Source organism: Mus caroli, unplaced genomic scaffold, assembly GCF_978045245.1.
Source record: "Mus caroli unplaced genomic scaffold, Mus_caroli_1 scaffold_3, whole genome shotgun sequence".
In the NCBI taxonomy this organism is placed as follows: Eukaryota; Metazoa; Chordata; class Mammalia; order Rodentia; family Muridae; genus Mus; species Mus caroli.
The window spans coordinates 71,455,001-71,565,143 of NW_028227258.1; the positions used below are offsets into that span (position 1 = coordinate 71,455,001).

The 110,143-nt window shown below is 47.7% G+C and overlaps 3 protein-coding genes across 3 annotated transcripts; all 3 read left to right on the top strand.

Moving 5' to 3' along the window:
- Positions 1–8,212: 8,212 nt before the first annotated feature.
- On the top strand, positions 8,213–24,292 carry Npr1 (natriuretic peptide receptor 1). Its single transcript, XM_021158412.3, has 22 exons — positions 8,213–9,310; positions 10,062–10,261; positions 10,870–10,983; positions 11,410–11,545; positions 11,864–11,955; positions 12,627–12,762; positions 12,953–13,037; positions 14,090–14,210; positions 14,746–14,820; positions 15,025–15,102; positions 15,411–15,515; positions 15,753–15,824; positions 15,918–16,074; positions 16,673–16,828; positions 17,071–17,239; positions 17,927–18,073; positions 18,167–18,290; positions 18,417–18,485; positions 19,276–19,450; positions 19,627–19,725; positions 23,477–23,568; positions 23,695–24,292. The coding sequence occupies exons 1-22, from the start codon at positions 8,602–8,604 to the stop codon at positions 23,755–23,757; spliced, it is 3,174 nt and encodes a 1,057-aa protein (XP_021014071.1). The 5' UTR covers positions 8,213–8,601; the 3' UTR covers positions 23,758–24,292.
- Positions 24,293–39,456: 15,164 nt separating this feature from the next.
- Ints3 (integrator complex subunit 3) lies at positions 39,457–82,177 on the top strand. The gene is made up of 30 exons (XM_021157313.2): positions 39,457–40,235; positions 48,811–48,894; positions 51,460–51,543; positions 58,044–58,157; positions 58,408–58,492; positions 60,069–60,135; positions 62,330–62,474; positions 63,698–63,827; positions 65,272–65,369; positions 67,468–67,659; positions 69,124–69,211; positions 69,663–69,742; positions 70,128–70,219; positions 70,548–70,654; positions 71,330–71,449; positions 71,785–71,914; positions 72,297–72,351; positions 72,577–72,680; positions 73,124–73,168; positions 73,349–73,468; positions 77,065–77,218; positions 78,308–78,376; positions 79,143–79,218; positions 79,357–79,470; positions 79,764–79,812; positions 80,294–80,461; positions 80,665–80,765; positions 80,960–81,032; positions 81,193–81,349; positions 81,456–82,177. The coding sequence occupies exons 1-30, from the start codon at positions 40,089–40,091 to the stop codon at positions 81,531–81,533; spliced, it is 3,126 nt and encodes a 1,041-aa protein (XP_021012972.1). The 5' UTR covers positions 39,457–40,088; the 3' UTR covers positions 81,534–82,177.
- A 1,445-nt stretch (positions 82,178–83,622) lies between these two features.
- On the top strand, positions 83,623–88,569 carry Slc27a3 (solute carrier family 27 member 3). Its single transcript, XM_021157848.2, has 10 exons — positions 83,623–84,415; positions 84,689–84,898; positions 85,111–85,269; positions 86,047–86,171; positions 86,359–86,553; positions 86,654–86,744; positions 86,862–87,060; positions 87,231–87,328; positions 87,431–87,561; positions 88,274–88,569. The coding sequence occupies exons 1-10, from the start codon at positions 83,797–83,799 to the stop codon at positions 88,448–88,450; spliced, it is 2,004 nt and encodes a 667-aa protein (XP_021013507.1). The 5' UTR covers positions 83,623–83,796; the 3' UTR covers positions 88,451–88,569.
- The last annotated feature ends 21,574 nt before the right edge of the window (positions 88,570–110,143 follow it).

Here is a 110,143-nt window from a genome sequence, read left to right on the forward strand (position 1 = left end):
CTCTATGTAAACTTTGACTGGAACTTGCTGTGTAGACCAAATTAGTCTACATACTCAGCCTAATACTCAGAACTCTTCCTGCTGCAGCCTGCCAACCGCTGTACAGGGGGCACAGCCCAGTTTGTGCCACTATGTCCACCTCTGCCTGTTATTTTCTTTTAATTTTTAAATTACCATCTTTATTTTTGTTTTTTGTTTTTTGTTTGTTTGTTTGTTTAATTTTTGTATTTATTTATTTATGTGTGTGCATGCATGTCTGTGCCATGGCATGCACGTAGAGATCAAAGGACAGCTTGCAGGAGTCAGTTCTCTTGCCTCTCTTTGTAAGTGCCGGGTCAGTCAGAGTAGGTCCTGGGAATGAACTCAAGTTCTCATGCTTTTTTGTAGCAAGTGCCTTTACATCTCCAAGCCCCAGTTTGGGGGTGGGGATGGGGAGGGGAAGTCTGGCTTCTTTCACTTGTCCCAGGGTGAAACTCTCCTGAGTATTTTGGAATTTGATATTTGGTTTTATTTGTCTTTGGTTTTGTTTATTTGGTTGTTTGGTTTGATTTTGGACTTTTTGAGGCAGGGCTTCTCTATGTAGCCTTGGCTGGCTGTCCTAGAATTTGCTCTGTGGACCAGGCTGGCCTTGAACTCAGAGATCTACCTGCCTCTGCCTCCCCAGTGCTGGGATTAAAAATGTGGCCGGGTGGTGTTGGCGCACACCTTTAATCTCAGCACTGGGGAGGCAGAGGCAGGCAGATCTCTGAGTTCAAGGCCATCCTGGTCTACAAAGTGAGTTCCAGGACAGCCAGGGTACACAGAGAAACCCTGTCTTGAAAAAAAACCTAAAAAAAAAAAAAAAAAAAAAAAAAAAGTGTGGCCACCATGTATTTTGCTCTGTTTTATAGTGTTTCACTGTGAATCTCTGACTGGAACTCACAAAGATCTCTCCTCTCTTCACTCCTCTCAGTTCCTCATTTCCCTCTTCCCCAGATCAACTAATCTGTTTCCCTTCAGGGTGGGTGGGGGAGGGAAAAGGTGAACAGGTCTCCTATGGATATCCATTGAACTTGGCCTAACAAGACTACAATAAGACTGGACACGAACCCTCATATCATGGTTGGACTTGACAACTCAGTACAAGGAAAACGATCCCAAGTGCAGGCAAAAGAGTCAGAGACAACACTCACTTCCATTGTTGGGAGTTCCACAAGAATACCAAGCTGTACAATCATAAAGTATATGCAGACAACCTAGCTTGGACGCATATGTGGATTGGATTTACTGCTTCAGTTTCTGTGAGCCTCATTGAGCCTTGATGTGTGTGTGTGTGTGTGTGGTGGTGGGGGAGTGTTTGTTTTGTTTTGTTTTTAGGATTCCGCAGGGTGTTATTAGAGAGATGAATGCTGATTTGTCTGCAGAGTCTCCACTCTGCTGGAAGAGACAGATTCTGTGTTATTGTAGTGTCATCTACCCTACCGGCTCCTTCAATCCTTCTTCCCCCTCTTCTTCAGGATTCCCTTGGATCCCCCTAGTGTTTGGTGTGGGTCTCTGCATCTGCTCCCATCAGTTGCTGGAGGAAGCCTCTCTGTTGACTATTGGACTAGGCACCAATCTACTAGTGTCAGAATATCATTAGGAATAATGATTCCTAATTCCATTGACTTGTTTTGTTTTGTTTTGATTTGATTTTTTTTCTTTTTCTTTTTCTTTCTTTTAGGCCAGTTGTGTTTGGTTATATCCTAGGTCTCAGGGCTGGTTCCTGGTCATCCAGGGAGTGTCAGACTTGGGATCCCTCTAGTGTAGTGGGCCACAAGTTGGACCAGTCATTGGTTGGCCACTTCCACAGGTTCTGTGCCATGCCACCGTTGCCCCACATGTCTTGTAGGCACAACAGATTGTAGGTTGAAAGTTTTGTGGCTTGGTTGATGTCCTATTCCTACTGCTAGGAGCCTTGCCTGGTTACAAAAGACGGCCAGTTTGTGCTCCGGATCCCCCATTAATAGGAGACTCACTAAGGTCATTCTCACAGATTCCAGGGAGTGTCCACTACACTGGGTTTCTACATCAATCCCCAAATGCCTCCCAATTCCAGTCATCTCTTCCAGGACTCTGTCATTCTATGTCTCCCACCCACTGGCTGATTCCTTCTGTTCCCATCCCCACCCACTGCGGAAATCTATTTTACTTACCCTTCCCAGGAAGACTGTAGCATGACTGTACTTGACCTAACAGCTGATGTACACCTATAAGTTAATATATACCAACTTTTCTAGTTCCATCCATTTGCCTGCAAATTTCATGATGTCATTGTTTTTAACTTCATTGTGTAATTGTGCCACGTTTTCTTTATCCATCTTTAACCTAGATGTTGAAGGAAAGCCAGGTTATTTCCAGTCTCTGGCTATTATAGGGGGAAAAGGTGCATGAATATGATTGAGCAAGTGTCCTTGTGGTAGGATGGAGCATCCTTTAGATATATACCCAAAAGTGGTATAGCTTGGTCTTGAAGTAGATTGATTTCCAATTCTCTGAGATACTATAGTGGCTGTATGAGTTTGCACCCCCACCAGCAATGAAGGAAGGTTCCCCATGTCCCATATCTTTCGGAGCATGAGCTATCACTTATGTTATTGATAGTAACCATTCTGACAATATAAGATAGAATCTCAAGATAATTTTGATTTTCATTCCCCTGATAGCTAAGGATATTGGACAAGAAGTCTTTTCTTTTTCTCAGTGCATTATTTACCTGATTCTTGCTTATAGGGGATGGTAACCAGGACCCGGTGCTTCCTTCTGTTGACTCCTAACCTGTAGCACCTTGCAGGAGTACATCTGTGTCCATAGAGACCAGTATGATGAGCAAATACTAAGTGACAAGACCATTGTAGGAGGAGATGACTTCTTCAATATCTCATTTAGTGAGACAGGTGCTGACAAGTGTGTGCTGACAACAGTTATTAAAGATGGGACCCACAGGTTGGAGAGCTGGCTCAGTGATTAGGAGTACTGTCTACTCTTCCAGAGGTTCCAAGTTCATTCCCAGCACTCACATGGTGGCTCACAACTATCTATAATGGGATTTGATGACCTTTTCTGTCATGCAGACATACATGCAAATAGAGCACTCATATGAATAAATAAATCAATCTTTTTATTATTTTTTTAATTAGATATTTTCTTTATTTACATTTCAAATGTTATCCTCTCTCCTAGTTTCCTCTGAGAAAATCCCCTATTCCCTCCCCTCACCCCCTGCTCCCCAACCCACCCACTCCCACTTCCTGGCCCTGGCATTACCCTATACTGGGGCATAGAACTTTTGCAAGACCAAGGGCCTCTCCTCCCATTGATGGATGACTAGGCCATCCTCTGCTACATAAGCAGCTAGAGACCACCATGTGTTTTCTTTGATTGGTGGTTTAGTCCCAGGGAGCTCTCAGGGTAGTGGTTAGTTCTTTTTTTTTTTTTTTTGGTTTTTCGAGACAGGGTTTCTCTGTGTAGCCCTGGCTGTCCTGGCACTCACTTTGTAGACCAGGCTGGCCTCGAACTCAGAAATCCGCCTGCCTCTGCCTCCCGAGTGCTGGGATTAAAGGCGTGCGCCACCACGCCCGGCAGTGGTTAGTTCTTATTGTTGGTCCTCCTATAGGGCTGCAAACCCTTTCAGCTCCTTGACTACTTTCTCTAGCTCCTTCATTGGAAACCCTGTGCTCCATCCAATGGATGACTGTGAGCATCCACTTCTGTATTTGCCAGGCACTGGCAGAGCCTCTCAGGAGACCACTATATCAGGCTCCTGTCAGCAAAATCTTGTTGGCATCCACAATAGTGTCTGAGTTTGGCGGTTGTATATGGTATGAATCCCCAGGTGGGGCAGTCTCTGGATGGTCCTTCCTTCAGTATCTGCTCCGAACTTTGTTTCTGTAACTCCTTCCATGGGTATTTTGTTCCAACTTCTAAGAAGGATGGAAGTATCCACACTTTGGTCTTCCTTCTTCTTGAGTTTCATGTGTTTTGCAAATTGTATCTTGGGTATTCTGAGTTTCTGGACTAATATCCACTTACCAGTAAGGGCATATCATGTGTGTTCTAATAAAAAAATTTTTTCAAAAAGATGGAGTTTGTACTGACACACCTCCAGCTTTCCCATCATGAGCAGTTCATTGTAGGCAAGGGAAATGCTGCCCGTAACTATGCCAAGAAGGACTACCCATGGACGATGAGATCAATGACTCTGTCTTAGATGGGATTACAGGCTGACTAGCAGGGGCTCAAGTCCTGTTTTTCCATACCTTTGGTAGGAAAATGGCTCTAGGTTCTCCTTGATGCTAAACGTCTCCATGCTGATTACAGCTGGAGTTCCTCACTTAGCCAGCCCCGAGTTTTCATGGCTATCTTTGAACCCTACAACTCCATCTTCACTATCTTGCAGCCCTCTGACTGTATCTTCATGGTAGACAATAAGACCATCTATGATATCTGTCATAAAAAACCCCAATATTGAGCACCCAACCTACATTAACCTCAATTGCCACCATTAGGCAGTTTCTATCTTCCATCACTGTCTTCCTTCCATTTGATAGACTTCCATTTCCACCTTCCTGCATATGCCCGTCTACTCTGCTGAGAAAGCCTATCAGGACCCAGGTTCTTCTGCAAAGATCACAAGTACTTACGTTGAGCTAGCCAATCATATGATAAAAAAGTCACCTCACCATGGTAAACACGGAGGTTTGATGCCTGTCGTGGTCTGGTGATGTGGTTCCTAAAGATGTCAATGTCCTGTCTGCCACCATTGAGACCATGTACAGCATGTAGTTTGTAGTCTCATACTCCAATGGCCTCAAGGCTGGCACACACCTCTCCCAGGGATGCCTGGTAGAAACCTGGACCAGCCACAGTGAGCTGTGTGCATGCTGAACAGCACTGGTGTCATTGCTGAGGCCTGGGATCACCCAGACCACAAGTTTGACCTGATGTGTGCAAAGCGTACCTTTGTTCACTGGCGTGTGGATGAGGGGATAGAGGAAGGTGGGACTTCTGAGGTCCATGAGGGCACTGCTACCCTAAATACATGTAGGAAGGGCGGTGTGAATGCTGTTGAAGGGGAAGGGAGGAAGGAAGAGGGGAATACTGATCATCTGTTCTTTTCACTGCAGCTCCAGGCCTTATCCCGAGAACTTTACCTCCAACCTTAGCTGACAGCTACTAAAAGCGTCCTGAGTAGATTATCTTCACTTACCTTTAAAAGATAATTCGGGCTGGAGAGATGGCTCAGCGGTTAAGAGCACTGACTGCTCTTCCGAAGGTCCTGACTTCAAATCCCAGCTCACAACCATCCATAATGAGACCTGACGCCCTCTTCCCATGTGTCTGAAGACAGCTACAATGTACTTAATTATAACAATAACTCTTTAAAAAAATAATTCAACCAACATTTTAGCTATTTGCAGCTCCAGTTTTAGTCCACGCTACTGACAAGAATTCAATGACCTAACGATGTTTCTAATCCAGTCGCTGCTCCCAAACTCCAGCGTTACCAGAAGCATATGAGAACCTCTACTTGGTATCTATAGGCACTGCATGTTCAATAAATTACCATCCACCCCAACCTCTTGTTTTAGTTTATCGACTAAAGAGGTCAATGTCTCTTCTCTCCTCAGAGTCCCACTGACCCTGTTTACAAAACAGCTTCCATCTCCCATGTGCCTCTACATGGGGACTCTACTCTGCTTCCTACCACATAACAAGCACCTGTCACACAAAAGGTTTACTGACCTCGTTTCCTCTGGCCTACTTCCCTCTCAGTCATTCCCACTTCCCAGCTCAGGATTAACAATGCAGCCTCCTATAGCAGTCAGATACTGCACTTGAGGAAATGTGGGTAGAAACCGTGATGATTCACCAGCAGGGAGGCCGTGGGCACTTGCTCCCATTGATGGTGCTGTAAGGGACATGGGGCCTATGTGGCTAGCTTTTCAATATCTCAGGAAAAGAAAGGGGGATAGAGAAATGGCTCAGTAGAGAAGAGAGCTTGCTGCAGTTACAGAGGACTTGTCCAAGTTAGGTTCCAGCATCTGTGTGGGGTGGTTCACGACTGCTTGAAATCCAAGCTGTAAGAGATCAAAAGCCCTCTTCAGGCCTCTAAAGGTACTTGCACGAGTGTGCACATACACACACACACACACACACACACATTTTCTTTTTTTGAATCAGGGGCTTAGAGAAGGGCCCAGTAGTCAGGAGGACTCACCTCTGCAGGCTTCAGTTCTGTTCCCAGCACCTGGGATCATGGCTGACAACCGCCTGGGACTCCAGCTCCTGGGGACCCCATGCCTTCTGGCTTTCCATTTAGATGGATATACTCACAGAGTCTTAAAATGTAAGAAAAACTACTTAAGGCCAGGCAGTGGTGGTGCATGCCTTTAATCCCAGCACTTGGGAGGCAGAGGCAGACAGATTTCTGAGTTCGAGGCCAGCCTGGTCTACAAAGTGAGTTCCAGGACAGTCAGGGCTATACAGAGAAACCCTGACTCGAAAAACCAAAAAGAATTTTAAAAATTAAAAATAAATAAAAATAAATATGAATGAAGATAATTAAATAAAACAGAGAGACTGCAAGCCTGCCTCCATAAAAAATCCTAACGCTTCATGTATAGAAAATAGACTTCAGCAGGGCGTGGTGGCGCACGCCTTTAATCCCAGCACTCGGGAGGCAGAGGCAGGCGAATTTCTGAATTCGAGGCCAGCCTGGTCTACAAAGTGAGTGCCAGGACAGCCAGGGCTACACAGAGAAACCCTGTCTCGAAAAACCTAAAAAAAAAAAAAAGAAAATAGACTTCAACAGTTTGCTTTCTCCACATAATACCTTTTTCTTTCCTTTCTTAACTAGATTTATTTTAAATCATGCATATGTGTTTGTATGCCAGATGTGTGTGTGTGTGTGTGTGTGTGTGTGTGTGTGTGTGTGTGTGAGGGAGAGAGAGAGATGCTGGAATAATGGTTATAAGCCACTTGATGTAGGTGCTGGGAACCGAACTCTGGTTCTCTGGAAGGGCAATAAACATTCTGGAAGGGCAATAAACGTTCTTAACTGTTGAACTATATCTCCAGCCCCAAATACCCTTTTTTATCCTTTGACCCTCGGTGAGTTTTTCTCTCTTTGGAAGTTTTCCTGGCTCCAATCCAGGTAGAATTAATAGCTCTCATCTCGGTCTCTGGGCATATCCCTGTCTCTTTTTCCAGTGCTTAAAGTATATTGTGTTATGGTTATTTGTCCTCAAAACATATATAATAATATTATATATTTCATCGTTATGCCGTCAGCATTTAACTGGCACTTGACACAGCCGGTCCTCTCGAAATGTTTGCTGACCTTAAGATCCTGTTCGGGGCCCAAGGCTGGCGAAATTGATGGCGCAATACGGTTAATGAATTCGGATAACCATTAGAGGGCAGACTAATCCCATGGCGTTCCGTCCCAAAGACTCGCTCCTTCATTTATTCTTCTCGTGGTCATTTCCAACCAGAACTTCACAGTCCCATTTTAACGATCTTCCACACAAAACACTCACACGAGGTTACATCTCTTCTCTAGCCACCCACATTCTCTCCCCAGTTTCCATCATTATTTGGGGGAACTAAAGAGTTAACTCCACCCTCCCACCTGGTCATCTTGCTCTGTTAATCTGCGCGATCTGGGAGGCGGCGAAGAAGAAAGGGGAGGTACTCATTGATGGACTGGGTAACCCGGACTCTGGCTCGCCTCTACTTGATTGCCTTTTCCAGAAACCCTCCCAAACTCCTATAGCCACACACACCTTTCCCGGCCAAGATCCAAACAAGCTTCTACTTTCCTCTTCCCTAGGAGCCAGGTAGAAGAGGTGGGTACAGGAGAGGGGCGGGGGGCAGCTTCCTCACACCCTTCCTCAGTCCTGGTTCCCCCGCGGCCTAGGCGCCCCGCCCGCGGATGCTGCCAGGGGAGGGAAACCTCGCGCAGGGACAGCGCGGCGGGAAGAGGGTCAGCAATAACTGGCGCACGCGAGGGTGGGAACCAGCCCTAGTCAGGGCTGGGAGCAAGGAGTTAAAGGGCCGGGATTGGCTCCCCCGGCTCTCTTGTCACCGAATCTGGGAGGGAAGGATTCGCTGCCTGGCTCAGGACCTTGTGGTCCCGTCGTCCCCCCCCCCCCTCCCGCCCCCGCCCGCCTCCGGAACGGCCGGAGAGACTTGAGCCAGCCGGACGCCCCTTCTGGCATACTCCTGGGGCAAGCGCGAGCGCACACTCCCCTTTCCTCGCTGGCGCACCCGCTCCCCTCGCTCTTCTTAGATCGCCCCCTCGTTCTCTCGCTCTCCACGGACTCCCTTCGGGTGCTGCGCTCGCTCCCACCTGCTCTAAAGCACCCTCCGCTCTCGGACGCTCCCAATTCCGCGCTGCTGCTCGAAGGCGGGACAGTCGCAGCCTCGGCAGGCAGCTTGCCCTCGGGGCTGCGGCTTCAACCCAGCCCCCTCCCTCGCTACTGCTCGGGCGCTCTTGACGCCCGACCCTCGCCTCTGAGCCCGAGAACGGCGATCAGACCATGGTGACAGCGCTGCTCCGTCGCTGCGCTCGCTGAGACCATGCCGGGTTCCCGACGCGTCCGTCCGCGCCTAAGGGCGCTGCTGCTGCTACCGCCGCTGCTGCTGCTCCGGGGCGGCCACGCGGGCGACCTGACCGTGGCCGTGGTGCTGCCGCTGACCAACACCTCGTACCCGTGGTCTTGGGCGCGTGTAGGGCCGGCCGTGGAATTGGCTCTCGGGAGGGTGAAGGCTCGGCCAGACTTGCTGCCGGGTTGGACGGTCCGTATGGTGCTGGGCAGCAGCGAGAACGCGGCGGGCGTCTGCTCCGACACCGCCGCACCGCTGGCCGCGGTGGATCTCAAGTGGGAGCACAGCCCCGCGGTGTTCCTGGGCCCCGGCTGCGTGTACTCTGCTGCCCCAGTGGGGCGCTTCACCGCGCACTGGCGGGTGCCGCTTCTGACGGCTGGCGCCCCGGCTCTGGGCATCGGGGTGAAGGATGAGTACGCGCTAACCACCCGCACAGGACCCAGCCATGTCAAGCTGGGCGACTTCGTGACGGCGCTGCATCGACGGCTGGGCTGGGAGCACCAGGCGCTGGTGCTCTATGCAGATAGGCTGGGCGACGACCGGCCGTGCTTCTTCATAGTGGAGGGGCTGTACATGAGGGTGCGTGAGCGACTCAACATCACAGTCAATCACCAGGAGTTCGTCGAGGGCGACCCGGACCACTACACCAAGCTACTACGGACCGTGCAGCGCAAGGGCAGAGGTGAGGCTGGCACCCACCAGACGGCTGGCTCGAGCGGCCTGATCTCCGGCCAGTCCACAGCCTGGCATTCCGCCTCTGGGGGCCAGGCCTCCTCCTCTTAGAGTCTTGCCCAACTCCTACCTCAGAGTTTCTAGTTCTTTCTCTCCGCGCGGGGTTTGCATTCCTTCCCTTTCCCCCTCCCCTCCTGTCTCCCGTGACCTTCCTGCCGCGGACTGTCTTGACTTAAGCGCGGAAGGGCCTAGTTCTACTGCGCCCTCAGCTTCCTGGCTCTTCTCCCTGCTGTTTTCGCTCTAACTTACCACGTTCTTCCTCCAGTTACTTCTATTGTTCCCACATGAGCTCTCGAGCTCTCGTGTCCCTTCTCTGGCTGGTCATTCTCTGATTCTTCCTGCAGTCTTGGTCCTCGTCCCCCCCCACACACACACACACACACACACTCACACAGACGTATAGACACACACACACACACACACACACACACACACCTTGCCCCACCTTCTCTTTCTTCCTCCCATTCCTCTCTCTTCCTATCCCTCATACCTCCTTCTCCCATCTTTCACATTCTCTTGACAAGGCCCAAGACTGAGCCAGGAGTTGCTATCCTTTGGAGACTACAAATCAGAGTTCCCTCCTTTGTAGTACTTTGTGTGTTGTATGTTCACTCATGTGGCTCTCTCTCTCTCTCCTCTTTTCTCTCTCCTCTCTCTTTCCCCTCCTCTGCCTTCCCCTCTTCTTCCTCCTTTTCCTTCAGTTATCTACATCTGCAGTTCTCCGGATGCCTTCAGGAATCTGATGCTTTTGGCCCTGGATGCTGGCCTGACTGGGGAGGACTATGTTTTCTTCCACCTGGATGTGTTTGGGCAAAGCCTTCAGGGTGCTCAGGGCCCTATTCCCAGGAAGCCTTGGAAAAGAGAAGATGGGCAGGATAGGAGAGCCCGCCAGGCCTTTCAGGTGAGTGCTGAGATTTGAAACCCAGGTGTAGGACTCTGAGCTATTGAAACATCATTTCTGGGCACTTTGCCCCTATGTATCTGAAATGATTCCAGAAAATGGGTTTTTGATAGTCTTAGAGCTGAACCATGCACTTCTTGACATTTAGGGACTTCAGAGTCCGGAGGCTAAACAGATAATTTTATAGGCCTGAAGTAGGAGGATATTGAAGACCCATGGACCAGACAGCACTTGAATCCTTTTGCTCAAGCACAGGGGCCATCTCATGCAGGACACAGGGCTCGATTCGATCTTAGTCTCATTTATTATTATTTATTTTGTTTTTTGTTTGTTTTGTTGTTGTTTTGTTTTGTTTGAGTCAAAATCTCTCTGTGTTTTCCTGGTTGTTCTGGAACCTATCCAGACCAGGCTGGCCTCAAACTCAAAGATTCTCTTGCTTCTGCCTCCCGAGTGCTCTGATTAAAGGCTTGTGCTACCACACCAAGCCATTCAACTTGATCCCAACCTAAACAGGCTGGTCTGGGAGATAGGACCCCAGATGACTCCAGGATACAGGAAGAACTGGAGTCAGCTCCTATCATTCCTCTTTTCAATGATTCCTCCCTTAGGCTGCCAAAATTATTACTTACAAAGAACCCGATAATCCTGAGTACTTGGAATTCCTGAAGCAGCTAAAACTCTTGGCTGACAAGAAGTTCAACTTCACCATGGAGGATGGCCTGGTAGGGGGGGGGGTAGAGGGAGGGTCCTAGGCTCCTCCAGTGCAGCTCTCCAGACCCTAATTCATGGCTCTCTGTTACTCTAGCCTGCTCTCTCAGGCATCCCAACATCCCATCTCCCCTTTCTCCCTGCCTATTATCTGTATCTCTCCTGACGGTGGAGGGGTGCAGTGGCAAAATTAACCCTTGAACCTAAAGTCCTCCTCAGGAAAATGCAAGTGGCATATCCTGCCCTATCTGCCTAGCATCGCTCAGAGTCAGGAGAACTGGAGGTGCAAAGTATCTGTGTGGACTATGGTTGTTTTCTCTATCTCCTTACAAGCTCTCACTACCGCCCCCCTCAACCCAGTTCCCTGCCCACAGCGCTGCACTTTGTCACTCTGAGCCCTTTATCTATCTGCCCTGCCTGAGCTCTGCTTGCTTCTACAGAAAAATATCATCCCAGCATCCTTCCATGATGGGCTCCTGCTCTATGTCCAGGCAGTGACAGAGACTCTGGCACAGGGGGGCACTGTCACTGATGGAGAGAACATTACTCAGCGGATGTGGAACCGAGGTTTCCAAGGTCAGGGCCTAGAATTAAGTGGAATGGGCTGCTTTGGGGCTGGAGGTGAGATTGGAGCCCCCCGCCCCCCCCCCCCCGTTGTCCCAGCAGGAGAAGAAGCCTGTTACCCAGCTGTGTCTCCTAAGTTTCATAAAATTCTGCATGCCGAGTCTGCATGCATGCACAGTTGTCCTTTTCACCACCGTGCAGATATCCACACTAGTGTCTACATCTCTGGAGATGTAGAGGGTGGAGGGATGGAGGAGAGGGTGGGATGAAGTGAGGCATCTCTGAGCCTCCATTATTTCAAAACACAGCCTTCCTCCCCTGTGGCCCTAGGTGTGACAGGATACCTAAAAATTGATAGAAATGGAGATCGGGACACTGATTTCTCCCTCTGGGATATGGATCCTGAGACAGGTGCCTTCAGGGTAAGTTCACACCTACACCAAGGAGACAATGCCTAGCAAGAATGGCGACTCATCCTCCTAACTCCACAGCCCCTCCTGGTATCTGCTTATTCTTTGGACAGCTATGAGATACTAAATAGGGCAGGCTCAACTCCTCAGTCTGGGAGCAAGCAAAATGATGAGATGTGCAGACTTCCTCCCTCACAGAACCCCAGGTCTGAAGAAGGAATATAGAGTCAGGCTCTTGAGTTCCTAAGATAGGTGGGACCCATCCTAGCAGAATGCATGTGTACAACTGTGTAAATGTAGCAAGGACAGGAAGGGACAGGGGTCAAAGGCACCAAGATTCAAATCTACCAGTGAAGGCCTTCCAGAGGGGACATATAGGGATTAGGCCTGGAATTATTTCTGTCTTGCAACGAATTCCAACTTCTTGAATAAAGGGTTGGGATTTCCAATGGGGTTCCCTATGGGTGTTTTGCTGCAAAGCCTTTGAGTGTTCAAGGGTTTTGCCCCATAATGCCATGGGCATGGGTTTGAAAACTCATGGATAGTCACAGCAGGAACCTAGTGAGTAGTTGGTAGCCCAGATGAGGGTCCTGGAAGTAGAGGGGCAAGCAGGAGGCAGGATGGTACAGGAGGCTACAGGCACTCACCTCCTCCACCCCACCCCACCCCCTGTTCTCCCTCAGGTTGTCCTGAACTTTAATGGTACTTCCCAGGAGCTGATGGCTGTGTCAGAACACAGATTATACTGGCCTCTGGGATACCCACCTCCTGACATCCCTAAATGTGGCTTTGACAATGAGGACCCAGCCTGCAACCAAGGTGACAGGCCCATGATTCCAGAATCCTGATGTGCAGCCACTGCCTCCTCCCCAGGGAGTTAAACAGAGGCTTCTTGGCTCCGGACTTGACTGCCCTTCCTTTATCATATCAGTCAACTGATTACCAGACGACTCCTCTTCCCTATTGTCTAACCCTAGTCTCTCTTCTACAACTTGGACTCTTCCCACAGACCACTTTTCCACACTGGAGGTTCTGGCTTTGGTGGGCAGCCTCTCTCTGATTAGCTTTCTGATTGTATCTTTCTTCATATACAGGTAAGTTAAGGCACAGGGGTGCTAGGCGAGAAGGGAGCAGGAGGAGAGGAGGCCTGGGAGGAAGCCTAATGGGGGGAAAGAATACTTCTTTCATTCCCTCCGTGAGGAGGCAGAGCTCCAGATTGGAGTCTGGAAAGCATGGATCGGTTAAAGCCATAAAGTAGCTGGGAAGTGATTTCAGAGCAGAGCGGATGCTGATGTGGGACTAGCATCCTTTGCTGAGACCAGATAGAGAGCAGTAGTTCAAAACCTTCAGATGGCTGGGCGGTGGTGGTGCAGGCCTTTAATCCCAGCACTCAGGAGGCAGATGCAGATGAATCTGTGAGTTCAAGGCTAGCCTAGTGTATAGATAGTATGGACAGCCAGGGCTACACAGAGAAACCCTGTCTCAAAAAACAAAAAACAAACAAACAAACAAACTTCAGCTACTGACTTCAACTAAAGGAGTTGGTTCTGGATGACAATTCAGTTGAGAGCTAAGTACTGACCCTAAAAGGTGAGCGAGCCCACTCCTGGCCTCTGGTGCGTGGGGAAATAAAAGTACAGAGCAGGATAAGGAAACAGGAAAGGGGGGGGGGGGGAAGAGAGCAGTGCTGACTGAGCATGTGTGCCAGGCACTTCCACACTCAGGACACTGCATCCTGTAATAATTAAGAATGAAGTAGAAGCTGGGTGTGGTGTGCATAGCTTTACTCCGGCACTCGGGTGGTAGAGAGAGGTGGATCTCTGTGAGTTCAAGGTCAGCCTGGTCTACGTAGTGAGCTCCAGGACAACCCAGGCTACATAGTGAGATGTCTGTCTTATTTAAAAAAAAAAAAAAAAAAAAAGATACAGAGACCTCCAGTTTCCAAAGGAAGGAGCTGAGGTGACTTCTCCCTGTCGGGTAAGATCCCCTGTGAGTTAGAATTTCCCTCAGGCTCCAAGTCCCAGCTCTCAGCTCTGAGAACAGGATTCCTTCAAGCATCCCTTAGCATGTGGGGTGTCCTGGGGCTCTGAGGGCTGCGGAGCACCCCACCAGGGTTCGGGGCTCAGGTGCAGGCTTCACATTCCAGGAAGATGCAGCTGGAAAAGGAGCTGGTCTCAGAGTTGTGGCGGGTGCGCTGGGAGGACTTGCAGCCCAGCAGCCTGGAAAGGCACCTTCGGAGCGCTGGCAGCCGGCTGACCCTGAGTGGGGTGAGGACACTGCTGTCTCTGGAGGATGGGGATAGCTGAGTACCAAGAGCAATGGCTGATGAGTTAGCGGAAGCTTCTAGATGAGGTGACTCACCTGGACCCAGGACTTGGGTGGTTAAGATAGGAAGATCTTGCTGTAGGTCTGAGGCTAGCCCATCCGTCTCTCATAAAACCAGAGCCAAATAAAAGAACAGGCTAACCCCCAGCTCTGCCTTCACTTGCTCACTCTGACATTGTCTTAGGTGAGGGTTGCAGTTACAGTCTCTGTAACAAGGCTTTCTCAAAGGTCAAATGACATAGTCTGAGTAAGCACACAGATATGAGTCTCGTACACTACACAAAGGCGGGTGGGAGCTGGCATGGGTAGCTCACACCTGCAATCATTACTACAAGTTCCAGGGCAGCCTGAGCTAAAGAGTGAGAGTCTCTCTCTGCAGGGTAAACAGATAAGGGGCAGTGTGATTGAATCTAGAACTTCCAGGATGCAGAATGACCTCTGGGCTGACCAATAGATGACTATTGTTCATCTCTGTAGCGAGGCTCCAATTATGGCTCCCTGCTAACCACGGAGGGCCAGTTCCAAGTCTTTGCCAAGACAGCATACTATAAGGTAGGTAGGTCTGGGGAAAGATTGTAGAGTGTGCTCTGAGGACTAAGAGATGGTTCTGAGGTGGGCTGCCAGGGGGCAGGGGTGGTCCCAGGGCAGGGGTGGGCTTTTAGAAGCAGGTAGAGAGCTGGGGTCATGGATGGGTTTCAGAAGCAGATGGGCGTCTCAGGCCATCTCCTGAATAATAAGTCTCCATTTCTTGCTCAGGGCAACCTCGTGGCTGTGAAACGTGTGAACCGGAAACGCATTGAGTTGACCCGAAAAGTCCTGTTTGAACTTAAACATGTAATTTAGGGGAACAAGGCTGTGGCTTGGGAAGGGCCCCATGGGTACTCCAAGAGAGTCGGCCAACAGAACTTGATTATGGAAGGATCTATACATCTGGGATGGGTCCTTGAGTCTTGTGGGTAGGAAAAAGGAGATCAGTCATGAGAGATCACTGGGTCCTCCAGGGTCCAGACGGGTTGTCCTCATAGGTACAGCCAGGAAATCAAGGGGTTAGGGAGCAGAGGCTGAGAAAGACTGTTAACCAACACGTGACTTGGTGAGGTATGAAGCCTCTGCCAGGGCCTTGATGCTGCCCCCACCTGCAGATGCGGGATGTGCAGAATGAGCACTTGACCAGATTTGTGGGTGCTTGTACCGACCCTCCCAACATCTGTATCCTCACAGAGTACTGTCCCCGTGGGAGCCTACAGGTGAGCGGGACAAGAGGGAGTGTGTCGAGAAGCCTGGGGTTCCGGCCCTGGCTCTTACCCCATTGATCACATGAGCCCAGATAAGCTTCCTCTTTCTGGCCATTCTTGGCCTCTCTGTAAATGGGAGTTAGGGGCGGGCATGGCACTACAGCAAATCCAACTGTCCAAGCTTATGCCAGTAGCTCCCTTGTACCCTCCTCCTACTCCCAGGGGGTCTGACTCTTGCTGCCCCAGCAGGACATTCTAGAGAATGAGAGTATTACCCTGGACTGGATGTTTCGGTACTCACTCACCAATGACATTGTCAAGGTGAGTCCAGAGGAGCTCCCTGGATGCCAGGCAAGGGCTGGGCATGCTTGGAAGTCATGAACTCGAGCCCTCTCGCCTTCCTAAATATTCCAGGGAATGCTCTTTCTACACAACGGGGCCATTGGTTCCCATGGGAACCTCAAGTCATCCAACTGCGTGGTAGATGGACGTTTTGTGTTAAAGATCACAGACTATGGGCTGGAGAGCTTCAGAGACCCGGAGCCAGAGCAAGGACACACCCTCTTTGCCAGTAAGTCTGACTCTTGACCCTAGGCCTCTGCTGCCAACACAGCTGAGAAGGGAAACTGAGGCCTAACCTCTGCATGACTTGGGTATACCTCTCATCTGCAGGCTCAATCTTCATTGGTTAAAAAGGAGGTCAGACCAAGTGGTCACTGGTTCTCAGCACTGTGCCATGTGCACAGGAGTCCTAGCTACACCCTTGATCTCTGATTATCTTAAACCATATGACAGCTTATTTTCGCAGCCTTCTCAGATTATCACACCATCCTGTCTTACTTTTTTTTTTATTTAAATATTTATTTATTTATTTCCTGCATAGGAATACACCATTGCTCTCTTCAGACACAGCAGAGGAGGGCATCAGATCTCATTACAGATGGTCGTGAGCCACCATGTGGTTGCTGGGAATTGAACTCAGGACCTCTGGAAGAGCAGTCAGTGCTCTTAACCACTGAGCTATTTCTCCAGCCACCCCCCACCCCGGCTTACTTTTATTATAGCATTTATTACGCATGAAATATAATATTCATTTGCTAGTTTTTCTTTTTCCCATCAGAATGTAAAATCCCTTATCCCCTCTATGACTCCTGACCTCTGATCCACAGAAAAACTGTGGACTGCACCTGAGCTCCTGCGAATGGCTTCGCCACCTGCCCGTGGCTCCCAAGCTGGGGATGTCTACAGTTTTGGTATCATCCTTCAGGAAATTGCCCTAAGAAGTGGGGTTTTCTATGTGGAAGGTTTGGACCTCAGCCCAAAAGGTGAGGATCACCTGGCCTATACCCCAGCCAGGTGACGAATCTACCTCCAGAGGAGGGAACCTCTCCAAACACCCCTACCATTCCTTCTGGAGTGGGGAATCAGCCACTATCCTTTGCTCTGTGGCTTCCAGTGACCAGTCCACTCTGTGCTCTGGTCTGGACTTGCCCCACCTAGACAGGTCTATCCCAGCTGGTTGCCCAGCTAGGCTTGCCGCTCTTCAGTGCGTGCCCCTTCCACACAGAGATCATTGAGCGTGTGACTCGGGGCGAGCAGCCCCCATTCCGACCTTCCATGGATCTGCAGAGCCACCTGGAGGAACTGGGACAGCTGATGCAGAGGTGCTGGGCAGAGGATCCCCAGGAGCGGCCACCCTTTCAACAGATCCGCCTGGCGCTGCGCAAGTTCAACAAGTTAGTGGTCTCTCCCACTACAGCCACTGTAAATCCCACACTTAAATCTTCTACAGTGGCAGCCCACTGCAGCCATCACAGCCTCAAAGGCATCTGCATAGCTGGATGACTTGGCTGTCCCAACAGCTCCTTACCATTCACTACTCCTTCCTCTGCCAACATTGATACCCCACACCCTTTCCTGCCCACGGCCCTGTACTGACCCCCAGACTTAGGATAAATAAGAGTGTATGGGCCAAATACTCCGGCCTCTTCCCATAGTCTCAATCCTACTCAAAAGCTCCTAGCCTAGTCCTTCCGTCTCTTTTTTCCAGTATGCCCACCAGCTAGTTCTCCCACTCATGTCTCTCTGCTGCCTGTCACTAGCCTCGGCTCACCCTGCTTCTCTCCCTATCCACCTCCTTCAAACTCACTTGTGTTCAATAAGAATAAGTAAGAACTCCAGCTGGGCAGAGAAGCAGGTAAATGTCTGTGGGTTCAAGGCCAGTTGCTCTTTTCACCTAAAACCCCTGATAATGTGAATAGATCCAGCTATGGCTACCTAGAGAGACCCTGTCTTTAAGGATGGGGGCAGGCATGGTGAGTGCCTGAATAATGTGGGCACTGCCAGGAAGTCCCACGAGGGACTGCCAGTCATCCCATCTCATCTCATCTGCTCCCCCCGACCCTGTAACCCATGGCCCTCAGGGAGAACAGCAGCAACATCCTGGACAACCTGCTATCACGCATGGAACAGTACGCCAACAACCTGGAGGAACTGGTAGAGGAGAGAACACAGGCTTATCTGGAGGAGAAGCGCAAAGCTGAGGCCTTGCTTTACCAGATTCTGCCTCAGTGAGTTCTAAATTCTGCACATACACACACAAACGTATAGCCCTGTCCCCACCCCACCTCACCTCCTGGTCTCTACCTGCCCTCTCCCCTCAGCTCTGTGGCTGAGCAGCTGAAGAGAGGCGAGACAGTCCAGGCTGAGGCCTTTGATAGTGTTACTATCTACTTCAGTGATATCGTGGGCTTTACAGCTCTTTCAGCAGAGAGCACACCCATGCAGGTAAGCCGGGGTTCAGCCACAGGCAACAGGCCAGGTAGGTCAGCTTGGCCACCTGGTTAGTACTCTCCACTTGTCCCTGGTGGGAGCCCTCATTCACCATTTCTCTTGGCTTCCTTTGCCTTCCAGGTGGTCACCCTGCTCAATGATCTGTACACCTGTTTTGATGCTGTCATAGACAACTTTGATGTGTACAAGGTGAGGTTATGAGTAGAGATAGGAAAGACAGGCAGACATGGACAGTCAGAAAATGTTCAGAGGGATCCTCTGAAACAAACAAAACAAAACAAGAAAAGGCCAGGCAGTGGTGGTGCACACCTTTAATCCTACCACTTGAAGATAGAGGCAGGGAAATCTCTATGAGTTTGAGGCCAGCCTGATCTACTGAGCAAGTTTCAGGACAGGACCCCAGAGCTACACTCAAAGAAACTCTGTCTTGAAAAAACAAAGGAGCCGGGCGTGGTGGCGCATGCCTTTAATCCCAGCACTCGGGAGGCAGAGGCAGGCGGATTTCTGAGTTCGAGGCCAGCCTGGTCTACAGAGTGAGTTCCAGGACAGCCAGGGCTACACAGAGAAACCCTGTCTCGAAAAACCAAAAAAAAAAAAAAAAAGAAAAAACAAAGGAGAAGAAGGAAGAGGAGGAGGAGGAGAAAGGGGGAGGAAGAGAAGGAGGAGGAAAAAGGGGGAGAAAGAGGAGGAAGAGGAAGAGGGAGAAGAGGAGGAGGAGGAGGAGGAAGAAGAAGAAGAAGAAGAAGAAGAAGAAGAAGAAGAAGAAGAAGAAGAAGAAGAAGAAGAAGAAGAAGAAGAAGAAAAACAAAGAAAGACCAAGAACATGAGATGAGCAGAAACACACAGGAGTTGGGGGGACCCAGGAACAGCCAGAGAAACTGGGGTTGAGGCTGAGTACATTGACAGGCCAGTTGATAGGCACAGAATGTAGGCGGGTAACACAGGCAAAGCTTGTCCTTTATTCTCCCCCGCCCCACAGGTAGAGACCATTGGTGATGCTTACATGGTGGTATCAGGGCTCCCAGTGCGGAATGGACAGCTCCATGCCCGAGAGGTAGCCCGAATGGCACTTGCACTGCTAGATGCTGTACGCTCCTTCCGCATCCGCCATAGGCCCCAGGAACAGCTGCGCTTGCGCATTGGAATTCACACAGGTCTGACCACGGAAGGCCTCCAGAGGCTGAAACTCAGGAACAAGTCCGAGACTAAACCTTTATCCCCTGTCTCTCTCCACACACCCTGGGACCACATATCCCAACTCCTACCTCTTCTGGGGTGCTCACCTCCTCTGACTTCCCTGGACTCTTGTTCCTTTCTTTTCCCTTCCCAGGTCCCGTATGTGCTGGTGTCGTAGGGCTAAAGATGCCCCGATACTGCCTCTTTGGAGACACAGTCAACACAGCTTCAAGAATGGAGTCTAACGGGGAAGGTAGGATGGCCCTCCTGGGGGAATGAGAAGGGTGACTACTCAGTGCATCCGGCTGCTTCTATCTACCTAATTCCTCAGCTAGCTCCTGCCTTCTCTCTGCCTGCCCTCATTTCCCTATACATGTATCTACCACATTGTAAATCAAGACTATTGGTGTGTGTGTGTGTGTGTGTGTGTGTGTGTGTGTGTGTGTGTGTGTGTGACACATGGGGTTGAAAACGCACTAAGCCCACCTTAGCCCCAAAGCTTAGTTAGCTACAGAAGTGTTTTCAAAGCATTTTCTTTAGCTTGCATCTGAGCAAAGCAATCTAACACAATTTTTTAAAGAGACTTTAACAAGTGGCCTAACACTGAGGTATGTGATATAAGATATTTATATTCTTTATTTTAATGTGGATCTCATTAAGCAACTCAGGCCGGCCATGAACTTATAATTTTCCTGATGTTGTCTCCAAGTACCTGGGATAACAGGCCTAAGCTAACAGCTTGGGAAACAAAGTCTATTTAATAATAATATTTATTTATTTATTTATTTAATGTACTCATGCACCCACAAAGATAGGTGTTTTGCTGGTGAGGTGGCTCACTGGATTAAGGTGCTTGCTGGCCAAGCCTGGTGACCTGAGATTGACCCCTGAGACCCATATGGTACCAGGGGAGATTGGATTCCACAAGTTGTCCTCTGACTTCCATATATTCAACACATACCCACATGAATGTATGTACACATACAAAAATGGATAAACATTACTTTAAATTTTATTTTTAAAAACTTTAACATGCACATTTTTAGTCTCAGCACTAAGGAGGCAGAGGCAGGTATATTTCAAAGTTCGAGACCAGCCTGGTCCACAGAGTGAGTTCCTGGACAGCAAGAGCTATATGATGATACCCTGTCTTGTAAAACAAAACAAAAAACAAATGACCCCCCAACAAAGTCTGAAAATGTCCTCCCCCACCCACAATAAATAAGTAATGGTAATAAAAAAATTTTTTTAATTATGAGAGAAGGGGCTAAAGAGATGGCTCAGTGGTTAAGAGCACTGACTGCTCTTCCAAAGGTCCTGAGTTCAATTCCCATCAACCACATGATGGCTCACAACCTTGTGTAATGGGATTTGACACCCTCTTCTGGAGTGTCTGAAGACAGCTACAGTGTGCTTACATAAAATAAATAAATCTTTTTTAAAAAATAATGAGAATACAATATTAAATGCCAAGCATGTAACTAACTGTCATTTATCATTTCTGGGCCTCAGCTCCTCCATACAGCAGTAACCCTGTTTCATTATTGTAAAAGATCTAGCACAATTCTTTGGGTAGGCAGTAGGCATCTAATAAATGCTTGTTTCCACCCCTCCCTTGATCTTGCCCTCTGTTTCCTCTATTTTTGTGTATGTGGCTGTTGTTTGTTTGAGGTAGTATCTCAGGTTGCCAAGGCTGACTTGAACTCCTGATCCTCTGGCCCGCACCTAAGTGCAGCCAGATCCCAGGATTGTTTCACCATCCCTCTGTCTCTGTCTCTCTCTCTCTCTGTCTCTCTCTCTCTCTCTCTCTCTGTCTCTCTCTCTGTCTCTGTCTCTCTCTCTGTCTCTGTCTCTCTCTCTGTCTCTGTCTCTCTCTGTCTCTCTCTCTCTCTCGTTTTGCTTGTATAACAAGCAGCAAGGCCGGGCGTGGTAGCGCACGCCTTTAATCCCAGCACTTGGGAGGCAGAGGCAGGCAGATTTCTGAGTTCGAGGCCAGCATGGTCTACAAAGTGAGTTCCAGGACAGCCAGGACTATACAGAGAAACCCTGTCTTGAAAAACCAAAAAAAAAAAAAAAAAAAAAAAAAGAAAAGAAAAAAGAAAAAAAGAATGTCCTGGACTTGATTTGTAGACCAGTCTGGTCTCAAACACAGAGATCTGCCTGCGCCTGCCTTTGCCTCTGCCTCCTGAGTGCTAGGATTGACCACCTTTGTCACACACACACACACACACACACACACACACACACACACCTTGGAGACAGACAGGCTAATCTCAGTCTTTTCACTCTAACTGCCCAAGTGCCCAAGTGCTAGAACTATAGACAGCTCCCTGCTATATTTGATACATTCAGTAAAGTCAATAGTTACTAAGCAGCTACCAAGTATCAGGCTGAGAAGGCCATATGACCCTCACCAGAGCCTGTTGGTAAGAAGCCAGCCCTAAAAGCCCTAAAAGCCCAAAGAAGTGCGGTTCAGCTGATATCCTTTGCACCTATGTCTGGGGCTGACCGGTAGGAAAGAACGTCTCTCAGAGATCAGTCTTCACAGAATACCTTCTCAAAAGTGGGTCAGCAATAAGAGATACCACGAAGACACAGGTCAGAGTGGGAGTGGCTTTAGTGGGAACAATGGGTCCTCAATGGGACAGCTTGGGCAGACCTGCCCTAGATTTCAATTCTTCATCCATAACAAGAGAATGTACTGATCCACGCAGATGGTACATTCCTGTAATCCCGGCACTTGGGAGGCTGGGGCAGGAGGAAGTTTCAGGTTAGCCTTGGCCAGATGAAACTGTTTCACAAAAAGGTGTGTGTGCTGGTAAGATGGAGTGTCTAAAGAGATGGCTCACTGCGTAAAATGCTATTCAAAGATGAGGACTTGCATTTGACTATCCAGTCAGGCATAGAGCCATGTAACCCCAGCGCTGCAGGGAGGGACATGCAGAGGGCAGGTCTGCAGGCAGATTCCTGGAGTTCACCGGCTAGTCAAGGCTAGCCCAAACAGGGAGTTCCATAGTAAGCCCGGGCTCAGTGAGAGCCTGGGTCAAACAGTAAACTGGAGAGTGACAGACACTCAAAATTCACAACTCCGCCTCCAGGCATGTACACATACATACATGCATGCATACTAACACACGCACACGCACACAGTAGAGGCAACTAACTGATCCCAACAACTTACATAGTGTTTCCTGTGTGCCACTCTGCATTTAGCTGCTCTGTGAGTGCTTTACTTGCTTATTTGAGGTGCTTAAGTCTACCTCAGATGAATGAGAGTGGAGTTAAAGCCACAGACAGCACCCACCCTTTTGAAATGAGCACTGTCGCTGTAGACCTTTGACAGACTAGGGAGACAAAGAACATTTATTTTAGTTATCTGAGCTAGTCCAAGCTGAACTCCATACTGAGTTGGAGCAGCATCTGCAGTGTGGGTTCCTAACCAGTGCTGTACGCCCCCTCGGGAGCTGGGTAAGTCTCAAAAGCAATTCTGTGTCATAGTGTTTTTCCACAGTCAAAAAGACACTCTGTAATCCCTTCCCGTATTGAGTCTCATCTGGCAATTGATGGCTTAAAAAGTGTCCATTGAGCTGAGAAGATGACTCACTCCAGAGAGTGCTCGCCCAGCAGGCAGAAAGCCCTGAGTTCAATCCCCTACCTACTGCACAGAAACCAGACTGCTGCACATGGCAAATGGAGGCAGGAAGGTCAGGAGGTCAAAGGCAGTTTAGATAACATGAGCTCTTCAAAAGAGAGGCAAACAGGGCTTGGATGGGCCAGAGTGACAGCTCAGCAGTTCAGAGCTCTTCCTGCTCTTGTGGAGAACACAAGCGTGTGTGGTAAATGTATGTGTGTGTTATGTAGGATCGTCTGAAACTTCCTGAGCTAAAGGAAGCAAGTGCCAGCCATGCATCCCGCCATGCATCCTGTGTTCCCATCAAGCTTCTGCTTGCCCCCTGCTGCTCCCACCCCTGGCGCTCCTCACCTTCCTCCCCTATTCTCTCAAGCCCTCAGGATCCACTTGTCTTCGGAGACCAAGGCTGTGCTGGAAGAGTTCGATGGTTTTGAGCTAGAGCTCCGAGGTGACGTGGAAATGAAGGTAGAGAAGGACACTTAGATCCTGGAGGATTCCCCGGCCACTCCCGTAACTTAAATTCCTCTAGTGATTTGGGCCAGTAGGTGTGCTGTTCCCTAACCAACCTCCTTTTTTTTTTATTTTCTCCAGGGCAAAGGCAAGGTTCGAACCTATTGGCTTCTTGGGGAGCGGGGATGCAGCACTCGAGGCTGATCTACTGCCCGGCTGTTCTTTGTCACCTTCCCTCCCTGTGCCAGCGATGACACACGTGTCCAGCTTCCGCCTCTCCCACAGCAGCTCAGCCACTGTGGAAAGATTAGGGACCCTGACCAGCGCAGTCATCAGATGTGACCTCTGAGAGAGGATGGAGATGGTGGGGACTGGAGGGGGACCTCCAAGTTTATAGGGCTGACTGAAATACCTAGTCACTCCCCTAGCACATGCCCTGCCCCCCACCCCCCTCAGCTGCCTAGCCTGATAGTGATTCCTTCTCCACCCTCAACTTAGCTCCACTGTGACTTAGAGGGAGGGAAATTGCCACCTGAAGGAAAGAGAGAGAAAGAGATTCTCAGGGTTTGCAGGAGGCAGGCAGTCCTGTGTCACAAATACTCCCCTCACTCCCAGTCCACCACCTGCCCCACCGACTTCCGACTTCCCTTCCCTTCCCACACAGTGCACTGAGGAGAAGAGAGGCATGGGGTTGCCTTGCTTCTCCTATGAGCAAAAACCATTAAAGTCTTTATTCCTGTGACAGTCTCTTCTTGGGAGAGAGAGGGTTTCTGGGAAACAAGCATGTTCTTTCTCTACCCTCTGCTTCCAAAAGAGTTACCTTCAACTTTGTTTCTTTGTTGTTGTTGTTACTAATTTTAGGCTTTTTTTTTTTTCTCTGAGATAGGGTTTCTCCTGTGTAGACCTGGCTGTCTTGGAATTCACTCTGTAGGTCAAGCTGGCCTGGAACTCACAGAGATCTGCCTACCTAGTGCTGGGATTAAAGGCATGCACTACCCCCTGACCCCCAGCTAAGTTTACAATTTTAATTGATGAGACCACAGAATTCTCAAGTGCTAAAAATTTAAGAGTCCCAACAAACTTTTGTTTATGTGGGTTGTGTCTGTTGTTAAAAATTAAAGCAAAAAGAGGGAGGCCTATAATCCCAGCCACTAACTGAAACTGATACAGGAACACCAAAGGTTCAAGTCCATCCTGGGCAGTTATCTCAAAAAACAAACAAACAAACAAACAACCCCAATGTTTTGAGATGTTGGCTCACACCTGTAATCTCAATATTTTGGAGGCTGAGTCAGGAGGACTGCTGTAAGGCTACCCTGGGCTACATTCCATCCAAGCCAGCCTGAAACTTTTTCTCAAAAAAGTCAGGGCTGGTGAGGTGGCTCAGTGGGTAAGAGCACCCGACTGCTCTTCCGAAGGTCCAGAGTTCAAATCCCAACAACCACATGGTGGCTCACAACCATCCGTAACGAGATCTGGCGCCCTCTTCTGGAGTGTCTGAAGACAGCTACAGTGTACTTACATATAATAAATAAATCTTTAAAAAAAAAAAAAAAAAAAGTCAAATAAAGGGGTTGGGATGTAGTTCAATAGATAGAATGCTTCCCTAGAGCCGGGCGTGGTGGCGCACGCCTTTAATCCCAGCACTCGGGAGGCAGAGGCAGGCGGATTTCTGAGTTCGAGGCCAGCCTGGTCTACAAAGTGAGTGCCAGGACAGCCAGGGCTACACAGAGAAACCCTGTCTCGAAAAACCAAAAAAAAAAAAAAAAAAAGAATGCTTCCCTAGGGTGCTTGGAACTCTGGGTACCTCAAGGAGGCAGAGGCAGGAAGATAAATTCAAGGTCAGTTTTGGCCACATAGTTGACTTCAGCTTGTGCTATATGAGGCTTTTTTGTTTTTGTTTTTGTTTTTGTTTTTTCAAGACAGGGTTTCTGTATAGCCCTGGCTCTCCTGGAACTCACTTTGTAGACCAGGCTGGCCTCGAACTCAGAGGCTATCTTAAAAACAAATCCAAATAAAGTATTGAGATATCTCAGTGGTAGAAGGCTTGCCTAACATGCACAAAGCTCTGTATAAATTCTCTATGTCACTGAAAAGAAAATACAAGTCCTTAGTCACTTATGTATTTCATTCTATAATAAACCTTTTACATGTTAAATGTATTAAACTATTGTACAAGGGCTTTGTTCTGTTTTGAGGCTTGAGACAGACGGCATCACACTGTTGCCTAACCTGGCCTCTTGAAGTCTTGGCGCTCTTCCTCCTTCAGCTTCCCAAGTGTACCAAGTAGAGATGTAAGCCCCATGCCTGGCTTTAGCAAGAACCTTCTTGGGTTTTTTGTTTGTTTGTTGTCTTGTTTGGTTTGGTTTTGAGACAGGGTTTCTCTGTGTAACCTTGGATGTCCTGTAGACCAGCCTGGCCTCGAACTCACAAAGATCCACCTGCCTCTGCCTCTCGAATGTTGGGATTAAAGCTATGAGCCGCCACCACCTGACTCTTGTTGCATTTTAAATAAACGTGTGCTCAGAGGCACATGTGTACAGAGGCCAGAAGACAACCTCTAATGTCACCCTCAGAAACACCATCCACCTCTTTAATTTTTTTTTAGATTTATTTCATTTTATGTATGTTGAATGTTTTGCCTGTTGGTATGTCTATGCCCACATGTGTGCCTGGTGCCCCTAGAGCCAGAAGAGGACAGTGGATTCACTAAAACTGGAGTATCAGATGGTTGTGAGCCACCATATGGGTGCTGGGAACTGAACCTCCATCCACCTCGGTTATGAAAGTCTCCCCTTAGCCTGGAGCTTAACAATTAAGACTCCACTGGCTGGCCAGTGAGCTCCATCTCCGCCCCCTTCCCCCATGCTGGGATTAAAAAAAACCCAGCCCTTCCTCTGTCAAGGCAAGCATTTTACAGAGAGAACTATCTCTCATGCTAACAAGGGCATTCTAAAGAGAACTGGGCCTTTTCAGTGGAAGACCATGATTAGTCTGGGCCACTGCCTTGATTCAAGCAAAGGCACTCACAGGCTTATTCTCACTGTTTCCACACTCCTGATACAAAAGTCAGCACAGTCCAAAAGGAAACTAATGGGTTGGTGAAATTCTTGGGTCTCCTAGAACCGTTTTGTGAGAACTGCTGCATTACCTGATATAGAGCAGGAGAACATAACTGGTACAGTCTGAATCACAGAGGCCTGGGAGCCAGGAAGTAGGTTCCCGTCTCCATTTTTAGCTTCTCAGTGCTCAAATAATCAGACCCTGGGCCTTGCCCTTAACAAGCACTCTACCACCATGCTATATTCCCATCCTGGGGTGAAGAGGGTAAATCCCTTGAAACTGGAGTTACAGATGGTTGTGGGCCACCAAGTAGCTGCCAGAAATGGAACCCCCATCCTGTAAAAGAGCAGCCAGTGCTCTTAACCAACCAGACTATCTTTCCAGGACAGCATGGAGCCTTTTGATTTTTCCTTATTTTGTGTGCATTTGTAGGGGGCAGGCTCACATAGTTCACAGCATATATGTGAAGGTTGGAAGACAACTTTCAGGGTTCATTTCTCCTCTTCTGCCAACAGCCTTTACCTGTTGAGCCATCAGACTGGCCCTTAGGGATGGATCCCTTCAAAACTCAGCTGTGATGTGGGAGTTAGGACACTCCTCTTCCTTACACTCTCCCATGCTGGTATGGGCAAATCTGAATTTGCCCAGTGCCCTGCAACAGGGCTGGAAATGGCCTGCACTTGGCAGAATGTTTGCCTAGCATGTGAAGGCCCACTGCATAAGTTGGTCGAGTGTTTGTGATCCAGGCCTCTAAGTCCACCATTCTGGAGAGGTAAAAATCTTTTTCTTTCCTTTTTTTTTTTTTTTCCTTTTCGAGACAGGGTTTCTCTGTGTAGCCCTGGCTATCCTGGAACTCACTCTGTAGACCAGGCTGGCCTCGAACTCAGAAATTCGCCTGCTTCTGCCTCCCAAGTGCTGGGATCAAAGGCGTGCGCCACCACTGCCCGTCCAAAAATCTTTTTCAACTATCAAGTTTGGAGGATAGTCTGGGCTACATAATAACCTGTCCACAATAAATAGATAGATAGATAGATAGATAGATAGATAGATAGATAGATAGATAGATAGATAAGCAAAGTCTGAATCCTTCTTTCCCAAGTCACCTAACACCTTCTGAAACAGTCAGGCAAGAATGTCCGGGAGAGGTGTAGCTTTGCTTCCCCCGCAGAGAAGGAAAGTGCCAGACATTTCTTCAGTACTATCCATCAAATGCAGACAGGCCTCTGCCCTGACCTCCACAGGCCTCTTCCTGGAGTCTGGGCTAAGTAAACATGGAGGTAGGGTGGAACCCCAGGGGCGTAGAGATATGGCTACCAGGCAGTCAGTATTCCCTCATACACCAAAGGTGGCTTTGAAGGTCAGATGTGATTTACTGAGCAAGGGCGCTTATGAGGTCGGTGCTTGGATGAAAAGCTCAGGAGAAGCATAAAGAAAGATGGTCGCCCTGGCAACCACAGCACGCTCAACTTTCTGTGGGCCCTGGTACCCATTTTAGCTCCCAAGCCCAATTCCACCTCCCAGGAACTGTAGACAGCCCCGTAAAGAGAGGCTATGATGTAACTATGGGGACCTAGGAGGTGATACTCCGGCATGAGCCGTCCAGAGAGACTGGCTTTGGGGAAGAGAGACTGGTAGGGAAGGGGGTGGGGAGCTAGATGACTGAGGAACTCCAGCAAGACAATTCTAGGAAACTGCCGGTCAGATCCTTCCGGGGCAGCCAGGCTCCAGCGGGCACTAGGAGGGGAGGAGATTGGGAGGGGGCCCAGTGGAGACGCCAAAGGAGTAGAAGATTTCTGCAACCCCAGAACTTTCACTGCAACTGAGATTTCCTTCCGGAGTTAGGCCCCAGAAGCCAGGAAGAACTGGGAAAACCATTACTGAGGGGAAGGGGAAGGGGGAGGGTAAGCAAGACCGCCCCTCCCCCAAGCGGGGGGCTCCCGCCCATGTGGGAGGGGCTGTCTAGCCTCAGCGTTTCCTAGGTTGTCCAGCCCAGTGGGTTAGGAGGAGGGGTGGAGAAGGGCAGCAGGGTTTCCCTGGAGTGTGGTTTGTGTAATAACAAAAGCAACAATTGGCATTCGGCTGTGCGGTACAGTTGACAAAGGCTTTCACACACACTATCTCATCAGATCACATGACGCCCCTGACCAGGGAGGGAAGACCAAGCAAGCCAGCAGAGTAGGAAGGCGCAGCAGAGATCCAGCTGTGGGTAGGAGGACCCACAGCTCCAGCAAGGCCAGGACCTGGAAAAAACAGAGCTGACATAAGCAGACAAGTATCCTCCCCCACTCCCAGCGGCTGTTTTCTCTATGTCAAAGAGCTCAGCTCGGGTAATTTTTCATAGTGGTACGTTTAGTAATGTTTCTGCAAAATAATTTATACCTTTAAGAACAGATCTATGAAATCTAATTAATGGTAGAGACCAATTTTGCAGCCTTGAAAACATTTGTAAATTAAGACGAAGAAAATATTTTTAAATTAACCATTAAAAAATGCCTTTCAAGAAGATTTAATCTCTCTGGGTTGGAACGCAACTAAAATGAAGGATTGAGATGCTGATAAATTTGGTGTTGCACAAAATGGGAATCAGGAGGGTCACTAAGGAGGGCGGGCATGAGACTACGTTTGCTGGAGGACACAGCCCTGCTTTGTCACTAGCAGCAGGAGGAGTTTCCCCTTTAGGGACCTCCATTCAATTAAAACTAGATCCTTGACTACTCCACAAGAAAGAATTTCAAGATAAGCCAAAGGGAAGCAAAGTTAGTGGGCTTATTACCTAGAATTATATAGGAAAAGGACCATATGCAATCTGGTGGCCCAAGACATACAGGTGTGAGGCTGCCATTGGCTGTTTTTACAATGACTAGCCAGATGGTGGTGGCCCAGGTGTTTAATCCCAGCACTCAGCACTTGGGAGGCAGAGGCAGACAGATCTACAGATCTCTGGGTCATAGGTCAGGCCTGGTCTACAGAGTGAGTTCCAGAATAGCAGGAGCTACACTGAGAAACCCTGTCACACACACACACACACACACACAAATAATAATAATAAAAATTTTTAAAAAATGGTGAGACTGGAGCGATGGATCAGTGGTTAAAGAGCACTGGCTGTTCTTCCAGAAAACCTGGGTTCAGCTCGCAGCACCCACATAGCAGCTCACAACTGCCTGTAACGACAGTTCCAGGGGATCCAACACTCTCACACAGACACACATGCAGGCAAAACACCAATGCACACAAAATAAAACTAAAGAGATAACTTTTTTAAATGTTTTAAAAATTAAAAAATACATACATACATTCATATATGTGACACATATATACACATCAAATACATACATCAAATTTACAACACAGTTTAAAGATTAGGTAAAGCTTGAAATTTAAAGTTAAAAGTTTAAAATATATGGTTTATTTTATTTTATTTTACTTGGGTTAGAGACAGGATTTCATGTAGCCCAAGATGACCATCCACTTCTGATGCCCCAGCCTCAGTCCCTCTCAAATGCTGTGATTACAGGTGTGTACCATCTCGCCAGCTTGTATCATGCAGAGGATAGAACCCAGGGATTCATGCCTTCTAGGCAAGCATTCTATTAATTGCACCGCAGTCTCAGCCCTACTTTTTTTTTTTTTTTCTTTAAATGATTATTCTGGGTTCTGGAGAGATATCTCAGTGGGTAGAGTGCTGAGCAGGACCTGGGCACCCACTGAAAGCCTGGGGCAGCAGCACTCATCTGTGAATACAGTAGTGGGGCTAGAGAGGGTCTCGCTGGCCACCCAATCTAGCCAAAGTGGCAGTGATCGAGTAGGACACTTGATGTCAGCCTCTGCTAACACTGTATGCACTGTTAGCATACAATGTGCCTGAGCACTCGTGTGCACATACTACATGCAAAGACCACAAGAGAATTCTGGGCCTGAGGATGTGGTTCTGTCCTAGAGTGAATGCTTAGCGTATGTGAGACCCTGGAGTCAACACAGAACTAGAGGGAAGAAATTTCTTTTGTAAAACAATTATAGCCGGGCAGTGGTGGCGCATGCCTTTAATCCCGCACTTGGGAGGCAGAGGCAGGAAGATTTCTGAGTTCGAGGCCAGCCTGGTCTACAAAGTGAGTTCCAGTACAGCCAGGGCTACACAGAGAAACCCTGTCTCGGAAAAAAAAAAAACAAACAACCAATTGTTAGGTAGTTTGGGTGATTTAACTAAGAGTGGCCCCGCCCCATAGGCTCATAAATTTGAGTGCTTACTCATCAGAGAGTGAGATCTGAGAAGGATTAGGAGGTGTGACCTCGTTGGAGTTGGGATAGAGGAAATGAGTCACCTGGGGGCAGGCACTGAGATTCAAATGTTCAAGGCAGACCCAATGGCTTCCTCTGCCTACTAGCTCCAGACCCGGGTGTAGGAGTCTCAGCCACTTCTCCAGTACCATGTCTGTCTGCATGCCACCATGCTACCTGCCATAATGATAATGAACTAACCCTGTGAACTGTAAGCAAGCCCCAATTACTTTTTTTTTCCCTAGGAGTTGCTATGGTCACGGTGTCTCTTAACAGCAATAGAACACTAAGACAGCGGCTTTATGGGGTACAGTTTAGATTTAGGGGTGAGAAGGACTCGCACTACAGCCAAGCTCAAGCTTACTAACATTCTGACCCTGAGTAGGAAGCATGGTTTGCTGATTTTAACATCCTCATTTGAGATTTAAAAGCGAAAACAAAGAACAGCTCATTGCCTCTGTGGACAGATTTGACTTTATTAGCTATGGTGAAGTTTTCTGACTGAGCGTTGGCAAGAAAGGCAATCTAGGTCCCAGAGTGAAGGCTTTTTCCCTTCCTCACATCCCTCTCATTTGCCCGTACCTGGCTCAGGTTTCATTCCACAAGGAAAAGAGGGAAAGGGTGACAGGAAGTGGCTTACTTAACCTCGGTCACGCTTGATTCCAGCCCATTGTTAGAGAAGGAAAGCCTCCCTCTCATTCCACATGCACTGGTTCCAGTGAGAGGCATGAACACAGAGGCTGGCCTCTTAGAAACTTTGCACAGATGCTGTAAGTGGGGCTGGAGAAATGAATGGCTCTGGGATTAAGAGCACTTGCTGCTCCTCCAGAGCACCAGGTTTCAGTTCTGAGCACGCACATGGCAGTTGTAACTCCAGATCCAGGGAGTATTTTGGCCTCCAAGGGCAATGTGCATGTGTGGTGAAGAGATATACATTAAGGCATACACACACATAAAAACATTTTTGTGGTTTGGGTTTTTTGTTTGTTTTTGTTTTTTGAGACAGGGTTTCTCTGTGTAGTCTTGACTGTCCTGGAACTTGTTCTATAAACCAGGCTTGCCTGAAACTCAGAGATCTACCTGCTTCTGCCTCCTGAGTGCTAGGATTAAAGGTGTGTGTCATCATTGCCTGGACTCATTAAAAAAAGGTGTGTGTGTGTGTGTGTGTGTGTGTGTGTGTGTGTGTGTGTTGGTGGTGGTGGTGCAAACCTTTAATCCCAGCACTCAGGAGCATCTACAGATCCAGCTGCAGGACGCCAACATTATACAGGGAAACCCTGTCTAGAAGAACAGAGAGAGAGAGAGAGAGAGAGTGAGAGAGAGAGAAGTGGGGAGAGAGGTGAAAAAAGAAGGAAGGAAAATATTCTACAATTGAGTATATATATTTTTTTTAAGATTTATTTATTTATTATATGTAAGTACACTGTAGCTGTCTTCAGACACTCCAGAAGAGGGCGCTAGATCTCGTTACGGATGGTTGTGAGCCACCATGTGGTTGCTGGGATTTGAACTCTGGACCTTCAGAAGAGCAGTCGGGTGCTCTTACCCACTGAGCCATCTCACCAGCCCCGAGTATATTTTTTTAAGATGTTATTTATTTATTTATTTATTTAGATTTATTTATTTATTATATGTAAGTACACTGTAGCTGTCTTCAAACACTCCAGAAGAGGGCATCAGATTTCGTTACGGATGGTTATGAGCCACCATGTGGTTGCTGGGATTTGAACTCAGGATCTTCGGAAGAGCAGTCGGCGCTCTTAACCACTGACCCATCTCGCCAGCCCCTTATTTATTTATTTATGTTTTGTTTTTTTTGAAACAAGGTCCTCCACATAGTCCTGGATATACTGGAACTTGATATGTAGTCTAGGCTAGCCTGAAAATCAGAGATCTGCCTCCCAAGTGTTGGGATTAAAGACACGTATCACGGGCTGGTGAGATGGCTCAGTGGGTAAGAGCACTGACTGCTTTTCCAAAGGTCCTGAGTTCAAATCCCAGCACCACATGGTGGCTCACAGCCACCCATAATGAGATCTGATGCTCTCTTCTGGTGTGTTTGAAGACAGCTATGGTGAACTTATAATAATAAATAAATCTTTGGGCCAGATAAAGTGGGGTTGGCCAGAGCAAGTAGAGGTCCTAAATTCAATTCCCAACAATTACATGAAGTCTCACAACCATCTGTACTGGCTTAAGATTTATTTTATTTTTAATTATGTGTATCTGTGTGTGGATAGCTGCACATGAGTATAGATGCCAAAAGAGGCCAAAAGAAGATTTCAGAATCCCTGTAGTTAAAGTTACCAGTGGTTGTGAGCTGCCTAACATGACTTCTGAGGATTGAATTCAGGCTGTCTGCAAGAGCAATATTTATTTATTTTATTATATTTTAATTTTTTAGTGTAGAGAGACAGGTCTCTCTACATAGCTCTGGTTTTCCTGGTACTCACTGTGTGCATGAATCTGGCCTCTAACTCACCAAGATCTGCCTGTCTCTGCCTCCTGAGTTCTGGGGCTAATGGCATGTGCCACTATTTACTCTTAACTCCTGGGCCACCTTTCAGCCCCAAGTATATCCCCTAGTAACTATGGCAAACCTTTGGATTGATGCTACTCCCCCCCCCCCCCCCCGTTTACTGCTTTGGACAGTAGATGGTCTCTGTTGGCTATTGTTTGTCCTATGATCAGATCAGTGTGTCATGACTCAGCTTACCAATTCCCAGAAGGCAAAATTAAACAAAAGTACCATTTAAATGTGAATACATTCATATTTCTCTCCCATTGTACTCCACAAATTGTTACTTATAGCACTTGTACATACATAGATAGTAGGCAGTGTGGTGGCTTGAATCAGAACAGCTCCCATAGAGTCAGATATTTGGGTGCTTAGTCACCCGGGAATGGCACGATTTGAGATAATTAGAAGGTATGGTCTTGTAGGGTGTGGGGTGTCACTGGGGGAGGGCTCTGAGTTCTCAAAAGCTCACATCAGGCCCAGTCTCTTGTCTCTCTACCAGTGGATCAGGCGGTAACTCTCAGCTATTGCCCCAGGGTCTGCCTGTGTGCTGCCATGCTTTCTTGTAATGATAATGGATTAAACCTCCCGAAACTGTAAGCAAGAGGCTATTAAGTATTTTCTTTTATAGAGTTGTGTTGGTCTGGTTTCTCTTCACAGCAATAGAACAGAGACTAAGGAAGTATTTTAAGTTTCCAATTGATACGGCTGTAGGTTCAGAGGTGAAATATATATGTTTACTATCATTGTGTTTTTATTTTTGTTTGTTTGTTTGTTTTTTCAAGACAGTGTCTCACATGTAGCCCTGGCCATCCTGGAATTCACTATGCAGACCAGGCTGGCCTTGAACTCAGGGAGATCAGCCTGCCTCTGCCTCTGCCTCTGCTTCTAAAGTGCTGGGATTGAAGGTGTGTACCACTACACCTCATGTTTGTTTTTATCTTTTTAAAGACCACAATAGTTTTTTTTTGCATACATTATAATATCTGCTAATGCTATACTTGTTGGGGTGGCCCAAAATGGGGTCACCTAAGACACCAAGATGGATGACCCATGTGGGAACCAGCCCCTTCCGGGAAATGGAAATGGAACATTCTGTACTTCTTAGAATCTGCTGAGCCCTTATCTCAGAACAGCTGGACCATAACCTCCTGCTATACTAATGGCCCCTCCCATCCCCAACCCCTCGTAAAATTTGGTTTATTGCAGTCCCTTTTGCCTGCCTCAGTTCCTTTTCCTTACTGCTCTCCCAACAGTCTTCTGCCAGACTAAAACCACCCTATAAAACCCAAGCTCTCCTTTGTGACCAGACTGTTCTCCCGTTTCTTGGGCCCAGCAGTTTCTACTCTGAACAAAGCTTTGCCTTTCAGCCTCAGCACATCTCTCATGGTCTGCTTCTCTAGTCAAGCCACACAATACTAAAATATGTTTCCATAAAAACCTCATCTCACCCAGACGTACTGGTGCATTCAGAGGCAAGCAGATCTTTGTGAGTTTAAGGCCAGCCTGGTCTATATAGTGAGTTCCAGGACAGCCAGAGGTATATAGTCAAATCCTGTCTTGAAAACAAACCAAAAATAAATAAATAAATAAATAAATAAGCATCGATTTATATATAAAATCTATTTTAAGATTTGTCTTTATTATTTTTAATTATGTATATGAGTTATGATTTGAATGAAAATAACTCCCATAGGCTCATATATTTGAATGCTTGATCCCCAGTTAATGGAAGTATTTGGGAAGGATTAAAAGAGGTGTGGCCAGCCGGGCGTGATGGCGCACGCCTTTGATCCCAGCACTCTGGAGGCAGAGGCAGGCGGATTTCTGAGTTTGAGGCCAGCCTGGTCTACAGAGTAAGTTCCAGGACAGCCAGGGCTATACAGAGAAACCCTGTCTCAAAAAACCAGAAAACAAAAAAAGACAATGTGTGTCTGCATGAGGGTATGTACACAGAAGCACAGGTACCAATGGCGTCCAGAGGCAACTGTCCCTGGAGCTGGAGTTACAGGTGCTTTTGAACCTCACCATGACCAAACTCCAGTCATCTAAAGAGCAGAAAATGCTCTTAACCATCTCTCCAGCCCTACAAAGATTTTTCATTTTTTATTCATATTTTAGTGTGTGCATGGATGTATCGATGCATGCTTATAGAAATCAGGAGGATTGGTTCTCACCTTCCAACATATGGGTTCCAGGCTTGGCAGGAAGAACCTCTATGGACTGAACCATTTCACTAGCCCCTCATCTCTACATTTTGTGAAAATAAATAAATAGTCCTAAATATAGAGGTATTATGAATATTGGCACCACTTCTCTGTTACAGGATATTTGAACCTGTTTTTAGTTATGGTGTGGCTCAGCCCTTAGCACACACCTTTAATCCTTTCTGGCTGGAATATAGACATGCCCATAGTATCCACCTTTAATCCCAAACAATGAAGATAAAATTAATTTGTAGAAGGAATACCCATATTTAAAAGTGATGTCTAGTTGAGTAGCAGAAAAAGTAAAGAATCAGAGGCAGATTTGACAGAATGGGTCACACCCAGTTCTCATGAGAAGAGAGAAAAGGGAAGCTACTTAAGGGTCAGTACAGTACATGAATTCAGGGGAGCTTGTGGAAACAATGCAGTAGAGTTGAGAGGGAGAGTGGAGCACCAGAGACAGAGAAGGAGGTAGTGTTACAGATACACATTGAAGAGAGAACAAGCTAGACACTAGTAAAGACAGAACAAGCAAGAGAATGAGAAGGAGCCTGAAGATTAGAAAGGATTGCTAGAGTTAGTTTGAGGCCAAGCAGAGCAAATCAGAGGCTGAGAGAAAAGCCAGGTTAAATAAATCAGCTGGGAGAGGAGTTTGAGCTGAGTTGAACTAGTCAGTCAGAGTTCAGAAAGAACTAGGCCTGGGTGACCTTATTCAGCAGTAAGTTTCAGAGGCCGAAAACATTCTAGGCTTAGATTAGATTGTACAGAGTCTAGGAGCTCCTAGGACTAGGCCTAGGTTAGCAGACAGAGACAGTAAGCCTCAGAGACAATTACCACTTGTGAATAAAATCTACCTTTACATTTCTCACTAACTGGCACAGTGTCTTACAGAAGGAAATGGCTCAGTGTGTAAAAGTCGTTACCCTATAAGCATATCACCCATGTTTGATCTGCAAAACACTCATAAAATGCTGGATACAATGGCCTAGCACACCATCTCAGCAATCCTACAGTGACATAGAAAGAGGAAGCAGTAGAATTGGCTGGAAACTCACAGGCCAGCTGGCTTGGCACATACAGTGTCAGCAGCAGAAACAAGAGAGACCTGGCCTCAAAGCAAGGTCGAAGAGAACTGACTCTCAAGAAGTCATCCTCTGAGATCCACACAAGTGCTGTCCTGTGTGAGCATCCCCCCCCCCCACATACATATACTCTAAACTGTAAATAAAAACTGTCAGCACAGACCAAATAAAAATATTAGCCAGCTCTTTTGTTTGTTTGTTTGTTTGTTTGTTTGTCGAGACAGGGTTTCTCTGTGTAGCCCTGGCTGTCCTGGAACTCACTTTGTAGACCAGGCTGTCCTCGAACTCAGAAATCTGCCTGCCTCTGCCTCCCAAGTGCTGGGATTAAAGATGTGCTCCACCACGCTGTTAGCCAGCTCTGACAGCATGGTCATCTTTGGCTAGATACGGAGTTTCAAAGTCTGCCTGGGATACAGATAGAGGAAGAAGCAGGAGGAAAGAGAAGAGAGGGGAAGACGGTAAGAAGAGCTAGAAAGAAAGAAAAACAGAGAGGGGGGCACATAATCATTCATGTGATCTTCAGTGAGAGGAAGGAGAATGACCTCAAAATCTAGACGTAGGAGGGAAAGCAGAGGTTGTGTAGCCTAATAGTACAATCAGGTCTTAAGCCCTTTGTAGAACAGCTATGAAAAATCTGGGTGGGGTGGCACGCTCTAATCCTGATTCCTGGGAGGTGATGGGTCAGAAGTTCAAGGTCATTCTCAGCTACATAACTAGCCAAGAAAACAAACCCAAGGAAATAGCTGTGGTTTTCTAGGTTATATTGGAAATTTCCAGGAGTTTCCAGTTATAAGGTCACGGTTTTGTTTGTTTTGACCGAGGATTCAAACCCAAGGCTGCTTTGCAACTTTGTAGCTAAGGATGGCCTTGAACTTCTGGTCCCCACCACCACCAGACTGTGCACCATCATGTCCTGTTTCTTGTTTGTTTGTTTCAGTGCTGGTGATGGCTCTGTGCCAGCATCATACTGTTTTTCAACAGCTGTAACTAGAATATTCTTCCTTAAGTAGATACTGCAATCCTTAAGAGTTCCTCTGGAAGAAATCTTTTTGTTTATAGAAAATAACTCTTTTTTTTTTTTTTTTTTTTTTTGGTTTTTTTCGAGACAGGGTTTTCTCTGTGTAGCCCTGACTGTCCTGGAACTCACTCTGTAGACCAGGCTGGCCTCGAACTCAGAAATCTGCCTGCCTCTGCCTCTCAAGTGCTGGAATTAAAGGCATGCGCCACCACTACCTGAGTGAATGCAGCTTTGCAGATGGAAAGCAAGCACCCCAGCCCCAGCCCCCACTACACTATATAGTGCTTATTTAAAGATGCTATAAAGCACAATTGTGGTGGTGCACACATGCAGTCCTAACTCTTGAGAGGATCAGGAAAGTCATCCTTACCTACATAGGAACAAGTGTCTCAAAAAACAATAAATGAATTTTAAAAATTAAAAAAGCACATGGAAGTTCACTGGCAGGGCATTTACCTATTTTGAATTCCTGAGTTCAATCATCAGTACCACAAACAAACCCAGTACACTTTAAAAAAAAAAAAAAAAGGAAAGAATATGCAGTACTATACATCTTTTTTCCTTCCTTCCTTTCTTTTTTCTTTTTCCATCCAATACATGTGTCCTGGTTATATTAAGCTATTGTAATGACTTGTTTGTAGTTCCGAGGCTGAATCAGTCCTTTACCTAGAAGTAATTCAAAGCTTACTCGGGAGGATTGTAGAATGCCAGAAGTGTATTTGGAGATCGGCCAGTCCGGGTCTTATTTGTAATTAGGATACAGAAGTCCCTGGGAGGCAGAAGGAATGCCACAAAAGTGAGGGCAGCTTGGGTTCAAGAGTGCTTCACTCCCAAAACAGTAGCTATGGAACTTGGAATTCTTCCAAGGACATTGTTAACAATTTACCTGCCCACTGGCCTTGAAAATGGAAAGTGCAGGAAAATAGGCCTATATCTACAAATTGGGGAGGGAAGGGGAACATGAATTTGATGGGCCAGCTTCCCATGTATTAGGATGGCAGGCATATATTACCACACCCACCTTAGAGCTGTGGACAGCAATCGGCTCATATGCCTAAAAATGAAAAGTTCTGTTGAGAGACGCACGGTAAAAGAACTCTCATACAATCAAGCCCTACTATGATCACAACAAACCGCAACTCTCAATGGATTGTGTGTGTGTAAATACAATAGGCTTCAGTGACATTTGTCAGTCCCATCATTAGTAAACTGTGTTAAAGCGAGTGCTGGTACGATTCTAATTATTTGGTTTGCACTAGAGAATCAATGCACTTTTTTTGTTGTTTTCAAATTGTTACTAATAATTGTACACCCAAGAGCTCATACAATCGGCCGCGTGTAGCATTCTTAGTTCAGGAAGTAGCTTCAGACCCTGAGAGCGTTTGCTACGGGACTGCGTAGGGGTTGGGACTCGGCAGCTCCTTTTCCTGAATAGCCACTTATGGGCTAGGTTTCCATCCTCCCAGCCTACCCAAGGACAACGTTCCAAACACCTGTAGGGAGTGGAGCAAGAGGGAAACGTCGCGCATGCGTGTTGGCGCGCGCAGGCGCAGCCCGGCTTTTTCCGGATCGCCCAGCAGTAGCACCCACTCCGTACCTCCCGTCCCGCCTCCAGATGCAGAGGAAGGATGCGATTGGGCACACTTGTTGCCCGTCAGACCAGACTCAATTCTTCTCCCTACAATTGGCAGCCCGGGAAAAGGCCAGTCCGCCGTCGTCGGCTTACTCCTTAGAGACCTGGCGCCACCGCGGAAGCCGCTATTGGCGGACGCCCGGGACCGCGACTGCTCACTTCCGGCGCCGGCGACGACTCTGCCCGCTCGGGCACTCTCAGCCTCCCCCGCCCTTCCACCATGGCCGCCTCTGTGTGGTGTGGGGAGAAGCTGGTCCTCCCATAGCCCTCCTGCCGCATTCTCACCCGCTAGGGGCCGGATTCCAAGGAACCGCGTTTCCCAATCCCGCCGGGAAGGTTTCCCACCCCTAATTCAGGGCCAGGACTCCTTCCCACACCTCGAGAGGCAGAAACTTAGGGTTTCCCCTCCTTTCAGGATAAGAAGCCAGAGGGTTTCCTCCTCCACTTCTGCAAGGGTGGCAGCCTTGCCTATCTCCCTGCAGGACACAAGACCCTTAGTCTACCATACTTCTGCGCTAACGCTTTGCCCCAGCACGGCCACTCCTGAGGGAGCATCTAGAGAACCCGCGCCTTCCCCCTCCGCAGGAGAGGAGGCAAGAGTGCGGAAAGCCAGGCCTGTCGGCCTCCCTCCCACTTGTTCCTCTTGCTCCTCGTCCTTGGCAAGCCAGAGTTCTCCATTTCTAGGACTTAACACCCGTCTACTCCCTTGACCTCTTCTGGTCTCTTGGCTGCAGCCATGGAGTTACAGAAGGGAAAGGGGACCGTAGCAGCTGCTGCATCAGGAGCAGCGGGAGGTGGAGGAGGAGGAGCGGGAGCAGGAGCCCCAGGAGGGGGGAGGCTGCTACTTTCAACCAGTTTGGATGCCAAGGATGAGTTAGAGGAGGTAGGTGTGGGGGGTGGGGAAGGGAGTAAGGAATTGGGTTGAGGAGGGATGCTGGATCGGATATGGGGTGGGGGTGGGGAGAAGAGGCCTTCAAGTTTTTGGGTTTTTTTTTTTTTTTTTTTTTTTTTTTTTGTAAGGCAGAAACATTGCTCTTGCTTCCTGCTTCTGGAGGAAGAAGTGTGGGTCAATTTCCTGGACAGGTTGCCCTAGTAACAGCTGCCGCTATTAAGAAAATGGGTGTGAGGGGTGTTGGTTACAGAAGGGATGTAGCATCAATACTGACCAAAGTTATTTTCATTTCTTCCCACATACACACCAATAGCTATCTAAAATATCCACCCTATTTGAGAGTGTTAAGTTGAAAAGTATATATGTGTTTACAGGCAGGTGTCTGAGGATTGGCAACTTCCTACAGACTTGGCCCCTCTTCTTAGATGGTATCATTGACTGTGTGTGGATACAGACACTTGTCAGTGATTTTAACCGAGCATTTATAGAGTGAGTGAAGACTTACAAGTAAGTAGTATTTAGTTTGGTAATATCAGTCATAGCAGTGGGGTGAGCCAGTATATAGGGGACTGCTTTCCTTAGTACCAGAGAGTACATACACACACGAAGGAGAGGTACGGGAAGCAGAGGCAAGTGGATCTCTGTGAGTTCGAGGCCAGCCTGGTCTACAAAGAGAGCTCCAGGACAGCCAGGGCTACAGATAGAAACCCAGCCTCAGAAAACAAACAAACAAAACCCGGACAGACAGATACAGAACATGAGTGAGGAGGCTTGTCCCTTCCTTTCCTTTGCTTGGTCTCACCCTGTGCTTGACTAACTAGAGATGATCTGTGTAGCCACTTCCACAGCTTACACACGGGAAGACGTACTTAGGATGTAGGACAGATGGAGGCATGATTGTTGAACTGTTTGTAAAGCCTAAAGCATTCAGTTCCGTGGTTACCCAAGGATAGGGGGAGGAAATGAACAGGCCCTGTCCCCTCACTCACAGGCTGTTTCCCTGACACTATGTCACAGTCCTTTATCACATGCCAGAGTAGGCAGGTAAACTCAGAGTTGAAAAAAATGTTAGATTGCCTTGCGTGGTGGTTCACATCTGTAATCCTAGCACTTGGAAGGTTGAGTCAGGAAAATGAGAGAGAGAGAGAGAGAGAGAGAGAGAGACAGGCTGAGAATATGAATGAGGATGAATGGTGGGTAGAGTTCTAGGCTAGCTGGGGCGTCAGGAACAAAAGACAGAAGAAGAAGATACTGTAGATCGCAAGACGATGGCACATACACACAAAAAGAAACTTTATGGCTCTGCACTAGAGGCAGAGGAGTATCTCTGAGTTTAAGGCCAGCCTGGTTTACATAGCAAGCTTTAGGATAGCCAGGACTACAGAGACCCTGTCTCAAAAGAAAGTGAATTTGAACCAAACTGGCCTTATAGCAGCTGTGTGGTTTGTCTGGCTGGCTGGCAAGTGAGTTATGTTTTCATCGTATAGTTCTATAAGCATTTAGAAAAGTTTGCTATTTCTGCTCCTCCTGCTCCTCCTCCTTTTTCTTCTTCTAATCAACTAAGGCAGGCATAATTAGAAATGTAAACATTACTTCTAAGCCAGGCACGGTGGCCCAGGCACAGGTTTGTAATCCCAACACTCCAAAGAGGCTGAGGCAAGATGATTGTAGGCTCACGACCACTCTGTCACCTTGTCCTACCCAGCTACATTTTTTTCCTGTTTCAATTAAAACTTTGTGTGTGTGTGTGTGTGTGTGTGAGTGACATATGTATGTGGTGTGCACATTCTGAAATGTATATAGAGGTCTGACAATTATCTTTATGGAGCTGTTCTCTCCTTCCAATTTCTTGCAGGTTCTGCAAATTGAACTTGGGTCACTATGTTTGTACAGCAAAGCTCTTTATCTGCTGAGCCTCTCTGCAGCCCTGTTTTATTTTTCAGATAGTATCTGAATATGTAGTTTGCCTAGTCTGAACTAACTTACTTACTTTCTTTCTTTCTTTCTTTCTTTCTTTCTTTCTTTCTTTCTTCCTCTCTCTCTCTCTCTCTCTTTCTTTCTTTCTTTCTTCCTCTCTCTCTCTCTCTCTTTCTTTCTTTCTTTCTTTCTTTCTTTCTTTCTTTCTTTCTTTCTTTCTTTCTAAGACAGGGTTTCTCTGTGTAGCCCTGGCTGTCCTGGAACTCACTCTGTAGACCAGGCTGGCCTCCCAAGCACTGGTATTAAAGGTGTGCACCACCACTTTCCAGTTATATCTGGAACTTAACTGTGACCACTTTGACTGTCAAGTATTGAGCCTGGTATTCTAGCACCAGAGCTCAGAGGGTAAACAGTCATTAGGTGACTGACTGTCTCTGATCCTTCCATCAGAGCAGCTGAAAGGCAAAGGATTCCAAGGTTGGATGAGAATCTATTGATTCTTTTCTTTTCTTTCTTTCTTTCTTTTATTTTTATTTTTTCCAAGACAGGGTTTTTCTGTGTAGGCCAGCCTTGAACTCAGAAATCCACCTGCCTCTGCCTCCCAAGTGCTGGGATTAAAGGCGTGAGCCACCATGCCTGGCTGAGAGTCTATTGATTCTTATCTCTATTCCTATAGAACCCTATGTAAATCCCTGATTTAGTTTGTGTCATAGGATATAGTACAGCATCCTTTTCTGAGCAGTAAGTGATGTGGCTGGAAAAGATCACAAGAGAGATCAGAAGCCTTTATGTTCTTGCCTTTTTAGACTCTGAGAATGAACTTTCAACTTCCTAGGGAGAAAAGGGAGGGGTTGTTTATTTCTGTCTGGTTTCTTTCATGGTGTGTGTGGATGCTTCCAGGGAGTCTCAGGCTCCCCCTTCCACACTCCACTTTGCCCTTTGTCCTTTGCATCTTCATTTTCCAGCAAGTCTTGCTACACTACCCACCCCACCATGGGTGTGGTTCTGTTATCCCACTAGACCATAGTGTGTAAGGACAAGGCTTCCTGGCCTCTTCTTCCTCTGTGCCTCCCTGAAGATCTTTGCACACAGAAGTTATCAACACCTGTTGTTGACCAACTGGCCTCTGCTTGTTCTCACTTGGTAATTTTCCATCATAGGCCTAGCTGTTTTCCAGGAAACTAGGTCTGCTTTTTTGCCCCTATGTGCATAAAGTATGTTGAGTCTGATAGGAAAATAAGAAGTGTGCACCCTAAAGTTTATCATCTCAAGACAAAGTAATGCCCAGCAAGAAGTCCTGAAAAGGTAGCTGAGGGTGTGAAGAGGTGGTCATCATTGACTATGATTCGCATGCTCACTGGCCTGGAGCAGGAAGCCCTTTACAAAGTCACCCTGGGCAAGGGCTGTGACTTTCCTACCCTGGGGAGTGTTTGTTGTATCCCTTCTTCTTCTCTTTGGCCCCATTCCTTCCTTTGAAGACAGAAGTATACTTGACCATCCCAATCCTAGTTTGGGGAGGGAATGAGATAAAAATAGTGCCAGAGATTGGAGTTTAGAACATGTAGTTCCTAGTCTCATGAGGAGTCACAGCCCTGGCTATTCCTTTGCCAGGGAAGGACCAGTCACTTTGAAGTCAGGCCAAAAGCAGGAACTGTGGCCCAAAGAAATCAGAATATCTTAAAGATAGGTCTCAAAGTTAGGTTTGGCAAGATGAATGTATCTCCCCACCATATTTACTCCAGGAAATAACTCGGCATGGCTGAGAAATCTCCAAGGAATGAGCTTTTGAGTCGTTTTTAATTTTTTTTGCCCCTTAAATCATCATTGCACATATTATTGATGGTAAAATGTAGGTCATTTCTTGGAGTCGGTAGGGGATTTGTCCCAGGTTTCTCAGGATGCAAGAACCATTCCAATCTCTCTATGCACCAATACAAAGTGGCTGGACTTGGAACCCAGTATGATCAATCACTTCTACCTGGTGTGGGTTCTTGGAGATTGTGCAGGTTGGACCACGGTTTCCTTTTCTGGGCTGCCCACCTCTTAGATGGAAGCCATGTGCTATATATACTCTTCCTAGAGTGTACATTCCTCCTGGCCAGGGCAAGGGAAGAGGAGTGGTTAGAGGGACTTGTCTAACTCAGTCTTCAGCTTCACGCATACACTGAGAAGCAGAGAGGCTGCTCTCCCTTCTGCATACTGTCACGGCCGTAGTCATGGTCAGGTAGTTTTAGTACTAGAAAAATGAGTTCCAGAGCTCCTAGAGATGATAAATATTTACTGAGCTCTCTGAGGTGCTGTCATAGAGAGCTTATTCTGAACAGAGCCATCCTGCCAGCAATTGCTGGCAGCTGCATGTGTGACTTCATCTCTCCCAAGAGCCTTCAGAGACTTGGGGAAAGGGTACTGATACCCAGTTATGCATCTGGTTTCCTGGGGCCTTTGAGGGAATGGTCCTCTTCTCACTCTGAATGCGTTCTCATTTCTCTCCTTGTGTGCTGATTTGTTTGTTTTTGGCTTGTTGTAGACAGGCTGGCTTTGAACTCCTGATCTTTCTGCCGCCCTGCCACCCGCCCCTCCCCAGGCAGCACCGGGAGCAGTTTTAGATATGGATCTTTTGTTTTTGTTTTTGAGACAGGGTTTCTCTGTGTAACCCTGGCTGTCCTGGAACTCACTCTGTAGACCAGGCTGGCCTCGAACTCAGAAATCCACCTGCCTTGGCTTCCTGAGTGCTGGGATTAAAGACTTTTTTATATATCCAGGAAAAGTCATTTTTTTTCTGTACTTCTGTTCTTTGAAAAGGAATGTCCTCATGTTTCTTTTGTCATTGACTTTGTCCACTCGTTCAAATTCTGGACTCTACTTTCTATATCCTTAGTAGGGCCTCCCTGTTTTAAGAATCCATTCTTGACTGGGCACTGACCCATAACATTGACTCAGGCCTCTGAGCAGAACATTGGGAGGAGCCTAGAGAAACTTTGCTTAACCCACAGTCTCATGAATGTTAAATCACAAGAAGAGACTTAGCCAGCATGTAGGGCTTATAGGGCTTTGTAACTAGATTTGCACTCTTGGTTGTAGGGCTGTCAGGCCTCCTCCCTTCTCTGCTCCGTTGATCTCTCCTCTCCTCTCCTCTCCTCTCCTCTCCTCTCCTCTCCTCTCCTCTCCTCTCCTCTCCTCTCCTCTCCTCTCCTCTCCTCTCCTCTCCCCCTTCCCTTCCCTTCCCTTCCCTTCCCTTCCCTTCCCTTCCCTTCTACTCCCCTGCCCTCCCCTCCCCTCCCCTCCCCTCCCCTCCCCTCCCCTCTCTTCCCTTCCTTCTCCTCCTCTTCTTCTTCCCTCTCTCTCTTTCTCCCTTTCCCTCCCTCCTTCCCCCCCCCCTTCTCTCCTCTCTTAGTTTTCTGAAACAGGGTTTCTCTGTGTAGCCTTGGGTATCCTAAAACTTACTCTGTAGAGCTTCAAACTCACAGAGATCTACTTGCCTCTGCCTCCAGTGCTGGGGTCAAAGGCATGCGCCACCACTCCCCAGCTCTCATAAAGGCATAATCAAGAAGAAACCTTTTACTACTTGGAAACTTAACCATGTCCTGTAGTAGAGGGTTTTCTGGAACCTTTAAGGACATGCCACTAGAAGTAGTGGCTGGAGGGCTAGAAAGATGGCTGAGTATGGAATAAATTTATGTGCTGCCAAGCCTTATGACCTAATGCTGCTAGTTAATCTGGGATGGATACAGGTGCCAGCAAGACCTAACCATTGGGATAGATGACCCTCCAGACCCTGGTGACTGTTGTTAGTAGAAAGAGACAAGGTTTTAAAAGAGAGAAATTCCAGCCTCAGGTTTTCCTACCCATACTTTTATACATGAGCTAAACTAGGTGATAATGGCTCCCAGAGCTCACAGGTCATGAGAGTCGCAGCTCAGCTTTCATGTGATCGCACGGTTCTTTTTCACAAGTAGGCACTTACTATTCATTAAAGCCGAGCCTGCTCACCTGCCCTAATTTGAATCTGGACTGCTTCTGGAGGTAAAGTTTCGAATGTCACCTCCAGACAGCTTTAGGTTAAGGTTTTGGACCTCACTGTTGGCAACATAATCTACCCTCTGTTTTCTTAACCTTTTTGTTTTTTCAGAAAATATTATTGAGCTGGGTGGTGGTCCCACATGCCTTTAATCCCAGCACTTAGGAGAAAGAGGCAGGTGATCGCTGAGTTCCAGGCTAGTGCCTGGTCTCTAGAGCAAGTTCCAAGAAAGTCAGGGCTACACAGACACCCTGTCTCAAAAAAAAAAAAAAAAAGCAAACAACAAAAATCCATTAGTATTACTGTTTTGTTTTATTTTTGAGACAGGGTCTCACTTTTTAGACCTGGAACAAAGTTAGACCTAAATAAAACAAGACCTGAATTTCAGATTTATATTTATTTTATGTGTATGAGTGTTTTGCTTGTATGGCTGCCTGGGTACCATATTGGTGCTGGGAACTGAATCTGAGTCCTCAGTTTGTATAACCAGCTCTTGAGCCCCATTACTCTGGGTCTTACCAGGGTGATCACAGACAACCTCAGGATGGTGGTCAAAGGAGAAGCATGTTTGTCTTTCCTCCTTTCTTTCTCATTGTACCTATTTGTCATTGCCTTAGAATGCTGCTACAGACCGATTGCCAGCTTGTCATCGTAATCATTGTGGGGGTTTTTTGTTTGCGCTACTAAGGCTCAAGTCCTGGGTCTCAAATATGTTAGGGGTTTATTGCTGTTGTAGTTGTGTTTTAAGTTTTCGTTTCATTTGGTGATATGGGATGGGTCTCATATAACTCAAGCCTGTCTTAAGCTCCTTTTGTAGCCAAGGGTGACCGTGCATTTCTGATCCTCTTGCCTTGAGTACAAATGCAAATGCTGAGATCTTAGTGTGCATCACTGTTCCCAGATGTCTTGTTTCTACATTGCCGTTACTGTTGTTACTTTGTTTTCAGACATAATCTCACTTTGGAGGTCACCCAGGCCTAGAATTTACAGAAGTCCTCCGCCCTTTGGGCCTTTGGCTCCTGATCACAGAGTGCTGGCATTACAGGTGTCGCACACAGCTTTATCACCGTCTGCACATGCTGGTCTCACTACTGGGCCACATTGCCAGCCCCTTCTAAGTACTGAGACAGGGAATTACTAAGCTGCCTGTGTTGACTTTGGGTCCTTTGATTCTTTTACCTCTGTCCTCCGGGAGCTAGGATTGTAGGCATACACCACCATGACTTTAGCAAAATGTTTTTTGATAGTTTGTAATATTGAGTAGAAATAAAACAGCCTGTCCATTTTCTGGTTTTGGGAACTGGTTTTTCTTAAACAAACTTTGAGTTAACCTCATGCTAAAGTTTCAAAAGCCGTAGGAAATTGTTCACGTGTTGGTACAGACCGGCTTTCTGGCTACACATGTAGCATGCTTTGTCAGTGTCTCAGCAGCATGTAGTAAAGGGTGCCTCAGAGTGGGACTCACCAGCGACTCTTAACATGCTAAGCATGCGCCAGGCGTGGTGGCGCATGCCTTTAATCCCAGCACTCGGGAGGCAGAGGCAGGCAGATTTCTGAGTTTGAGGCCAGCCTGGTCTACAGAATGAGTTCCAGGACAGCCAGGGCTACACAGAGAAACCCTGTTTCGAAAAACCAAAAAAAAAAAAAAAAAAAAAAAAGCTAAGCACCGGCCATGTTAGGGGTGCCATGGAAACTAGAGTGGCCGTAGCAGGTTTCAATGTCTCCTTTTGTTTGTTTCTCCTTTCTTTGCTTACACTTTCTTTCATGTTTTTTTAAGGCAAGGTCTCTCAGTGTAGCCGTGGCTGTCCTGGAACTTGCTCTATAGACTAGACTGGCCTTAAATTCAGACATCTACCTACCTCTGCCTCCGAAGTGCTGGGATTAAAAGCATGCAGAACCTTTGATTGTATCTCAAATTCTTATAAAGTTGGTTTACTCAAGTCAGAAATGAAGACAAGACCTTATGCTTGACTGTTAAGATTCTTAGATTTTAGTAATTTTTTATTTAAAAATTTAAAGAAAATTTATGCAAAGGTTTACTGTGCAGCTCAAGCAGACCTTGAACTCAAAATCCTTCTGCTTTAGCTTCTTGAGTGCCCAAAGTACAGGTGTGCACCCCTGTGTTTGTCTGTTTATTTTGGGGCAGACTCTGACCATGTCGCCTGGGTTATACACAATTCCTGGGCTCAAAAGTTCCATCCTAGCCTCTTAATATATCTGGGACTACGCCTGACTTCCCAGTGGTGTCAGTTTGTTTTACTGTAGCTTTAGTCACTTGGTTAAGAGAACATTCCCCAAGCTGTCTACGTTTACTGCTTTCCTCTCAAGCTAGCGCGTGTGAGTTTTAGAGGCACGTTACTCTTCCCGGAAGGATCACTGGCTAGTTTTAGCTTTAGTCACGTGAGCAATGGGAGCCTGAATCAGCTCTTGTTGCTACTGTTCTTTCCACATGTGCTAGTGACCACTCTACTTGAAGAGGTTTTCTTTTCTTCCTTTCTTTTTTCTTTTCTTTTGTTTTAAAGCATAGTAGAAGGATGAATAAGCTTGAATTTTTAAAATGTTCTAGGGACAAAAGTACCTCATTGTCAGTGTTATGATGGACTCTTCATTTGTTCTCATCCCTCCCCCCAGAGGTTGGAAAGGTGCATGAGTATTGTCACATCGATGACCGCTGGTGTCTCCGAGAGAGAGGCCAACGATGCCCTCAATGCATATGTAAGTACCATGTCTTCCTTATATGTGTTCTCCTTAGGAAGGCTCTGAGATGCAGACAGGAAAGTGCAAAGATGGTGACCAGGACTTAAGGGACTAAGTTCACATCTTGGTTCCTTAAATCAGTGTAGAGTGCATATTAGTCCTTGAAAATAGTTTGGAATCCAGGCTGGTATCATACTCAAGGCCCTTCTGCCTCAGCCTCTTGAGTGCTGTGATTACAGGCTTGCCATCTTGCCTGAGTCACATAACAACTTAAAAGCTCAGTCATTGGCCAGCTAGGTGACTCAAACAGGTCAGGGCCTTTGTATGCAGCCTTGGTAACTTTGACTTCTCATTCCTGGATTCTACAAGATGGTAAGAGAGGACCAACTCCCAGGAGTTGTCCTCTGATTTTCTTTGACAGTTTGTAAATTCTTGTCTATTTATTTAGACTTGGTCTTAACCCTGTCTGACCAGAACTTGATTTGTAGACCATGCTGTCCTGAACTTACAGAGATCTGCCTGTCTGTTTCCCAAGTGCTGGAATTAAAGGCATGTGCCACCACACCTAGCAAAAAAAGTTTCCAAGATTGAAAAAATAAAGTCATAGGACCAGCAATATGTCTCAGCAGATAGTGTTACCTGCTATCAAGTCTGACAGCTTGTCTGACCCCTGGGACCAACATGGTGACAGATGAGGTCACTTTAGCAAGTTATCCTCTGACCACCACATGCAACATGGCATGTATGCACTAAATAAAGTTTTTGATTTTTTTTTTTTTTTTTTTTTTTTTTTTGGTTTTTCGAGACAGGGTTTCTCTGTGTAGCCCTGGCTGTCCTGGCACTCACTTTGTAGACCAGGCTGGCCTCGAACTCAGAAATCCGCCTGCCTCTGCCTCCCAAGTGCTGGGATTAAAGGCGTGCGCCACCACGCCCGGCTTGATTGTTTTTTCAAGACAGGGTTTCTCTGTGTACCCCTGGCTATCCTAGAACTCACTCTGTGGACCAGTCTGGTCTCTTAAGTCATAGAGCTCCATCTGTCTCTGCCTCCTAAGTGCTAGGATTAAAGGTGTGCACCACTACTGCCAGGCAGAAATTAAGTTATAAAAGAAAAAGAAAAATGCTTGTCTTGTAGTTTCTTTTTTTTTTTTTTTTTTTTTTGGTTTTTTGGTTTTTTGGTTTTTTTCGAGACAGGGTTTCTCTGTAGCCCTGACTGTCCTGGAACTCACTTTGTAGACCAGGCTGGCCTCGAACTCAGAAATCTGCCTGCCTCTGCCTCCCGAGTGCTGGGATTAAAGGTGTGCACCACCATGACTGGCTATAGTTTCTTTTTTTTGCAAATCATTCTTATAAATATTTTAACTTTGACCTCTCTATCAGTCAGTGCAGTTAAATCATTTTAAGTAGCTATTTGTGGGGCTGGAGTGATGGCTCAGCAGTTAAGAGCACTGACTGCTGCTCTTCCAGAGGTCCTGAGTTCAATGCCCAGCAACCACATGGTGGCTCACAACTGTCTGTAATGGGATCCGATTCCCTCTTCTGCTATGTCTGAAGACAGCTATAGTGTACTCACATATATGAAATAAATACATCTTTAAATAGCACATGTGAGGAGTTTATGTAATAGCAGCTGATGAAATGGGCAGTGGATGAAAGTGTCTGCCTCTAAGCTTGACTGCTTGCCTGAGTTCCGTCCAGGAGACCCACATGACCCACATGTTAGAAGAGGGAACCAACGTCTACAAATTGTCCTGTGACTTCCAGAGGTACACACAGACCATACTAATTAATTAATGAACAATAATGTAGGTAATGCGGTTGGGTTGGTGGATCAGTAAAGTGCCCGCTGAACAAGCTGAGCATGGATCACTTAATACAATAGCAGCAAATAGCATGGAACCCTGGCCTGGGCATGGCCTCTGGTGGGGATGAAGCTTATTGGCTGGCCAACTAGCCTAGCCAAATCTAAGCGCTTCAGATTGAGTGAAAAACCCTATTTCAAAAGTAAATGTAGAGATTGAGTGAGGAAGATACTCAGCATCCACCTTGGGCCCATTTAACCATGTGCATACAACACACAGATATTCTATACACATACAATACCATACATATACAAGATAAATAAAAAAAATTAAATAATGACATGTATAAAAATACTGTAGTAAATCCTATTAATTTGTATGCAAACTGAAAAAAATAGTTTAAAAATAATGTAGAGGAGTCTTGCAGAGTAAATATTTAGGAATTTACTCGCACACTGCCAGACATTATCTGTATTGAAGCCCCCCGAGGTTGTCCGAGGTGTGGTTGGTGTGGATATCCTGCATTGCAGGATCAGCACAACTCCCTCACTTTTCTCATCCTAAGTATTAACTCTTGTCCTTTCCAGTTCTAGGTTGTTAGAGAAAGTGAGTTTTCCCTTTCCTGCCTCTCTCCTGACATAGGTGCCTCATTCCTATTAAGAGACAGAATCATATTTGAGAGCTGATTTTCCCCACTAAGAGTCCTGAGACTTCTAGGAGAAAATTGTGCTTATGCTTCCTACATAGGAGAGACAGCTAATTCTTTCCCTCTCTCACCTCCCAGGTGTGCAAAGGACCTCCCCAGCATGAGGAGATCTGCCTAGGCCTGTTTACTCTTGTCCTCACTGAGCCTGCCCAAGCCCAGAAGGTAAGGCGCCGTCTTCCCTCGATCCATGAAAATCTAGGGACCTTTTACTCATTAACTGAAGGTATGTCACTCTCCTTCTTCTTCTCCTCCTTCTCCTTCTCCTTCTCCTCCTCTTCCTCCTCCTCCTCCTCTTCCTCTTTCTCCTCCTCCTCCTTCTCTTTTTCCTCTTCCTCCTTCTCCTCCTTCTTTTTTGGTTTTTCAAGATAGGCTTTCTCTGTATCCCTGGCTGTCCTAGAACTCTCTGTAGACAGGCCAGCCTGGAATTGACAAGAGATCCCTCTGCCTCTACCTCCCAAGTGCTGGGATTAAAGGCATGCGTCAGCCACCGCCACCGCCCTGCAGTCACACTCTGGATAAGAGCTGAATCTCTGTGTTCTCTAAATGTGTTCTTAAGACCCTTATTCTCAGTGAATTCATTACTCTCTGGCTAGAGTCATTTCTGTCCCCAGATACTAAAGCTAAAAGGCAAGAAAAAGCAGTTGGAGAAAAAGAAAACACATGACTGTTAAAGTTTCAGGTCTAAGACTATGAAGGTCAAAATTGGCATTTATTTGGGGTATGGAGGAGATGGAGGACAACCAAGCCCATGGGAGCTCTCATCCAGAGAAAGAGGACCTGTAGTCTGTGGCTTCTGCTTTGACAAAGGAACAGAAAACAGGCTTAAAATGGTAGCATGTAACCTTTAGATTAAATGACTTAATGTAATAATTAAGAAGACTCCGGACAACAGTGGAGCCCGGCTTCCTAGAGTATTGCCAAGAATCAGCCTGGCATTTTGGTAAACAGAAGAGACTCCAGTGCAGGCGGCTCAGGGCCAGGCGGGATAGTTTCTCAGCGTCTGTTCTCTTTGTAAAACTAAGTCTTCGTTTGTTCAGATTGCCCCTTCCAGCAACTTTGTATCTTTGTAGTCCTGGCATACTGAGTTAAAGTTTGTTTGGATCTGGCTGGATCCCTCTGACAGAAGGGAGAAGTGTGGAGTCGGTTCCTGGCCTTTCTCTGAGCACAGGTGGTGTGGAAGAAAACAGATTTGTTCTTTGCCTACTGTTATGTTCCACTCTATGTGTCTAAAACCACTATGGCTTTTGTAGCTTTCTCCCTTCTAGACCGCAGGCCCTCCTTAAAGTGCCTTGGAATTTAGCTCTATTGTCATTTGTTTAGGGATAACCAAAGGAAACTCATTCTCAGAGACTCTCCTGGTATCCTGACAGGGATGCTTACATCAACAGAGTATTTGTGGGTGTGGGAACCTGCTTTCTTAATTCTCTGAAGCCGCTTAGGGCGCCTGCAAAGGTAAAGGGAAGGACAGCAGCAGCAGCTCTTGACACACTCTAGCTTCCCAGAGGAAGGCCAGGCAGTGTGAACTTTGTTAAGTGGAATTCTGTTTGTGCCTTTTTTTTTTTTTTTTTTTTTTGAGATATTCCAAGATGACTTTGGGTTCTGGTTTCCCCAGCTTCCCAAGTGTTGGGATTTCATTTCACACTGAATTGATCATTCAGATCTCTAGAGATAAATGGATGTCATTCATTTGGTTATGCTAAGCAGTTACGTGAGCTCAGTGATTTTAAGGAAATTGTTGACAAAGATGAGGTGGATAAGTGGGGCTATCGTTTAATTTTCAGGGTATACTTTTTTTTTCAGGGTTTCTCTGTGTAGCCCTGGCTGTCCTGGAACTCAGTCTGTAGACCAGGCTGGCCTTGAACTCAGAGATTGACCTGCCTCTATATATTTTTATAGGTATTATAATTCAAGTGTGATTTAAGGACCAGTGAGATAGCTCAGCTGATAGACATACTTGCCATAAAACCCTGATAGCTTGAGTTTGATTCTCAGAACTTAAGGAAGAGGGAGGGGACAGATTCCCAATGGGTAGCTAGCTTCTCTCTCTCTCTCTCTCTCTCTCTCCTCTCTTCTCTCTCTTTCTCTCTCTTCTCTCTCTCTCTTTCTCTCTCTCCTCTCTCTCTCTCTTCTCTCCTCTCTTCTCTCCCCCCCCCCAATAATATATAAAATACATGTTTAAATCTGATTGGATATAGTGTGGCTTGTGTGAAGCCCTGGGTTGAGCCAGGGTTCCCTCCACCCCCACAAATTGGGCCCAGTGGTTCACGCCTGTAATATCAGTATTTGGGAAGTTAAGATAGGAAGATTGCCTTGAGTTCAAGGCCAGTTAAGAGCTATATATCAAATACTAAGCCAGTTAAAATTAAATAAGTTAAATTTAAAAAAAAATGGCTGGAGCGATGGTTCAATGGTTAAGAGCATTCATTGCTCTTGCAGAAGTCCCAGCTTCAGTTCCCAGCACCCACATCACAGCTCACAGCTGCCTATAACTCCAGTTCCAGGGTATCTGACACCCTCACTGGCCTCCAAGGCACAACACACTGGTGTACATAAACTCACACTGACAAATAAAGCAATAAGAGGCATCAGGCCAGCCTGCAGTTAAGTAAGGTGCTACCTACAAAAGCAAAACAAACCAACCCAGTAACACCCGAGTTATCTGAGTGCAAACCAGCTTGCCTTCTGAAAGAGTTTGTTTTAGGTGATGTCTAAGTCAGACCTTGGTGAGCCTCGGTGAGGGGATCGGGCTGTGCCTGCTCTCTTTTCTTTCTGCCTTGGCATTGAGAAGCCACAGGCTCTACATTGTAAATATGTATTGTACCACTGTGTTACAGGCCCATGTTCTTGAGGGAGGTGAACCATTTCTCTTTCATAACTGAGGACAGCTGCACCAGGTTCATATACATGTGCTTCATCCACCTTAGAATTCCTCTGACAACTCTTTCACGGATGCTGAATAGCCTTGGACTTTATTTACTTCCTATTTGCTATCTGAATTAAATATATGGAGTAAGGGCTGCTTGAGGAACTGGTGATCAAAGGCTAAGCTGGGGTCTAAACCCTGCAGGTTCTAGAAATCAGTTAAAAGGTAACTGGAAAAGCCAACATCAGTGCACAGATCTCTCCCTCAGATTGTCCCAGACTCAGTGCTAGTCCCTTTTTGGTCCAGGCTCCTTTTGCAGGCAGCCTATGTGCTCAAGTGCTGCTGTGTTACATTCATTCCCAGCAGGATCAGGCTAAAGGGCTACCTCCCTGCCTCTCTGTCCTTTTCCTTTAAGATCCTCTGCTCTCATCTGTTTCTCTTTGTGTTTTTGTTTGTCCTCCCATCTGCTTCTCTCCAAAGCAGTCAGCAGACTGGCACAGAGGTTACCACAGGGCATGTGGTATTCTTGGTCCCCAGCTCTGTGTTATGAGTAGTTCATCTCTAAATATTCCTGGTGGAGTGTGGAGTTAGGCAAGGTTACTGCTCTTCTTCTGGACTCACAGCACCTGAAAAATATGTCCTCCTTCCCTGTCCTGAGTCTGTCTACATTTCTGTAAGTTCGTCTTTGATTTTAACAGACAAGGCTCTTATGTGGTTAGCTCAGCATGGTTTTCTTTTTACCTCTGCCTCCCTCATCCCTAGGACCTTCTGTGACTTACCAATGGGGAGTCTCCAGAACAGCATGTCGGCAGAAGCTCACTGGAGGCCCTTACCTTGTCCTTTTTCCCTTGTGGTTTCTGTTTTTAATCTCTCAACAATCTACTCCTAGATAGAGTCAAAGGATAAATTCTCTCTGGAGTGTGAGACTCCAAAAGTGGCACGTGAAGGATCTCTGTTGTTGTTTTCATCAGATGAGTGATGTAACCACAGGAGAGGGGGAGGTGATGAGAGCCCTCTTCCCGCCAAGGCCAAGGAGCTGCCTTGCTTTAGAATGTTAGGGTGAGAGAGTTTATAATGGGGTCATTTCTCAGATGTCATAATTCTTCCCTTCATCACTGGCAGTCTTGTCTTCTTATTTTGTTTTCATAGTTGTGTGAGGTGCTTATGGGTGGACTTTGGAATTAGGCAGCCTGGATTTGTTTGTTTGTTCTGTGACAGGGTCTCCTCATTCTGTCTGGGCTGGGATTATAGATGTGTGTCATTAGCTGCACTTTAATGCTGCTTCTCTCCAGTCTCTTACGTTATCCCAGGCAGGCTCCCTCCCCTCCCCATGCTCCTGTTTCTTTCTCCTACCCTCCTCACTCCTTAAGCCTACTTACTCATCTGTACAAATACAGGAAATAATAAGTAACATCTTCAAAAATTTGAGTATTTTTCTTTCTCTAACTTCGCTAAGATCCTCCCCATATCCCTACCCACCTAATTTTATGTGTGTTCTCTCTCTAAAACAAAACCAAAACCATAAAAATGATGGCAGGGGGAGGGAGAGGGGGCTGAAGAGCACTGACTGCTCTTCAGAGGCCCTGAGTTCAATTCCCAGCAACCACTTGGTAGCTCACAACCATCTATAATGGGATCTGATACCCTCTTTTGGACTGCCACAGGGTACTCATATAAATAAAATATAAAAATTTTAAAAAGAATGGTGTTTGGGCATGGTGGCACATGCCTTTAATCCCAACACTTGAGAGGCAGAGCAGGTGGCTCTTTATGAGTGCCAGCTTAGTGAGTTCAAGGACAGCCAGAACTATGTAGAGACCCTTTCTAACAACAAACAAAACAAACGAAAAACCCCATACACACAAATGCAAATCAAAACAAGTAATAAAAACAACCCACTAAGACCAAAACTTGCCAAAAGAAAAGGAAACAAAAGCCTCCATAATAAAAAAGCATGGAGTCTGTTCTATGTTGGCCAGCTAATCCTGAGCATGCAGCTGCCTCGGAGTGTGGTTGGCACACCCACTGACACTGATAATTTTGCCTTTGCCAGCAGCTATCAATTGCAAATAGATTCTTGGTTAGGGGCAGGACCCTATGTCACTATTATAACATCCCCCACCTTCTTGACAGGATCTCAGGTGGCTCAGACTGTCCTCAAACTTTCTATGTAGCTGAGGATGGCCTTAAACGCCTGGTCTTCCTCCTACCTCCCAAATGCTGAGATTACAGAGGTTTCTCTGTAGCTAAGAAGCTGATATCTCCTTAAGTTTTACCCTTTTGGCTGAGTCCATGACAAGATAGAACTCAGCAGGTGCACCAGGCAGCTAATGAGGTTCCCTAAGGCCTGAACTCATTGAAGAGAAGCAGGGTAGGAAAAGGTCTGAGGGAAAGGCAAGCAGTGACTCAGAAGAAACTTGTACACTTCCGTATCCCCTAGGGGAAGGATGCTAAGCCCCCCACTCCCCAACACGTCAATACTTGGCAAAAGCAAAGGTCATTCAAGAGAACAGAAGAAGTCATTTAGTTAATAAAGTTCATGTTTGGGGGCCAGCAAGGGGATGAGTGGGTAAAAGCATTGCCACACAGAGCCTTCCTCTGACCCACACACTCAGATAAAAATAAAGGTTTGTTAGTTTGTTGTTGTTGTTGCTGCTGCTGCTGCTGCTGCTGTGAGACAGCTTTCTCTATGTAACCCTGGCCTTGAACTCACTTTGTAGACTAGGTTGGCTTCACAGGGATTCATCTGGCTCTGCCTCCTGAGTGCTGGGATCCAAGTGGTATACAGCCATGTCTGGCTAAGAGAGGCCGTCGAGGCTCGTCCCTGTGATCATAGGAGGCTGAGACAGGAAGATGACCCTACTTTGTGAGTTCCAGGGCAATCGGAACTGCAGTGTAAGACTCTGTCTCAAACAAAAGGAACTGCAGTGTAAGACTCTGTCTCAAACTCTGTCTTTGCTTTGGTTTTAAGCAAAGGTCTCACTTTGTAGCCCAGGCTAGCCTTGAACTTGTGATATCCCTCTTTTAACCACCAAATGCTGGGATGGATTATAGGCACATACAACTATATCAAGCTAAGACACTACAGTTTTGTTTCTGTTCCTTCTCCCAGACCCTGATCCCTTTATATTCCCTTTGCTGCATCTGGCTGGGTTACAGCAAGTCTAAAAACCTCTGGGTTTCTTTTTGACTTTCACCCAAACCCATTTTTCAGTGACCTTTTACTGGCAGATAAAACACAGATGGCTTCCACCTGGGTTTGCTCAGCTTGTGGCATCAAACAGTATGACACTTCCTGAAAAGGGAGGTTGGGGGACAAGGACAGGACTAGGAGCTTTGCCCAGCAGACTTTCTTGCCTTATTAGAGAATCTTTTAGTCCTTTTTCCCTAATCCAAGAGGCAGAAGAGGGTAAGTTTGCAATGGAGGAGCCCTGTAGAAGAAAGAATGGAGAACACAGTTCTCCATTGCCTCTCAGTTGCCTCTCAGTATACTCGTGTTTCTTTTTTTTTTTCTTAAGATTTATTTATTTATTTATTATATGTAAGTACACTGTAGCTGTCTTCAGACACTCCAGAAGAGGGAGTCAGATCTCCTTACGGATGGTTGTGAGCCACCATGTGGTTGTTGGGATTTGAACTCTGGACCTTCAGAAGAGCAGTCCGGTGCTTTTACCCACTGAGCCATCTCACCAGCTCCTATACTTGTGTTTCTATGTAAGAGGAAGGGTTTGGGGTTGGATGGTTGCTATAGGGTCAACATCTCCATTCACTGACTACTCATAAACCTTATTCCTCACAGTGTTACCGGGACTTGGCTCTGGTGAGTCGTGATGGTATGAACATCGTCCTGAACAAGATCAACCAGCTACTTATGGAGAAGTACTTGAAGCTGCAAGATACCTGCCGTACTCAGGTGAGGCCAAAAGCAAAGTGGGGGCACTGGAGGGTCACTAGAGCATGTGCCTAGCACACACAAGGCCTAGATTCAAGCTCCAGCTCCAAACAAGAAAAGAAAACAGCTCAGAGGTGTAGGCTGGAGGTGAACCTTCTAAAGAGAGGGTATGGATGCAGCTCTGTTACTGTGCATCTAAACTGTGCACGATTGAGTTGGCTCCTTTTCCAAATTCACATCTCTGCTCCGAATGTCTTTTTCTCTCCTTTAGTTGGTGTGGTTGGTTCGGGAACTAGTAAAGAGTGGAGTTCTGGGAGCTGATGGTGTTTGCATGACATTTATGAAGCAGATTGCAGGTAAGTTTGCTAGCTAGAGCATTAGAAGAAAGGGAAGGAGCCCAGAGATAAGTCTAAGCAAGGGTTGAGTACCTGTGAGGAACTCAAGTGATAGGGTTTGGACCCTAGTGTACATGTCTCCTGGCCACATATGTTGCAGAAGAAAATGGATCAGAAAATCACAGGGGGCTTTGGATTAGTGAGTCTTACCTTGATTTTTTTCCTGCTAACTTAAGAACTGACCAGGTTTGGTCTGTGTTAGCCACTCATCTCTCTGGAGCTAGATCAGGAAGGGGGTGCAGAGAGAATCGAGTGAAGCCATTTGCTCTCTGCCTTTCTGCTTTCCCTGACTCCGCCCCTGTTCTAAACACTGGGTCGCTAGTGATTTTGGCATTTTGGAGCTAGTCTGAGGGACAGTGTCACAGAATAATAGTCCCTGACATTTAGGGTTTTTCTAATCTTTGCGTCTGTGACATCTTTCTGAAATATTGAATATGAGAAAAGTCTGCTCAGGCCACCTCTCCTGCTTTGAGATTGTTTGCATTTTGTTTTCCTGATTAAAACAAGAAACAAAACAAAGTATTAATAATAGATAAAAATGAGGCCAACTCTGTGGCTCTGCTTCACCATCAGTGTCTGGTTTTTGTTTTGTTTCCTGTGGTGATAAGAACTGTACCTAAGTTCTCGTGAGTTTGGGCAAGCACTCCACCTCTGGAGTATATTGTGTCCAGCTCCTCCCTCCCCATTCCCCCCTTTTTCTTTTTAAATAAAACAAGTCTTGCTATGTAGCCCATGCTGGCCTCACACCCACAGTCCTCCTTGCTATGTAGCCCATGCTGGCCTCACACCCACAGTCCTCCTGCGACAGCTTCTTACCTGCGCCTTCACACCCAGCTGTGCTGTGCATTTTCTCTTAACACTGATGTCACTGCGTCACGCGTGTGGCCCTAATCTTAGTGATGTAACTAGGTGAACACTAACATTTTTTTCCACTGAGATCCTGAGCAATGTGTAGCCTTGGTGTGCTGAGTATTTATTTTTATTCTTTCTTCGCACTTTCTTAACTGTTTGACACTCTCAGCCCCATGTCTCATTCCAGTATTTTTGTCTGGCAACACTGCATTTTAATTCTGCTCCAGGGATTTCAGTGGCAAGATCCAAAGGCTGGTGTATAGATACCCCTTAGCCTGTCAGGCTCCTGAATCCCACCCTGACTCTCAGACAGTAGACTGCAGCTGCTCTCAGCTGCCTGCATCTTTTAGGCCCTGGTTCAGATACCGCCTTTTCAGCTGGGGTGTCTAAGGTCTGTTTTTCTTAGTCATCACTTTTCAAGGACAAAGCATTACCTTTGCAGTTCTGGTTGATAGAACAATATCATCCTCTGGGGGGTGGGCAGTTCTAGAACATTCTTTCTCTCTCAAGGCAAAGGGAAAAAATTTTAAATCCTAAAAGAGAGAACGGTTTATTCTAGCATTCAGGGCAGTAGTGGTGGGAGAGTGGACCAGCGGGATGACTGAAGAGATTTATTCGATTAGCTGAGTTGCTAATTAGAGCTACTGTATTCTGATTCTTCCCCCTCCCACCCCCTTGAAATCAGGTGGCGATGTTACAGCCAAAAATATCTGGTTGGCAGAAAGTGTTCTGGATATCCTGACGGAGCAGAGGTAGAGTCTCCCATGAAGGGTGGGGCTGTGAGGGGTGTGAGTTTGGGACATGGGGAAGAAAGGCTGGTGGCACTCTGAGGCCAGGGGAAGGTGTGGCAGGCCTAATGGCGGCAGATGGAGAACTAAGGTCAAAAGATGGAGGAGTGGGAAAGAAGGAGCTTGCTAAAATATCTCAGAGCCCAGAAAATCTGGTCTCATCTGATAAGGGTTTATTTTTGACCCAGACCTCCTTGGAATGTTTATGTTTGGGGGGACTGAGAGGGAAATGAGCTCAGCAGAGGGGCCAGCCAACCACACGGGCCTGGCAGGTACCATACGCTCCTCCCTCCCAGCCTCAGTCCAGCACATGCTCTTTTTTGGAATGTCACAGGGCCGATGTAGGTGACTAGGGAGCAGAGAATCCTGCTATAAAGTGACATGGGGCCACATTTGACCTTCTGGCTCCTTTTCTCCAACAACGTGAAGGAGGGCTGTGTGAGGGCCGTTCTAGTATGTAAATTTGCTTGTGGCTTCCCCTTGATGCTAACAGGGTCCCAGTTTCTGCATCACTTCTTTTAGCGACTCTTTCTGAGTAAAGACATCAAGTAGCTAAATGACAGAGGCCTAAAATTCATATTCATTTCAGATTAAAAGGATGGTTTTCTTCATAATGGAGAGAGCTATGTTCTGCCCAGCCCTGCTCTGTAGTGCCACCTAGTGGCCTGGATCCAGTTATGCAGCCGCCCTGGGGCTGGTCATCACACTAGCAGTGGGACTTCCTAGGAGTTTCTTACTTGGCCTCTGCTTCTTTCTCTTGGTCTCTGTGTTTCTCTGCTACCTTTGGTGAGAGGCTCTCCCTTTCATCTGCCTCTCCTCTTCATTGTGCCATCCTCATGGCACATTTGTGCCTCTGCTAGTGACCTTCCTCCAAAGTGATTCTTCTCATAATGTCCCTCGTGTCGGATTCTGTTCTAGCATACCTTAAAGCTGAATTTCCCATGCAGGTGTCACACAGCAGCGCGTGGCTGCCTGAGCCCTTCACACTCTCGGTGAAAGGGAACACCTTGGCACTGAAACCTGTGTTCTAGCTTATCATCCTGTTTTCCTAACCTTTCCCAGGATTTCAGGGATGTGGGGTAAAAGGAAGCGCATGTCCTTGGCTAACATTTCCATTTTGTGAAAACAAAAGGACAGTACTGGGCCTAGTAGTGTAGGCATATAATCCTAGCATTTGGGAGGCTGAGGCAGGGGAATTACTCTGAATTCAAGTCTAGTCTGGGCTATATAGCAAGACTCTTGTTTCAAAAAACAGCTCCCACATACACAAAAGAAAAAGAAGAAAAGAAGAGGCCTTGGTCTTTAGTTAATTAAGTAGCTTGATTGCTTTTCCTGAATCAGGAAGTTGCCTGGTTATATTAATTAAACTCTTCCTCTAGCTCCCTGCCTTTCAGCAGGGGTGTCAAAGCAATTACAGCCGACTTGGTACTTAGACCCTCCCCACTGAGCCTTTACCTTTGTCCCTTTTGAAGCAGCGGGAAACAGATAATGTTTTTATCACTCTGTTTTCCAGGGAAATTCTGAAACTCTGGGGAAATGGGCTTTGCCGTCTAAAATCAGATGCCTCCCCTACACCCCCAAATCCTCCCCGATTTTGGGTTAGGGCAGGCAACTAATTATCTGAGGGTGGGGTGAGTGGTTAGAGCCGGGGAAAGGTTTGTGGTTTGGGGGCTGTAGTAATAAGCCTGGTAGAGGTACAGCACAGCACAATGTGTTCTAAGAACTCCGGGGCCTGGAAAGGTCCTGGAAATCCCCAGAGGTCTTTGCATCACACTTAAGAGAACTACTGACTGAAAACACTTTCCATAGCTCAGCAGGAAAAATGGAGCTTGCCTCTCTCCCAAGCCTAACATACACCACTTCAGCTATGATATGCTCTGGCGGTTGAATGAGTTAACAAGCACAGTTACTTTATTGGTAGCTGTGAATGTATTTATGTTATAAGAGGCTGATTTCATTTGGTACCTACCTTAGTGAGGCATCTGTCTGGTGAGGGAAATTAGTTACCTTTACCTATTAGTCAACTCATAGTCGGGTAATAACAGCCAGAGTGAAACCCTCAAAAGTCAGAAGCCATTATTCTCAGTGTGTGGTCATCACAGCAGTATGAGGTTGAGGTCTAAGCAAGCGGCCTGTGCAGTGTCTTCCCTTCCTGCAGGGAGTGGGTACTGAAGAGCAGCATCCTCATTGCCATGGCTGTGTACACGTACCTCCGACTTATTGTGGACCACCATGGGACTGCCCAGCTCCAGACCCTTCGGCAGAAGGAAGTTGACTTCTGTATCTCCTTGCTTCGGGAACGGGTAAGGGAACAGGACAAACAGTATGAGGAAGTGATGCCAAGATGTGGTGTCCATGTGGCCTTTATGCTTCTGGGCCAGAGATACCTTGTTAGGGGTGCAGGTGGTTCAGATGTGGTATTTTCATCATCCCTAGACAGCTCAAGAGCAAAGGACAGGAAACCGGAGTGGAATACCCCTGCTCCTAGAAATGTCATATATAATGCCACCATCTTCAGGGCTTTTCTGGTCCGTTCCAGCTTACATTGTTGTACAACAGACAGCAGCTATTGTGTGCCCACTGTTACATAAACCTCACCTCCCCCAGAAGTAATTGTTGTGTTTACTTGGGTGGATTATGAATTATTTACTATAGTTTCTCCCAAGAAAGATATTCTAACTCTAAGCTATGAGGACACTGACTACATAGGAAAAGTTAAAAGAAATATCAGATCAAGTAGTTAAGAACAGGTGCTGTTCTCACAGAGGACCCGGATTTGATTCTCAGTACCTACATGGTGGCTCACAGCCATATAGAATTCCAGTTTCAGGGGACCTAGCACTCTCTTCTGGCCTCTGTAGGTATGTTGTGTACATATATACATGGGCAAATACTGATACACATAAAGTAAAAAATCTCTTTTAAAAAAAATTCAAGCCGGGCGTGGTGGCACACGCCTTTAATCCCAGCACTCGGGAGGCAGAGGCAGGCGGATTTCTGAGTTCGAGGCCAGCCTGGTCTACAAAGTGAGTTCCAGGACAGCCAGGGCTATACAGAGAAACCCTGTCTCGAAAAAACAAAAAAAAAAAAAAAATTCAAAATGAATTCACATAATTGTATAGGCACATGTTGTTAATCAGTATTTGTTTAGACCAAACAGATACAGATCATTTCTTTTATGACAAATTGTCTTTTCTGATGGGCAGAATGAATTTTGGGGTAGGATATATGGGTGCTCCTTCCCAGCCCCATACTTTTAGAATCAGGAGAGAGAGGGGACCTGATGGTCTGAGTCTGTGTGGTCCAGCTCTTCCCAGGCACCTCTATCCTTGTGATGGTCCCCAGCCTCCACCTCTCTTCCCTGAACAGTCCCTTGCTCCAGGAAATCATGTAGGGTTCCTTCATAGGACGTTTTCTTTTGTCCTCCATAGAACATGCTATTCCTTTGTCCTTCCGCCAGAAGGGGAGCAATACATGTTTTTATTCTCTTTCCTGCTCCCCATTCTCCAATCTCCCTCCTATCCAGTTCATGGAATGTTTGATGATTGGCCGGGACCTTGTAAGATTACTTCAGAATGTTGCTAGGATACCAGAATTTGAACTACTGTGGAAAGATATCATCCATAACCCTCAGGCCTTGAGTCCTCAGTTTACAGGTAAGTGAGCACCTGGGTATACCCTGTCCTTGTTGTCCTGATTGGATTTGAAGGGGCAGAGTTGGCCTAGGAGAGATTTTGATAGTCAGGGAAAGCTTGAGATAGGACACACTATGCCAGTTTCATCTGGGTGTGGGAATGGCAGAGGTGCAGAACAGTTCATGTAGTTTGTGGCTAGGGCCTACATGACTGGTTTCAGCTGCCACTGCTCCTAAAAAAAAAAAAGAAAAAATCAGACAAGGCCTCAAGATAGCTCAGTAGGTAAAACACTTGATCCCAGGCCTGATGGCCTGAATTCCATCACCAGAACCCATGTGGTAGAAGGAGAGAATTCATTCCCAAAGTTGTGCTCTGACCTCCACACACCACTGTGACATGTGTGCATCCACATACATGCAGCAATAAACTAAAATAAGACATTTAAAGGACAATCGTGAGACAGAAAGATGTTGTCCTCTCCTTCCACTGTTCCTTGTCAAGGTGATGGCCAAGTCTCCAGCTTCACTGTGGTAGACAGGGAGTCAAAGGGCAAACTAATATGGCTGAGTCAGCAGAGGGTCCAGTTAGTCCTGGAAGAGATGGGCCTCTAGGATGTAGCTCAGTGATAAAGCACCTACAGTGTCCTCAGTTTGATTTCTAGAGCTGTGGAAAAGAAAGAGAAATGGCCCTGGCCTCTTAGTCCAGAGGGTGTGTTCTTGCGTGCTTGTATGTTTTCTCCTGACAGGGTTTTTCTTGACCTTTTCACTTACCCAGAATTCTTTTGTATTTTGAACAGCAACTCTGTAGCTTCATTTTTTTCCCCCTGACGCCTCCAACAGTTCTGCACAACACAAATGTGTGTGCATACACATGCTGAAGGCTGTCATCTAGGACCTGGGAAGTGAGGACAAAGAGAAGACAGTGCTACTGTGTGATACTCTGCTAATACCTTAAGCATGTGTCTGGTTGTCTGGCTCTGTCAGAGGGTGTGTGCCAGCTCATTTAATTATCTGTACAGCCCTTAAGATGAATGTTTCACTTTCTACACAGGAAAGTGAGGTTTAGAGAGATTAAGTCACTTGCTGAAGGCCACACAGTAAATAACAGGAAGGATTTGGATACAGGTCTTTCTGATTGCAATGTTTGTGGCTTCGCCACGCAATCACATTGGCCCTAAGATCTCATAGTGTCACTCTGAGTAACAGGAAGGCAGGTTAGGACTCACCATATTTCCCCCTGAATTTCCCACTTATTTCTAACTATAAAATCATGGGTGGCGAGGAGGCCAGTAGAGGGAAACAAACCACTCTAGTTGGTGTGAGTGGTGGCCACCTTGTATGTCTTTGCTGGCCTTCTCAAGGGCTTGTCTTGGAATAGGCCCATGAGTTAAACCACACTTAGTCCAGTTTTGTTTTGTGCCTTCCATTTCTCTGGTCTTCACACTTCTCTTCTGCATTTGGCTCAGGTATCCTACAGCTACTTCAGTCAAGAACATCCCGAAAATTTCTAGCCTGTCGTCTAACCCCAGACATGGAAACGAAGCTCCTCTTCATGACATCCCGGGTGAGATCATCTTTGCATAGGAGGAGGAGTTACAGGTGACAGGTGTTAGTCGAACACTGTGCAGATTTGTCACTGCTGACTACTGACCCACATGAAAGTGACTAAGTAGATGTCCCTTACCTTTATGATACTATTCTTGGTTCAGTCTATGCTTACACTTCTAATGTAAAAATTAGAAGTGTAGTTGCATGCACTTCTAATAAGCAAGACAAAATTCCAGCTCTTTGGAAGTTTTCTTTTTAAAAGCAGCCACGCCAGTGATTGTACACGGGTAATCTATCTGCGGTATAGGCCTTTTGTTTACCAAATATGGTTGCATTGTGGTAAAACTGTCTGAGGACTGTGGTTTTCCTCTCTGAGGATGCTTGTGGAATCTATGGACTTTGTAGACAGTTCCTCTGTAGCCGGCCTTCAGATACCCAAGACAGCACAGAATTTCCGAGACCCTGCTGCCTCTTGTAGCTATGTACCAAATGTTATAATTGAAATTAGTAACAGGTGTGGTGGCATATACCTATGATCCCAGCACTTGAGAGTCAGAGGCAGGAGGATTGCCACAAATTTAAGGTTCTCCAGGAATACATAGTGAAACCTTGTCTAAACAAGGAAACAAAACCAAAAAACACATTAAACATAATAAAAAAAAAAAAAGGCAGTGTTGGAGGTACCTGTGGGTATTCTGTGACAGAAAGCTGGTGAAGGACAGGACAGCTGCTACAAACCAAAGAGAGAATCACTAGACACAGAGACAAGTACTTTAATCCCAGTACATGAGAAGCAGAGGTGGCAGATCTTTATGTATTTAAACCCCACTAGGGCTGCATAGCAAGCATGTCTCCAAAAAAAGAGGAAAAGAAAAGAAAAAACAAATTATCGGAGGGTTATGTCAGCCTCTGCAGGAGGACACTGAGGATCTCAAATTCCAGTTTAGCCTGGACTACAGACAACATTGTGTCTAAGAAGGCCACGTTTGGAGTACATACATGCTGTCTTAGGGTTTCTCTTGCTGTGATAAAACACCATGAACGGAAGCACTTGGAGAGGAAAGGGTTGGTTTCACGTACACTTCCAGTTAACAGTCCATCACTGAGGAACTCAGCCTGGAGCCAGGAGCTGAAGCACAGGCCATGGAGGGTTTCTACTTACTTGCTAGCTCTCATGGCTTGCTCTGCCTTACTATGATGCCTAGGACCATCAGTCCAGGGTGGCACCACCCATCGAGAGCAGGGCCCTCCCACATTAACCAGTCTGGTGGGGACATTTTCCCAGATGAGGTTCCATCTTCCAGAGTGACACTCTGTCTTACTTATGTCCTAAAATTCACCATCACACATTATGTTGAAACGTAGTGTCCTCACCACAGTTGCTGAGTTTCAAGTGTTCAAGTGTTCAGCGGCTGTTGCTGCCACAGTTCTTTTTTACTGTTGACCCGGAAGCATCTTGTTAACCTTTCAGGTCTAGTTTGATGTCGTCTTCTGAGGGGAATAGAAGAGAACACCAAACCCTCCTCCATTAGCGCTGTTGTTTGGTTGTGTGGTTGGTTTGAGGCAGACAGAGTCTTACCATGTAGTGTAGTTATCTTCAAACTGTTGGCCAGCTTTCTATATCAGCTGGGGTTTTATGTTTTGGCCACCATATCTGGCTCTCGTGTTGCTATTGGTAAACATTTGATGTGTGTTTGGGAAAGGACTTGCTCCCTGGTCTGGAGTTTGTGCCTTAGCTAACAGTCCTGTTAGGGTTATCCTTTGTCAAGAAGCAGCCTGTGCTGAGTGGTGACCAGGCCTGCTCTTCTCTGTGGGAACACTTTCTGCTCAAGGAAAGGGAAAAGATGATGCTTCTGGCCCGAGGACCAGTGACAAGTGCAACAGTCAGCAGCCAGAAATGGAGGTCAGCGTGGCTCCAAGCTAGTGGCAAGAGTGAGCGTGCCACCAAGATGCAAGGCAGGCTAGTCTGTCAACACCATGATTTTCCCCAAAAGGAGAGGACATCAAGAAACCAAGGAGCTTAATGAAGTTGTCAGAAGGACATGAATCCAGGTCAGGCCTCCAGGTTCCTCTGTTCATCATCCCACCCTCCTTTCCACCCCCTCCTCCCTCAGGTGCGGTTTGGCCAGCAAAAGCGGTACCAGGACTGGTTCCAGCGCCAGTACCTCTCAACCCCTGACAGCCAGTCTCTGCGCTGTGACCTCATTCGATACATCTGTGGGGTAGTCCACCCCTCTAACGAAGTGCTGAGTTCTGATATCTTGCCCCGGTGGGCCATCATTGGCTGGCTCCTGACAACATGCACGGTAAGGGGCCATGCGATGGGCAGAGACTGCTGGGTGGTGAGCTGTGCCTCTTCTAGCATGTTCCTGGGCTGCTTCCACTTGTCATCCCAAGGCCATCTGAATGCTAGTGGCCCTTTCAGGCTCTTGTCCTTCCTTCCTTTGTCTCTAGAAATGGATAGTCAATCCTTGAACTAGGCTTGCTTTGGTTTGACCAGGCTAACCATCATCTTTACTATCAAGCCTCACCTCCCATCCCCAAACCTTGATTTCTGTTGTCTGCTTGATACAAGATTTTACTATATAGCTCCAGCTAGCCTTGAGCTACAGTCCTCCAGTCTGTCTCTTCAGATCTGCAATTAGGTGTGCACCAACCACTATATCAGCTCAAAGTCTGGATTCTTGAAGAGTTACTCCCCGAGTCCCTAAGGGACTCTGAGTCTCTGAGGCCTCCCTCTGTTTTTCCTCTTTGCCTCTAGAATCCATATGTAATTATTCTCTTCTTGTTTCCTATTCAGATTCAGGGCTTTCATCCTTCTGTTTATTTTGTTTGTCTGTTTATGGTATGGTTGGTATGTGTGTGTGCCTGAGTATATGTGTTTATGGTATGGTATGTGTCTGTGTTGGTGGAGGTCCAGAGGTTAGAAGAGGGAACTGGAGTTATAGGCAGTTGTGAATTACCATGTTGGTGTTGAAACAAGACCTAAATCCTTTGCAAGAGCTCTTTACCGCCATGATCTCCAGACTCCCGTCTGGGGATTGAATGACTCTTCCATAGGGGTCACGTATCAGATGCCCTGAATATCAGATACTTACATTACAGCTCATAATAATAGCAAGATTATAGTTATGACGAAGTTATAAACTTATGAGGTGGAAAATAATCTTATGATTGGAGGTCAGCGCAACATGAGAAACTGAATGAGGGGGTCACAGCGTTAGGAAGGTTGAGAGCCACCGCCTTAGTTGCTTACTTCCATAACTTTTGCTAGCAGCTTTGGATACTTTCTTTCCCCAAATACAGAATTTTGAAAGGAGCCATTTCCTTCCCAGAGTATGTTTTACTGTGCTAGAGCGACCCTGTTCTTGAGCATCTCACACCCTTCGTCTGTTTTATGGTGTCCCTGGAATGTGCTGACTCAGACAGCAGGCCATTCCTAGGGGTCTCTAGGGAGGTGCCCTGCTTGTTCAGCAAAGACAGCTGCAGGCTACTGTAAACATCACCTCAACTCACAGTCTATCAGTGTGCCCATGCTGTCCTCCTAGCGGGGATTAGGCTTGTGTACTGCTCGCTACAGGAAAAACCCAGGCCAGTTTCCATATCATAGGCATGTGTGTTCCTTACCCTGACGGGGTTCTTCCATCTTTTACTGGGAACTGAATTTCAAAGATGGACCAGCCAGGTGGTCCCTGGAATCTACCCCAGCCCGGGCTCTGGGAAGATGGGAGCTGATTAATGAAACTACCCTTTCCCCTTCTCTTTTCCAGTCCAACGTTGCTGCCTCCAATGCCAAGCTGGCTTTGTTTTATGATTGGCTGTTCTTCAGCCCAGAAAAGGATAGTATTATGAACATAGGTATGTGATTGGGACCAGTCAGCACCACCCTCCCATCCTCCAAGCCCCCGTTGTGAGTCCTGGTGACAACAGTTATCAGTCTCAGGGCAATGTGGGGCGGAGGTGGTTTATCTAGGAGCAATTCCCTTGTTCCCATTCAGTTCTCCCTTGACCTAGAAGGAAAGTAGCTTTGATGAGGTCAAGTAATGGCTGCCAGCTTCTCCCCCATAGCCTTGAGCTCTGAGTGGGAGGGCCTAAGCAGAGGAAGTCTGCCCTGTCTTCTTTTCTCCAAGCTGAATACTGGTCCAGGAAGGGAGATGAGGAGTGACGACTGAGTGCAGTTCGGGAAGATTCCCTGCTTGGTTGGAGTTGGGGAACTTAGACCCAGAACTTCCTAGGGGCTTCACATACACTGACATGGAGATGGTATCTGATGCCGGGGAACCATTTATGTTTGTTTCACATTCTTTAGAGCCAGCTATCCTGGTCATGCATCACTCCATGAAGCCCCACCCAGCCATCACTGCCACGCTCCTGGACTTCATGTGCCGAGTAAGTGCTAGGGCTCTGTTTGCCCTGTCCTGAATGAGCAGTGTTGAATCCCCCATTAGTCTCCCCGTGACTAGGTCTTCCCCAGGTGCTCCACTTTAGTCCTGTACCTGAGTTAGAAGACACTGTCTCCAGTGGAACTGACCCTTGTTACCAGAAGGTTTCTTAACTGTAAGACGATGACTCAAGATAGAATCTAATGTATTTGAGGAACAACTGGGTCCAGTCCAAGGATTCTGCTGTCTTCATAGACTGGAGTAATCAGGACCATCGCAGCCCTTTCTGTAGCTGTACTGTCTCACTTTTAGCCCCTTGACTAAAACCAAAACAGCTTTTAGTTCTAGTCCAGCAAAACATTGTAGTTACTCCCTCCCCTCTTCCCTTCCAGATCATCCCTAACTTCTACCCACCATTGGAAGGCCACGTTCGGCAGGGCGTCTTTTCTTCCCTCAACCACATTGTGGAGAAACGAGTCTTGGCGTAAGGAATTTGTGTGTTAGGGGTAGGGGATTCTCCCATTTTTCATTAGGTCCCACTTTAGATGAAATGTCATTCAGAGAGTCACACCAATGCTGACTCCTTCCCTTGACAGCTGTAAAAAGTGCTGGCTTCACCTTCTACTGATGGGCAGAAAGACTCATGTCCTCTGGACACAGGAATTTCTAACTTGCCATCCATCATATTACCATAGGCTTCAAAGGCCTTCCTGCCCCCTGTTGACTCTGAGGGGTCTGAAGGTGGCACAGTTGTGCTGAGTGAGCAGTGAGCATCATGCCTGATGTTGACTTTTGTCTGTGCTCTCTATTAGACACTTGGCTCCCCTGTTTGACAACCCTAAATTGGATAAAGAGCTTCGGTCCATGCTTCGGGAGAAGTTTCCTGAGTTCTGCAGCTCACCCTCCCCTCCTGTGGAAGGTATGGACGTCCTCACAAAGCCGTAATTGAGTTCTCACTCGATGCTGTTGCTCTCTGACTTTTCCCTTGGTGATCCTTCAGTGATGCAAGGCTTTCATGGGATGCTTGCCTCCCTGACATTTGCCCATCACCTCTCATCCCAGTCCTTTAGTCCAGGCCCTTCACCAGAGCTCCTCATGTTCACTTTGCTCCTGATTTCAGACTGCCAACTGCCAGACTTGACTGCCATAATTTTTTGTTTTAGAATAAGGGCTTAAGCCAAGCACTACTTTCCAACTTGGTTTTAAAGTAAAGAGCACTAATAAATGTCCCCAGAGCTGAGCATGGTGATGCATGCCTGTAATCTTAGCACTTAGGTGGAAGCAGGAAGATCAATCAGAGGACCAACGGTAGGTAGCCTGAGATGCATAAACCCCTGTTTCAGAACAGAAAAAGACTGCCTCGATCATCACTTATCCTAAGCTGACATGAAAAAGTCTTGTCTTACGCTGTCTCTTCCTCTGGGTGGGTCACAGGGAAATCGAGAAAGCAAGTTTGTCCTTCCTTCCAGCCGGGTACCATTTAGGGTATCAACTCTGTATTCTCCTACCTGTCCACTAGTCTCCTTCCCAGAAGCATCGAGTATACTGGGGAACCCAGGAGGCTATCAAGAGTCTTTTTTTCTTTACTCACAAGTCAAAATTGAAGAGCCTGTTTCCATGGAAATGGACAACCACCTCTCAGATAAGGACGAGAGTTGCTATGACAATGCAGAGGCAGCCTTCAGTGATGATGAGGAGGATCTTAATAGCAAAGGTAAGGATAGCACTGGGAGTGTGTGAGTTGTGGCAGCCCAAGAGGCCTGTCTCACAGGTGGCCTGCCTGACTGCAGTCTTTCTATCCGACCTCTTTTGCCCATGAGCGTGACTTTTGTTTATTACTGGACGAGACTCAGTGGTGCAGAGCTTAACATTTGACAGTAAAGGCAGGAGGGTAAAGTGGTCCTGCCCGTTTGTAGGTATGAGCTGGGACATGCACATAGTCAGGGCTGCGGCACCTTGAGAGGGCAGGTTTACTGCAAGAGCTATGAGGAGGGAGCAGGTAGTCATGGGGACTGTCTCTGGTACTAAAGTCTGATGAACCATCCTCAGGGAAGAAGAGAGAGTTTCGCTTCCACCCCATCAAGGAGACTGTCGTGGAGGAGCCGGTTGATGTCACCCCTTACCTTGATCAGTTGGACGAGTCCCTGAGGGACAAAGTGCTACAGCTACAGAAGGGAAGGTGGGTACAAACCATACTCCCACCCTAGGAGGCTGAGTCCAGGCACTTCCTACTCCCTAGATGGTGTGGGTGGATGGTGAGGTGTGGAGGGGAAATTGATGCTTCCTGGGAAATGTCTGGCTCATGTCAGGGAGCATAGGCTGGGAATAGGGTAGCCCTGTCCTCTTAACACCTTGGGGCCCCACTCCCTTGAGACTGGAGTCTGGAGCAGCAAGTAGGGATTTTCCTCTTTTTTGGGCCTCTGCCCACAGAGCAGCATATACTGTCCAGAAGTCTCCCCTCTGAGCTGGGAGCTCACAGCTCCTTTGTGCATGTGCATGTATACACCTTGGGATGTGTCTTACCCTGCTGTTACTAATTTTCTCTCACTTTTATGCTGTAGTGATACAGAGGCCCAGTGTGAGGTTATGCAGGAAATTGTGGATCAGGTCCTGGAGGTAAGGGGGATTTAGAGACAAAACAGTACAAGCCTTCCCAGCTTACAACTCCTCAGTCATGCCTCACTGGAAATTAAGCTCCCACCTTCCCTACCCCAGATGAACCCCTTCTGAGGCAGGGAACATGAGTGAGCTGCTCTGGGGGGTAGACACAGGTGGGCCCAGCAGAGGTTCTGGGCAGGTGGGGTTTGAATTACGATGTCTCTCCTCCCTCTTGTCACCCAGGAAGACTTTGACTCGGAGCAACTGTCTGTCCTGGCTTCCTGCCTACAGGAGCTCTTCAAGGCCCACTTTCGAGGGGAGGTGTTGCCTGAAGAGGTCACTGAAGAGTAAGGCTCATCTCTGATACCCAGGGCCTCAGAAGCCAGAGTGTGCTCTATCAGCCCCAATCCCAAGCACACCTTACTGTAGACTTGAGAAAAATCCTCTTTACTTGGTGTCTCCACACTTACAAATACTAATGGACCCTGAGAGTGCTGGGCAGTAGACCAGCATGCCTTCCCTGTTTGTCCATGAGTGCTGCCAGGCCAGTGTCCCCAAGCTTTGCTGCTTCTGGGGGGACTGGTCCCTAGCCTAGACTCTGCCAGTCAGAAGTCTCATCCTCAGATTTTGTGTCCATGTAGGGAACCTGTTTTTCTGTTACAAAGCACTAAGCAGCAGGAAGTTTGCCTTTGGTAGGAAAGGAGTAGGCTAGATGTCAGATCTTCCATGTTTCCTGCCTGTAGGTGTTCTCCCTTCATGTAGATTCTCACACGCAGTCTTCCTCTTCTAGGTCCCTGGAGGAGTCAGTAGGGAAACCACTGTACCTAATATTTAGGTAAGCACTTAGCTGAAGAGCTGTCTGCCTTCCATCTTCCCTAACAGTGCACAGATATCCTGGTCCTGGGTTCTGGGGCTTCTCTAGGGAAGAAAAGGTATTCAGTGGGTAGACAACGCTTCTGTCCCGTTTGCACTGTAGGAGAGCCTATGCTAGGTGACACCCTTTTGTCCCCTCTAGGAACCTGTGCCAGATGCAGGAGGACAACAGCAGCTTCTCGCTGCTTCTGGACCTTCTCTCTGAGCTGTATCAAAAGCAACCCAAGATCGGCTACCACCTGCTCTACTACTTGAGGGCAAGGTGGGTGAATCTCTATCTTCTGCATGGCGTTGGGGCACTCCTGAGAGCCAGCCTCTCACACACATGCACATCAACCCCCTCCTTCCCTCTTGGTTATCTGCAGCAGCACTGTCTTTGGTTTGTACGTTTTTGGTGCTGAGGGTTAAACCCAGGGCCCATATATCTTGTGTTAGTAAGTTGTTTTTATCACTGTGACACACTGAGGGAAATTTAAAGAGGAAGATTTATGCTGACTCCTGGTTTCAGACATCTTGGTCCGGGGTCCACTGGGTCGGTTATTTTAGGCCTGCAGTAAGTCAGAGCACCATAGCAGTGGGCATGTGGCAGAGGAAGTTGCTCAGTTCAAAACAGTAAGAAGAGAATGTGACAGAGATGGGCCAGAAATATACCTTCTGAATACATGCCCAGTGCCTCCAACTAGGCCACAGGCTCCGGGAAATGTCCACTACCTTCCATTATTGCCATCAAATCATGAATCCATCAGTGTTCTCAGGTTCTAATCTGCAGTCTCAGCATTTTGGAGGTGGAAGCAGAAGAGACCCTTCTCAAGACTGAAAAAGATTCAGTTGCAGCAGTGATTGGAGACACATGAGCCTTGGAGGGATAGTTCATATCAAAACAGGACAGACACTGGGTGCTTTACTGGTTGTCTTTGTTCAGTTTGGCAGCAGAGGATGGAGCCAGCTTTAGGTCCCATAGGACATTTTCCCTCCAGTTTGTGTGGTGTTTCTCCTTAGGTTCTGATGATCAAATACATATTCAGCCTCTTTGCTGCTGTTGGTGGTGTTTGTTTGTTTGTTTGTTTCATGTAACCTAGGCTGGTCTTTAAGCTCCTGACCCTCCTGCTTCAGCCTCCTAAGTGCTGGGATTGCAGACACGGACTAGTTGCCAGGCTGCCTCTAAGCCTGCTCAGTAGCACAAACAGATCTTAAACTTGTGATCCTCTTGCTTCAGCTTCTCAAGTATCTGGGATGACAGGCCAGTTCCAAAGGCCTGGACAACTCACCCTTTAAAGTATACAGTTCTTCCAGGAGTTGTAGTTACAGGACTTGGAGGTAGAAGTAGAAAGATCAGGAACTCAACACCAGCTTTAGCTCCCCCCATAGGACATTTTCCCTCCAGTTTGTGCGGAGTCTCTCCTTCCACCTTTATAGATGGGTTCTGATGATCAAATGGAGAATACTTGCATACCATGTGTCTTTACCCACTGGGCCATCTCGCCAGTCCTACCTGGTATATTTGAGACCAGCTTGGTGTGTGTTAGTTCCTATGTCAAAAAAAAGTCATGCTGGGTGATAGTGGCAGAGGCAGACAATCTCTGAAACGGAAGCCAGCCAGGGCAGCTCTAAGTTGACACAGAGAGACCCTGTCTTGGAAAACAAAACAAAACAAAAACATACAAAAAAACAAGCCAGAGTTGGTTTATAGCTTAATTATTACAGTACAAGCATGCAATTAGGACCTGAGTTTGATCCCCATTACCAATGGGGATGGCTCTTGAGAGAGATCTTCAAGGCCACCCTCTGGCCTGAACATACAAGAACATGCACACATACACAAACAAAGGATACAGCTCAGTTTGGGGATTAAAGGTGTACACCAACATGCCTGGCTCAGTTCATTTGGTTTTAACATGCCCTTGAATGCTAACTATCTCTGCTGCCTAATTAAAACCCTTCATCATCCCAGAGAGAAACCTATACTGTCAGGCAGGCCCTTTTGCCTAGGACCTTGCACTCACTGAACTGTGGTCCCCATCAGTTTGTAGATAAGACTCTTCTGAATGCTTCATATAAACAGACTCGTGGGACATTGCTTCTTGTGGCTCAGCATAGTGTTCTCAAATCTTTGCATCTGCCAGTTGTTTATCCCTTGCTGGATGTCTTTTAATGTATTGATGCACAACATTTTATATTATTATTATTATTATTGAGACAGGGTTTCTCTATATAGCCCTGGCTGTGTTGGAACTCACTCTGTAGACCAGGCTGGCCTCGAACGCAGAAATCTGCCTGATTCTGCCTCGATACACAACATTTTTATGTCTGTTTTGTACATTTGTGAATGCAGCTTCTGTGATTTACCAGTTTACAGTTACTGTGTGCATATATTCTTCAGTGTCCTGGATATATACCCAGGACAAGAACTGCACTGGCTACTGGGCCATGGAGTTACTTTATTTTTGCATGGGTGAGAAGTAACCAAACTGTTTTCCAAAGTAGCTACAACTACAACTTCTTCACATCCTCATTAATGTAAGAGTTTTCATTTCTTCTTCCTCTTCTTTTTTTTTTTTTTTTTTCTTTGAGACAGGGTTTCTCTTTTTAGCCCTGGCTGTCCTCAAACTCAGAAATTCGCCTGCCTCTGCCTCCCAAGTGCTGGAATTAAAGCCGTGTGCCACCACTGCCTGGCGAGTTTTCATTTCCTGATGTTCTCTCTAACATGTTATGATCTGGACTTTTGTTTTCATTTTCTTGTGGTATGAGAAGTAAGCCCATGTTAGACAAGTACTGACACTGTTCTTTACCTAACTAAGTCCTTTAGGTTTGGTTTTGTTGTTGCTTATTTTATTTTATTTTCCCAAGACAGAGTTTCTCCGTATAGCCCCCTGGCTGTCCTGAAACTCACTTTGTAGACCAGGCTGGCCTCGAACTCCCAAGTGCTGGGATTAAAGGCGTGGCGCCACCATCACCAGGCTTTATTTGTTTTTTTTTAAGACAAGGTTTCTCTGTATAGAGAAAGACTCAGGGTTAGCCGTGACCTAGAACTCAACTCCACAGAACTCAGAGATCTACCTGCCTTTGCCTCCTGAGTGCTGGAATCAAAGGTGTACACCACCATGCTTAGTTTATTGTTTTTTAAGATGGTCTGACATAGCTGAAATTGGTCTCAAACTTGCTTTGTAGCTAAAGATGATCTTGAACTCTTGATCTCCTGCCTCTGCCTCCCAAGTACTAATTGGCCTACTTGGAGGTTTTGTTTCATTTTAAGATGGTTTCTCAGAGCCTTCAAAGATCCTCTTGCCTCCTCCTCCTGAGTGCTGGAGCAAGTGTGTGCCACTAGGCCCAGCTTCATGAGTGTTCTTGTCTGAGAGAGACATGGTTTTAGTTCTTAACATTTAAGCCTCAGTTCTTCTAGGCTTTGTATATAGTGTCAGTTGCTGCTTCTCTGGCATGACAGGAGTCCTTCCCTCTGCTCTCAGGAGGCATTCCTCTCACTGCTGATGGTTAGAGCATGGGGGAAGCTGGGCATAGTGGTGGACATGTTTAATTCTAGCTTCTTTGGGAGGGAGTGGCAAGTGGATCTCCATAAACTCAAGGTCAGCCTGGGGTACATAATGAAGCAAGTTCAAGGTCAGCCAGGGCTTTGTAGCAAGGCTGAGTCTAAGCAAAGAGGAACACAAAACAAAAGACAGCATTGGGGGAGGAAAAGTGTCTCCTGGCCCCCAAATTGCTGGGCTCTTGGAGAAGATAAGGAGGGATGTGGGGTCCATGAGCGCTGAGCTTGCAAGGTAGAATGGGCACCTACCTCCCTGGGGATATTTGAGGCCCTGGTGCTGGGTTGCACTGTTGGCTTAGGCTCAACTGGTTTTGCAGCAAAGCCGCCGCAGGGAAGATGAACCTGTATGAGTCGTTTGCCCAGGCTACCCAGCTGGGTGATCTGCACACCTGTCTAATGATGGACATGAAGGCTTGCCAAGAGGATGATGTGCGACTACTATGCCACCTCACGCCTTCCATCTACACAGAGGTCAGTGCCTCCACGGGGGTCCATGTGGGCTGGGAGATGTTTGAGACAGTCTCATTCTGTAGCACTGACTGGCCTAAGTGTTCACTGTGAAGCCCAGACTGACGATAGACTAGTGGGTGGTCCTCCTCCCCAGCCTTCCGAGTGCTAGGGGTACAGATGTGAGCCACCTCGCCTGACTTGTACTGTATACTCTTGAGTTGTTGCCCATGTGCCCACCTGCTTTAGTGGTCATTGCTTCCCAAAGCACGGCTGTCTTCCTCCATCTCTGTTATAAGCTGGAGCTTTTCTCAAGCTCCCTACAGTCTTACTCTGGTGCATCTGTAATGTGTAATGTGAGTCAGTACCTATTGACTTAGACTCTCAGGTTTAAAGCAGAAAGACTCCCAAGCCTTTCTTGATGGCTAGAAGGCCCATCCTTTGTAGTGGAGGCTCACTTTCACTTCCCTGATGACTTCAAATCTTCTCTCAGAGCTGGGATACAGGAGGAGGTATCAGCTCTTCCTCTTGGCAAACATTCCAGGAAGAGGGAAATGAGGGCTCAGGGTGTGGGCAGGGCAGGAGGAACTGTGATCACAGCCAGGCCTGGAGGGAGGAGGGGTAGAGTAGGGTAGAGTAGTATCCCATCCCTGATCTTTCTCTGCATGAGGACCTGCCTTCCCCCTCCCCCCGCCCCCTCTCTCTTTCTCTCTCTCTCCACACACACACTCTCTCTTGAACCTTTTCTGTGGCTGAGAGTCTGCTCACATTGGATCTCTCCTTTGCCAGGCATAATACAAAGATTTGTTTAGTTACACTTCCCACAGAACTGGTCATTATGTCCAATCTCTGTCAGCTCTGGCTTTATCTCTGGGCACACTCCCCCCAACACTCCTACAGACACGCGCGCGCCATTCCTCTTTTCAAAGACAGTCTGCTCATGATGGACATACACAGATACTGAAACCTGGGGTTTACAAGACATAGATTCCCAGATTTGTAGCTGTTTGGTTCAGTGCAGGACCAGAACCCTAGTTTGTGATAAAGAGTGGGGCAGACTCGGTGAAAGCCATGGGTCCAGCCCATGATCCTGCCCCTTCTCTTTCTCTCCAGTTTCCAGATGAAACTTTGAGGAGTGGGGAGCTGCTGAACATGATTGTGGCTGTTATTGACTCTGCACAGGTAAACATTGAGCCTTGACATTTCCAACAAGGCCTGGAGGGCAGGACTTGGGAAATGGGGGTATGTTTTCTCTCTCTAGGCCTGTACATGAAAGCCCACATCCTCAGGCACTCTGCCTCCCATTACATGTGGGTGCCATTTAGGCCATTAGGGCTAGGAAGGGCAAGCAGAGCTCGAGAGGCTGGTGTCAAGCCTGTCCTCTCTGATATTTCTCCATGTTCTCTGGAAGTTCCTGTTTGTGCAGGGAAAGTTGAGGGTGGGCAGGTGTGTGTGTGTGTGTGTGTGTGTATGCTTAGTCATGGGTTTTCAGGTAGGGGTGTGTGTGTGTGTGTGTACATCCTTAGTCATGGGTTTTCAGGTGTGTGTGTGTGTGTGTGTGTGTGTGTGTGTGCATGCATGCATGCTTAGTCATGTGTGTTGCTCTTACCCTGGTCTTCTCTTCAGTTCATAATAAAAATGTTTGGGCCATTTCTGCTTAACCTTTCCCATACACAGGACCCCTACAGATTATAGCTTTGCATAAGTCCATATCTGAATGAGGTGGGTCTCATTTCTACTCAAGGCCACTCAGCTCCCAATCAGAGAAGGACTCAACATTGACATTAGGGTGTGGGTAATTTTTTCTTTTCCTTAACAGGCCTGTGCCCCTCCAAGCCTATTGCTGTTGTACCTGACCCTTCACCCTTCAGAATCTTATGTCGTGCCTTACCCTTTTGCCCTTTGGCCTCTCTTAGAGGTAATGGGTCTGATGTTTCCTTCTGCCTAGCTCCAGGAGCTGGTCTGCCATGTGATGATGGGGAACCTGGTCATGTTTCGGAAGGACTCAGTCCTCAACATACTCAGTAAGTTACTAGGTCTTCCAGGAACCTGGGAGAGGAAAGGGACATCAGCTGTGTTTAGCAGTGACAGGAAAGCGGCTGTGGGGGTAGGAAGCGGGCAGGCGGGCAGGCAGGCAGCAAGGTTTCTTCTGTCTCTTTCAGTTCAGAGCCTAGACTGGGAAACGTTTGAGCAGTACTGTGCCTGGCAGCTCTTCCTGGCCCACAACATCCCCTTGGAGACCATTATTCCTATTCTCCAACACCTCAAATACAAGGGTGAGTAGGACCATGGGCTATGGGAGGAGAGAAGATGAGGCCTTCAGGCTTCTGAGATAACCCAGAGTCCCCTCCTCACAACCAAGGCATGCTGTGCTCTGGTGACAGCCCTACAGGCCTTCTCTGAACAGAGAACCAGACCTAGCAGCTGAAGACTGAGTGAGGCAGTAGTTTCTTCCTGGTTCTTGGTCAAGACTGTTCTTTTCTAGTGGCTGGTGGCTGGAGAGGTAGAAGAGGTACCTTCCCCTCCTGAAATGATATATTCCCCTGTACACATCTTTCCTCCCCCACAGAACACCCAGAGGCCCTGTCCTGTCTCCTGCTTCAGCTCCGGAGAGAGAAGTGAGTTCTTGGTGGCTCTGGGTCCCAACCACCCACCAGATGTTGAGGCACTTGGGCCTTGCTCCCTTGGCCATGCTTTCTTCCATGTCCATAGCTGTCTGCCTTCTCTACCCTTAGAGGGGGAGGTGGGGACAGAACATCAAATGGGAAGGGTCAGGGCCAGGGACCATAGCTGCCTTCATCACCCTGACAGAAGAGCCAGCTACTAAGACCCTAGAGAAAGTGAGAGCTTGGGGAGGGGACATGTGGGGACTGGAGCATTGCACCTACTACCACAGAAGTGGAGGAATCTCACTTCTCTGGTTCCTACAGAGAATGGAACCAGGCATTCCTTGGCCCAAAGAGAAGGGGAAAGGGATGTGAGAGCAGGAAGCCACCAGGGCCAAGAGGCGGGGGTTTGGGAAATCAGTAAGTGACACTGAAGCCATTCCCAAGGTAAGCCATCCATGTGTGCACGGCTCCAGCATGCTCTGATTCCTAGGCCGAGTGAGGAGATGGTGAAGATGGTGCTGAGCAGGCCCTGCCATCCTGATGACCAGTTCACCACCAGCATCCTGAGGCACTGGTGCATGAAGCACGACGAGCTGCTGGCAGAGCACATCAAGGCGCTGCTCATCAAGAACAACAGCTTACCCCGCAAGAGGCAGAGGTGGGCTGCATGGCTGCTGCCCAGGGATGCTGGCTTGCCAGTCGTATACAGGATTGCTTTGTGGGTGACGTCTGATAGTCTGAGTCCCACAGCTGAATACCCTCTTGAGTCCTCACCAGCACTGTGCCACTTAGGACTGCCTCTGACCTAAGGAGCGACACTGGAGGAGTGGACAGTATCTGACTCTCTGCCTTCTCATGTAGCCTAAGAAGCTCTAGCAGCAAGCTGGCCCAGCTGACCCTGGAACAGATCCTGGAACACTTGGACAACCTAAGGCTCAACCTAGCCAACACCAAGCAGAACTGTATGCTGCCTTTCTTCCTGCCCCTTCCTCTTGGGCCAGTTTGGGGGAGGTGCTGCCCTGGTTCAGATCTCCTACAGCTATTTGGGGAAGGGATGACATACCAGGACCACTGCTCAAACCCACAGAAGAAATAACTTTCTGTGCTATGTATAATCTTCCTGACATATTAACTAATTAATTAATTAATTCCATAGTTTTTAGCCAGACACCAATCCTCCAGGCGCTGCAGCATGTCCAGGCAAGCTGTGACGAAGCTCACAAGATGAAGTGAGGTTCCTTCTACTTTGGGCCTTGGGGAGAAGAGTCTGCTGGGGACATAACTTAATGACCAGCAAGACCCTGGGGTTGCGAAACAGACTCGGCTTAGGTGCTGAGGTGGAAGGGGCCTGGGCAGGATACCTGTCTCAGAAAGCCTGTCCTATCTTAGGTTCAGTGACCTCTTCTCCCTGGCGGAGGAATATGAGGACTCTTCCACTAAGCCACCCAAGAGCCGGCGGAAGGCAGCTCTATCCAGCCCTAGAAGTCGAAAGAATGCTACCCAGCCCCCCAATGCTGAAGAGGAGTCAGGCTCCAGCAGTGCCTCGGTAAGCCTCTCAGCCAGTGCACAGGAGGGAGTAATGGGTACGGGTGGGGTGTGGTCAGCTGCTGCCCAGGTTAGTGACGGCCTTCTGCTCCCCTCATTTCTTCCAGGAGGAAGAAGATACAAAGCCTAAGCCCACCAAACGAAAACGAAAAGGCTCCTCTGCTGTGGGTTCTGACAGTGACTGAGGCCTGGATCCCCACCCTGCCCCAGCCTGAGAAAGGTCCATGCAGCCCCACCCCTCCTCTCATCCCAGGGCCTCCACCTCTTTTCACCCCCTCTCCACTGCTGCTCCCACTGGTAGGTTCTCACAGCAGCCAGAAGCCGTGCAGAGGCAGATCATGGTGGAAGTCCTTTGCCCCTGGCTCCTCCCCAAGTCTCCGAAGAGCCATTTGGACAGAGAAAGGAGTGATTAAGAGGCTGCTGGGCAGAGGAGCTGGGGTGACAGCAGATGCTGTGTGAATGGGCATTTCTCCCTGCTTCCTGTCAGTCTGCATTTGTAGTCTGTGGACGGTGGTCATTACACCAGTGAGAAGTGGGCATCTGACCTGGTGTGGGCGGTGCCCATCTGGCAGATGCCACAGCCTTCAGAAAAGAACCCAATGGCAGCGTGAGAGGTTCTTGCTGCACCTGGGATGCTTGGGTTGGCCCAGCATTGGCACTTCAAGCTGAGCCAGAGCCCAGGGGAGTCCCCGAGGCAAGTTCCTCAGAACTGTCAGATGGCCTGATTTTTCTGTGGTTCTGTTTTTGCTTTTTCTTTTGGCAAAGATAATCGAGTTTTAAATTGTTTTTAAGTGATAATGAAACAAGCCAGAACATCTTTTGTGCCTGAGTTGACATCTCTGTTCGTCCTGTGTATATAGGCGCCTCTGTTTAACTTGATGTCTCTACTTGTACCCCTCTTCCCACGACACAATGTCTCCAGGAGGGACTTGGCTTTGATCTGAGATCCTTCCCACTAGAGTGAGTCAGACATTAACCTTTCCACTTAGAAGCTGATGCTGGCACCATCTCCCTGCAGGCTGGCTGGCCTTGCCCATTGCTTCTCAGGAACTTCATCTTTAGTATGTGGGGGTAGGGTGAGAAGGGGAGGGGAGGGGTCACTTAGTAGATAAAAAACTTGCCACACACGCATGAGGAGACCAGAGTTCTATGGTGGCTTGCCTGTGATCCCAGAGCTCAGAAGGCAGAGACTGGGTTCCTGGAGTCAGATGGCTGGCTAGCTATACTATCAGTGAGCTCAGGGTTCAGCTGAGAGACCCTACCTCGTTGAATGAGATGGAGAGTGATCTAGGATTCCTGACTTGTACCTTGGGCCTCCACCCCATGAATACACAAGTGCACTTACAAGCGTGCACATAATCCACACACCTAAGACCTCCATATCCTCTAAAGCCAGCATTTGCCCTTCACTTTAGTAAGTGCACTGTTCCCAGGGGTTTAGGCAGGGAAGGGTGCTCTATGTTGAGTTTTGAAGGAGAGAGGATGAAAGCTCAAATGCCTGGGCAGGAGACGCTCTTCCAGTCTGACTGCTTACTGTCCCCATATAGCAACAGAGGATAGTCCCAGATCATGCTTTTAGCTTCCCTGTCCAGGGACATTGGATGCCTTGCTGAGGAGAGGTATAAAGGCTAGGTTTAGTGCACACACTCCACTGATTCAGCTTGGACATTTTCCTCTTCTGAGAATCCATGCTCTTTTAAAGCCACTACTTTTTGAAACTCTAAACCACCAAGAGGCCTCTTTTTTCTTCCTCTTCCCATCCCCAGTTTCCACTGCACCGATTAAAACCAGGATGGGAAACATTTGCTGGCTGGTCCCAATTATTGTATCCTTGCCTAAAATGAAGGGCCTCCCTTCACAAGTCTGGCAGATTGGCCTCCACCTTTCCCGCACTTAATTCTCAGGCTCCCCCACCCATTCCCTGGGGGGTTGCTATTGCTGCTGGTAGCTGGAGGCGGCTGTTTTGCCCAGACTTGCAGACCCGACCTGGCCAGGGGCCAGATTCTTAAGTCGCCTTAGGAAGAGAGCTGTGGTACCATCCCATCATGGGTGACAAAGAACAATCAAAGGATTGAATGGCTCCTGGACCAGGACTATAAGCCAGCCAATAGTTTCGGTGGCCATGAAAATGCACAGCTGTGGGGTTGGAGGGTAGGCACCTCTTTGGACCCGACAGACTGCTAGCCACCAGCAGTCAAATTCCGGAGCGTGTGCGCCTAGGGCGGGGCCTGGGTTGTGGGGAGGGCCAGGCCGCCCCCGACTCGCACTCCTGGCTCCCGCGCCACACCGCAGAAGCTGGGTGGGAAGGGCGGGTGCCGGCGCCAGCGCACGCGCGCCACGTTCCCGGGAAGAAAGGTTGTCGGGCCGACCAAAGCTGGCTTAGTGTTTCGGGAAGGACCACCTGGAGTGTGTGTGAGCTGCTGGGACGGACTAGAGGAAGAGGGCACCATGGCGGCCCTCCTGCTGCTGCTGCCCCTACTCTTGCTGCTGCCCCTGCTGCTGAAGCTAGACCTCTGGCCTCAGCTGCGCTGGCTGCCCGCCGACCTGGCCTTCACAGTTCGCGCCCTCCGCTGCAAAAGGGCCCTTCGAGCACGCGCGCTGGCCGCAGCGGCTGCCGACCCGGAGAGCCCTGAGAGCGGGTGCAGTCTGGCCTGGCGTCTCGCGTACCTGGCCCGGGAGCAGCCGACACACACCTTCCTCATCCACGGCGCGCAGCGCTTTAGCTATGCGGATGCAGAGCGCGAGAGCAATCGGATTGCTCGCGCCTTCCTGCACGCACGGGGCTGTACCGGGGACCGCCGAGGCTCGGGCAGGGGCAGCACTGAGGAAGGCGCACGCGTGGCGCCTCCGGCTGGAGACGCGGCTGCTGGAGGGACGACCGCGCCCCCTCTGGCACCCGGGGCGACCGTAGCGCTGCTCCTCCCAGCCGGCCCGGATTTCCTATGGATTTGGTTCGGACTGGCCAAAGCTGGCCTGCGCACGGCCTTCGTGCCCACCGCTTTACGCCGAGGGCCCCTGCTGCACTGCCTCCGCAGCTGCGGTGCGAGCGCGCTCGTGCTAGCCACAGGTAAGGCTGCGAGCCAGAGAGGACGCGCCTGCTCCCTAGACCCGAGGTGCAGAAGTGAGTGGGAATGAGAAAGAGGCCCTGGGTTTGGGGAGGGATGTGCTAAACCCAAAGAATTCTTAAGCCATCGGATTACAGGTCCCAGGCAAGACGTGGGATCCCCACAGTGCTACCCTCACCCTAGAGCATTGCACAAGGACAGAGCAAACCAACCAGGTGATGGAAGGCTTTAGAGTAGCTGGAGAACCTCGAAGCTGGGTTTGCCTACCCTTGTAGAGTTCCTGGAGTCCCTGGAGCCGGACCTGCCGGCCTTGAGAGCCATGGGGCTCCACCTATGGGCGACGGGCCCTGAAACTAATCTAGCTGGAATCAGCAATTTGCTATCGGAAGCAGCAGACCAAGTGGATGAGCCAGTGCCGGGGTACCTCTCTGCCCCCCAGAACATAATGGACACCTGCCTGTACATCTTCACCTCCGGCACTACTGGTGAGGACTGGATACAATACTTCTCAGACACTGAGGCAGAGGGTGGCAAGGTCTGGGGAGAGAACTGGGGCGTTTGTCACTTTCAGATCACCCTGGACACCATCCCAGGCACAGCTTCTCTCCTTCCAGTCCTCAAAATACCTATTTTTCCAGGACACAGCTCAGACTTTCCTTTCCCTGACTGTACCCCTCTTGCCATTGCCACCTTTCAGGCCTGCCCAAGGCTGCTCGAATCAGTCATCTGAAGGTTCTACAGTGCCAGGGATTCTACCATCTGTGTGGAGTCCACCAGGAGGACGTGATCTACCTCGCACTCCCGCTGTACCACATGTCTGGCTCCCTTCTGGGCATTGTTGGCTGCTTGGGCATTGGTTAGTCTCTCTCCTTGGGCATTATTCAGTTTGTTACATATTCCCTCTAGCACAGTGGTTCTCAGCCTTCCTAATACTGCGACCCTATGTCACAGTTCCTCAGGGTGTGGTGACCCCCAAACCACAAATTACTCCGTTGCTGCTTTGTAACTGCAATTTTACTACTGTTTTTTTTTTTTTTTTTTTTTTTTTTTTTTGGTTTTTCGAGACAGGGTTTCTCTGTATAGCCCTGGCTGTCCTGGAACTCACTTTGTAGACCAGGCTGGCCTCGAACTCAGAAATCCACCTGCCTCTGCCTCCCGAGTGCTGGGATTAAAGGCGTGCGCCACCACGCCCGGCCTTACTACTGTTATGTAGGCATATGATATGGGACCCGAGAGAGTTGCCACCCACAGGTTGAGAGCCACTGAACCACTGCCCTAGCAAGTGCTGAAGTGCTGAGTCTATGCCAGCCTTGCCAGGGAGTCGTCCTGAGTCCTAGATAGAGGGAGGCATTCCCTCCTATAAAAATTCCTGGTACAGTAGGAAATGTCACACAGTTCAGAGCCACAGGGCGAGCCACTGTGGAGGCTGCACAGTTCAGTCTCTAGACGGCAAAGGGAACAAAAGAGAAAGGTTGTATCAACCTAGAAAGGAATATTAGCCTCACCAAACACAAGTAAGGGAAGGACTTGGCCACTACAGCCTGCTAAAGACATGACTCCAGCAGATGTCTGTAGTGAGCAGTGGTGGCTTGAGTCTTCTCTTCACCCTCCCTTCTCTCCCGTTTCTGGGCAGGGGCAACCGTGGTGCTGAAACCCAAGTTCTCAGCTAGCCAGTTCTGGGAGGATTGCCAGAAGCACAGAGTGACAGTGTTCCAGTACATTGGGGAGTTGTGCCGATACCTTGTCAACCAGCCCCCGGTGAGTAGGCTACAGAGCAGGCCAGACAACAGGAGACACCAGGACTGTCACCTGGAAGTCGCCCTGACATGTACGGAGGCCAAGAGACGGCCCAGTGGGAGGAGGCTCTGGAGGATAAGGAACAGGGCTTCACTCGGGGACCTGGAAGCTGGGTGCTGGAGCCCCTGCCCCTCTCTCACCATCTCAGAGCAAGGCAGAGTGTGACCATAAGGTGCGCTTGGCAGTGGGCAGTGGGTTGCGCCCAGACACCTGGGAGCGTTTCCTGCGGCGCTTTGGACCTCTGCAGATACTGGAGACGTATGGCATGACAGAGGGCAACGTAGCTACGTTCAACTACACAGGACGGCAGGGTGCAGTGGGGCGAGCTTCCTGGCTTTACAAGGTGAGAGACCGAGTGGACAGGAGGACCCCCCAGAGCAGAAGGGGGATGGCAAGAGCAGGGGCTCCGGGGGCTAACGACGAAGTATGGCTCTCCCTCCCAGCACATCTTCCCCTTCTCCTTGATTCGATATGATGTCATGACAGGGGAGCCTATTCGGAATGCCCAGGGGCACTGCATGGCCACATCTCCAGGTTTGTACTTGGAGGGGGGCGAAGCTGGCAGACAAGGTTGAACTTGACACCTGAGGTGGGGGCAGAGCCTAGGGGTTCTGGTGAGTGACCCAGTCCTGACCCCAGGAATTCTTCCAGGTGAGCCAGGCCTACTGGTGGCCCCAGTGAGCCAGCAGTCCCCGTTCCTGGGCTATGCTGGGGCTCCGGAGCTGGCCAAGGACAAGCTGCTGAAGGATGTCTTCTGGTCTGGGGACATTTTCTTCAATACTGGGGACCTCTTGGTCTGTGATGAGCAAGGCTTTCTTCACTTCCACGATCGTACTGGAGACACCTTCAGGTATCTCTCTGTCACTTTCCAATCTTCTCAGGCTTTCAAACTCGGTGACACATCTCATGTCCAACCCCATCCAACTTTCTCAGACCTCATCAGCAACATTATCCCCTAACTTCTTTATCCCCTCAGCAAAACTCCCATAATGCCTCAGTTTCTCCCTGCTCTGCCAACAGGTGGAAGGGAGAGAATGTGGCCACAACTGAAGTGGCCGAGGTCTTGGAGACCCTGGACTTCCTTCAGGAGGTGAACATCTATGGAGTCATGGTGCCAGGTGCTTAGACATGAAAGGCAGGGAGTTACCCAGCATCCTACCCCACATAGTAGTGTTTGGGCACAAGGAACAGAAGGGCTTATGTGTCTCTGCACCCACCAGGGCACGAAGGCAGGGCAGGCATGGCGGCCTTGGCTCTGCGGCCCCCGCAGGCTCTGAACCTGGTGCGGCTCTACAGCCATGTTTCTGAGAACTTGCCACCATATGCCCGACCTCGGTTCCTCAGGCTCCAGGTAACCAGCCATTCCTGCCCCAACCCTTCATTCATGTATCTGCAACTGTTTGCGGTTCTCAACCTCCACCAAGGAACCCCACAGAGGACTCTCTGTGAAGAGAAAGGATGCTCCCCTGATTGGCCCATGCTCCTTGCCTCTCCCCCTTTTATCTTGTATGTGTGTATGCCCATGTGTGTGCATGTGAATAGGGAGGCCAGAGGACAACCCTGGGTGTTATCCTCCAGCACACAGCTGCCCCCTGTGAGACAGGCTCACCAGCTAGGCTAGACTGGCTGGCCAGGGGACCCTAGAGATGCTCCCATCCCCACTTTCTCCCAGGTTGAGGTGGTTGAATCCGGGTCTGCACACTTGCAAGGCAAGTCTTCCCCACCCTAACCCATCCCCATCCCAGATCCCAGAGACTGCAGCTGTTGCCCCGCCCACCGATCTTCCTTCTGTTTTTTTTGTTTGTTTGTTTGTTTTGTTTTGTTTTTTCGAGACAGGGTTTCTCTGTGTAGCCCTGGCTGTCCTGGAACTCGCTCTGTAGACCAGGCTGGCCTCGAACTCAGAAATCTGCGAAAGGCGTGCGCCACCACGCCTGGCTTCACCTTAATTCTATATAATGTTCCCTTCCCCCATACCTGCCCCTAAGCAGAGCTCAGGCAGCTCATCTGAGCTGAGTGGACAAACGACATTTCCTCCAACTCTGAAAACACCCTTCTCTCCCCAGGAATCTTTGGCCACTACTGAGACCTTCAAACAGCAGAAGGTTAGGATGGCCAATGAGGGCTTTGACCCCAATGTACTGTCTGACCCACTCTATGTTCTGGACCAAGATATAGGGGCCTACCTGCCCCTCACACCTGCCCGGTACAGTGCCCTCTTGTCTGGAGACCTTCGAATCTGAGACCTTCCACTTGAGGGAGGGGCTGGGGGGGGTACAGGCCACCATGGCTGCACCAGGGAGGGTTTTCGGGTATCTTTTGTATATGGAGTCATTATTTTGTAATAAACAGCTGGAGCTTATCTGGCCCATCTTGGAGAGTCTGTGGGGCTGCTTGCACATGCTCCACATTCCTGTCCTGACCTTATGTGGCCCGGAGCTATGGCTGAGCCTTTCTGATAGCCACATCTGACCCTGGTTGGTCCTGGAGAAGCCCTGCTGGTTGATGCTTATGTCTTCTGTATTTACACTGCTGTCTCTGGAGCTGTAGGATCCCAAAGGGTCGATTCCTATGGCAGAAGCCTTGTGTGTGGCTGGTCCTGGGGAGTCTCAGCCTTGTAAAACAAACTCAGGGAAGGGTGAAGAAGGAAATTCAGTGATCTATGAAAGGCAGTCAGGGAGGGGGCAGGGAGTCCTCAGCCTCAAGACTCCTGAGCAACCACAGACTTCAAGAGGTGGAGAAGTGGACTTCCACAGTCCCTTAGGGTAGGGCCGTGAGACCATGCAGGGGTGCAGTAATGGGGGCGGGGTGGAGAGAGAGAGCTCTCTTTACCTCCTAAGAGAAGAATCTAGAAAGTTCACCATCTGGAAAGGTCCTGTTTTTCAGGAGGCAAAGTGCCTCTGGTCTGAGCCACAGTCCAGTACAATGTTCTGCTCAATTTCTTTTTGCTTTCTTTTCTTTCTTTCTTTCTTTCTTTCTTTCTTTCTTTCTTTCTTTCTTTCTTTCTTTTTTTTTTTTTTTTTGTTGGTTTGGTTTTTTTTTTGTTTTTTGTTTTTGTTTTGGTTTTCAAGACAGGATTTCTCTGTGTATCCCTGGCTGTCCTGGAACTCATTCTGTAGACAAGGCTGGCCTCGAACTCAGAAATCCGCCCGCCTCTGCCTCCCGAGTGCTGGGATTAAAGGCGTGCGCCACCACTGCCCAGCTCTTTTTGCTTTCTTTCTCCCTTGTACACCCCTCCCCAACATGAGTGCCTAACCCATCAGGCAGGAGAGGACTCAGTGGCTAAGAGCATTTGCTGCGCTTGTTGAGTGGAGTTAGTTCTCAGCACCTTCAGCAGGCCTCAGGCCACGCACAACTGCCTTTAACTCCAGTTCCAGGAGAGGCAGCACCCGCTGCTGGCCTTCTTTCTGTCCATGTTGGCACATACACATAAACCTTTAAAATAAATAGGCAGGGCTATCTAGTTATTTTTGTAAAGGAAAGAAGCATGCCTCACCTCTAAAGCTTGGACCTCTACTGCCAGCCCTCCTGCTCTCAAAGCCTGTATCCCACCAGCAGGCTTCCTTCAGTCTCAGTGAACGGAAAGCCCGTGCTAACTGGGACGAAGGCAGTCTGCACACAGACTGATTCATTAGTAATTTGGCTCAGTGCTCACTTCTCCAATCTGCCCCAGGAAGCGTACTACGGTGAGGTAAGCCTGGGTGGGGTGGGTAGGCAGATGTGCCAGATGGCTAACAGCAGTTCCTCTTTAACAGCTCTTCCAGACCCAAGCTAAGTGGGCGCCTCCTGCCTTGTGACCCAAACTCGCACTGTCTGCTAGGATAGCTGCTAGCCACACGAGAGAGAGGGAGATCGAAGTATGGTTAGTCAAAAGCGAAATCTATAGTCAGCTGGTGGTGGCACACACTTTTAATTCCATGCAGAAGCAGGCAGATCTCCATGAGTTCGAGGCCAGCCTGGTCTATAGAGTGAGTTCTGGGATAGCCAGGACTACACAAAGAAACTTTGTTTTGAAAAACAAAATAATAATGTTTTTTATATTATTTATTAACATGGCTTACTAAAACATTGCTACTTTAGTTATGTGGATCACCAGAACATCCAGAATTACATGGCTCACGTGTGCTCTTCCCCACCCCTTAAACACACACACTCTCTCTGCCAAATCACTACTCGGTGTGGCTCCTGTTTTCCTCATTGTGGCTCACACATTTCTACTGAACAGCGCTGGCCTAAATGCTGACCCCACACTTCACTCAAGTAGAACATTAGCTGTGAAACCCAGGATGCCTGCACTTAACCACAGACCGGGAGAGAGGGACTCTAGTAGAGAAGGTGACCCTGGGGTGGACTCTGTCCCTCTGACCCCAGTCTTGGGACCAGCTCTTGCTCAGGGCTATCTCAGAGGCTGCAACTCGTGATAAAAGTCAAAAGCTTGCAGGCAGCCTTCTTATTTTCAGTGGGAGAGGCTTTCTCTGTAGCTCAGTTGACCTTAAACATCTTATGTAGTCCAGGCTGCCCTTGAATCTCCCTGCCTCAGGCCACCTTAATTCAAAATAATTAAGTTTTCTATTTACCACAATTGAAACTAAAAATAAAATTTGAAAGAATTAGGTTTCCATACAAAAACAATGAAACAAAATTAAGTAGGATTATGACATAGTTGCAAAGTTTGCTGGCTGGTGTCCTTTCTTCAGATGGTGGTCCACCACCCTGAGAAGCCACAGTGGAAAAACAGAATCACAATGTTTCATATGCTGTCTTTTTTTTTTTTTTAATTATTTACTGAGGGAGGGGCAAAGCCACACTGAGGATGTAGAGGTCAAAGGACAAGTTGCTGGGGTCCATTTCTTCCCCTAACATATAGGTCACCATAAAGGTCTTGGAGATGGAATTAGGGTCATTCATGGAGGCAACAGACATCTCTGTCACCTGAGCCATCTCTCCAGCCTCCCAGCACTGTGAAGTCCTTGGTGGGGGATTTAGAGTCATGTGTCCTTGATACACGGAACAGCCAGAGGGGCACCACATCTCAAGACAGAAATCTGAAAACTATGTGTTCTTTTTTTGTTTTTTGTTTTGTACAGAATGCGGGGATAGGGTGGGGTCGGTGTTATATTTTTAGATGATTGAGAAAAATGAAAAAAAAAAGTATAAAATTCTAGGAATTCAGTTTCCAATGCCTTCAAGCAAAGACACAGCCACCATCCTCTCTAAGTTTGTCTGCGAATGCTTGTGCGATACATGGGACGAAGACTTCAGGGCCTGCAGAGCTCCACTGTTTGGAAGTAGCCTTGACATTTTCCTAGCTCCGGTGTCTCATCCCTCCCTACCTCCTCCGACTGGAAGATTTCAGTCACCCTGGAGTGACTGCCAGGAGCCTCCTCCTAGTCTGACCGGCCTGCTCAAGGCCAGGATCACTGCGCAAGCGCAGGCAGCAGGCACCGCAAGAACGGCTGGTGGAGTCCTTTTGCCCACGTTTGATAAATGATAAGATAGGCTACTCTCCTGACTGTGCAGCCTCTCCTACCTCAGCTGGCCCTAAAACTGAAAGATGAATGGATGGCGGGACCCAAGAGCCTGCCTTCTCCTCCAGGGGTCTTTAAGGGCTAAGGACGCAGATGCAGCGTTTCTTTGTGGGAGTGAGCTGGGACCTCAGGCCTCAGGAATGTACACAGGTGTTCACTGAGCGCTGTCCCCAGATTCGTGAATGCTTTACGTTGCTACAACAGTTTACCCTCCGAAGCCCGGCATGGTGGCACACGCCTTTAATCCCAGCACTTTGGGAGGCAGAGGCAGGCGAATTTCTAAGTTCGAGGCCAGCCTGGGCTACAGAGTGAGTTCCAGGACAGCCAGGGTTATACAGAGGAACTCTGTCTGGAAAAAACAAAACAAAAACAAAAAACAGTTTACCCTCTGAGCTGAGTGCTGTGGCACATCTGTCCTAAGCCACTCCAGATGCTGTGGTTGGAAGGTCTGGGACACAGCCCCACCCCCATCTGAACTCTTTAGAATGTTTTCATTATCCCAGAGAGAACAATCTATCCATTAGCAGTCATTACCTACATGCTGCACTGAAAGTCACACATCTACTGTCTATCTGTAGATTCGTGTATTCTAGATACTTGTGTTTGTTTTAATTAGTTAGTTGCTGACAGGAAAATCTCGCTTGGGAAGTGACTGTGTAGCCCAAGCTGGCATCAATTAGCACACCCAGCTTAGACATTTGATATGAGAGCATATGGTTTGTGGTCTTTTATATGGCTTTTTTCACTTAGCATATTTTAGATTGGTGCTTCCATGTTTCATTCCACTTTATAGCTGAATGTGTGTGTGTGTGTGTGTGCGCGCGCGCGCGTGCTTGTGTGTGTATGTGTGTGTGCTTGTGTGTGTATGTGTGTGTGCATATATGTGTATGTGTGTATGTGTGTGTATGTATGTGTGTGTGCACTTGTGTGTGTGTGTGTGTGTTTATTTATTTTGGAGACAGGGTTTCTCTGGCACTCTTGAAACTTTCTCTGTAAACCAGGCTGGCCTCGAATTCACAGAGATCTTCCTGCCTCTGCCTCCTGAGTGCTGAGATTAAAGATGTGAGCCACCATGCCTAGCTTCTGGAAATGCCCACCCCCTCCCCCCTTTAACCATAAATATCTAGTGTTTATTATTTTATTTATCTTCTTGTGTGTTTTGCCTACATGTAGGTTTGTGCACCATATACATACCTGGTGCCTGTGGCGTCATCAGATCACCTGTGACTGGAATTTTAGACAGTTGTAAGCCATGTGGTTGGTGAGAATTGAACCTGGATCCTCTGGAAGAGCAATCACTGCTCTTAACCACTGACTCATCATCTCTCCAGTCTGGGAAATACTCTTTGAAGCACAAGTGTTTCAAATTTCAATTGAGGCCCAGCGGTGGTGGCACACAGCATTTGGGAGGCAAAGGCAGGCAGATCTGTTGAGTTTGAGGCCAGCCTTGTTTACATAATAAGTTCTAGGTCAGTCAATACTACACACAGACACACTGTCTCGAAAAAACCAATTTAAAAAAAAAATGTGTGATTTAAAAAAATGTGTTGTCGGGTGTGGTGGCACATGCCTTTAATCCCAGCACTTGGGAGGCAGAGGCAGGCAGATTTCTGAGTTCAAGGCCAGCCTGGTCCTCAAAGTGAGTTCCAGGACAGTCAGAGCTATACAGAGAAACCCTGTCTCGAAAAAACCAAACCAAACAAACAAACAAAAAGACAAAAAACATTTATGGACTGGAGAAATGGCTCAGGGATTAAGAGCACCGGCTGCTTTTCCAGAGTTCCTGAGTTCAATTCCCAGCAACCACATGGTGACTCACAACCGTCTGTAATGGGATCTGATGCCCTCTTCTGGTGGGTCTGAAGGGAGCAACAATGTGCTCATGTACATAATAAACTTAAATATTTTTTTTTAAAAAATGTGTTTAGCCGGGCAGTGGTGGCGCATGCCTTTAATCCCAGCACTCGGGAGGCAGAGGCAGGCGGATTTCTGAGTTCGAGGCCAGCCTGGTCTACAGAGTGAGTGCCAGGACAGCCAGGGCTACACAGTGAAACCCTGTCTCAATAAATAAATAAATAAATAAATAAATAAATAAATAAATAAATAAATGAATGAATGAATGAATGAATGAATGAATGAATGTCTTATGCAAATGCTTTTGCTCCACCCCCTACCCCCAGTAAAACCTCTGCTTACACAAAGGTCCGCTGCTGTGTTCCAGGAATTTGATGGCCTGCAGCTGTGGCCCCTTTCCCCTTCCTCCTCCATTTCCTGTGTGCCAATTCTTTTCAGACTTGCCAACTGAATTAAGATTGTACAGTCAGATCCCGGACAAGAGGGAAAGGACACAGCCACCACCTAAGTAAACGTAATTTCTGTCTACATGTGTTCACTCTTCCCAGTTCATCCACTTGACCAAGAGTAATGTTAGTCTTGTCCAGACAATTCAACTGAAATGATGGTCTCTTCCTCTGCAACCTCAAACTTATTTCTAGCATTAGGAGCTTAAAGTAGCTACTTATATCCCATCCATAGTCAAAAGCAGAGAGAGAATGAATGCATGCATGCTTAACACTCTCTTCACTCTTAGACAAGCCAGTTCTGTACATGCAGACCTACCTCTCCAGATACCTCTTACGTCCAAGAGTGGCTCTTACCCACTGGAAGGTTTTGGAGAAGGTTGGAGTTCAGGAGATAGAGATCCCGTACAAACAGCAACTTCCAAAGTCAGGTCCCTTTGAGTCCGAGGCTCATTTGGTGGCAGGCAGGTCAACATTTTGCTTAGTCTAGGTGACCAGTCCAGACTGGAAATGGAGGCCTTGGCTTCCTCTCCAAGTGAAGGCCCCCAACATTCGGTGGCTGGCAGCCTCCTGACCCCAGTGACTCCAATCCATTGTAAAAACAGAAGAGCTTTTGGAAGTGAGACTGTGAGTGGGTGAGGGGCTGCTGGGTCTGTGGCTGGGCTAATGGGATAAAGTGGTCACCTCCCCCACACCCGAGCCCTAGCTCAGAACCTGGGGCATCAGCTCTTCTCAGAGATTTGGGGCTTGAACTTTTACTTGAGACCCCTAATTTAGAACCTAAACCACCCCCATCTAGGCTTTGGGTAGTCAGAGATGTACTTGGTGGAGCAGGTACCCCAGTTTTACCTGGAACCTCACTCTCATCGGCTTGTCTGAAAGGGAGCAGAAGGGGCTTGATGCTCTGAAGAGGATCCTCAGCTCCGAGAAGGGGGCAGGTCTGACCACTGCAACATTTTCCTGCCCTTACTGATGACTCCCTCAGCGTCCTCCCATCCTTCCTGCCCCAAATGTTTCTATGTGAAAGGACAGATCAGCAAAGGGAAGGGATGTGGAGATAATGAGGACTAAAAGCAGAAAGAGACACAGCCTCCAGAGGGCACAGGACAGAGGAAGAGCAGCATTCCTAGCTCTGACCCTAGGACCTGACTCTCCCCCCAAATTCTGCGCTTCCGGGAGCAAGGCCAGAGGCAGTGCACTGTGCGCCCGAGTGTTGGTGGGGATGACGGCAGCTCAGGGAACCGAGGCCGAGGACAGAAACCCAGAGCCGCTTGAGAAGAAGCAGGTGATTGAGAGGAGGGCCTGGAAGCTGTAGGGCTGTCCGTGCTGCTATCTGGGGTTGGGGGAAGCACTAGGGGTTCTGGCCAACTGGATCTAGCAGAATCTGAGGGGAGGTTGGGTGTAGGTGGTGGGCACATAGTGAGAAGGGACACACAGGGGTGGAGCATTTGGACCAATGATGGGAGGAAGGAGTGGAGGACAGAGGTGGCAGGAACTGGAAGCCCTGAATAACAGCTGTAGAAGGGAGGCTGAGGAAGAAGCTACAGTCTAGAGTCTCCTGGAAGCACAAAGTCACAGAGACATTCTTTGGTCCCAGAAGACTGGACAGTAGGCTAAAGGATCAGATGGCCAGCCTGCGTGACCTAAGCTGGAGAAGAACATCCCTGGGAGAGCCGCAAGCATATAGGCCCTCGAAGGTCGCTGTTGCCCACATGTCTGTCCCATCCCAAGTGCACACTGGGTAATGGTTTGTGATGCTTATGGAAGAGTACCTGTGCATGTGGCTTCCCAGCATTGCTATGGAAGTCCCTGGGCTTCTGACACCGGTGACTGTGGTCCTATGTGTGTCTGTACATAACTATGTGTCTGTAGAGGCATCTCCCAGTGACCTGTGTCTGTGGCTTCTGTGACCATGTATGTATGTTGTCCTGGTGTCCAGTGGGCTATAAGGGTGTAATTTCCAGTCTAGGGGTGTGCCTGTGTGAGCCTGAGTGTGTTCCTTCTCTGTTCAGAGGCATCAGCTTCGGTCTAGTGTTGGGAGGGCGGGGCTTCAGGGAGGGCCAGGAGTCCTGGGAAGCTGACCTCTCCGGTAGATAGGCAGATAGGCCCACAGGGAAAGGAGGAGGTGACTCTGTCTCCCAGGGAACACAATGCCCATGTCTCAGCCCTAACCTCTCTATTGTGTCTGCCCTGACCCCTGTCCTGTTGCCAGGGCTTAGCTGAATGAGACCATCCATCAGGCCTGTCAGACATCAGCTGTGGTGATCTTTCCATAGGACAGCAGCCAGCTCTGATAAACCAGGCCTGCTCTCCGTCCCAGCTCCTCCCTTCATACCTAGATCCCTTAAAGTCAAGTTATGGCTCTTTGGCCCCTCCTTAGGCACAGAATAAAGCAAAGGGGAGGAGACTGAGGGTAGAGGAGGCCCTAGGTCCCAGTAGTACTGAGCGTCCCTTCAGGGTGTATTGCACGTTCTGAACTGGCCTTTGTGTGGGAGCCAAGCTACCCGGAGGCCATGTGGGAACATCCACTGCTGCCGCCCTCCCTGCCAAGTGGAAGGGAGCTGTCTGCAGCCATCTCCTGGCAGTAGAAGGGGCTGGCCTTGGCTAACAACAGCAGTACTACCTGATGTCATATGATTGCCTGTGCCAGGATACCTTGCTCTCCCATGAATGCCCACTGTATTAACACAGAGCCACCACTGGTGGCTGAGCCAGCAGGGCTGTGTACATCCTGAAAGTGTTATGACAGAGGGTGAGAAGACATGACAGTGTCCAAGATGGCACCTGCAGGGCACAGAGGTGTCCACAGTAGACCTGGACAGGAACATCTCAGTCACTAGATTTGTATACACAGTGCCTTGGGCCTGTACATTTAAGGGCCCATAAATTTTTTCTTTTGACACTAGAAAGATGGCTCAGCAGTTAAGAGTAATTGCTGGGGGATGGAGAGATGGCTTATCAGTTAAGAGCATTGGCTGATCTTCCAAAGGTCCTGAGTTCATTTTCCAGCAACCACATGGTAGCTCACAGCCATCTGCAATAGGATCTAATGCCCTCTTCAGTCATGCAGGCATACAAGCAAATAGAGTACTAATATACATAAGTAAATAAATACTTTAAAAAACAAAGAATATTTACTGTTCATACTGAGAACCTGAGTTGGAAGCTCACATGTAGTCCCTGGCCTCACAATCGCCATGTGGCTAAAAATGATCTTCAATATGTAGCCCTGGCTGTCCTGGAACTCACTTTGTAGACCAGGCTGGCCTCAGACTTGTAGAGATCGCCTGCCTCTGCCTCCCCAGTGCTGGGACTGAGGTGCATGGCGCCGCTGCCTGGCTTCTTTCTTTCTTTCTTTCTTTCTTTCTTTCTTTCTTTCTTTCTTCCTTCCTTCCTTCCTTCCTTCCTTCCTTCCTTCCTTTCTAGTTTTGTTTTTAAAGGTTTATTTATTATTATACATAAGGACACTATAGCTGTCTTCAGACACACCAAAAGAGGGCATCAGATCTCATTAAGGATAGTTGAGCCACCATGTGGTTGCTGGGATTTGAACTCAGAACCTTTGGAAGAGCAGTCAATGCTCTTAACTGTTGACTGCTGAGCCATCTCTTCAGCCCTCCATACTTTTATTTAAACAAAAATTGAAAAAAATATATTTGACTTTATACTAACACAATTATGTGTATTTTTTTTTTGAGACAGGGTTTCTCTGTGTAGCCCTGGCTGTCCTGAAACTCACTCTGTAGACCAGGCTGGCCTTGAACTCAGAAATCCGCCTGCCTCTCCCTCCCGAGTGCTGGGATTAAAGGCGTGCGCCACCACTGCCCAGCTGTAATTTTTTTAAAATCAAGGATCAAGTATGGCTATAACCCCAGCATTGCAGGGTTGAGGGAGGGCTTCAAGTCCAGTTGTCTTGGCTACAAATCAAGGAATTTTAACGAAGGAAAGAGTCCACTAAAGTCACAGACATGTGACTATATGATTGGGTACTGATGAGATCACCAGGAAGTAGCAGGTGTGGGCAGATCCTACTGTGTGGGTGCTCACGCGTCACCTAACGCCTAGGTCTATCCCTCTTCCATCAATGTTCAGAGTTGCTCAAGGTGGAACAGGGCGAGGCGATGCAGGCTGCTTCCAATGCCTGCACTACTGGGTGCCTAAATGCTTCATTTCCTGCAGCACATTGTTGTGTTGTCCTGGAAATCAAGGCCAAGGTTGAGCAGTAGCCAGAAGTGTGCTGTTTGGTAAGGTGGGAGCAGAGTACCAACTGGATTTGTGACTTCTGCACCCTCTGGGTCATGTGCATCCTCCACATTACCAGTGTGAGCCAGGCTGATGTGGTCACCTACCACTGTAGGTCATAAAATGTGGCCAGTACCTGTCACAGCCAAGGTGTTCAGTTGCCCCTGATTAAGGACCAGGGAAAATGTGTCTATCTGGTTGTCCACGATAGGCCTGACTTTTTACACAGGCCAGAGTGAGCCTGCTTCTTCATGGGGCTTCCTAGAACTCAGCACCTGCTGGAAATGCAGTGGCAAGCAGTCCTGGGCTTAGGCGAAGGATGGACAGGGCCTGGACAGGCTGGATCAAGCCGTCAAAAAGCGGTAGGTGGAGGTCAGATGTGTCAAGCAACAGAATGGATGCTTTAAAAAATGAAGAAGAAGAAGAAAAAAAAAAGGTAAAGCCCAGAATGGGGCTCAGGCTTGATCCAGAGGCAGTAGGAGCTCTTGGTTGGGTAGAGAGAAGGCGTAATCAACCTGTAAGAGAGTTCTTGCATCAACACATATGTGTGCATTAGTGAGAGCCTCCTGAGGGTCAGGATGAAAGCTCTGCAAGTGAAGGAAACATCCGGGGTGGTAAGGTAGGTGGGACAGTTTTGTTCCCAAAGTGAGGACCATGACAGCTTGAGAGGACACAGCTGAAGGCAGGACACCTTTGGTGTTAGTGAGAGGAGTAATGCCTTAATCAGCCACTAGGAGGCTCCTATGTACAAATAAGCAGGCCCCGACAAGAAATAATGGGCTTCAGGGGACAGCTCCCGAATGCTCTGAAAGACTCACCAAAGAATATATATAAAAATTTTAAAAAATTAAAAAAAAAACAACAAAAAAATCAAAAATGGGAAAAATAAATCCTGACCCTTGCCATCGTGGCAAGGAAGAAAGGTTTTACAGCGTAACAGATCTCTCTGCCTAGATGGATGTTTTTATAAGTGGACTAATCGTGCCCCATTCCCTCCAACACTCTGAGCGTCCTTTATGCCCCACAGTACTTTCTACTCTGTTCTACTTGAGACCCTGTCTCAAAACAAACAAGCACAAAAGAAACAGGGAAGAGAGGCAGAGGCAGGTGGATTTCTGAGTTCGAGGCCAGCCTGGTCTACAGCGTGAGTTCCAGGACAGCCAGGGCTACACAGAGAAACCCTGTCTCGAAAAATAGAACAAAACAAAACAAAACCAAAAAAGGAAAAAAAAAAAAAGAAAGAAAGAAAGAAACAGGGGAGAGAGAAAGGAAAGAAGGAAGGGAGGGAGGGAGGGAGGTGCTGAGTTCAATTCCCAACAACCACATGGTATCTATACTAGGATCTAATGCCCTCTTCTGGCACATAGATGGAACACTCATATACATAAAATGCATAAATAAATCTTAAAAAATAGAAAGAGAGGCAGGGAGGGGCCAACCTGGTTCTCTTTAGAGTCTTGCCATGAAATCTGCCTGCAGTACTAGATAGAGCCTGAACCCTCCTTGGAGCCCCGCCCCCCACCATGTTTGGCGGGGGTGGGGGTGGGGGGGCATGTTGTGGTGATTGATCTCTGAGTGAGCCGTTGCCCACACAGACTCTTAGGCTTGAATACTTGGTCTCCTGTTGGTGGAACCCTTAGAGAAGGGTTAGAAGGTATGACCTTGTTGACAGAAGTGTGTCACTGGGCATATAGTCTTTGAGGTTTCAAAAGCCCATGCCAAGCTCAGTGGCGCTCTGCCTGCTGCCTGTGAGTGACTAGTGTAAAGTTCTCAGGTGCTGCTCCTGTGCCCGGCCTGCCTGCCTGCAGCCATGCTCCCCACCATGATGATGGTCATGGAGTCTAACAGCAAATAGAAAAGAAAGTCAGGCACTGCCTCTGACGATGTGCATGGCATTAATAACTTTTCTAATAAACTTATTCTCCCAGGGATTAGGGGTAGGAAAGGCAAATGAGAGGGCTAAGCAGGGAAAAATCCAAGCCCCTGAGTTCAATCCAGAGGTGTAACTTGGTGGGAGAGAACTGACTCCTACAAGCTCTCTCCATCCCAACAAGTAAATGTAATTCAAACAAACAAACAAACAAACAAACAACTGGAGAGGAGGGAATTAGCACAAATTAGCCTCAATCTTCCTACTCAATCGCCTGGGTGCTGCCACCAAAGATGTGAACCTCCACCCCTAGGGTTAATAGTTTTTAAATTACAATAGAAAAGGGGAGGAAGCCAAAGTGAGAACTTTGATCTGGAAGTGACTTAGGCACTCAAAGCAAGGGGAGCATGGGCTCCTCTGAGACAGTTGGAGGAGTCCAGTGGGAATCCCTGGCCTGTTATTCCATTTCAATCTACCATCCCACCTTCCCTCGTGGGACCACAGGACCCACAGAGCAGGCTATCAGGCTTCCAGGATGTTAAATGCTCATGGCCCAGTTCCAGGCAATGAGGGGCCAGCAAGAGACCCTCCTACCTGCAATTCCAGGGACATGAGTGTCAGCATCAAGGAGGTCAGAAGGAGAAGGTGGCTATTTAGGGGCAGAAGGCCAGTCGGTAGCCAGCATTTAAGGGCTGCTTAAAGGTTAGGGAAGAAGCTGGATAGGAACCAACTCTCTGAACCAGGAGTCTAGAGAGGATCAAGGTCTGAGCTCAGGCTGATTGCTGGTAACATGTTCGTCTGGTGGGGACCCTGGGGCAGGTCCTTTTCCTGGTATTCCCAGGGTGAGACAGGTTTCACCCAAGAGCCATTGGAAAGTTCACATTGCCAGATAGCCAAGGCTATGAAGATCAATCAGGTTGGAGTCCAGGCTCTGTTGCTTCATCTGTGGGAGAACAAGGTTGACTACAAGGAAGAATCAAATGAGGTGATGTATGCGGGCTCACCGCAGGCTGAGCAGAATATGGGCACACTAACTATAGACCAGACACATGAGGCCAGCACCGTGAAGAGCTTGCCTAGGTAGACTTTTCTACCAACCAGCAGAGCAGCAGCGGCAGTTTCTGGCCAGAGGCAGGCTCTAAGCAGATGGCCACTGCTTTGGGAGCTGGGCAGAGTCCTCTTCTGTAGCTTGAGGGAAATTTAAAGATATAAGACTTTATACCAACCCTTGAAAACCTACTTTCATTTTAATTAAGTAATTATTAATTGCACTGAGGATTTAGCCTAGAGCAGCGATTCTCAACCTTCCCAATACTGCAACCCTTTAATACAGTTCCTCACATGGTGACTCCAAACCATAAAATTATTGTGTTGCTACTTCATAACTGTAATGTTGCTACTGTTGTGAAGCATAATGTAAATATCTAATATGTATCCCCGCAGGAGTCATGAGCCCCAGATTGAGAGCCACTGCCTAAGCCTGTTATATGCTAGCCAAGCAGATACTCAGCTATAATTCCAGCCTTTTAAGAGATTTTTGAGGTTTTTTATTTATTTATTTTTGTTTTGTTTTTCTCTGTGTAGCCCTGGCTGTCCTGGAACTCACTCTGTAGACCAGGCTGGCCTCGAACTCAGAAATCTGCCTGTCTCTGCCTCTCAAGTACTGGGATTAAAGGCATCCTCCACCACGCCTGGCTCAATTCCAGCCTTTTAAAAAACTTTTTATTGGGCTGGCAAGATGGCTCAGTGGCTAAGAACACTGACTGCTTTTCCAAAGGTCCTGAGTTCAAATCTCAGCAATCACATGGTGGCTCACAACCACCCGTAATGAGATCTGACATCCTCTTCTGGTGTCTGAAGACAGCTACAGTGTACTTATGTATAACAATAAACATCTAAAAAAAAAAAAAAACACTTTTTATTGAGACAGAGTCTCAGTCAAGTTGATTCCCTTTTTATTTTGTTTTGTTTTTTAGATTTTATGACTGGAGAGATGGTTTTCCATTCCTACACAGTGGTTCACAGCCATCTATAACTCCAGTTTCAGGGCATCTGATGTCTTCTTCTGACCTGTCGGTACTAGGCATGTACATGGTATACAAACATACATGCAGGCAAACAAATGAATAAATCTAAAATAGCTTTTAAAAGAAAAAAATTAAAAATTATTATCTTTTTAGCCATGTGTGTGCATGTGTGGGTGCCATGTGTGGGTGCCATGTGTGGGTGCCATGTGTGTGTGCATGTGTGGGTGCCATGTGTGTGTGCATGTGTGGGTGCCATGTGTGGGTGCCATGTGTGTGTGCATGTGTGTGTGCATGTGTGGGTGCCATGTGTGTGTGCATGTGTGTGTGCATGTGTGGGTGCCATGTGTGGGTGCCATGTGTGTGTGCATGTGTGTGTGCATGTGTGGGTGCATGTGTGTGTGCATGTGTGTGTGCATGTGTGTGTGCATGTGTGGGTGCCATGTGTGGGTGCCATGTGTGTGTGCATGTGTGGGTGCCATGTGTGTGTGCATGTGTGTGTGCATGTGTGGTGCCATGTGTGGGTGCTATGTGTGTGTGCATGTGTGGGTGCCATGTGTGGGTGGGTGCTCATGGAAACCAGGGTCTCTGGAGCTGGAGTTACAGGTGGCTGTGGACCTGCTTGACATGAGTGTTGAGAACAAAGCCTGGGTCTACTGGAAGAGCAGCCCAGGTTAGCCTCAAACTCTTGATCTTCCTTGCATTCATCTCTCAAGTATGGAGACTTCAGAAGTGTATGACCTACTCATTAGTCCTGTTCTTTCTTACGGTGCTGGGAGTTTAGTCTAGTGTCTCATGCACGCTGGGCAGGTGCTCTACCACTCTGAGTCATGCTAGCAGCCCCTGGACAGGCTTATGGGTGGCATCCTCCTGCTTTAGCCTCCCAAGTAGCTTGAGTTTACAGGCCTACACCACAAGGCCCTACAAAAATTTCATTCTAGAGACTCATGGTCTCATCTGAGTAGTTCTAAGTGAAGGACACTTATGAAAGGTTAAATTTATGTTAGGGAGGATGCGAAAGGGCTGGAAAGATGGCTCAGAGGTTAAGAGCACTGACTGCTCTTCCAGAGGCCCTGACTTCAATTCCCAGCAACCACATGGTGGCTCACAGCCATCTGTAATGAGATTTAGTATCCTCTTCTGGCATACAGGCAGAATACTGTATACAGAATAAATAAATAAGTGAATCTTAATAATAATAAAAAAGATCAGAAAGTACAAGGTTTAAAAAGATGAGTAAGGATGACAGCAAAAACAAAGACAAAAACAGACACAGAAAAACAGAAACCAAGGTTGGTTTCCACCCCATGCCGAGGCGGCAGCATGCAGTAGCTTCAGTGGTGGTTTTTGTTTTCCACAATAAGTGGGAGGGGTGTTTCACATAATGAACATGGGGTTTAGGCACAAAATGGTAGTGGTAGTGTTTTGGAAAAAATGTTTATTTCTCTCCTAAACATTCTCTGACACTTGTTCGGAGGGAGAGTCTCTAATCCTTTGAGTGTCCAGGGGAGCCACCTAGGGAAGGGGAGGCTGGCTAAGGTCTGATACACTGGATACATGTTCACTCTCTACTTGTTCTTTCTCCCCCTCACACTATAGCCCCAGATGGCTTTAAACTTGGCCTGTGGCCCAGATTAGCCTCGGACTCAAGAATATCCTCTTCCAGCCTATATACAGCCATGAATCACCATAGCCAGTTTGGGCAGGTCATTTTACTTGTAAATTAGGGATGAAACTGCAGCACTATGGCAGCTCTAAAACCTGGTCACAGATAACTGCTAGAAGGAAGCCTTGGAGCAGAAACCATGTGGGAGGTAGCAAGGGTTCTCCCCTTCTATGTATTAGCCCAGCTCACAGTAGGCTTCTGCCTGGCCTTAGAACCTAACTCCCACAGTGCACCAGGCCCAGGGGTTAGAATCTGTCACAGTTCCCTCTTCCCAGACAGCTACTTGATTCTTGAGCCTCCTGGGTACGGAGCTCCTTTTTCCCACCCTACCCAGGCCATTGCCCTTACCCCGACACTTCCCACAAACGGCTGCTCCCTTAAGTGCAGAGTGCATCCAAATTCTGGGTCCTGGAAACCTGGTGATTTCTGCTGTGTCTGTTCAGCACTTAGGGGTCTATGTCTGTGCCCCTAGTCAATCACGCACCTGTGTCCAGCACAAGAGTACAAGGTATTCTCCCTGTGCAGTGTGAGTCTCTAGGTCCTGGCAGGAAGGAACTGGGAACACTCTTGCTCCCTAGGTCAGGAGAGGGTCTAGAAGGCAGGGGCAGGGAGGCTGGGTCTCAGGATGCCTTCCTGGCTTCCTTGACTGCCTAGTTCCCCTAGCTTGTCTAGTGGCCACAGTCAGTCCTTGTGTAAGATCCCTGTGGGGCTCAGGGGCTCACTGATTCTAGACTGGTTTAGTTGCAGAATGGAAAGGCGCTGTTCTGGAAATAAGATGAAGCTAACTCAGCCGGGCGTGGTGGCGCACGCCTTTAATCCCAGCACTCAGGAGGCAGAGGCAGGCGGATTTCTGAGTTCAAGGCCAGCCTGGTTTACAAAGTGAGTGCCAGGACAGCCAGGGCTATACAGAGAAACCCTGTCTCGAAAAACAAGACAAACAAACAAACAAAAAAAGATGACGCGGGGCTGGAGAGATGACTCAGCAGTTGAGAGCACTGACTGCTCTTCCGAAGGTCCTGAGTTCAAATCCCAGTAACCACATGGTGGCTCACAACCATCCGTAAGGAGATCTGGCACTCTCTTCTGGAGTGTCTGAAGACAGCTACAGTGTACTTACATACAATAAATAAATAAATCTAAAAAAAAAAAAAAAAAAAAGATGACGCTAACTCACAACGGGTACTCAAGACCTTACCTACCTCTCCCCATCTCCCTAGATATGAACCCTACCATCATACAACACTACACACACACACACACACACACACACACACACACACACCCTTCTCTTTCCAGCAAGTATCTCCGCCCACCTATGGCTTACTGCTACATACCTTGATGAGTCTTTTCTCTGGCAGGTCTCAGCTTCCTTTAGCCCATGTGTTTTAGCTGTCTGCTTTTCTTCAGTACACTAAGAGTTGCTTTGTTGAAGATGAGACTATTTAACAATGCATGGCAGAAGAAAGCATGGGCTCTTATCAGGCCAGGGACCACATGGCCTACGATAGGGAACCCAGAACCAGGGCCAGCTCCCGAGAGTTTACAAGGTATGGCTCTGTTCATCTCTGAAAGTAACCAGGAAGACATATTTGTTTCACCTCTGGCCAGTCCAAGGTGGGTGTGGACATGTGAGTGAGTGAGGCCTTCGGTCACAGATTGGATGCAAGGCCAAGAGTGAGCTGTTGGCTCTAACCTACTTCTGTCCAAATGGTGTGTTCTGGAAAAGTCATTCTTTGGACCCTACCTATCTCAGTGACCACCAAAAGACTCTCGATAGGTTTCTGGGACAGGATCTAAGAGATTGCTTCTGAGTATCTCCTAGGCTTCCTCACTGCCCTTCCTTAGCCCAGCTGCAGCTCCTGTAGCCTCCTTCTCTGCTACCCCTTGGAAACCTGGAAGGACCGGTCAGGCATCAGGAATAGTACAAGTTCCCTTGCGGGGTAGGGGGACTGGGGCATGTGGCTGGTGAGAGGACACTGATATGTCAAGCTAGTTTCCAAGAGGCTGTGAGGAAAGGCACACTGGAGAATGTATTTAGCTCAGAGGCTGCCACAGCCTATATCCCACTGATGGGCTCATTCAGCAGAGGTGCCAGATAGGACTCTTCCCTATGATGCCTCCATTACTGGTAGCAGTGTGATAGCTTCCTCAGGGCTGTAGAGTCCCTAACTCCAGGTGAGCTGGGGCTACCATCTATTTTGGTTTTCTCTGCTACCTTGCTATCCTGAGCTTCTCAACCAACGTTGTGTAGAGCCACCTACGTGCAGGCTGAGAACTGTCACCCTGGCGGTCACTGTCCTGCACTTTCTCCACTGTTTGTCCATATGACCTTGCCCCAGGTACTTCAATATTTTAGGGAGCTGGCTCCTTTCTTTTTCTTTTTTTTCTTTTTTCGGTTTTTCGAGACAGGGTTTCTCTGTATAGCTCTGGCTGTCCTGGAACTCACTTTGTAGACCAGGCTGGCCTCGAACTCAGAAATCCGCCTGCCTCTGCCTCCCGAGTGCTGGGATTAAAGGCGTGCGCCACCACGCCCGGCGAGCTGGCTCCTTTCAACTCCTATGCTCCCTGCCCAGCCAGAGGCCCTAAGCCCCAGGCTTTCAACCATAGGAGCAGGAAGAGCAGTGCTTGTTGTTTCTGTGTGTGCCCCACCTCTGGTGAGTTGGGCCAGTAAGAGGGTAGTATGGCTGGGGTCAAAACAGGCTTCATCAAGAGGACTCAGGGCTACCATGTACATGGACCTGAAAGAGGGCTCTGACTCCAACCTTGGTCTTCTCACAGACTGTCCCTAGAATCCAAGGCTGGATGCTCTTGCTGTTAGGATGAGAGCAGCTCATGGTTTGTGGTGGATGGCCTGCCCTCACCACTTCCCTCCTCTTTCTTGGGCTAATGTGAAAGTTGCTTAGGGGGCTGGTGAGATGGCTCAGTGGGTAAGAGCACCCGACTGCTCTTTCGAAGGTCCAGAGTTCAAATCCCAGCAACCACATGGTGGCTCACAACCATCTGTAACAAGATCTGGCGTCCTCTTCTGGAGTGTCTGAAGACAGCTACAGTGTACTTACATATAATAAATAAATAAATCTTTAAAAAAAAAAAAAAAGAAAAAGAAAGTTGCTTAGGGACACAGTCTGTTATCATAAGCTCAAATGGCAGAGTGAATTCTTTCCCATTACTAGTTACAAATTATACTAGGAGAAACTGAGGCAGAGGAGCCAGTTGTCTTTTGAGTCTTATACTTAGAGAAGACCTGCTGGGCTACAAGAGCAAGGGGAGATGATTATAAGCTCTCAGGGCATAGGATGAGGTAGATGTGGGCCTGAGCCAATCCAGCATGGAGAAACGGGTGGACTGTCCTCTCCACACCCGGAGAGGGGTAGGAACTGAGGCTAAGGCAGGGTGCAGCAGTACTCCAAACTAGGTGCCACAGAAGCCAGGCTCAGAGCAGGAGGAAGCCAATGAAGAAAACTGAACTCATCATAGAGTGAGCAACTCACGATGGAGAGCTGGTGAGTGTGCTTAAGGCCTGGACAGGGAGGCCTGAACCTCAGAGGGGAGGAAGACAGAAATGGAGACAGCAAGGACTGTCACCACTTGTCTCACCATCACAATATCAAGCCATAAAGGTCTGACCAGGAGCAGGCAAACTGTATTGCGAGCAGCAGGAAAGTGGGCATGGCTCAGCTAGAGCTCAAGTTTTTTTTTTTTCCCCCAAAGATATTTATTTATTTATTTATTTATTTATTTATTTATTTAATGTAAGTACACTGTAGCTGTCTTCAGACGCACCAGAAGAGGGCATCAGATCTCATTACGGGTGGTTGTGAGCCACCACGTGGTTGCTGGGATTTGAACTTCGGACCTTTGGAAAAGCAGTCGGGTGATCTTACCCACTGAGCCATCTCACCAGCCCTTTTTTTTTTTTTTTAAATACTTATTATTATACATAAGTACATTGTAGCTGTCTTCAGACACACTAGAAGAGGGCATCGGATCCCATTACAGATGGTTGTGAGCCACCATGTGGTTGCTGGGAATTGAACTCAGCAACCTTCGGAAGAGCAGTCAGTACTCTTAACTGCTGAGCCACCTCTCCAGCCAACCCTGAGCTCGTTTTTTGCTCTTCTCCCCCAACACCAAACATTGAGCTTCGAGACAGAAGATTCTCAAGCACTGGTTCTTTTTCAGAGAACATCACCTCAACACCATCTGATCTCTAGATCTTGTTTTAAGCATTTATGCATACAGGTGTTTGGCCAGTGGTGGCACATGCCTATAATCCCAGCACTAGGGAGGTAGAGGCAGGCAGATCTCTGAATTCAAGGTTGGCTTTGTCTACAGAGTTAGTTCCAGAACAGCCAGGGCCACACAGAACAACCTTGTCTCAAACAAAACAAAACAAAACAAATTTATTTATATGTTTTATTTGCATGTACATACATGTGCTATGTCTGGTGCTCTTGGAAGTCCACATGGATGCTGGGAATTGAACCCAAGTCCTCTACAAGAGCAAGTGATGTTAAATCATGAGCCATTTCTGCAATCCTTTGTTCTAAAGGGAGCGTTTGATTGACAGTTTCAGTCCTAGGTCTCTTGACAGAAGGAAGAGGTTATAGCACCTAGCGCTCCTACTCTTCGTTTCCAGCCTCCAGTGTCCAGCAGCAAACAGTCACATGCCATGGAGTACTGTCATGCTCTGTAGAAACAAACCCCAGACAACTACCTCAGCTAAACTTTCCCTGTCCCACGGTGACATCAGAAGGCAAGGGTTTTGTGGGAAGGAAAGCCCATGGCCTAGGGAACCACACATATTGTCTCTCCTGTGCTCATACAAAAATAACCCTAGGATCAGTAACAAGATTCCAGCAAGGCTGGGCTCTGCCTTTCCCCATCAGCTCTTCTGATGGTATAAAATATGGCAGAAGATTGGGAGTTGGACACAGTCCTTTTTTTTCTTTTTCCGAGACAGGGTTTCTCTGTGTAGCCCTGGCTGTCCTGGAACTCACTTTGTAGACCAGGCTGTTCTCAGAAATCCGCCTGCCTCTGCCTCCCAAGTGCTGGGATTAAAGGCATAGGCCACCACGGCCAGCCAGTCCTGACTTTTAAGCATTCCAGAAAACGATACCACCTTGTTTGGGAGTCATCTAAAAGTTTTGTTAGAAATAAAACATAAAACGTGGGAACCAAAATGACTGATGCTTTGTTTGAAGGCAAACTTGAAAGGTATAAGAATGTTGACACAGCAATTCTAGGCCTTTCTAGGGAAGATGTTAAAAGTTTGGTATGTGTGAATCTCTAATACTATGAGATCCCTAGCCAGAGAAAGCAGCTACTGACAAACTACTAGACAGTGCAGATGTGAGGGGGCTCTGGGAAAGGTCAGTCATGGCACGTATACCAAGTGACTATGGGGTCACTAGAGGTGGAGAGGAGCAACAGCAGAGGCAGGCAAGGAGCTCGAGTCAGAGCTTATCCAACACCCTGACTCTTCCACCAAACCATTCCCATCCCACCTTGGCCACAACTAAAACACAAGTCACAGGAAAGCTTAGAAACCATTCCTTTCTTTATTAAACATAGCTTGCAAGTGATAAATATTACAAAGTTTTTTCTTTTAATCCTTTCTCCAAAAATTAGCTTATTATTTGAATCTTCACTGCTGCAATGCTCAGCAGCCTCTGAAACAGATGGGAGTGTATTTACCTTTTGAAAACCAGTTCCTATTGGTCTTAGTTTGTTTTTTCATTTTATTTCCCAAACACAATGCAGAAAATTAGAATGAGTTAAAAAAAGAAAAAAAAAAAGAAAAGAAAAAAGGAAACTTAAAAGAGAGTTGTGCAAAAGGGTCTTGTTCCCTCCCACCCACCCTATTCAGGGAAGGCCATTGCCACCCCACCTCCCTGCTCCCCACCACCCACCCCAATCTATCCTCCACCTTCACCAAGGCCTCACCCATCAACCTATGTTTTTTCCAGGCTTTAGTGGCAATAACTAGAGAATAGAAATACTCAGCTCAGGAATTGGGGGGCGGGGAGGGATAAATTGGGCCTCTGAAGAAGACAGACTGTGGAACAGTTGCCTTTGGGGGTTCAGATGAGATCTGAGGGAAGGAAAGATATGGGCTACATCTGAGCCCTACTTGTTACCAAGATGAGAGAAATTTCCACATCCTATAGCTCACAACTAGATTACCAACCTGGGGGGTGTTTGTGGTTAACCACCCTTAAGGATTGTGATTGTGAGGTGAAGCTTGGAGGCTGGTCACAACATGGCTAGAAACACAAGGGCCAAGATGCCATCAGCCCAGCACCC

Coding starts and splice junctions, on each gene's coding strand:
- Npr1 (XM_021158412.3), top strand. CDS start 8,602: ATGCCGGGTTCCCGACGCGTCCGTCCGCGCCTAAGGGCGCTGCTGCTG. Junction 17,240..17,926: donor GCGCTGCGCAAGTTCAACAA/GTTAGTGGTCTC, acceptor CATGGCCCTCAG/GGAGAACAGCAGCAACATCC. Junction 23,569..23,694: donor GAGGTGACGTGGAAATGAAG/GTAGAGAAGGAC, acceptor TATTTTCTCCAG/GGCAAAGGCAAGGTTCGAAC.
- Ints3 (XM_021157313.2), top strand. CDS start 40,089: ATGGAGTTACAGAAGGGAAAGGGGACCGTAGCAGCTGCTGCATCAGGA. Junction 69,212..69,662: donor GGATAGTATTATGAACATAG/GTATGTGATTGG, acceptor CACATTCTTTAG/AGCCAGCTATCCTGGTCATG. Junction 69,743..70,127: donor TCCTGGACTTCATGTGCCGA/GTAAGTGCTAGG, acceptor CTTCCCTTCCAG/ATCATCCCTAACTTCTACCC.
- Slc27a3 (XM_021157848.2), top strand. CDS start 83,797: ATGGCGGCCCTCCTGCTGCTGCTGCCCCTACTCTTGCTGCTGCCCCTG. Junction 84,416..84,688: donor CGCGCTCGTGCTAGCCACAG/GTAAGGCTGCGA, acceptor CTACCCTTGTAG/AGTTCCTGGAGTCCCTGGAG. Junction 84,899..85,110: donor CTTCACCTCCGGCACTACTG/GTGAGGACTGGA, acceptor GCCACCTTTCAG/GCCTGCCCAAGGCTGCTCGA.